We start from the raw sequence: 144,179 nt of genomic DNA, 5'->3' as shown, positions 1-144,179 counted from the left end.
TATCTCAATAGTCGACTATGGACTTTTCCTCCTGGAACTTGTCCAACCTTTCTTAAACCCAGATACGATAACCACTGTTACCAAATCATCCGGCTATGAGTTCCAGAGCTTACCAATTCATTGAGTGAAAAAATATTTCCTCCTATTTATTTTAAAAGTATTACCATGTAACTTCCTTGAGTGTCCCCCTAGTCTTTGTACTTTTTGAAAGAATAAAAAAGTGATTCACTTTTACCTGTTCTACATCACTCATGATTTTGTAGACCTCAATCATATCTCCCCTCAGCTGTCTCTTTTCCGAGCTGAAGAGCTGTAACCTCTTTAGTCTTTCCTCATATGAAAGGAGTTCCATCCCTTTTATCATTTTGGTTGCATCTCTTTGAACCTTTTCTAATTCCGCTATTTCTTTTTGAGGAATGGTGACCAGAACTGCATGCAATATTCAAGGTGAGGTTGCACCATGGAGCGATACAGAGGCATTATAGTATTCTTGGTCTTATTTACAATCCCTTTCCTAATAATTCCCAGCATTCTGTTTGCTTTTTTGGCTGCCATCGCACACTGGGCAGAAGATTTCAGCATATTGTCTTCAATGACACCTTGATCTTTTTCTTGGGTGCAGACTCCTAGGCTCGACCCTAGCATCAAGTAATTATGATTTGGATTATTCTTACCAATGTGCATCTCTTTGCAGTTGTTCACATTACATTTCATCTGTTATTTAGAGGCCCAGTCTTCCAATTTCCGAAGGTCTTCCTGTAATTTTTCACAGTCCGCATGTGTTTTAACAACTTTGAATACATTTGCAGATGACACAAAACTAATCACCTCACTTGTTATTCCAGTTTCCAGATCATTTATAAATATGTTAAATAGCACCGGTCCCAGTACAGATCCCTGAGGCACTCCACTGTTCACCCTCCTCCACTGAGAGAAATGGCCATTTAACCCTAACCTCTGTTTTCTATCTATTAACCAATTCCTAATCCACAACAGAACACTGCATTCTATCCCACGGCTTTTTAACTTCCTCAGAAATCTCTCATGACATACACTATGTCAGTGGATTAAAATTATCTCATTAGAGTGAGTACTGTTTAACCAACATCAAAAGGAAAATTGTTTGGTGGTTTCCCTTTGAAAGTTGAGGTTAAGTTCACGTGCTAAAAGCAGCTGTGCATTTTGCACTTGCTGATTGTATGGGTGGCTGATTATTTATTTATTTATTACATTTGTATCCCGCGCTTTCCTGCTCATCGCAGGCTCAATGCGGCTTACAAAGTAACAAGAGAATACAATCTGTAGTATCTGAATCAACAAAGGAGGTATGTGGTAGGACAAATGAACAAGGGGAAATGGGATAAAAGAGGTATGAGAGAAAGGATAGGGATAGGTAAGGAAGTGGAGCGATGAAGAAGAGCTGGGGAAGAACATGGAGGGTAAGAAGATTGGTAGGATTACAGTACTGTATATGTAAAAATGCATATCTTAAAGGGCAACTCTGTAATCTAGGCACCCTCGTTTCTGCACTGCTTGTGTGCATAAATGCTAGCACTTACACACTTTTATATGCATACATGTATGTATACATTAGAGATAGCAGGGCATCTAAGTACCGTACTGCAAACACCTGCCTAACATACATAGCATGCCCAGGTTCTATTACAGAATAGAGAATATAGAACATAAATACATAAGCATTGCCATACTGGGACAGACTGAAGGTCCACAAAGCCCAGTATCCTATTTCCAACAGTGGCCAATCCAGGTCACAAGTACCTGGCAAGATCCCAAAACAGTACAATACATTTTATGCTGCTTATCAAACCTATAAATGGCAAGTGACCGACTCACCTGCAAATGCGCAGTAGAGACTTCCCTCTCTGTCCCGCCCCCACGTCAAGACGTGATGACGGAACAGAGAGGGAAACTCTGCGCTGAGGAGGAGTCAGTCACTGCCACACGGACCGTCGACGCTGCCGCTAATGGTACCGCTACCCCCCCCCCCCCCGGAGGTCGCCGCTGCCGCTCCCCCCCTGCAGGTCGCCGCTGCCGTCCCCCCCCCCCCAAGATCGCAGCCAACCCCCTCCACCAGGCCAGGCCCTCTCTTCTACATTTAACTTACAGCGCCGAAACCGCAGGCAGGTCAGCTCCCGTCGGCCTTCCTTCCCAGCCTGTGTGCCCCGCCCTCGCTGACGTTACGTCACACGAGGGCGGGACACAGGCAGAGAAGGAAGGCCGACGGAGCTGATCTGCCTGCGGTTTCGGCGCTGTAAGTTAAATGTAGAACAGAGGGCCCGGGTGGAGGGGGCCGGTGGCGATCTCGGGGGGGGGGGGGGGGAACGGTAGCGGCGACCTCGGGGGGGGGAGGGGCGATAGCAGCGACCTCGGGGGGGAGGGGAAGGCAGGAGAAATGCTCAGAAGGAGGAGGGGGGGCCTTGCAGCTGGCTGGGAGGGATGGAGGGGGGTGCCCTTGGAGCTGGGAGGGAATCGGGCCTTGGAGCTGGGAGGGAGGGGCCAGTGGCGACCTCGGGGGGGGGGGGGAGCGGTAGCGGCGACAACAGCGACCTCGGGGGGGGGGGGGGGGGAAGGCAGGAGAAATGCTCAGAAGGAGGAGGGGGGCCTTGGAGCTGCGAGGGAGGGGAAGGGAGGGACGGAGGGGGCCTTGGAGCTGGCTTGGACGGGGGGGCCTTGGAGCTGGGAGGGGAGGGAATGGGGCCTTGGAGCTAGGAGGGAGGGAGAGACTGGGGGCCTTGAAGCTGGCAGAGAAGGAGGGAGGATGCTGGACATGGGAGGTCAGAAGTAGGGGGGCCTTGGAGCTGGGAGGGATGTACAGAGGGGGGCCTTGCAGCTGGCTGGGAGGGACGGAGGGGGGGCCCATGGAGCTGGGAGGGAATCGGGCCTTGGAGCTGGGAGGGAGGGAAGGAGGAAGGGCGGGGAGCCGAGGGGAGGGAGGGAGGGAGTTATACATCAAAATAGAGCATACCAATACTTGCCCGTTTTAACGGGCTTAACGGCTAGTCCTAGAAATAAGCAGTGGATTTTCACAAGTCCATTTAAATAATGGCTTATGGACTTTTCTTTTAGGAAGCTAGCCAAAACTTTTTTAAACCCTGCCAAGCTAACTGCTTTTACCACATTCTCTGGCAACGAATTCCAGAGTTTAATTACATGCTGAGTGAAGAAATATTTTCTCTGATTTGTTTTAAATTTACTACTTTGTAGCTTCATTGCATACCCCCTAGCCCTAGTATTTTTGGAAAGAGTAAACAAGCAATTCACGTCTACCCATTCCACTCCACTCATTATTTTATAGACCTCTATCATATCTCCCCTCAGCCACCTTTTCTCCAAGCTGAAGAGCCCTAGCCGCTTTAGCCTTTCTTCATAGAGAAGTCGTCCCATCCCCTTTATCATTTTTGTTGCCCTTCTCTGTACCTTTTCTAATTCCACTGTATCTTTTTTGAGATTCGGTGACCAGAATTGCACACAGTATTCAAGGTGCGGTCACACCATGGAGCGATACAAAGGCATCATTGGCCAAAAACCTCCTTCTGCTAAACAATCACTTTAATATATTTTTTAAATATTTTTTTTATCTTCTTCAATTTAATTATAGTTTTTATTATGAGTAAAAAGCATTTTTATAATATGTAATGCATAGTACATATGATCAAAACTTCAAGCACACTTATTTTATACTCCTGACGCGTTGAAGATAGAGAGTTGTATCATGCTAGGGATTTCCTCCCGAAGGTTACAGCTGATTTGGAAGAGGTAGTGCTTTGGATTGATGTCATCGTAAGGAGCCCTGGAACATCTTAAACGCCAGCAGCACTTGTGGCATGTGGCTACAGGGCATGGCTAAAGGGGCATGTCCTAAGGGGCATGCTAGACCCCTTGTGGGAACCCAAATAAGCAGGAAGATCTTTGGTGACATTGGGAAGAAAATGGAAAGCACAGTCCAAGAGCTCTGCAACTGTGAGTATCCCCTTAAGAGGCCTGATGGATAAACATGTGGTAATTGCCGAGGGAGGACAGTCTGGGGCATCTGACTGTCCTGATGGTGTCTCCATTAGTTCGCCAGATAGGACCACTGCTCCTATGCCTATACCATCCTTAATGAAGTCTCCTGAAGACCCAGCTCCTGTTGAGATTGAAGGAGTGCGTGGTGGAGTGCCTGGGACAATTCTGGACTCTTCTCTGGTGGCTGCTAAATATAAAGTAGTTTCTCCTGTTAGCATCCCCTAGGTTAGTCAAGATATCACTCTTCAAGATATTTGGACAGTAGTCTCTAGAACTGAATCCATGATTTAAGTCTTTGTACTTTCACCCCGGAATCTGCGGAGAAATTCGAAGAGATTGATAAGAATCTTTCCTTATTGGACAAGAGGTTCCTTGAGTTGGAACCTCAAATTGCTACTCTCCAGGCAACTGGGGGGTCTCTGTAAGTAAGGAAAACCTTTCTGTCCGTTTGGATTGGAGAAGCTTGAGAATTCGCAGAGATCCAGGAACTTGAGGTTTTTGAATTTTCCCCAAACTAGATTATTATCTGCAAATATTTTGTTGAAACAATATTTTAAGGAGGTTTTAAAGCTTTCTCCGATAGGTGAAAATGTTATTTCTCAATGTTATTATATTTCTCAACGCTATCGAGTGGTTAATGTGGCAGATGGTGACTTAGACTCCCTGGTGGAATCAACTTCGGATTTGACTAATTTCCTGGAAAGTTCTGATGTGATAAATACTCGAGCCACCCTACTTGTCACATTTGCTTCTGAGAAATATAAGATATTAGTCTTAAAAACCTATTTTCGGAATAAAGATTTGTTATTTTGTGGTCAAAGGATTCAAATCTTCCTTGATGTGGCTCATTCCACCCAGCTGAGGAGAAAGCAGTTGAAAACTCATTTATTTCTTCAGGCTTTTGGTTCATCTGATGTATGATATTATTTTAATACCATGTAAATTTTAATCTGCTGTATGTTTTAATTTTAGAGTAACATAGTAACTTTTGTATAGTTTCTTGTGTACAGAAATAATTTTTATTGTTCTGTCCTTTTATATTTTGTATATGATTTGTTCCCCGCTTAGACTTTGATAGGTACAGCGGGTTATTATTATTATTATTGATTTAAAATCACTAGTGGTAGCTGTGGGGGCTACTTTTTTTTTTTTTAAAGATACCCCTGTAAGTGTTTAGTCAGCTGGCAAGGGAAGGGTTATGTCTTCTTTATCTCTATGCAACTGGAGAATTTTCTGGGAAGTAGGAAGTAGTTATTTTGATTTGTTATTTTATTAGGCAGGTTTGAAGTGTACCGTTCCATTTTTGATGTGCTCCTTAGATAGTTTAGGGACTGCAGTTTGATCTAGTAGTTTCTTAACAGTTTCCTAATTTTTTTCTTTCTATTTGTAGTACACATGCCTCTCTTGAGATGGGCTAAGACGCCTTGATTGGTCGTAAGAGATCTGTGTAAACGGCTGAATTTTCTTTACATCTCGTTCGTAAAAATGTTGACATTTCAAATAAATAAACAAATAAAAATATTGAAAAATAATGCACTGCGTGGTCTTCAGTGGTATCTCTCCCTGGTCTGTTTCTTCCCCTTATTTTTCACCTCCACAGACCTCACCCTCATAAAAATCTCTTTTCCCCATCATTCACCTCCCGAGACTCCAGTGGCATCACCCCCTCTTAATCATCTCTTACCCACTTACTGGAATTCAATGCAATCGCCTCTTTCTTTACTATGCACCTTCTGGTACTTTAATGGCAGCATCCCCCGCTCAGAAGCCAAAACTGACCCCAGAATAAGTCAAGCCAGAAAAACCTCACTCGTCAGCGATTTGGCAGCTCAAAGACCCGGAAGCATATGGAGGTTTATACCAACGGGTTGTTTCATTGTGTGGTTTGAAGAAGGGTGCCGGGACTATAAATCAGGGAGAGGCAGGAATACTGAAATCTCCTCTTCCCAGCCAAGGGAAGGAGAGAAAGAAATGGGCAAAGGAGACCTCTAAACCTGCCCCCCCCCCCCCCCCACCAGATCCCGAAGAAGCTTCTGAAAATGTAAAGGATCGGTAAAGAGCGCAGCGATGCAGCGATTCCCCTCGCAGCGCCTTCGCCTCGCAGATCGAGCGTTTCCAGCATTCCGCGGAGCCTGAGCCCGGACGGAGCGAGGCGGTGAAGTGATTTGCATAGGAGACGCCACCGACTCGGGCTCTCATGCACGGAGATCCCCAGCCTGGGTGGAGGAGAGCGGAGCAAAGACGGCTGCAGGTAATCCCCAGCCCATTTATTCCTCCATTTTTTCAGTGTGTGTGTGTGTGTGTGCGCGCTCCTTGCAATGACTGGATGCTGCAGGGGAGGAGGAGGAAGAAGGGGAGCGTTTGAAAAGGGCAGGCAGGTGCAGTGATGAAAACCATTGCTGCTCTGGCTGTGCCTTTGCATGCAGAGAGGAGGGGAAGATGGAGAGGTTCCTTAAGCAGGGGAGAAGCAGACAAGGTGTGACCCAGAGAAATATGGAAAGACACAGGCCAAACTGAGACAGGTTATGGAGAAAAGATGCTGCGCGGATGATGCAGAAAGGGAGTAGGAGAATCCGCCTTGTGCCCAGTGATCATGTTCAGGGAATCTGTCAGGTCCATTCTCAACTCTGCTAGCCTGTTTTATGCAGTCTGTGCATGTCAGAGGGACCCAGAAGCCAACTAGCTTGCCCCTCCCAGTCATGTTCATTTTACCATATAGAGAGTGGGACCCAGGCCGCAATCACCCAGCCCCTCCCAGGCATGTTATCCTACAGAAAGAGGGATGCAGGCTTCAACCAGTCTGCCCCTCCCAAACATATTAGAGTGACCCAGAATCCAACCAGCCTGCCTCTTTCAGAAAGAGTGCCTAACCAGCCAGCCTTACAAATAGGAGCAGGGAGGTAGCCAATGGTGGACCCCTGCCACCTCCACAACAATACAATACTACCTTTGCTGACGGGGATGCCAAGCAACATGCACGGGAGAGCTGGCATCAGTGGCCGAAGCGCACCTGCTGAATTAAGTGCTGCTCATTCAGCACAGGCAGGACTCATGCAGGAGGTGTCTTCGGTTGGCGGAGCATAAGAACATAAAAGTTGCTATGCTGGGGCAGATCGAAGGTCCGTCCAGTATCTTTTTTCCAATATTGGCCAATCCAGGTCACAAACACCTGGCAAGGTCCCAAAACGGTAAAACAGATTTTATGTTGCTCATCATAGAAATAAGCAGTGGATTTTCCCAAGTCCATCTTAATAATGGCTCATGGACTTTTCTTTTAGGAAAGTATCCAAACCTTTTTTAAATCCTGGTATGCTAACTGCTTTTACCACATTCTCTGGCAATGAATTCCAATTACATGTTGAGTGAAGAAATATTTTCTCCAGTTTGTTTGAAATGTACTACTTAACTTCATTGCATGCCCCCTATTCCGTGTATTTTTTTGAGAGAGTAAACAAGCGTTTCACATCTATCCGTTTCATGCCACTCAGTATGTTATAGATCTCTATCATATCTCCTCCTCAGCCATCTCTTCTCTATGCTGAAGAGCCCTAGCCGCTTTAGCGTTTCCTCATAGGGAAGTCGTTTCATCCTCTTTATCATTTTCATCGCCCTTCTCTGCACCTTTTCTAATGTCACTATATCTTTTTGAGATGCGGTGACCAGAACTGCACACAGTATTTGAGGTGCAGTTGCACCATGGAATGATACCAAGGCATTATAATAGTCTCATTTTTGTTTTCCATTCCTTTCCTAATAATTCCTAACATTCTCTTTGCTTTCTTAGCCGCTGCTGCACACTGAACAGAGAGTTTCGACGTATCATCAGTGATGACACCTAGATCCTTTTCCTGGGTTGTGACTCCTAATGTGGAAGCTTTCATCACATAGCTGTAGTTTGGGTTCCTCTTTCTGACATGTATCACTTTGCTCTTGCTCGCGTTAAGGGCCAGATTCTATATATGGCGCTTAAAAAATCCGTGCGGAAAATATTTCCTCCAAAGCATATTTACAAGATTTGGGCGCGGTATGTGGAATACGCTTAGTTGATATCCCAGCGCCTAAAAGTACGTGCCTCCATTTACACCAACGAAAACATGGTGTAAATCTGTGCGCAGATTGACGCCCTGGGCCATATTCTATAATTACGCGTGTAAATTTTGGGACACCCATGAAACGCCCATTTCCACGTCCATGATCATGCCCTTTTGAACTGCGCATTAGAATTTGGGCACGGTTCATTACAGAGTAAGCTTAGCAATTTCTGCATGTAAATTCTAATTATTGCCAATTAGTGCTCATTATTGCTTGTTATGTGTTGTTATCAACGATTAGCTTGTTAAGCCAATTAAGTTACGAGCGTTGCTATGGAATATGCTTAGATTTCAGCGTGGAACGCTAGGCGCACTACATAGAATCCGGGGGTAAGTGTCATCTGCCATTTGGAAGCCACGTTTCCCAGGCTCTTAAGGTCCTCTTGCAATTTTTCAGATTCACTCTCTCTCTCTCACACACAGTCACTCTCACACACACTCTCAAACATACACACTCCGAGGAAACCCTTGCTAGCGCCCGTTTCATTTCTTTCAGAAACAGGCCTTTTTTACTAATATATATATATATATATTAAGGGGGTAAGTTCTGTAAGGGCCACCTCTTATGCACATACTCCCTAATTCTATATATAGAACTCAAAATTGGGTGTGCGTCCAATTTAATTGAGTAATGAGCCAATTAGTGCCAATAATTAGGTGCTAATGATCAATTATTGGCACTAAATGACAACAATTTGAATTTATATGTGTATCTATATAGTGGGTATTCTATAAAGACGTGCATGTAAAACTTTACGCGTGTTCCAAAAAGGACATGGCCGTGGGAGGGGCTTGGGTGGGTCAGGGGCATTCCTAGAATTTGTGTGCAGTTTTATAGAATAAGGCAGATTCGCAACTAATGAAGGCATGAGGATTTACACCAGATTTTTCAAGTTGCCCTTACTGGGGGTAATTTCACAACAGACCACCTAAAACAATTGTTTACAAATGCCAGTCTTATAAAGACAAAAATAGTTTGCTATTGCTCTGTATAAAAAGTGCTTTCAGAACTACCCCAACAGAGCAGAAATTCTTTTGCACAAACTTATTTCATTTTCAGGCCGTTGTAAATGTGTGCATATATTTAAGGTGTGTATGTGTGTACTTTATAAACTATCAAGTTGATATTCAGCCTGCGGCGGCCAGTATTTTTGGAAACATTAACTGTTATGGGCAGATTTAGGACCCTATATTCAGAGCAAAGCCCTGTCCGGCTACCAGTGATGAATGTATGGGTCTCTAGTGGGCCCCCCCGGGTGTTACCTGGGTACTGCCGATATTCAGTGCTGTGTACCTGGATAGATATTCGGGCAAGTTAGGACAGCTTTTTACCTGGTCTTACTTGCCCAGAGAGATATTTGTGAATTGTGGTGTCTGAAGCCAGTGGGTGGAGCTTGCCGCCATATTGTATGACCCTAAATATTCACAGATGCTATTGAAAACAATAGGAAACCTGTGAGGTTTATGACTGCCTATGTGTGTGTGTGTGTGTGTGTGTTGTTTTTTTTTTTTTTTGAAAGCTTCCCATACGTAACAGGAGCATTTTTGTTTTACCTCTGGGGGGTCCTGGGGCATGAACTGCGGTTTGCGGGTGCAGGTGCTTCAGAGCGGCAGATTTGTTTTTGGAGCCATGGGAGACTTGATTTTTGTAGGGGGCAGCTTTAAGAAAGGCCCTGGGCTGCTCTGCCTGATTCACCTCGAGGCTGAGTTGTGGAGACTCCCTCAGAGGTAAAAAAAACAAACAAAAAACTTAGGGTTACAAATGGGAAGCATTAAAATAAAAAAAAAAAAAAGCTGTGTAATACACCCCCCCCCACACACACACACACACAGGCAGTCAAAAACCTCACGTTTGCTATTGTTTTGTATAGCATCAGTGAATGTTTGGGGTCTCACAATATGGCAACTGCATGGGAGAGACGGCTTCAGCTTTCTGAAGTCATGCCGTCTCTTGTCCTAAAACCTCCTTGCTTCCAGATAACTTCCTGTACCACCCAGGCTCCTCCCCCCGGTCCACACCGGCACTAACCTGATAGTACTGCAGAGGTACTCTGTGCTAATTTTAACTCTGCCATTAATTAGCACTGAACATTAGCTATTTAACTAAGTAGGAGCCTCTCCCATCCAGTTGAAGCGCATTGAATGCCCACTCCCCCCAATTCTGTAAAAGCCGCCAAAAATTGTGCACGCAGTGTAATAGAATAATGAGTGAATTAGTGCCAGTAATTGGCTGTTTAACAAGTAATTATTGGCACTAATTAGTGTTCCTACTATTTGAGATTCTACATGGAATGTTGCTAGCGGAGGAGTAGCCTAGTGGTTAGCGCAGCAGACTTTGATCCTGGGGAACTGGATTCAATTCCCACTGCAGCTCCTTGTGACTGGGCAAGTCACTTAACCCTCCATTACCCCAGGTATAAATAATTACCTATATATACTATGTAAACCACTTTGAATGTAGTTGCAAAACCCACAGAAAGGCAGTATATCAAGTCCCATTCCTGTGCAAGTTCCTTGAATTAGGGGAATGTGTGTAAATTGCACTGCCACCTAAACTCCATCTAAATTCCAGCTCCGAACACACAAGTCACATAGAACTATGCACCTTCTTGGCACTGTACATACTTTTTTATGTGTGTAAACACTGGCATGCTTTTATAAAAGCTTCTTTATTTATTTATTGCATTTGTATCCCACATTTTCCCACCTCTTTGCATGCTCAATGTGGCTTACATAGTACCTTAATGGCAGGCGCCACCATTACCAAAAAGAGATACAGAATATTATTGCATTTAAAGTAGAGAAATATGTACTATATGTCTCATATACATGTCTAATGTTGCTTGTAACAAGATAAATGCTTGTGAAGTTTAAAAATTGCATAAATAAATAATAAAAAAGTAGAGAAATATAACATAAATTAGAAATAAAAAAGGTATATAAATCATTTCAGGTGTAAGAAAACTAGGGTAATATGAAACATTCAATAAAGACATTTTGATTATAGTAAACAAACTAGCTATTCAGCCCGTAAAAACGGGCTAGTATAGGAAGGGGGGGGGGGTTGAAAGGCCCCCTACCCTGCTGCCGAGTTCGCCGCTGCCGCTCCCCCTCTGAGTTCGCCTCCCCCCGGAGCCATCACCACCCACCTTCCACCCGGTCGGGCCCTCGCTCTGCTATTGAAACAGCGAGGGCACGCAGCACACAGCTCTGCTGCTGAGCTGCCGTGGCCTTCCTTCTTCTTCTCTGCCTGTGTCCCGCCCTCGTGTGACGTAACGTCGTCGAGGGCGGGACACAGGCAGAGAAGAAGAAGGAAGGCCGATGGCAGCTCAGCAGAGCTGTGTGCTGCGTGCCCTCGCTGTTTCAATAGCGGAGCGAGGGCCCGACCGGGTGGAAGGTGGGTGGCGGCGGCGATTCCGGGTGGGGGGAGCGTTAGCAACGGCGGTGTCCCTCGCAAATGCGCAGTAGAGACCCTCTCTGTTCCGGCCCCGTCATCACGTATTGACGCGGGGGCGGGGCAGAGAGGGTCTCTACTGCGCATTTGCGAGTGAGTACGACACTCGCCATTTATGTATATTGATGATGATATCATGGTGAATATAGTAAACAAATAGTAAGAGATCACAGATAACTTGTTCAGGTGCAAGTCTTGGTGTCAATTCAATTATGAAGGACCTTTGTGATAAGTCTCATTAAACAGGTTGGTCTTTAGTCGTTTCCGGAAGGTTACCAAATCTTGCGTTGTTTTTATGGCACTTGGTAATGCATTCCGTGCTTGCGTACAGGCTTAGGAGAAGCTGGATGCACTTCTAAAAAGGCCTTAACATGCAAAATATTGCATAAATTTAGGCACGGGATCTGTGCCTAAAACATCTGCGCCGCCTGAAAAAGGGGTGCGGGAAAGGGTGGGTCATGAGTGGAACGGGGGCGTTCCTAAAATTTACACCGGTTGTTATAGAATAATGGGGATATGCTGCTAATGTTTGTACGTATATTTGCACCACGTTTCAGTTGGCGCAAATGGCCACGCCTAAATGTACAAACAAAAAAAAGCAACACTGGGCCTTCGAGACTGGGACAACAGGAGTATTTTATTGACAAATGACCCGACACGGGCCGTGTTTCGACGTAAAACAACGCCTGCCTCAGGGGTCTGGTTTAAGTTGCAAAAATTTATATGTATATATGCGTCCAATGCCTTTAAGAATGAATAGAGGAAGTCTTCCTGTCGAAGCAGACAGCCACAATATAGAAGGTAAACGCCTGTATTACTCTTGTCTTTGGATTTTCTCGTACCTTGGCACGCAAATGTGGAATGTACTGCCTACGGACCTGAGAACAATCAGCGAAACAACTATCTTTCGCAAATCTCTTAAGACATATCTCTTTAGTAAGGCATACAATGAGAACTAATAGCCACAATAATCCACACGACAATCCACTCAATTAAGATAACTCATCTACTATAACTACCTAAATCACTCCTCTCCTTCTTCTTCTACCCTAATTTAACCTCTACACAACATTAAATGTATATGTCACCACGCAATGACAATGTTAACAAAACTCTGTAAGCCACATTGAGCCTGCAAATAGGTGGGATAATGTGGGATACAAATGAATAATAATAATAGAATACGCCTAGATTTCTATGTGGAACCACACGTAACTCTAGGTGCTCTATATAGAATCGAGGGGGTTAGCGCGTGTCATCCCAGCGCCTAAATTTAGGCGCTATTTCCTGAACCATTGTTTATAAAATACTTGTCGTTGCTGGCCTCATTTGTCCTTGAACAGGATTTGAATAATAGGATGAAGATCTATTTCCGTTATTCACAGTTTTTTTTGTCCGTGAACAAAAAGTGTGGATTTATCCAGATGTGATCAAAGTAACTCAAGATCGTAGGAAGGTTGTTTTTAGCTTTCAGACAAGAAAATCTTAATCTTGGAGCTACTTTTAAGTTGGTGTATCCGTGTAAATGTATGATGCGGTTTGGGGGCGGGGGGGAGGTTAAAATATGTGTTTTTTGCCCCTGTACATTTGAAAACCTTCCTGGATCTCAAGAAGGTTGTTAAGTAACTGACTGGATTATCTACTATAATAAAACGCAACCTCAACGTTCTGAGGACACTGACGTCACTGAAGTCAGTCAGTCTCCCAGAACGGTTCGTGGATTCATGGTGGTGAAGCCACCCCACTGACCCGTGCCCTGCCCTCGCGTCAAACGTCATGACGTCGAGGGCAGGAAAAAAAAACTCAACAAAGTTCGCACCCACGCAGGGGAAGGAGGAGTAGGGAAACACGCTCCGCGTGTTTCCCTACTCCTCCCCCTGCCAACCCACCCGTGGAAAGGCACCAAACCTCAAAAAATACAAGCCCCGCCCACAGATTCATATACCCCCCCCAAAGCTCCAGCTGAAAACAAGGACCTCCAACACCCCCCCGCAACAACCCCCTCCTGAGACACCCACCTTCGCGTTGCTTTGCCGGCGGGGGACCCGAAACCCCGCCAGCACAAGCCCTGTCTGCTCACTACGGCGTCATCTTCGGCGTTCCTAGCCTGTGGAGGCAGGGCTTCTGTGCGTCTGACATCCTGCACGTCCATGACGTCAGACGCACAGAACTCCGCCCTGCACAGCTACCAACGCCAAAGATGACGCCGTAGTCAGCACACAAGACTTGTGGTGGCGGGGTTCCAGGTCCCCCGCCGCCAAACCAACGCGAAGGTGGGTGCGATGGGCACGGTGGGTCGGATGGCTGCGGCCAGCTGCATCGCCGTCGGTGGGATGGCGCCAGGATGGGGGCATCGCACCTCACAAACAACAGCAAAATGACGAAAACCTTGCTAGCGCCCATTTCATTTGTGTCAGAAACGGGCCTTTTTTTACTAGTGTTATAATACTTGTATATGGTGTTAAGCCCTTTACTTTATGTATTTCTTCTTTATGTTAGGATTTTCTTCTCCTTAGTGATACCAGTCATAGGAGCCAACTTTTTTAAATTATTGGGGTGCTAAGTCTAGTGGAAATAACCCCTTCCTGGACACATACAAGGAATTTTCTCAATATTGGGGGTGCTCAAGCACCCACAGTCCCCCGAGAGTCGGCTCCTATGATACCAGTCCCCAACCCTTTAGTGACCTAAGGAAGAATGAATGATTTGCTTTATAGATTTATTTTTCTTCTTTAATTAAGCCGAGAGATTTTCCCGGTGATGAGTATTTCCTTCTGTATTTCTGTAACAAGTATATGCTTGTGTAAATGTATTTAAAATTCTATAAATAAAATTAAAATACACGTGTACGGCCTTACTCAGGTGTAAATGTCTGTGACTTCAATCCAAGCACGATTTCTGCCGCTGTGCTCCCAGGTTTAAAATAGGCAAAGTGATCATCCACAGTGTCGATATTTAAAGCGATTGAACTGAACAGAAGCAGCTCTTTTCTTGTTAAATCACTTGTTTGGGGCTGTCCACTGGTATTCAGTGGCACTTAACCGGTTATTTGCTGCTGAATATCACCACAGACCGCTAAAGTGAAAACCGGCTATTTTGTGGGTGGTCTGGGGGTGGAGTCAGTATCCAGCGCTTAACCGCCTAAGTTTAATAGTCAAATTGGACTGCATAAAAGTCAGTCCTGTCTTTAAGGGGTGTCACTTATGTGATTAAGTGCTGAATATTGCACTTAACCACATAAGAGCCAGCCACATAAGCCTGGATATTCAATACCAGTGCTGAGGCATGGTCTGGCATTGAATCTCTGGGAATAACGCTGCACCTGTGATGGATAAAAAAACACCGCCACCAGCTGAATATTGACCTCCATATGTATAAGTTATGACAATTATTTTAGAAATCTATCCATGTGTAAAAGCATTCATGTGCAATTACAAATTTTAGTAATTTTACCATGTAGAGATTTCAAAGGGGTGTGGTTTGGGCAGGACTAAAATTGTTATGCGCATTCCTCATTTTACAAAGATAAAATCTCCATATTGGGATTTCAGAGCTGCCAAGGGGGCCAGATTGCGGAGAGGGAGATTTTAGCCACACCCCCAGCCATGTCCCAAACCCCCCCCCCCCCACTCTATCTTTTGGCTCCACCCCTGACTGACCTTGGAGGGAACCAAGAAGCCGCTTCCTCCTCGGGCAGCAGGAGATGGCTTAATAAAAATGTCATCTCCTGCTGTCATGGGAACTTACACAGCTCTTATTGCGAGACTGGTCCGGCAGCAGCAGGAGGTAACGTCTTATTACAACATAAGAACATAAGTGTTGCCATACTGGGACAGACCAAAGGTTCATCAAGTGGCCAATCCAGGTTACAAGAACCTGGCAAGGTCCCAAAACAGTACAATACATTTTGTGCTGCTTATCCTAGAAATAAGCAGTGAATTTTCCCCAAGTCCCTATTGGTTTATGGACTTTTCTTTTAGGAAGTTATCCAACCCTTTTTAAAACCCCGCTAAGCTAACCACTTTTACCACATTCTCTGGCAACAAATTCCAGAGTTTAATTACACGTTGAATGAAGAAATATTTTCTCTAATTTGTTTTAAATATACTAATTTGTTACTTCATTGCATGCCCTCTAATTCTAGTATTTTTGGAAAGAGTAAACAAGTGATTCATGTCTACCCATTCCACTTCCCTCATTATTTTATAAATCTTTATCATGTCTCCCCTCAGCTGTCTTTTCTCCAAACTGAAGAGCACTAGCATCTTTAGCCTTTCCTCATAGGGAAGTCATCCCATCCTCTTTATCATTTTCGTCGCCCTTCTCTGTACATTTTCTAATTCCACTATATCTTTTTTGAGATGTAGTAACCAGAATTGCACACAGTATTCGAGGTGCAGTCGCATAATCGAGCAATACAAAGGCATTATAATGTCCTCATTTTTGTTTTCCATTCCTTTTCTAATAATACCTAACATTCAATTTGCTTTCTTACCCGCCACTGCACACTGAGTGGAGGGTTTCAATATATCATCAACGATGACACCTAGATCCCTTTCCTGGTCGGTGACTCCTAATGTGGAACCTTGTATCACATAGCTATAATTTGGGTTCCTCTTTCCCATGTGCATCACTTTGCAATTGTTCACAATGAATGTCATCTGCCATTTGGATGCCCAGTCTCCCAGTCTTGTAAGGTCGTCTCGCAATTTTTCACAACTTTGAATAACTTTGTGTCGTCAGCAAATTTTATTACCTGACTAGTTACTCCCATCTCTAGATCATTTATACATATGTTAAAAAGCAGTGGTCCCAGCACAGACCCCTGGGGAACCCCACTAACTACCCTTCTCCATTGAGAATACTGACCATTTAAGCCTACTCTCTGTTTTCTATTGTTTTAACCAGTTTTTAATCCACAATAGAATACTACCTCATATCCCATTTTAACATTAATTTTGTTAAATTGAGACCAGTATCTGTTTGCTGGGATATCGTTTGGCTCAGAAAAAGAGGTTTTTATATGATAGTTGTCTGGTGGTAATTATTTTCTAATCTTTAAAACCTTATTTTGGAAATATAGAGCCAAATCATCAGCTGTTGGTGAAATACCATAATTGGTTGTAATAGATTCTACATCTAACATATGATCCAATAATGAAAACAATTTCTTAATGTTGGGTTTGTTGTGCCTCAGCGGTTTTGAATAAAACTCCCTTTTATTAGTAGTTAATTTCAGTGGAGGAGTAGCCTAGTGGTTAGTGCAGTGGACTTTGATCCTGGGGAACTGAGTTCGATTCCCACTGCAGCTCCTTGTGACTCTGTGCAAATCACTTAACCCTCCATTGCCCCTGGTACAAATAAGTACCTGTATATACTATGTAAACCACTTTGAATGTAGTTGCAAAAATCACAGAAAGGTGGTATATCAAGTTCCAATTCCCTTTCCCTTTATACTCATGGAGCAGTACGTCAATTGTTTTTATTAACATCTGTAGGATATCGATTCCAAATTCTTTCTTTAGCTCTATACTGCTGTTTTAAAGACTAAAGTTCTTGATCATTGCTGTTTTTTTTTTTACTTTTTGAGCCACAGGGGCTAGCCTGTCTAATACAGAATCAATAATTTGGTTCTAACCTGCAAAAAAAACAGTAGAGACAGCATCCAAAAGACAATTCTTCGTCAACTACTTGCCAAAATAAAGAAGGTTCTAACTTTTTTCTAAACTGTCTTGTGGTTGTAGTTATTGTAGAATTGGTCTTTCTAACATTAACGTATTTCCAAGATAAAGAAAAATCAAGTAAAAAATGGTCTGACCAGGGAATTTTAGAAATTGTATTAAATGATAAGGAGCAATTATAACTATTAGAATTGGAAAGTGCTAGTAAATCTAGACAATGACTTTTCTCATGTGTTGATGAAGTTCTCAAGTGAAAAAAACTCTCAAGAATCGATCAATTCGAAGAGTCTAGCCCCCCTGTTTACTAAAGCTTAGCTCGAGTTATCTGCAGCAGGGCCCATTTTATTCCTATGGGCTCTGCTGCAAATAAAGCGAATGCTACATACCTGTAGAAGGTATTCTCCGAGGACAGCAGGCTGATTGTTCTCACTGATGGGGTGACGTCCACGGCAGCCCCTCCAATCGGAAACTTCACTAGCAAAGTCCTTTGCTAGCCCTCGCGCGCCCGCGCGCACCGCGCATGCGCGGCCGTCTTCCCGCCCGAAACCGGCTCGAGCCGGCCAGTCCAGTATGTAGCAAGACAATACACTTCAAGGGAAGACACAACTCCAAAGGGGAGGCGGGCGGGTTTGTGAGAACAATCAGCCTGCTGTCCTCGGAGAATACCTTCTACAGGTATGTAGCATTCGCTTTCTCCGAGGACAAGCAGGCTGCTTGTTCTCACTGATGGGGTATCCCTAGCCCCCAGGCTCACTCAAAACAACAACATTGGTCAATTGGGCCTCGCAACGGCGAGGACATAACTGAGATTGACCTAAAAAATTTACCAACTAACTGAGAGTGTAGCCTGGAACAGAACAAACAGGGCCCTCGGGGGGTGGAGTTGGATCCTAAAGCCCAAACAGGTTCTGAAGAACTGACTGCCCGAACCGACTGTCACGTCGGGTATCCTGCTGCAGGCAGTAATGAGATGTGAATGTGTGGACAGATGACCACGTCGCAGCTTTGCAAATTTCCTCCATGGTGGCTGACTTCAAGTGGGCTACCGACGCTGCCATGGCTCTAACATTATGAGCCGTAACATGACCCTCAAGAGCCAGCCCAGCCTGGGCGTAAGTGAAGGAAATGCAATCTGCTAGCCAATTGGATATGGTGCGTTTCCCTACAGCCACTCCCCTCTTGTTGGGATCAAAAGAAACAAACAATTGGGCGGACTGTCTGTGGGGCTGTGTCCGCTCCAGATAGAAGGCCAATGCTCTCTTGCAGTCCAATGTGTGCAGCTGACGTTCAGCAGGGCAGGAATGAGGACGGGGAAAGAATGTTGGCAAGACAATTGACTGGTTCAGATGGAACTCCGACACAACCTTTGGCAGAAACTTAGGGTGAGTGCGGAGGACTACTCTGTTGTGATGAAATTTGGTGTAAGGGGCCTGGGCTACCAGGGCCTGAAGCTCACTGACTCTACGAGCCGAGGTAACTGCCACCAAGAAAATGACCTTCCAGGTCAAGTACTTCGGATGGCAGGAATTCAGTGGCTCGAAAGGAGGTTTCATCAGCTGGGTGAGAACGACATTGAGATCCCATGACACTGTAGGAGGCTTGACAGGGGGCTTTGACAAAAGCAAACCTCTCATGAAGCGAACAACTAAAGGCTGTCCTGAGATCGGCTTACCTTCCACTTGGTAATGGTATGCACTGATTGCACTAAGGTGAACCCTTACGGAGTTGGTCTTCAGACCAGACTCAGACAAGTGGAGAAGGTATTCAAGCAGGGTCTGTGTAGGACAAGAGCGAGGATCTAGGGCCTTGCTGTCACACCAGACGGCAAACCTCCTCCAATGAAAGAAGTAACTTCTCTTAGTGGAGTCTTTCCTGGAAGCAAGCAAGATGCGGGAGACACCCTCTGGCAGACCCAAAGAGGCAAAGTCTACGCCCTCAACATCCAGGCCGTGAGAGCCAGGGACTGGAGGTTGGGATGCAGAAGAGCCCCTTCGTCCTGCGTGATGAGGGTCGGAAAACACTCCAATCTCCACGGTTCTTCGGAGGATAACTCCAGAAGAAGAGGGAACCAGATCTGACGCGGCCAAAAGGGAGCAATCAGAATCATGGTGCCTCGGTCTTGCTTGAGTTTCAACAAAGTCTTCCCCACCAGAGGAATGGGAGGATAAGCATACAGCAGACCTTCCCCCCAATCCAGGAGGAAGGCATCCGACGCCAGCCTGCCGTGGGCCTGAAGCCTGGAACAGAACTGAGGGACCTTGTGGTTCACTTGAGATGCGAAGAGATCCACCAGGGGGGTGCCCCACGCCTGGAAGATCTGTCGCACCACACGGGAATTGAGCGACCACTCGTGAGGTTGCATAATCCTGCTCAACCTGTCGGCCAGACTGTTGTTTACGCCTGCCAGATATGTGGCTTGGAGCACCATGCCTTGACGGCGAGCCCAGAGCCACATGCTGACGGCTTCCTGACACAGGGGGCGAGATCCGGTGCCCCCCTGCTTGTTGACATAGTACATGGCAACCTGATTGTCTGTCTGAATTTGGATAATTTGGTGGGACAGCCGATCTCTGAAAGCCTTCAGAGCGTTCCAGATCGCTCGCAACTCCAGAAGATTGATCTGTAGATCGCTTTCTTGGAGGGACCACCTTCCTTGGGTGTGAAGCCCATCGACATGAGCTCCCCATCCCAGGAGAGACGCATCCGTGGTCAGCACTTTTTGAGGCTGAGGAATTTGGAAGGGACGTCCCAGAGTCAAATTGGAGCAAATCGTCCACCAATACAGGGATTCGAGAAAACTCGTGGACAGGTGGATCACGTCCTCTAGACCCCCGGCGGCCTGATACCACTGGGAGGCTAGGGTCCATTGAGCAGATCTCATGTGAAGGCGGGCCATGGGAGTCACATGAACTGTGGAAGCCATGTGGCCCAGCAATCTCAACATCTGCCGAGCTGTGATCTGCTGGGACGCTCGCACCCGCGAGACGAGGGACAACAAGTTGTTGGCCCTCGCCTCTGGGAGATAGGCGCGAGCCGTCCGAGAATCCAGCAGGGCTCCGATGAATTCGAGTTTCTGCACTGGGAGAAGATGGGACTTTGGGTAATTTATCACAAACCCCAGTAGCTCCAGGAGGCGAATAGTCATCTGCATGGACTGCAGGGCTCCTGCCTCGGATGTGTTCTTCACCAGCCAATCGTCGAGATATGGGAACACGTGCACCCCCAGCCTGCGAAGCGCCGCTGCTACCACAGCTAGGCACTTTGTGAACACCCTGGGCGCAGAGGCGAGCCCAAAGGGTAGCACACAGTACTGGAAGTGGCGTGCGCCCAGCTGAAATCGCAGATACTGTCTGTGAGCTGGCAGCATCGGGATGTGTGTGTAGGCATCCTTCAAGTCCAGAGAGCATAGCCAATCGTTTTGCTGGATCATGGGGAGAAGGGTGCCCAGGGAAAGCATCCTGAACTTTTCTTTTACGAGATATTTGTTCAGGGCCCTTAGGTCTAGGATGGGACGCATCCCCCCTGTTTTCTTTTCCACAAGGAAGTACCTGGAATAGAACCCCAGCCCTTCTTGCCCGGATGGCACGGGCTCGACCGCATTGGCGCTGAGAAGGGCGGAGAGTTCCTCTGCAAGTACCTGCTTGTGCTGGAAGCTGTAGGACTGAGCTCCCGGTGGACAATTTGGAGGTTGTGAGGTCAAATTGAGGGTGTATCCTTGCCGGACTATTTGGAGAACCCACTGATCGGAGGTTATGAGAGGCCACCTTTGGTGAAAAGCTTTCAACCTCCCTCCGACAGGCAGGTCGCCCGGCACTGACACTTGGATGTCGGCTATGCTCTGCTGGAGCCAGTCAAAAGCTCGCCCCTTGCTTTTGCTGGGGAGCCGCGGGGCCTTGCTGATTCGCACGCTGCTGACGAGAGCGAGCGCGCTGGGGCTTAGCCTGGGCCGCAGGCTGTCGGGAAGGAGGATTGTACCTACGCTTGCCAGAAGTATAGGGAACAGTCTTCCTTCCCCCGAAAAATCGTCTACCTGTAGAGGTAGAAGCTGAAGGCTGCCGGCGGGCGAACTTGTCGAATGCGGTGTCCCGCTGGTGGAGAGACTCTACCACCTGCTCGACTTTTTCGCCAAAAATGTTATCCGCACGGCAAGGCGAGTCCGCAATCCGCTGCTGGATTCTATTCTCCAGGTCGGCGGCACGCAGCCATGAGAGCCTGCGCATCACCACACCTTGAGCAGCGGCCCTGGACGCAACATCAAAAGTGTCATAAACTCCTCTGGCCAGGAATTTCTGCACGCCTTCAGCTGCCTGACCACCTCCTGAAAAGGCTTGGCTTGCTCAGGGGGAAGAGCATCAACCAAGCCCGCCAACTGCCGCACATTATTCCGCATGTGTATGCTCGTGTAGAGCTGGTAAGACTGGATCTTGGACACGAGCATAGAGGAATGGTAGGCCTTCCTCCCAAAGGAGTCTAAGGTTCTAGCGTCCTTGCCCGGGGGCGCCGAAGCATGTTCCCTAGAACTCTTAGCCTTCTTTAGGGCCAAATCCACAACTCCAGAGTCATGAGGCAACTGAGTGCGCATCAGCTCTGGGTCCCCATGGATCCGGTACTGGGACTCGATCTTCTTGGGAATGTGGGGATTAGTTAATGGCTTGGTCCAGTTCGCAAGCAATGTCTTCTTCAGGACATGGTGCAAGGGAACAGTGGACGCTTCCTTAGGTGGAGAAGGATAGTCCAGGAGCTCAAACATTTCAGCCCTGGGCTCGTCCTCCACAACCACCGGGAAGGGGATGGCCGTAGACATCTCCCGGACAAAGGAGGCAAAAGACAGACTCTCGGGAGGAGAAAGCTGTCTCTCAGGAGAGGGAGTGGGATCAGACGGAAGACCCTCAGACTCCTCGTCAGAGAAATATCTGGGATCTTCCTCTTCCTCCCACGAGGCCTCACCCTCGGTGTCAGACACAAGTTCACGGACCTGTGTCTGCAACCTCGCCCTGCTCGACTCCGTGGAACCCCGTCCACGATGGGGGCGTCGAGAGGTAGACTCCCTCGCCCGCATCGGCGAAGCTCCCTCCGCCGACGTAGTCGGGGAGCCTTCCTGGGAGGTGGCCGCGGTCGGTACCGCACGCGGTACCGACGTCGGGGACCTCAACCTGGGCGATGGGCCAGCCGGCGCCACGCTCGACGGTACCGGTGGCGCAAGCACCGCCGGTACCGGAGGGGTAGGGCGCAACAGCTCTCTCAGAATCTCTGGGAGAACGGCCCGGAGGCTCTCGTTTAGAGCGGCTGCAGAGAAAGGCTGAGAGGTCGATGCAGGCGTCGACGTCAGTACCTGTTCCGGGCGTGGAGGCTGTTCCGGGCTGTCCAGAGCGGAGCGCATCGACACCTCCTGAACAGAGGGTGAGCGGTCCTCTCGGTGCCGATGCCTGCTGGGTGCCGAATCCCTCGGCGACCCAGAGCTCTCGGCCGACACGGGGAGGAGACCGGTGTCGATGCTTCTTCGATTTCTTCCGAAGCATGTCACCGGAGCTCCCCGGCACCGACGAGGAGGACGTCGAATCCATCCGTCGCTTCCTCGGGGCCGAGACTGAAGAAGGTCGATCTCGGGGGGGCTGTACCGCAGGAGCCCTCAGGGTAGGCGGAGACCCACCCGAGGGCTCACCGCCACCAGCAGGGGAATGGACAGCCCTCACCTGCACTCCACCCGATGCACCACCGTCCGACGACATCAGCAGACGAGGTCCTGGTACCACCGACGTCGATGCAGCTATCCGATGTCTCGGCGCCGATGCAGAGGCCCGATGCCTCGATGCACTCGATGCAGGGGCGGCCGAGGAAGATGGTCTGGACGCTGACGACGTCGATGCACTCGAAGATCCCGGTGCCGATGCCGACGAAGAGCCCGAGAACAACACGTTCCACTGGGCTAGTCTCGCTACCTGAGTCCGCCTTTGAAGCAGGGAACACAGACTGCAGTTCTGAGGGCGGTGCTCGGCCCCCAGACACTGAAGACACGACGAGTGTCGATCAGTGAGCGAGATAACCCGGGCGCACTGGGTGCACTTCTTGAAGCCGCTGGAAGGCTTCGATGTCATGGGCGGAAAAATCACGCCGGCGAAATCAAAAGCCGAAATGGCGAAATTTGAAGCACCAAATTTAGAGGGAGAAAAAATCTCGACCGAGGCCGAAAAGAGGCCTACCCCGACGACGAAAGAAAACTTACCGGGGCAAAAAAGCTGGAAGTACGGGGAGGATTTACACGAAACCCGGCGGGGGGTTTCCGGAGCACTTCCCGACTAGGACAAAGCTTTCCCGAAGGAAAAAAACACGTTCAAAACAAATTGGACGCGCGAGGTCGACTTTCCGGGGCTCGACACGGCGAAAACACGACCGTACCGAGTGCGGACAAAAGAAGACTGGCCGGCTCGAGCCGGTTTCGGGCGGGAAGACGGCCGCGCATGCGCGGTGCGCGCGGGCGCGCGAGGGCTAGCAAAGGACTTTGCTAGTGAAGTTTCCGATTGGAGGGGCTGCCGTGGACGTCACCCCATCAGTGAGAACAAGCAGCCTGCTTGTCCTCGGAGAACTCGAGCTAAGCTTTAGTAAACAACCCCATAAAACTATTACCGAACCCTAAAATGAATCTTCAAAGATTTTACGTACCAAAAGCTCCAATGAAGGAGAGATGATTGAATCAACTAGTTTAACATCAAGAAATGATTTATATATAATTGCAATTCCATCCTTGTGCCAATTAAGCCTAGGTGAGTGTAGTATTTTATAACCCGCAGCCTGCAGGGCATAACTCTCTTAGCCTCAGATCATTATGTTGAGGAAGCCAAGAAGGCCTAATTGCTGCTCTTCTAATTTCTAATGATATTAGTTTGGTTTTCCACTGATCTGGCGGTGATATAATCAGAGGATTGTGGTGAAAGATTCAGCAACACTAGTAGTAACAGGAACCTTAATTAAATTAGAATCACTTATAGTATGTGAGTCAAATCTTGACCTATGCAAAGGTGATTTCCTAAATCTTCTACCTGTAATGTCGGTGGGAATTTTCTTTGCATAAAATCAGTACAATCAATCAAATTCCTGATGTTATTATGTCCTGTATTATAGGTAGAATGCCTCACATGATTTAAAAGAAGTATTGGTGGTGGGAGGCGGGGCTGGTGGTTGGGAGGCGGGGATAATGCTGGGCAGACTTATACGGTCTGTCCCAGAGCCGGTGGTGGGAGGAGGGGCTGGTGGTTGGGAGGCGGGGATAATGCTGGGCAGACTTATACAGTCTGTGCCCTGAAGAGCACAGGTACAAATCAAAGTAGGGTATACACAAAAAGTAGCACATATGAGTTTATCTTGTTGGGCAGACTGGATGGACCGTGCAGGTCTTTTTCTGCTGTCATCTACTATGTTACTATGTATGTATTGGAATTGATTGCTTGAGTAGGGTCAGTAGAAATGCTGCTCTTGTTTAACAAGGAATAGCAACACCCCTAACAAAAAAATAGTTAAAATAGTTCATTCTAGCAAGCTATGCGACCAAACTAGCTCACTATGTTCAGATAAAAGCCAGCAGTTAAAATCAAAATTTAAAACAAACTGCACCCTCAATTATGCCCTCAGTTCCCCACAAAGGAGCACACAAAGGGGCATGCCCCTTTGGCACGCCCCTTCAGCATGATTCCTCAGGAGTGGTGCTTCTTAAATGTTGATAGTTGATGTAATAAACATGCATCCTGGGAAGTCACCACCGTACCTTGTAGCCAAGGAGTCTTCTGGTTTTAGTCAGGGTCAGAGCTCAGGTAGATAATGGCTGTTGTTAGTGCCTGAGGAGTAGCATCGCTTAATTGTTGATAGCTGATGTAATCGATGTGTCTCCTGGGAAGTCACCACCATACATCCTACCATCCTAGAAATAAATAGTAAGAGATCTATAACCAGGGAGTCTTCTGGTTCTGCAGAGTGTTACAAGCAGTTTTAGTCAGAGTTTTCAATGAAAAGCCAATTTCATTTTATGATGCCTTTTTATTTAATTTGCAAAGCAATAATACACTTAAATCCAGGATCAGAGCCAAGGTTTTTGGATCTCCCCTGCAAACTAAAAATTACGACCCTCTCCAGGGCTGCCACTAGCAACCTACCATCACTGCTGCGCAGTGCAGGAAGGGACTCAGGTGCAAATCTCACAGACTTGCACCAGGGTTCCTTCTTGCGTGGCTTAAAGCTAAAGAACTGGGCTGTTCATGCAGACAGGGCTGGTGCAAGAGGTAGTAGTGTGGTACTTACAGCAGATTTTGGCACCCCCAAATGTTAGTGCCCCCCCTGCTGTGCTTACCATGTTGCACTGGCCATGCTTAAGTCTTTTCGGAGTTATACCCTGGAAGCACAAGCTGAAAAAAAAATCTCACTTTGTTTTTGAGTCTCATTATTTTGAGTGGTAAATCTCCGCAAGCTAATTTCAAAAGATAAACTAAACTCCTTTGGAGTTTTGAAAATTTGGAGCTGGAGGCGACCGTGAGTAATTTTGTAACTGCAGACTTTGTATCTGCCATGTGCAGAAATTTCAAACTTTATTTTTTTTAAAAACTGTTATATACCGCATTCCTGTACAAACATTCAACTGAATGTACTTTAACTCCCTTGCTCTTACTTTTTTAGCCACGGCACTTTGCAACCCATGGAATTAACCCATGGAAATGCTTAGTTACTGGGGTGAGATCCTTTGAAATTGTCCTCACTCTGCCCCTCCCAGTCAGTGACCAGGACCGCCAAGAGAGTAGGCCGGGCCCAGGGCAAGGTCGCCCCGCCTCTGCTGCCGCCCCCGGTCTCACCTGCCTGCCTCCTCGGCTCCGGACCCCCTGCATTCAAAGTGGCAGTCGAGGATCGCCTCTCTTCTGGCCTTCCTTCCCCGTGTCCCACCCTAGTCTGATGTAACTTCCGATTTCCGCGAGGGCGGAATACAGGGAGGGAAGGCCAGAAGAGAGGTGATCTGTGACTGCCACTTTGAATGCAGGGGGTCCGGAGCCGAGGAGGCAGGCAGATGAGACCGGGGACTGCAACCCCGGCAGCCTGATCCCGGCGCCGGGCCCCCCTTGGAGGCCCGGGCCCGGGGAATTTTGTCCCCCCCCCCCGCCCCCCTCTCGGCGGCCCTGACCAGGACGCCAACCGACCTATACCTCTCATTCATTTTACTCTATCCCTCGGATTCTATATCTGGCGGCCAAAATTACACGCCCAAGTTGTGTGCACATCTTAATGGACTAATGAGCCATTAACTAGTAACAATTGGGTGCTAATTGCACTCACATCTTGCTGAGCGCTATTCTTCAAAGATTCAAGTGCAAATCTTTTAGCGTGCAACTGACAAGGGGGCGTGTCCATGGGAGGGGCATGGGCAGGTTAGGGCATTCACTAAAGATGCACGCAGTATTATAGAATTTAGGGGAGCCGTGCCTAACTTACTTGCCAAAATTTACAACAGGTTTCAGTTGGTTTAAATCCTCGTGCCCAGCACTAAGTGCTGTTCTATAAATAGTGCGCAATTTGGAGCGCTGTTAATAGAATAGCGTGGAATTTTTTTCAGGACCAAAATTTGAGTGCCATTTACTGAATCTAGTCCTATATGTATACGTGGCCAGCAGGGCCACCGAGAGGGGGGGGCAGGGGGGGACAAAATTCCCCGGGCCTCCAAGAGGGGCCCGGCGCCAGGGTCAGGCCACCGGCGCTGCAGTCCCCAGTCTCACCTGCCTGCCTCCTTGGCTCCGGGCCCCCTGCATTCGAAGCAGCAGTCACAGATCGCCTCCCTTCGGGCCTTCCCTCCCTGTGTCCTGCCCTCGCAGAAACCGGAAGTTACATCAGACATGGGTGGGACACAGGGAGGGAAGGCCAGAAGAGAGGCGATCTGCGAATGCCGCTTTGAATGCAGGGGGCCCGGAGCCGTGGAGGCAGGGAGGTGAGACCGGGGACTGCAGTGGTGGGGGGAGTGACGGGGGCGGCGGGGGGAGCGACAGGGGGTGGCAGCGGCAGGGGGAGTGATCTGGGCAGGAGGGTGGAGGCGGGGCAGCCTTGCCCCGGGTCCGGCCTAGTCTCTCGGCGGCCAGGCTCCAACCAACATAGTTCTCCCAAGCTTTATAACCTGCAGACTTGGTGACCGAGGTCTAATAAGCCCTATCCCTCCCTGTTACACACTTCCTGGAAACACATAAACAAAGGGTCGGGAAGGGCCTCAGGAGGTCACATGTAATTCATCCGCCTATCCTCAAACAAGATCCAGAGCAAATGATATGTTGAATGGACATGTGAAAGGTAACTCAATAAAAAGCTCCTATTTTTTGGCATCAATAATACACCTGTTTGGAGCCTGTTCTATAGAGAAAAGTAGTTGCCTGCTGTTCTTTATAGAATACCAACGTTACAGACCTGCCAAGTCTGTAACTGCCAAGCGGCTAGGGCTCTTCAACTTGGAGAAAAGGCGGCTGAGGGGAGATATGAATGAGGTCTATAAAATAATGAGTAGACGTGAATCGCTTGTTTACTCTTTCCAAAAATACTAGGACTAGGGGGCATGCAATGAAGCTACAAGGTAGTATATTTAAAAGGAATCAGAGAAAATATTTCTTCACTCAACGTGTAATTAAATTCTGGAATTCTTTGCCAGAGAAAGTAGTAAAAACAGTTAGCTTAGCGGTGTTTAAAAAAGGTTTGGATAGCTTCCTAACAGAAAAGTCTATTAAGCCATTATTAAAATGGACTTGGGGAAAATCCACAGTTTATTTCTGGGCTAAGCAGCATAAAATGTATTGTACTATTTTGGGATCTTGCCAGGTACTTGTGACCTGGATTGGCCACTGTTGGAAACAGGATGCTGGGCTTGAAGGACCTTCGGTTTGTCCCAGTATGGCAATACGTATGCACCTATGTAAGTCTCCTGCTTTCAGCGGGAGACTCCTGTTTTTGCAGGTAATCGCCCGCACTCCTGCTGAGGAGCCAGTATCTGCTGCTGAACAGGAGTAGCCTAGTGGTTAGTGCAGTGGACTTTGATCCTGGGGAACTACGTTTGATTCCCACTCCAGCTCCTTATGACTCTGGGCAAGTCACTTAACCCTCTATTGCCCCTGGTACAAAATAAGTACCTGAATATATGTAAACCGCTTTGAATGTAGTTGTAAAAACCTCAGAAAGGCGGTATATCAAGTCCCATTTCCCTTTCCCCCTTTCCCTTATGACATCACAATATCAGAAGTGAGCCAAGTATCGGGCAATCAAGCCACTGTGACATCACTGATGAGGTTGGCTCTTATTGGTGGAAGGAGTGGAGGAGTAGCCTAGTGGTTAGTGCAGTGGACTTTGATCCTGGGGAACTGAGTTCGATTCCCACTGCAGCTCCTTGTGACTGTGGGCAAGTCACTTAACCCTCCATTGCCCCTGGTACAAAATAAGTATCTGAATATATGTAAACCGCTTTGAATGTAGTTGCAAAAACCTCAGAAAGGCGGTATATCAAGCCCCATTTCCCTCTGGGAACATGATGAATAGCAACATTTACACAGTTCTTGGTCTAGGCAGCTCCTTATAGTATTACCCCCATATGTTGCAGGGACAGTGTCACATGGGTGCAAACAGGGCAATTGCCCTGGGCCCCAGTCTTGCCTGGAGATGAAGAATATACAGTCTATTGCTGGGCTGTGGGGCCCCAGCATGTTTAACACTAGCCCTGATACCATGCTGCGAAGAGTTACTCCTAGGTCATAAGTCACAGATGTAATTACAGGTCAAAGCGTTTGAAATGCTCTTTTAAGGCGTCAGTGTCAGAAAAATCTGAGAGCGAGATAGTGGAAAAATAGCACCTTTGTTTTACAAAAAAGTCTTTCTTCTCTTAGGGTTGACTTGGGTCTGATGGTGTCATTTGCCTGCCTATTTTGGGGAAAGGGGCAAAGAGTACGGAGGTCATATTGGCAGTGGAGACCAATGCAGCATTAGAACCCACAACATTTAGGGGGAGTACCACCCCACATGCCCATGCCAAACTACACCTATGATTGGTCTTCTTCAGAGGAGACTGGAGAACAGGGAGGCTGAAAGGAGTAATTTATGGAAAGTTTTATACTGTGATTTTCATGGCACCTGGAACCTGGATCTGCAATTTTCAAAGCACTGGGCTTTCAGCATTGGCTTTACCAGGGCTTTTTTTTGAGGGGGTACTGAGTACCGGCACCTTTTCCATTGTCTGCTAAAATTGACCCATGGTCCCCAAGTTTTAATGAAAGAGCTCAGGCTGTACACACCAATTCTGCCTTGTCATAGATTCTGTGACTGGTTGCAGGGGGCCTGGCTATTGTGGGGTGGGTGGGTCACTCAGTGATCACCCCACCCCTGAAGGGTGGCCTGCCATTTGAGTACCGACACCTGTTTTGCTAGAAAAAGTGCACTGGGCTTTACACACACTGAGACTAGTGGCACAGGTGAGATTGGAGCTAGGGTCTGCAGGCCTTGCTGCCAGGGTTGGTGCAACATGATGAGCAAGGTAAGTGTGGCAGGGATGTGCCAATGTTTGTGGGGGCACCAGGGAAAAATGGCATCCCTCCTGTCATGCTTACCTTGCTGGAACCAGGGCCATGCTTAAGCCCTGCTGTGTCCCAGTATATCTGACAGAAAGCTGAATGAAGGGTGGGAGATGGTGGCTCTACAAAAGTGGTTCTCAACCCAGTCCTCGGGGTACACACCGACAATCGGGATACCCTCAATGAATATGAATGAGATAGATTTGCATAACAAAGAGTCAGCGCATTCAAAGTTATCTCATGCATATTCATTGTGAGTATCCTGAAAACTAGACTGGCTGGGTATGCCCCAAGGACTGGCCTAAAAAGCATTGCCATTCTCAGGACATACCTAACCAGTTAGGTTTTCAAGATACCCACAAAAAATATGCAGGAGATAAATTTGCATACCGTGGAAGTAGGGCATGCACATCTATTTATTTACTAGCCGTTAAGCCCGTAAAAACGGGCGAGTATTGCAGCCCTCCTCTGTCCCCTGGCCTCACCCCGACCACCGATCCTCCCCCCCATATCCAGTGACCCTCCTCTTTTCCTTGACCTCCCCCCCCTCCCCAGCAACCCTCCTCTGTGCCCTGCTCTCACCCCAAGTCCAGCAACTATGGCCTCTCCCCCCTGTCCTCCCCCCATGTCCAGCTACCCTCATCCCCGCCGCTCCCTCTGCCCTCTGTGTCAGGCCCCCTGCACTGACCTGACAGCGCCTCTTACCTCCGTGTGAAAGCGGTACAGGCAGCAGCAGATCACACTGCTGCTGCCTGCAGCGCTTCCACACGGAGGTGAGAGGCGCTGTCAGGTCAGTGCAGGGGGCCCAATACGGAGGGGGGTGGGAGCGGCGGTGGGGATGGGGGGGGGTGGAGGTTGTTTCACACGATGTTCCTTTCCACGCGTCGTCGTCGTCCAACAATTCGACTCCGTTTCCCTCTCTGTTCCGCCCTCTGACATCTTGACGAGAGCGCGGGACAGAGAGGGAAGTCTGTACTGCGCATTTGCAAGTGAGTACAGTCACTTGCCGTTTATATGTTTGATTTATTTATTTCAATTTATATACCATTTCTTATTGCAGCTGAAAACCTGACTGCCTAGGCGTGTCCCGAGGACTGGGTTGAAAAGCATTGCTCTAGAGTATGAATCTTCGTAGGAAGGCTCCACACCATTCTGATTTCTTTCAGGCTTGGGTGGAAGTAAGCTGGTGGTGGTGGTGGTGATGATGGAGGCAAGCCTAACCGGGGGAGGGGGGAGTGATAACATGCTGAATGAGGAAGAGGAGGAACTGTGACTGAGAATTGCAGGGGGATAACAGAACCTCTAGAAAGTACAATTTGTGGCAGCCACTGGAATGGAGCAGGTATTACACATCTGTGCTCTTAGGTCATGCAGTGATGTCGGTGGTGTTTCTGTGGTTTGTAATGCTATGGGAGTTTGAATGCTGCAGTTGTGGTTATCATCTGACAGGCTATCGATCAGCCCAGCCAAGCCTTGCTAAATGAATAACTTCCAGTAAAAGAGCATTAGGATAGCCGCAGCCGCAGAACTCCATGGCAAGAGAAATCAGGTTCACAGTTCCATCTCAGAACCTCCCTCCTGAGGCTATGAACCGCAGAAAAGTGACCCCCTCCTGCATCCCAGGATTGACGGTATAAGTGGGCATTAAATAAATAAATACAAGGCTACATCACTGAGCTCTGGCTGGCAGCGTGCTCGCTGAGATTGGCTGCCTATACTGAACTGGCCTGCAGATGAAAATAAAATGAACATTGGACATTACCGCTGGGAATTCTTGAGTGCTTCAAACTCGCAGGTGCAGGGGAGTGGCAGAAGGCTGAGAAATTGTAAGTGATGCAAGAAAATTTTCATTGTAGAACACTTGGTACAGGAAGCTTCTGCTCCTGGCAGGTCGCCCTTTTATTTCTTGCTTCTGGTAAAACTTACCATTTCACCCCAGGTGGAGGAATAGAATAGTGAGCTGTGGCATGAGAACCAAGGAAGCCAGTTCCAGTATTGCTTCTCCCGCTGATATCTCCTTGGGAAAAACATTTCACCTTCTTTTGCCCCAGGTACTAAGTTAAGGGTCTATATACCATGTTATGTTATTTAACCCTAATGCAGCAATTTTTGCCACTTAATGCATGAGTTGATGCTCCTGGGGATGCGGTCAAAAGGCCAGTGATAGAACAAGAATACCCCCTACCCTCAAGATACAAATGTTCAAACAGGGCTGGCGTTAGGATGCTGAAAACAGGGCAATTGCCCTGGGCTCCCATGCTACAGGGGGACCCAAGTCCACCTGAATCTAAAGGAGCATGAGAGCTGGTGGGCTTCAAGACCTCCTTCCAAATTTCTGCCCTGGGGCCCCAGCATGTTTAATGTTGGCCCTGCGCCCAGGGGTGTGCTGGTAAATTTTTAACAACGGGCTCTCTCTCTCTGGGCATAGCCAGCCCTGCAATTTGGGGGGGGGGGGCATGGGTGGACTGGGGGGCAACGCATGCCCCTCTCTCTCCACCTCATATAGGCATGCTATGGACTGCCACCACACCCCACTGCTTGTTTCTGGCTCTAAGCAGCAAGCTGGGACTTCTTGCACATGCAGGAGAAGTCCCAGCCTGCTGCTCAGAGCTGGAAATCAGGAGCGGGGAGCAGCAGCAGTCTGTTCACTTGGCTGGCGAAGCTCAGCATCCCCACCAGCAAAGTAAAAGAGAATTGAGGTGGGGGCCCGAGCCCACATTTTGGGAGCCAGTGGTTAAAGTAGTCATGGAGGGCCTACTTTAACAACCGGCTCCCAAAATTCTTCAAAATTAAACAAACGGCTCTCGCGAGCCCGTGAGAGCCTGCTCCAGCACACCACTGCCTGCGCCCAACCCTCAAACTGTAAAAAAACCCCAAAATGTTCAGAAGGAATGGATCCTAAGGAGCTTAGCCGAGATTGGGTGGCAGAGCCAGTGGCGGAAGGCGGGGATGGTGCTGGGCAGACTTATACGGTCTGTGCCAGAGTCAGTGGTTGAGAGGTGGGGATGGTGCTGGGCAGACTTATACAGTCTGAGCCAGAACCGGTGGTGGGAGGCGGGGCTGGTGGTTGGGAGGTGGGGATAGTGCTGGGCAGACTTATACGGTCTGTGCCCTGAAAAGGACAGGTACAAATCAAGGTAAGGTATACACAAAAAGTAGCACATATGAGTTTATCTTGTTGGGCAGACTGGATGGACCGTGCAGGTCTTTTTCTGCCGTCATCTACTATGTTACTATGTTACTGGGGGTGTGCTGATGTGGACGCACTCCTCAATTCTCAATCCCTTTAGAAATTATTTACTAATTGCATTTATAATCCATCTATACCTAAGCAGGAGTACATCCAAAACATTCACAATCATAAAATACATAATAGCACTCACCCCACCCCCCCATCCTTTCATGGAACAAAGTCCCATTCTTCATCACCGTCATCATATATTTGATAAACCACATATATTTTGTTGGTATATGCGGTATACAAAGGTTTGGTTTTAAAATGAAATTCCTTATTGTCATACACTGCATCTCCATGATTGATGGGTGTTATCCTTTCCTGCCAGCAAAGGGAGGTAGAGAAATTGATCTTTCCCAGTAACATCACTGGTATAGCCTGCTGGTGCTCAGTGGAAAGTTCTAGTATTTACCTCCAGCAGAGGGTAGGTTGTTCAGGCTGATGGTGCTGGCCCTTGGCCTAACTCCCAGCAGTGCAGGCCTTTGCCTCACAGCTTGGTTGAGCCCAACGGCTGGCTCCCAAGTTTCTGGATCAATGGACTGGGTCTAATCACATGCGGAACTTGTCTCCGCTACGCTTAGTTATCTCCTGTGGGTGACCACTGGGTAAGGCTTACCTCACAGGGCCCTGCCATAGGGGATGCGGGTCCCCAACTCCATGCTGCCCTTACATCTTCTTGGGTGCTCCCTCCGGGCTCTATAGCTCCAGCCAAACAAATTGGCTGGGTTTAGCTTTTTGCTTGCATAGGAAGTTAAGCTGTAAAAACAAAACCCAGAAGCTGGCTTGGCAGCCCTAGAAAGAAAGCACATCTGGAAGAGCAACCAGGAGGACGACGGGAACGCCAGAGTCCCAGGCCACAGTTGACCTAAAGGTCTTGGTGTGCTGGCCATATGGTCAAGCATGCCAGCTGTCAAGTGGTGAGCAAACTGTGGGAGCTGCTGGTTCTCTGTGCTCCTCGAGTCCCAGAGAGGAGGGGGGTCTGGGGTGTGCCCAGATGTCTTTGGAGACTTCCTCCTCTGAAACAGCAGAACCCTTGGTCCAGTTGTCTCTGACAGGAACGGCGACTAATTTGAGTGCAGGCAGTGTTTCTGCAGCAGGAGCCTGTACAGTCCCCATTGGGGCATGGGTGGGGGTTGACTGCCTTACTCTAGGTCCATCCTTGGGTGGGTCCCAATGGGGCTCTTGAACTTTGCTTGGTTCCAGCATCTTGTTCTGCTGATTAAAAGGCTTTAGCCACAGAGACTGGATCCTGTCCATGACCTCAGAGGGCCCTGTTCGGGTCCTTCCCTGGGGACCCAAATAACACCAGGGAGACTGGATCCCCATGAGTTTTCCAGTGGGGGCAGACTCCACCTTTGGATGTAGGGGGACCTCTCAGATCTCCCTGTTAGCCCTGACCTTTTGGGTCACCCTAGGTGGTCACCTAGAGTGTGCTCTATAGCATGAGAGCTGCCGGGTACATATTTATTTAGGGTGTGGGCTGGGAGTGGAGAAAACCCCGGAGGTCGAATAAGGCTACACTCCACACACTTACACTTTAGTTCTCAAAATAAAAGCAGAACACACGGTCGATGTGCTTTAAACAATCGGGGACAATTAAGGCAGAGGCAGTATATGTGCAGTACAGCAAAACTTTATACACAGTCACTTTCTTCCATTACTTATGAGAACTGCGGAGTACTCCAACAGATTATACTCCAGTTAGACCTCAACTGGCTGCCTGAATTGTGCCAGAAGGGCTACTCAAGGGGTGGGGGGTTGTTTCTGGTTTGGCAGGCACCTGTCAGATTCCTTTCCAGGACCCAAAAGGACAGGAGACTTGAGGCCCTCTAGTGCAGCTGGGGGGATCCAGATCTACCCAATGAGGGTGCACTGGGCAGATCTGGGCCTTGAGCAGCAATGCCAATGTGGAACGCCTTGCAGATCCCTTGGTTCTGCTGTAGCCCAGGGAAGCACCCTTGTATGTTTTCACTCCTTGGCCTCTGATAGGCCAAGTACTGCACAGGATTGCACATCATTCCTTTCTAGCGCTCCTAGTAGTGATTGGATTAGCCTTTCAGGCCATGGTATGGGATACCTGATTTGTCTGTTGGTGGGCGATCTGCTTCTTCTTCCCAGGGGTTGCAGATTGCTCAGGCAGGGTCCAGTGGTAGAGCTAGATCCCTTCTGGCTTACAGTTTGGCCCTTGAGAGATGGTACTGAATGAAGAAAGGGTTCTCTCCTGTTGTGATTGGCACCATGTTTAATTCTTCCACTTCCCTGGCCTAAGTCCAGGTTTGAATGGTCTTTGAGAGCTGGTAAGTCCAGCGCTCGCTTTCCTCTTGGATTGCAGATTCCCAAAGTTCTTGGGCTTTTGCAGCAGGGTTTTGGTCAGCTGGCAGCTCTTTTTTGTTTTTATGGCTAGATCCTAGGTCTCTCCCTCACCGCTCATGGAGAGATTGCTTGATTTTTGAAAGGAGTGGCTCATTTATGCCCCACTGTTTGACCAAATCTTTCCCCCTGGAATTTGAATCTGGTGCTGAATGTTCTTTTTGGTCCTACTTTTGAGTCTCTCAAGTCCGTTTTGATAAGGACCTCACTCTGAAGATGGTTTTCCTGGTGGTGATTTAATTGGCCAGGAGGGCGTTGGAACTTCAGGCTCTGTCATGTTGGGACCCCGGTCTCTTTCTCAGAAGATTCTACGTCTGTTCGCACTGTTTCTTCTTTCCTTCTTAAGATGATCTCCCCCTTCCATGTGAATCAAGAGATCTGTCTGACTTCTTTGTGGATTATGTTTCCAGGAGGCTTCACATGCTGGATATCCACAGTGTTCTGCTAATATACTTTCAGGAGACAAACAAGTTTCACCTCTCAGATCATCTTTTTGTCCTCTTCCTTGGCCCCAGGAAGGGTCACGCAGCATCCAGAGCCTCCATTGCATGTTGGATTAAGGCAGCTATTAGGGCCACTTAATTTGCAGTAACAAGAGACTGCCTGATGGGTTGAGGTCTCTCTCAACTTGTGCATAGGTGACCTACTGGGTGGAAGCCCAGGCAACCTCTCCAGAGGACATCTGTTGGGTGGCAACATGATCATTTCTATATTCCTTTGTGAAGCATTACAGACTGGATGTGCTACCCAGAGCAAATCATTTGGGAGGTCTTGTCTTCCCCTCTCTTTGAGTTCTGCTTGGGTACATCCCGTCAGTTTGATAAGGAAGGTGAAATTTAATCATACCTGTTAATTTGCTTTGCTTTACTACTACTACTATTTAACATTTCTAAAGTGCTACCAGGGTTATACAGCGCTGTACAATCTAACAAAGAAGGACAGTCCCTGCTCAAAGGAGCTTACAATCTAAAGGACAAAAAAGTGCAGTCAATCAAATTGGGGGCACTCTAGATTTCCTGGATAGAGGTACAATGGTTAGGTACCGAAAGCGACATTGAAGAGGTTGGCTTTGAGCAAGGATTTGAAGATGGGCAGGGAGGGGGCTTGGCGTATGGGCTCAGGGAGTTTATTCCAAGCATAGGGTGAGGCGAGGCAGAAAGGGCGGAGTGGAGTTGGCGGTGGTGGAGAAGGGTACTGAGAGGAGGGATTTGTCCTGTGAGCGGAGGTTACGGGTAGGAGCGTAAAGGGAGATGAGGGTAGAGAGGTAATGAGGGGCTGCAGATTGAGTGCATTTGTAGGTTAGTAGGAGAGTGTGGTAGCCGTGTTAGTCCACTCTTAAGGTTATCAATAGAAATCAAACAAAATAAAACATGGAAAAGAAAATAAGATGATACCTTTTTTATTGGACATAACTTAATACATTTCTTGATTAGCTTTCGAAGGTTGCCCTTCTTCCTCAGATCGGAAATAAGCAAATGTGCTAGCTGACAGTGTATATAAGTGAAAACATTCAAGCATTACTATGACAGTCTGACAGGGTGGGAGGAGGGGGGTGGGTAGGAAGTATGCATGGGGACATCAAAGCATATCATTGATATCAAAGCTAATCAAGAAATGTATTAAGTTATGTCCAATAAAAAAGGTATCATCTTATTTTCTTTTCCATGTTTTATTTTGTTTGATTTCTATTGATAGGTTAGTAGGAGAAGCTTGAACTGTATGCGGTACCTGATTGGAAGCCAGTGAAGTGACTTGAGGTGAGGGGTGATATGAGCATATCGGTCTAGGTGGAAGATAAGACGGGCAGCAGAGTTCTGAACGGATTGAAGGGGGGATAGATGGTTAAGTGGGAGGCCAGTGAGGAGTAGGTTGCAGTAGTCAAGGCGAGAGGTGATGAGAGAGTGGATGAGAGTTCGGGTGGTGTGCTCAGAGAGGAAGGGGCGAATTTTGCTGATGTTATAGAGAAAGAAGCGACAGGTCTTGGCTGTCTGCTGGATATGGGCAGAGAAGGAGAGGGAGGAGTCGAAGATGACTCCGAGGTTGCGGGCAGATGAGACGGGGAGGATGAGGGTGTTGTCGACTGAAATAGAGAGTGGAGGGAGAGGAGAAGTGGGTTTGGGTGGAAAGACAATGAGCTCGGTCTTGGCCATGTTCAGTTTCAGGTGGCGGTTGGACATCCAGGCAGCAGTGTCGGATAAGCAGGCTGATACTTTGGCCTGAGTTTCCGCAGTGATGTCTGGTGTGGAGAGGTAAAGCTGGGTGTCGTCAGCATAATGATGGTATTGGAAACCATGAGATGAGATCAGTGAGCCCAGGGAAGAGGTGTAGATTGAAAAAAGAAGGGGTCCAAGGACAGATCCCTGAGGAACTCCAACAGAGAGTGGGATGGGGGTGGAAGAAGATCCATGAGAATGTACTCTGAAGGTACGGTGGGAGAGATAAGAGGAGAACCAGGAGAGGACAGAGTCCTGGAACCCAAATGAGGATAGTACAGCAAGAAGTAAATTATGATTGACAGTGTCAAAAGCGGCGGACAGGTCGAGGAGGATGAGGATGGAGTAGTGACCTTTGGATTTGGCAAGGAACAGGTCTGGCTGGATTATCCTGAGACCCTCCCACGGAAAATTGTGGCTACTGGGATTCTTGGTGTTCTCTGTCTTTCTCTCCAATGCTGTTCCAAAAAAATAAAACAAAATAAAAATGTGATTCCTTAAAGCTGCAGTGGTTGTTGGGGTGGGACCTACTGCTGCTTTGGCACAGGCATACTGAAACTTTTCTATGAGCACCAGCAGTTTATACTGGTGACATTGCTGGGAAAGATCAGTTTCTCTGCCTCCCTCTGCTGGCAGGAAGGGCTTACAGCCACTGTCAGGATGATACAGCCAGACAAAAGGAAAATAATTTAACAGGTTTGACTAAATTTCACCATAATCACAGGAATAAATATAATACAAAATTTGTAAGCACAGCAATAAGGAGGGCTAGGTTACAGTGAAATAGGAGCACTTATGAAATGATAAACAATAAGAAAGAAGGAATAAGATAATATATACTCCTGGTATCAGTTCTCTGAATGCTGAAAAGCAAACCCAAGAGGCCGAGCTCAAGAAGGGAAAGCCTGTCCAAAGTCTTAAGTTAGTTTTACATTTCTTAAATTAGTTTTCTAGTCTGAGGTGCAAGGGTAGACTGTTCCAAAGAGAAGGGGCCAGGAATGTCTAGGGGACACAAAGAAACAGAGGAGATAATCCACAGAAGTCGACACCAACAATATAGTAGACCAAGGAAAGAGGATTCAACCTTTATTGTTGAGCAGTGGTTCTTAATCTTTCTTCTGTTGTGACATACCTGACAGACAATATTCACATGTGTGACACACTAAACACCACAGGTTTCAGCTAAACAAAGGAAACCCTCCCTATATATCATTTTATTGTTGCTACTAATGATGTAAGGGAAATACAGGTACAATGGTGGTTATTGCCAGGGTGGAAAAGAGGGGTGAACTGCAACATTTTCATTTGAGGTTAATGACAGTAGGGACTTGGTTCTCACTTCTCCCCAGCCTAAAGCTCACATGCCCCAAAATTCTATATATAGCGCCTTAATTTCCACACAGAAATCGAAGCATATTCTGTAACAATGTGTGTAACTTAATTGGTTAACTAGCTAATCAGTGCTGTCAATTGGATGTTAACAAGCAATTGTCAGCACTAATTGGCATCAAGATTTATACGCACAACTCGCTAAGCGTGTTCTGGAACGTGGTGCGCTTAAATTCTAAGTCGCATAGTTGAAAAGGGGGCATAGTTATGGGGTGGAATGGGCAGGTCATGGGTGTTTCTAAAATCTATGCGCATTATTATAGAATACATCTGCTCTGCCTCTATTTTAGGTGTCGGGATTTGCGCCAAGTAAAACGTGGCCTAAATGGATGCGACCAAATTTGGTTGCATGGAGAGGTACCTGGTGTATTCTATATATCACGTGGAAATTTAAGCCTGTTCTTTAAAATCTAGGCATACTTTAGAGAATACGCCTAGATGTATTTTTTTTCTGCAAGACATTTTCAGGCACCATATATAGAATCTAGCCCATGGTGGTTAAGAAAAGCACAAAATTGCTGTCTCAAATTTTCGGTGCCACGTTTCCCAGTTGTTGGTGACACACTGGTTGAGAACCACTGTTGTAGAGTAACCATACCGACCTGATGGAGGCCACATTTTTCCTAACAAGGCTCTATTAGGAGTTATAAAATATCAAACTGGATGCTATTCATTCAAAAATCTAGAATTGAAGGAACATCACAACAATTTCCTCATGCAGTCATGTAGTTCTCTGCAGAAGTTTCATAAGTACATAAGTAATGCCACACTGGGAAAAGACCAAGGGTCCATCGAGCCCAGCATCCTGTCCACGACAGCGGCCAATCCAGGCCAAGGGCACCTGGCAAGCTTCCCAAACGTACAAACATTCTATACATGTTGTAGCGATTTATGGACTTGTCCTTTAGGAAACCGTCTAACCACTTTTTAAACTCTGCCAAGCTAACCGCCTTCACCACGTTCTCGGGCAACGAATTCCAGAGTTTAATTATGCGTTGGGTGAAGAAATATTTTCTCCGATTTGTTTTAAATTTACTACACTGTAGTTTCATCGCATGCCCCCTAGTCCTAGTATTTTTGGAAAGCGTGAACAGATGCTTCACATCCACCTGTTCCACTCCACTCATTATTTTATATACCTCTATCATGTCTCCCCTCAGCCGTCTCTTCTCCAAGCTAAAAAAGCCCTAGCCTCCTTAGTCTTTCTTCATAGGGAAGTTGTCCCATCCCCGCTATCATTTTAGTCGCCCTTCGCTGCACCTTTTCCAATTCCACTTCCACTATATCTTTCTTGAGATGCGGCGACCAGAATTGAACACAATACTCAAGGTGCGGTCGCACCATAGAGCGATATAACGGCATTATAACATCCTCACACCTGTTTTCCATACCTTTCCTAATAATACCCAACATTCTATTTGCTTTCCGAGCTGCAGCAGCACACTGAGCAGAAGGTTTCAGTGTATTATCGATGACGACACCCAGATCCCTTTCATGGTCCGTAACTCCTAACGTGGAACCTTGTATGACGTAGCTATAATTCGGGTTCTTTTTACCCAAATACATCACCTTGCACTTGCTCACACTAAACGTCATCTGCCATTTAGCCGCCCAGTCTCCCAGTCTCGTAAGGTCCTTCTGTAATTTTTCACAATCCTGTCGCGAGTTAACGACTTTGAATAACTTTGTCATCAGCAAATATAATTACCTCGCTAGTTACTCCCATCTCTAAATCATTTATAAATATATTAAAAAGCAGCGGTCCTAGCACAGACCCCTGAGGAACCCCACTAACTACCCTTCTCCATTGTGAATACTGCCCATTTAACCCCACTCTCTGTTTCCTATCCTTCAACCAGTTTTTAATCCACAATAGACTTTGTGGTTTAACTTGTTTGATGCTGCTTTTAACTCCTAACCCTTACTCACTTGTTCAGTACCCACCTTATTAATTCCCTTATCCCTTATTTGACCTGTTTGTCTGTCCTAATTAGATTGTAAGCTCTGTCGAGCAGTGACTGTCTCTTCATGTCCAGTGTACAGCGCTGTATACGTCTAGTAGCGCTATAGAAATGATAAGTAGTAGTTTTAGTCTTTGGGATTCTGCACGGAATCTTGCTACTGTTTGTTCTTATCCCTTATTTGTCCTGTTTGTCTGTCCTAATTAGATTGTAAGCTCTGTCGAGCAGGGACTGTCTCTTCATGCCCAGTGTACAGCCCTGCGTACGTCTAGTAGCGCTATAGAAATGATAAGTAGTAGTCCATTGGAAACACCCATTCAGGTTTTCAGGATATCCATAATGGATATGCATGAAAGATTTGCATACCAAGGAGGCACTGCATGCAAATCTAGTTCATGCATATTCATTGTAGATATCCGGAAACCTGACTGGCTTGGTGTGCTCCAAGGACTGGGTGGAGAAGCACTAGTCTAGTGGTATTTAGATGACTTTTATGGTGAAGGGATTAATAGTTTTGTTGTGAGGACAGAAATGTTTGCAAAGATGCCCCAGGTACAAAAACAAAATCTGTGAGTCCACTAAGGACAGAGAAAGTACCTGCCATAGAATTGGTTGTACCGCAGAAAGACGGTATATGAAGTCCATGACGATGACCCATATATAAGGAATGAGCAAACTGGCTGAGAAGTCAGGCAAACTAGAATACAAGACTTGATGGGCTATATTTAAGAGCTATTACTGAAAAAAAAAAGGTGTGAGCAAAATCCAAAATAAATAAATTTTGAATGGAATCCTGGCCCACTCAGGGCCAGTCTCACTACTACGTGTACTAAGCAGTTACCTAGGGCATCAGTTGTTGGGAGATGGCAAAAGAGCATGTAGAGCAGAGAATGGAGTCAGTCAATGAGAGCCTGTTCCACTGCTTACTGCTGCTTTTCCTCCTTCTCCTAAGGCCGTACTATGAGTAAATTCAAAACATGTGGTTGTGAGACCAGCACTTTCAAAATGCTGATCTTGTGCAGAAAAGCACTCTTTTACTACGGGTGAAGACTTGGGACCTGGACCTACTGCAGTGGTTCTCAAACTTGTCGTGGGGACTCCCCAGACAGTCAGGTTTTTAGCATATCCACAATGAATATTCATGAGAACGATTTGCATGCACTACCTCCACTGTATGCAAATCTCTCATGAATATTCATTGTGGATATCCTGAAACCTGACTGGTTGGGAAGCACCCAGGATGTTTGGGAACAACTGGCAGCCTTTTTTATTGTCAAGTTTGAGTGTGGAAAGGTAAATAATGAAATCCAGTCCTGGTTTAGCTCCGGTGTATGCAGAGACTTGTAGTTGTGATGTTCTGAGGGAAATCAATGGGATAATCAGAATTACAAATACACACAGACAATGGCACCAAACCAAGCACTGGATCAGCTTGTTTGGTCAACCTAGGATGAGTTGGCAAATGGCAACCTCCTCTCTTGGCGAGACCCCTCCTGCCCTACACCATAATGATTAGCTAGTCCCTTGGTCTTTTGTCCTAGTCCTCGAGGACCACCAATAGGTCAGGCTTTCACCACCTCAACTGTATGCAAATCTCTCTCATGCATATTAATTAAGAATATCCTGAAAACCTGACCCATTAGTAGTCCATGAGGACTGGGCGTGAAGACCAAGTCTCTGTTAACTATTGGGCACAGAATGAACAAATCCTGTTGATGAACCTCTATGTTACTCAGTTTTGGGAAAGAGATTTTAGGCCAGTCTTGGATGTCTGTTATCCCATTCCTGATTCATTATGGGACCGACAATGTTGATATTAATGTGTAGAATCAGACAACAAACATTGCACTGCTTTGGATGTAGGCTTGAAACTAGGACTGACCAATATCTCACTTCTGGAATTGGATAACTCTGCTGTTCTAAGCATATTCAGCTTTCTCGAAGTCCAGAATCTGAGACTGTCAATAAATGTCCTCTGTCTAAATAAGCAGGGAATATGTGTTATGTGTTTATTCCTGATGGTCACCTCTGTCCCTCTTTCCAGTGGTAGAACAGGGCTTAGAGAGGCAGAGGCTAGAGGGAAGCATAGTTGAAGGGATGGGTGAGCTGTTCCCACCAGTTGGGGTGGTGCATTAATATCATGGTTTACATTGGGCAGGCAGGTTCTGAAGCACTCTCAAGGGACTTGAAAGCATGAAATTGATGCATCATCCCCAATGTAGGAATGTGGGTGGAGGACTCCTTCATAGCTTAGAAGGAATGTTGATCAGCAGGAAGAGGAATGGAGGTGAATTGCACCCTAGTCTAGAAAGGCAGCAAAAGCAGCATTAAGTGAATCAGAAAGTCAATGACACTGATGCCTTTCAGTAGGTATCCATTGTGTGGAGGCATAGAATGTGGAAGAGAGGCCAGATGGATCTCTTGATGTCAGAGAGCATGAGGAATGGGATCAGATGGGGCCATAGGACAGCACAAACTGTGAAACATGGGACTGTGTGACACCAGAGAGTGTGAGAGAATTACTGGGTGGATTTGTCCTCCATATTACTGAATAAATTCCAGCAGATTGGTCTCTAACTTCGTGTCTTCTCCTCACCCTCTCAGGATTGCAAGCTCGGCTCCTCCGCCTTCCCCTAGCACAGGCGGGCACCAGAAGATGACCACTGGTCCCCAGGATGCAGCAGCCATCTCACCACACCTGCAGCTTGCTGGAAAGGGTGGCATCGGAGCCTGTGGGTCACTGAGTACGCACAGCCTGCACAGGAGCGACAGCCACCAGCTGTGCGTCGAGATGAACCTGCTGTACCGTAAGGCCAAGATTGAGTGGAGACACAAGGAAGATGACCCCAAGAAGAGGTAGGGACCATGTCCAGAAAAGTACAACACTAGAGGTTACCTGTGGGGAGGGAAGAATGCTCATTTTTAAAAAGCAATTTTGAGTGGTGCTTTGATTCCACTTCTGTTGGTCAGACTGAGCCCAGCCTAAGTTTTTCCCCATTTTAGCTATGCGTTTGTGGTCGCTGCTCCTTTTCTTAGTGAAACCTAGAACTTCATAGCTGACAAGTAACCCAGTTTCTGGAGGGAAAGCTTGGTCCAGTGACAGCCCCAATATTAATATATTCCACTGTGCATAACACTGATTTCAAATGTAAAATCAGGACCTACAAATACCACAATGTATTGGAGTACAAGTTCTAGAACCAAAACTGGTCTAAAATCTCTCTTTAGGAACTGAGTCACTTGGCAGCGTTGCAGTAAGTATGCACGCCTGATTTCTGTGGCTGACCTATCACCCTTTCCTATGCATCCTGATTACACAGGAAGCATGCACCTCGCAGAAAGCAGAGATGGGGTCCTATTGTAAAGGTATTTTTGCACATCTATGACAGTACACACACAAAAATGCCTCTTACAGATTTATCGCTTCTGTAAAAACATGCATCATGACAAGAACAAATACTTTTATACAATTTGTGTGTAGGTGGGTTTGGGTGGAGCGCAGATGGAGTCTTGATTTATACACATCCTTTATGCATAAACATTTACACCTACTCCTGAGCAGGTGTAGATGCCTGTAACTCATTTTAGCTATGATTTATTCTGCATCTCTAGAAAAATGTTTATAAAGACACTAGGCACCTGCTTGACCTCCAAAACAAAGTGACCAGTTATAAAAGTACCCTCTGGGAGTGAGTCAAACTATTTGAAAGCTCTCTCACTCTCACACGCTGTGAGCCTCTTCTCTCACTCAATAGGAGTGTGTCACACTCATTTGAAGGCTCTCTCACTCTCACATGCTGTGAGCCTCTTCTCTCACTCATTAGGAGTGTGTCACACTCATTTGAAGGCTTTTTCACTTTCACACCCTTTCTTACACTCTTTAGAAGTGTGTCACACTCATTTGAAGGATCTCTCACTCTCACACTCTTTCAGTCCGTTCTCACACTCAATAGACACTCATTTGAAGGCTCTCTCACTCTCACATTCGTTGTGTCTTTTCTCTCACTCATTAGGAGTGTGTCACTCTCATTTGAAGGCTCTCTCACACTCTTCCAGTCCCTTCTCTCACTCATTAGAAGTATGTTACACTCGTTTGAAGGATCTCTCACTCTCATACTCTTTCAGTCCCTTCTCTCACTCATTAGGAGTGTGATGCACTCATTTGAAGGCTCTCTCACTCATTAGGAGTATGTCACATTGATTTGAAGTCTCTCTCACTCTCAAGTTCTGTGAGCCCCTTCTCTCAATCATCATGGTTTGACACTGTTTTCACGAGATTCAAGCTTAAGAGAAGAAAAGCAAAATGGCTGCACCAGTATGAAGAAATCTGAGCACATTCCTGTGCACTGTCTCCTCCTGCCCCATCCTTTTTCCCTGCTGTCTGAAACCTATGCATATACTGTCAGCCACTGAGTGAAGAAAAGATTAGAGCCTGGAGAATTTACCCAGATTGCTTCCACTGTTTGTATCCATATGACAATTATTACTACTAATCATTTCTGTAACGCTAGTAGTATGCAGCTCTGTACTCTATATGCAGGTACTTTCTCTGTACCTACCCTTTTTCCCCGAAAATAAGACATCCCCTTAAAATAAGACCTAGTAGAGGTTTTGCTGAATTGCTAAATATAAGGCCTCCCCCGAAAGTAAGACCTAGCAAAGTTTTTGTTTGGCCCCGATGGGACATGGACACAGAAACCTTAATTTTTTTTGCTGCAACCCAAAGACGAAATAATCCTACCTAATAAAGAGCACATCCAACGTTCTGAAGCCGCCAGCGTTGCAGTGAAGCCTGAAGCCCTGAAGTGTTCGTCAGCTTCGTAATAGCTCCACCCTCCACTCACTAGCCCTGCCCTCTGAGCACAGCTGATCACAACAAAGTTGCTCGCGCTGTTCCGCCCCTCGCACCGTGTCACTCACTCAGTTCCTCGCGCTGCTCAAAAAAAAAACGTCACGGGGGGCAAGGGGTCAGTATCATGGAGGGGGGGTTGAAATCGAAGGGACGGGGGAATCTGCAATTCCGTGGGAGGGGCGTGGGCAGAGCTTCGAAACAAGCAGGACTGGTTGGAGGTGGTGATGAAAGACGATAAAAGAAAAGAAAAAAAAAAAAAAAAAGGAGGAGAGCCTAAGTTGCAATGCCACACCCCTGAGCAAAAACAGACAATGTTCATTTTTTTTGTTCAACAATAAATGTGAATTCTTCTTCATGAAAAAATAAGACATCCCCTGAAAATAAGACCTAGCGCATCTTTGGGAGCAAAAATTAATATAAGACACTGTCTTATTTTCGGGGAAACAGGGTAGAGGGCTGACGATCTATGTTTTTTTGTTTTTACCTGGGGCAATGGAGGGTTAAATGACTTGCCCAGAGTTACAAGGAGCTGCAGTGGGAATTGAACCCAGTTCCCCCAGGTTCTTAGGCCACTGCAATCCATTTAAATATTTCTATACCCTACATGTGCTATTGGAAAAATCTCACACTCTGGCCTTCAGTTTCCAGCTTTGGGATGGTTCACTCTTGTCGTCTCTGAAAACGAGCATGCACTTGCTGAAGCTAATTTTATGAAGGGCCCTGTTTGCACATATAAGCCTTTAAAAGGCTTCTTGTGAAATTGCTTCCTCCATCCAGGTGTAGGCATGTTCAGGAGTGTAGTTTGGTTGGAGTGTGGGCGAAGTCACAAGTACAAGGGTAGGTCATAAAATACTTCTGCGAGTATTTCAACATGCTGCTGTAAATATCAGTTGCTGTATTTTAGCTGTGATTTCTGCAGTCCTTACGGGATAGTTTTACAAACATATACAGAGGGGCATTTTCAATATGATGTCTAAATCCGACTTTGGATGTTTTGTGGAAAACATCCAAAAATCCAATAGCGAACATAGTCATTTTCGAACCTGAAAAACAGCTCCTTGTGACTCTGGGCAAGTCACTTAACCCTCCATTGCCCCATGTAAGCCGCATTGAGCCTGCCATGAGTGGGAAAGCGCGGGGTACAAATGTAACAAAAATAAAATAGATACTATTGGAGATTCTACATGGAATGTTGCTACTATTGGAGATTCTACATGGAATGTTGCTATTCCATTAGCAACATTCCATGTAGAAGGCTGCGCAGGCTTCTGTTTCTGTGAGTCTGACGTCCTGCACGTACGTGCAGGACGTCAGACCCATGGAAGCAGAAGCCTGCGCGGCCACATTGGTGATCTGCAAGGGCCGACTTCTACATAGAATGGTGCTAGTATTGGAGGTTCTATGTGGAATGTTGCTACTATTGGAGATTCTACATGGAATGTTGCTATTCCACTAGCAACATTCCATGTAGAAGGCTGCGCAGGCTTCTGTTTCTGTGAGTCTGACGTCCTGCACGTACGTGCAGGACGTCAGACTCACAGAAGCAGAAGCCTGCGCGGTCACATTGGTGATCTGCAAGGGCCGACTTCTACATGGAATAGCAGCAACATGGAATAGCAGCAACAGTGGAGGAGTGGCCTAGTGGTTAGGGTGGTGGACTTTGGTCCTGGGGAACTGAGTTTGATTCCCACTTCAGGCACAGGCAGCTCCTTGTGACTCTGGGCAAGTCACTTAACCCTCCATTGCCCCATGTAAGCCGCATTGAGCCTGCCATGAGTGGGAAAGCGCGGGGTACAAATGTAACAAAAACAAATATGTATATATATCTGTTCCCCCCCCCCCCCCCCCCCAAATGACCATTTACTAGATGTTATTCTGTTCAGTGCATCTATTATCCTTTTTGGATAATTAAAAAAAAAGTCCAAGTGAAAAATGCACAAAAACAAGCCATTGGGATGTATGGTAGGCCAGCATTCTTAGTAGACTTGCTACACAGACATCCCAGCAGAGCAGTGGGGCACCCTAGGGAACACTGCAGTGGACTTCACATAAAAGGTCCCAGGTACACATCTCACTGTTACCCGCTTATAATGTATGGTGAGCCCTCCAAAACCCACCAAAAACCTACTGTACCCAACTACACCACTACTATAGCCTTTATGCCCGCAAGTGTCATCTGTGTGTAGATACAGTAGGTTTTTGGTGGATTTTGAGGGAGCTGACACTTTCCACCACAGGTGTAACACAGTGGCGTAGCCAAGGATGGGCCTGGGTGGGCCCAGGCCAACCCACTTTGGGCTCAGGCCCACCCAGTAGCAGCACACCTATGATGTGGCTGGCAGGGATCCCCAAGCCCCACCAGCCGAAAACTTTCAACAACTGTACCTCCTGCATACCTTGTGAATAGCAGATCTTCACCTACAGCAAGCAGCAACTGATGCATGCTCTTCGCACCGGCCCCACAGCCTTCCCTCTGATGTATTTCCGCCTATGCAGAAACAGGAAGTTGTATCAGAGGGAAGGCTGTGAGGCCAACATGAGCAGCATGTATTAGTTGCTACTTGCTGCCAGTGAAAATCGACTATTTAAAAGGTATGTGGGGGAGGGGGATGTTAGAGAGAGACCATATGGCATGTAGGCGAGAGAGGAAGAGACCAAATCACTTGTGGGACAGGGTAGAATTCTTCTGCCCACCCATCTTGGGCCCAGGCCCATCCAAAATTGGGTATCTGGCTGCGCCCCTGGTGTAACAGTTAGAGTGGGTTATGGGCCTGGGTAACTTTTTCTACAGTGCACTGTATTGACCACTAAGCTACTTCAGGGACCCTGCTTGCTGCTCTAATAGGACTGGGTATAACATCTGAAGTAGAGAATGACACGGGGACAGAGTTTGTCCCCGTCCCCGCCCTGTTCCCATGGGTTCTGTCTCTGTCCCCATCCCATCCCCGCAGGTTCTGTCCCCGCCCCATCTCAGTGTGCTCTGTCCTTATCTGCAGAAGCCTTGAACACTTATGATTTTATATTTAAATCTTTTTATTGAAGTATAAAAAGGAAATATGTGGAACTGTTGTTTATAAATCACAAATACAAAACAATTAAAAAAACCGAGCAACTTGTCTTCTTAGAAGATGTGCTGGTAGTAGGAATGTACAGGATCCCCCATGCAAATTTTGCTAGTTGTGGCCAACATGTTTGCTTGTTCCTCAAAAAAAATCAAAATATCGTCGTCTGCACCACTCAAACATAAATAACAGTCCAGTTCATTAACGGTATTCAAAGTAGAAAATGACACGGAGATAAAGTTTGTCCCCGTCCCCACGGGCTCTGTCCCCATCCCCACAGGTTCTGTCCCCGTGGGCTCTGTCCTCATCCCCGCGATTACTGCGGGTCCCAAACCCCGTGTCATTTTCTAATCTGAAGCTGTCACAAAGGCTGGTATGTACTGTTTCATTCACATTTGTGGTGGGTGGGAAGGGGTCAGTGACCACTGGGGGAGTAAGGGGGAGTCATGCCTTAATCCCTCCCATGGTCATTTGGGGCACCTTTTTGTGATTTAGCCGTTATTAAAACAGTTCTAGCCCAAAACGTCTCTAGGTTTTAGCCCTGGACATTTTTGCTTTGTTCCATTATGGCAGAAAAACGTCCAAGTGTTAGGAATGCCCAAATACCGCCCTTAACACACCCCTTTGTGATTTGGACACATTTCAGACGAATTGCATAGAAAATTGTCTTAAAATGGTTTTTAAAAATAGTGATTCGGATGGGTTTTGTTTTGTGGGGGGGGCGGGGGAGAGTAAAATAGGCTTAACATAGGCACCTACTTGACCTCCCAACCTAGGCAACCTGTTATAAAATTACCCTCATTGGACCAAATTCTATAAATGGCGCCAAACCCCCCTTGCACTTAGCGCTAGTCTATAAGCCTTGCCTAAAGTTAGGTGCAGTTTATAGAATATGTGTAGAGCCTGTTCCCGTGACAAATTTAGGGGCAACAATTTACACCAATGAAAACCTGGTGTGAATGCCAACACCTAGCTTAGGCAACAATCGGGCATATTCCAAAATAGTGCGCGTAAGTTTTAGGAATGCCCACAACCCACCAATGGCCACACCCCCTTTTGTGACCCATGCGGTAGAATTTATGCACACCACTTTACAGAATACACTTAGAAAATTGCACATGTAAATTCTAATTAGTGCCAATTAGAAACATACAAATATGATGGCAGATAAAGGCCAAATGACCCATCCAGTCTGCCCATCCTCCTTAACCCTTAACTCCTCCTTTTCCTAAGGGATCCCACATGCTTGTCCCGTGCTTTCTTAAACACAGTCCACAACCACCACCTGGAGGCCATTCCACAGTTCCACCACCCTTTCTGTAAATAAATACTTTCTTAGATTCCACCACTGCCCCTTGTGGCCTTAGGCATGCCACTTATCCTTCCATTGCCTTAAAATGGCCAGGTCTGGCACTGGCAAACTCACATACAGCAACCGAGGGTGGAAGCAAGACCAAGTCCAAATGACTAGCCCAAACAGGAAAGTAAGAGCGTCAAAACAAGTTTATTGGGACCCAACATGGTAACATGGTCCGTGTTTCGGCAACAAGCCTTCCTCGGGGGTTGAATTGCTTGAAACTACAACAGTGGCGCAGGGAGCATGGGAGTGCTAAAAAAGCACAGACAGGGTAGCGTTGCATCCACTAAAGTAAACGGTCTCTCTCCCAAGTGCTCTTCAGGGACTCCCTTCTTTTTTCAATTATGGGTCGAGGACGCCCACATGTGATGCACGCCCACGTCCCGCCTCCGACATGCCCCCGGAAACTTTGGTTGTTCCCGCGACGGAAAGCAGTTGGGGACGCCCAAAATTGGCTTTCGATTATGCCGATTTGGGCGAACCTGAGACCGTTTCCTGTTTGGGCCTGCCAGCAAAACCATCACACTGGCAGTAGCCCCATAATCCTTTCAGAGCTTGCTGCTTATGGGCAGCAGGGACTACAGATAGTCAAATAGTAACAACCCTACCTACAAAAAAGCAGCAGGCACCCTAGAACACCAGTATACCTCAATGGGTGGCGGTAAGGGCTCCTGCGTTAACCCAGCGGTAACTTGGCAGTGCATGGCACTGCTGGTTACCGCCGAGTACACTCTAGCGCTACAAAAATAAATATATTTTTGTAGCACTGGATATGACAGCGCACTAGGTGGTACTTCCTGTTTAGCGAGCAGTAAGCCCGCATTGGGCTTACTGCCACTTAGAAAAAGGGGCCCATAGTCGGGGACCATACCATATACAATCTTAAAAATGAAATATGCCAATTTAAACCGTACTCTGCCCTCGATTGGAAGCCAGTATAGCTCAATAAAATAGGTGTGTAATCCTATCTGACTTCTTCAGAGAGAAAATCAGGCACACGGCCACATTTTGAATTGTTTGAATCCTTACAGTTGTTTTGCTAGATCCAAGTAAACAATATTACAATAATCCATCTTACTTAGGATTAAAGATTGGACCATGAGCTAGAATAAATCCTCCCGCAGATACTTCCAAATGCTCCTTAATTTCCTCAGAGTTCAAAAAGAACTTTTCACAAGGGAATTAACTTGATATTTTCCCTGGATAGTTTATCATCTAAAATAACACCTAACAGTTTCACTGACAGGCTTATTTTCGAAAGAAAAGGATGCCCATCTTTTGACACAAATCGCAAGATGGGTGTCCTTCTCACAGGGTCGCCCAAATCGGCATAATCGAAAGCCAATTTTGGGCATCCCCAACTGCTTTCCGTCGCGGGGGTGTGTCGGAGGCATAGCGAAGGCGGGACTTGGGCATGCCTAACACATAGGCGTCCTCGACCCATAATCGAAAAAAGAAGGGCGTCCCTGACGAGCACTTGGATGACTTTACTTGGTCCTTTTTTTGTTACGACCAAAACACAAAAAGGTGCCCAAACTGACCAGATGACCACCGGAGGGAATCGGGGATGACCTCCCCTTATTCCCCCAGTGGTCACTAAACCCCTCCCACTCTCAAAAAAATTCTTTAAAAATATTTTTTGCCAGCCTCTATGCCAGCCTCAAATGTCATACTCAGGTCCATCACAGCAGTATGCAGGTCCCTGGAGCAGTTTTAGTGGGTACTGCAGTGCACTTCAGAAAGGCGGACCCAGGCCCTTTCCCCCCTACCTTTTATACTTGTGGTGGTAAATGTGAGCCCTCCAAAACCCACCAGAAACCCACTGTACCCACATCTAGGTGCCCCCCTTCACCCATAAGGGCTATGGTGTTGGTGTACAGTTGTGGGGAGGGGGTTTTGGGGGTGGAGCTCAGCACACATGGTAAGGGAGCTATGCACCTGGGAGCAATTTCTGAAATCCACTGCAGTGCCCCCTAGGGTGCCCGGTTGGTGTCGTGGCATGTCAGGGGGACCAGTGCACTATGAATGCTGGCTCCTTCCACGACCAAAGGGCTTGCATTTGGTCGTTTCTGAGATGGGTATCCTCAGTTTCCATTATCGCTGAAAATCAGAAACGACCAAGTCTAAGGACGACCATCTCTAAGGTCAACCTAAATTTCCAGATTTGGGCGTCCCCAACGGTATTATCGAAAGAAAAGATGGACATCCATCTTGTTTCAATAATACGGGTTTCCACGCCCCTTCACGGGGACGTCCTGTGAGGACGTCCTCAGGAAAACTTGGGCGCCCCTTTCGATTAATCCCCTCTGAGTGATCTAACAAATAAGTTTCGTCATCAATATTGAGATTTAAATCCATGGCATGGTTCAATTTAGAGTCCTCTAGCAAAAATTTGGTTTTATTTAACTTTTTATTTAACTTTAGGTGAGCAGTCATCCAATCCACAATTAAGGAGAAACAATGAGAAATATTTTGATGAATATCCTTTTAACTACTACTACTAATAATCAATTCTATATCACTAGTAGATTACGCAGCACTGTACACTTTATATACAGCTACTTTTTCTGTCCCTAGAGGGCTCACAATCTATGTTTTTGTACCTGGGGCAATGGAGGGTAAAGTGACTTGCCCAAGGTCACAGGGAGCTGCAGTGGGAATCAAATCTAGGTCACTAGGCTCAAAGCCCATTGCACTAACCATTAGGCTACTCCTCTACCAGTAACTGCAAAAAGTATGGATATGTCGTCTGCATATATATAAACAGAATAACCTCCCCTCACCAAACATCTACCCAATGAAGACATTAACCCCCCTGTTTACAAAGTTGCTCAGAAGTGCCTTCACAGCCCATTCAAAGTGAATGGGCTGTGTCAGCATTAGCGTACCAGCAGCCACTAGCACAGCTTCGTAAATAGGGGTAAGACATTGAACAGTACTGGCAATAAGGGAGATCTCTGAGGTACACTTGATGATGGAGACCATCTATCTGAAAACACTCCATGCATTTTTACTCGATAGGATCTATATGACAGAAATCCCTAAAACCACGAGAGCACTTTTCATGTTACTCCAAAACTATCAACATACAATGGAGAGGGTCAAAGTACACAACACAAGCAGTCCAGAAAAAAGCACAAAGGGCTCTCAAGAATGGAATAACCCGGGATATGTCGGGTCTGACTAATAAAGCATAGCTGAGATGCTTTCCATTTTGAAGGCTCCTTGTGCTTTATTGGCTTTTTGCTTTATTATGACCCGACATAGGCCGTGTTTCGGCATAAACTAATGCCTACCTCAGGGGTCAATTCAACCAAGCAATACTCAGTTCACAAGTTGTTGCACAAGAAGCAGTAGCTCCACACAGTGAAAGTCCACTCTGAAGACGGGAGAATAAGTTCCTGGCACATTTTCTTGTTGGCTTGCTCCACACCAGGAACTTATTCTCCCGTCTTCAGAGTGGACTTTCACTGGGCAGCGCTACTAGTAACATAGTAACATAGTAACATAGTAGATGACAGCAGAAAAAGACCTGCGCGGTCCATCCAGTCTGCCCAACAAGATAAACTCACATGTGCTACTTTTTCGTGTATACCTTACCTTGATTTGTACCTGTCCTTTTCCAGGCACAGACCGTATAAGTCTGCCCAGCACTATCCCCGCCTCCCAACCACCAGCCCCGCCTCCCACCATCGGCTCTGGCACAGACTGTATAAGTCTGCCCAGCACCATCTCCGTCTCCCGCCACCGGCTTTGCCACCCAATCTCGTCTAAGCTCCTTAGGATATAGTAAAACAACGTAAATATTGAATGTTACTTGGTTGAATTGACCCCTGAGGCAGGCGTTAGTTTAGGTCAAAACATGGCCTGTGTCGGGTCATAATAAAGCACACTTATTTCATTCTTGAGAGCCCTGTGCTTTTTTTCTGGACTCCAAAACTATCAAGCATTTCAAGAAGCACTCTATGATCCCTAAGATCAAACACGCTAGAGAGATCCAGTTGCATGATGAAGCCTTGTCGGCCCATACTTACAAGTTGTCTGATATGGTCCAATAATGTAACAAGTCAAGTTTCCATAATGTAAGGTAAAACCAGACTGCGAGGTATGTAATAACTCAAAAATGATCCAAACAATTTACCAACTGTTTAGTCACCAAACCCTCCATAACTTTTATGAAATAAGGAATTGATGCCACAGGTCAATAATTGGCAGTATCACTTTTAGAAGCCTTCAAATTTTTCATTATGAATGTAAGAACAACCTCAGAGAGATCTTCTGGAAAAATACCAGAGGTAAATGAATTCTCTTGTCCAGAGAAGTAGGGCCCATTTAAATTCATAGGACGCCAACTTCATTAGATATGTAGGACATTTGTCAAGCAAACAATGTGATCTTGCAAATTTTTTTTTAAATTTATAGAAGTCTTTATTCAGCATTGTTAATCAAAACAGACGTTATACTTCTCTATACAGTGCAATGAAATATAGGCTTCTGTTAACATTGTAACTCAAGAAAAGATAGCATATCAAACAAATCAGCTAACAATATAACAATGTCATAACCAAGACATATTATACTTCAAATGATCTTGCAAATTTTAAACAGAAAGTATCAAGGTCTTCCATTGAGATCTTAGAAAAGGTACTCCAACAACGATCAGTTGGCCAATCATCATAGAGAAAGTAGTCGTACCTAGCCCTATTACTACCCTTGCCATAAACATGTAACATATCAAAAAGTTTCTATTTTAGACTGAAAATATTGAGCCAACTGTTTAGCAGAAGGCGGTAGCTCTCCAGTTCTTTCACAAACATGCGACGTATCAATTAAGCTGTTAACAGTTTGGAAAAGTTTTCCCCTACTAGAGATGTCTCTGTCTATTATAGTAGAATACCAATTTTTCTTTTCATTTCTAATAGCCTTTTTATAAATATTTATTGCCTTCCTCCAAGTACGATTATTTTGATCTGATTTATCTCTTTTCCACAGTTTGAGAAGCTCTGGAGTACACTTTGTTTTGGTAGCACAAGTTACTCTAAATGCACATAAGCAGCCAGGCTGAAACACATCTTTAGAGGGGGTGGTCTTTGTCATTAATTCCCTCCCCCCCATGCCTAGTGGGCTGCTTGCTTTGTCCGACCACAGTCTTATCTCTCTTTTTTTGTTGTTCAAATATTTTGTTGAATTTATTTATTTATGACATGTATATCCCACGTGATCCCGTACAAAGTCGAGTTCAGTTCGGCTAACAAGTAAGAGAAATCGATATGTGTAATGTAAAATTCACAAAAGCAATGCAATTTAGGAAGAAGAAAGAAGATTAAGAACCACAACTCCAGAAAAAGGAGGATAAGCAGGAGGGAAAGGAAACAGGGAGATTTAGATTTTATTTATTTTTTATTGCTTTACTTATATTACACAAGTAATAACTTGTTACATGCAACACAGGGAAATAATACAAATTCAATATGTCTTCATATACAAAGAAAAAAGGAAAAAACTTTTTAACTTCATTTTTGTTTCGTATTTAACCCTTCCTTAGACCTCAAACTTGGGGAGTGACCAAATATTTAAGGAAATCAAAGTGGAATACAATAAACAAGGAAAGGCCCAGCCTGCCCTACGTTAAATCATACAGCCTATTTAACAGTTGTTAATTCCCCTGATACCCTCTTCAGGTCTATGAAAGCCCTAAGCTGATCTGGTACAAAAAACCCATATTTGATTCCCAAATATTTAATTATGCATTTACAAGGGTAAGCTAAATAGAAAGTAGCCTCCAACATTTTTGTTTCATCTCTCATATCTAAGAAACTTTTCCTTTTGTCATGAGTAGATCTAGTGACATCTGGGTGTATCCTTAATTTTTGACCACAAAATGTTTGGTTAACATTCTAAGTATAACTTCAAATTGGCATTAAAGTCTTGTTCAAATACAAATGATACCAATAATGTGGCTCTTTTTGTTACTTCTGATAATGAGTCCTCGAAAATCAAGGAAATATTTATTAAATCATCCAATTTCTCCTCTTCCTGGACCTGTTCCATTTCTTCATAAGAACCTACTTGTCTCTTCTTTTCCAGAAGAAAAAATATCTTATTTATAGGAGGAATATTTTGAGCTGAAATTTTCAAATTTTCAGTAAGGTATTTTTTAAATAGTTCTAAAGGAAGAATTCCATCAGGCCTTGGGAAGTTCAATATCCTCATATTTAGACGTCTGTTATAAATTTCAATTTGTTCTATTTTTTGACGTATAAACAAATTATCTATCATAACTGCTGAAACATTATCCTTAATAGTTACAACATCAATTTGATATTTTAGTATTGAAGTTTTGCTTTAATTTATCCATCGATTTGGAAAGCTGCTTCACCGTTGAGACTAGTGTTGATGTTTCCTGGGTTGATTTTGTAACAGAAAAGTTCAGTTTCTCAATTGTCTACCAGAGGGCGTCAAAGGTTACCACCACGGGAGGGTTCAATACACCCTTCTTATCCAAGGTCTCCACTTCAACTGCTGGCCGCCCTCATGAGGAGCCGCTACCACAGGGCCCAATTCCAGCACCTTCCGCATTCTTGGGACCCATCATCTCCACCCACGACTTGGCAGGACATGGTGGTATCTCGGCTTCCCGGGGGGATAATGTTTCATGGTCCAAGAGTGTCGAGGTTCCTCCCTCGGCACAGCAAAACTTCCCCCGGTTATAGACCGTGGGCACCGGAGTGTGAAGCTGTCGAGGGTTTGCTGCTTTGGGGAAGGCGCAAGGGCTGGAAGCGGTAAGGACCTTACAATCCCCTTTCTTTTAGTATGAGGCATAGCGGCAGCGGTAATCAATTCAATTCAAAAATCTTCAGCAAGCCTTCCTAAACAGCCTCACTCCTCTCAGCGTGTCGGCGCCATCTTGGTCACGCCCTCTTATTTATTTATTTAATACGATTTATTTATCGCCTTTTTGAAGGAATTCACTCAAGGCGGTGTACAGTAAGAATAAATCAAATATGAGCAATAGACAGTTATAGCAGTAAAAATATTCAAATAACAATACAAAGTATGGCACAGTATACTACTTACAATGTCAACACAATACGTAATAGAACATTTTAATTGACACTGTTGTTATTTATAACCCGCCCTTATCCAGGGCGAGGTACAATGTGCACACATAAAAACACAATACAGAACATACAAAACAAAATTAGACTCTGCCTTTACATAGTCATTATCAGGTAGAATGATATCAACCTTATATTTGTCCAGCATCAACAATAAAAGCCAAACACATCAAATGGTCCTTCAATTGAAGCTTAAATGCCAACAAATTAGACTCATGCTTCAAACGAAATTGATTCAAAGCCGGTACAATCAAATTTCCAGCATGCATTGATCGCAACTGTCTCTGTGGAACGTAACGAATAGCGTTCTTCAAATACTCAGCAGTATCGTGAAATAAAACATGGTGAACTAACATTAACGGTAAACAAAAGAAGTGAGGTGAACTTGAGGAGGATGTCAAGAAGTCTTTAATGTAAACAGCATAAAATCGACCCAAATCAACTTCTTGACATCCTTCTCGAGTTCACCTCACTTTTTTTTGTTCACTGTTCATGTTTACCTGAGGTTTCTTCTCCTCTTTTTCTTGTTTGAACTAACATTAACAACTTGATTTTCACCCGAAAGGCTACTGGTAGCCATCTCAGTTGTTTTAGGTAAACTGGAATATGATCAAATTTCATCAGACCGAAAACTAAGCATACCGCCACATTCTGTATAATTTGCAGTGAATGAAGACAAGCTGAGGGCAACACTAAGTACACAATATTACAATAATCAAGGCCTGTTAACACCACGGCCTCAACTACTCTCACAAAATCTACCACTGGGAGCAGAAGATGCAATTTGCTCAAAAGATGTAATTTAAAGAATGAATTTCGAATTAGGTGCTCGGTGGTGTTCCTAGGTCGGCTGCCACCCGGGACAGATCGCTGCTGCGCCCCCCCTCCTGGTGCATCACCCCCCCATGAATCACAGCACCCCCAGTTGCATCACCTCCACCCCCCCCCCCAAGCGCATTGCTCTTATCTTCTGGGGGTGCAAGGAGCAGTTGTATGGATGTTGGCTCCGCCGGTCCCTTGCCCCGGAACAGGAAGTAACATCAGAGGCAGCAGGAAACCGGCGGAGTCAACGACCGTGCAGCTGCTCCCTACACCCCCTTGCAGTGTGCATCCGGGGCGGGCCACCCTCACCGCCCCGCCCTTGGTACACCACTGTAGGTGCTGAATCTGTGCTTGCAAAGAAAATCCAGAATCAATCAATACTTCCAGAGTCTGCACCTGAGTCGATACCTTTTACAGCGGTTCCCAACAAAGAAATAGACTCCGGTGATACGAGAGAAGTACTATCATTCACAAAAATCAATTCTTTTTTGTTCACATTCAATTTCAAGCAATTCTGTTGTAACCATAACACAACCACCTCAAACACATCATGCATCTTTTGCATGGCTTCATTCACAGTTAGGGTTACAGGGAAAAACACCTGAATATCATCCGCATAAATGCGGAAGGAAACCCCCTAACGATCGCAGGAAAGGAAACGGGGAGGAAGCATAAAGAGAATCTTCAAGTGAGACAAAAATTATGACTCAATCTATTAACAGGTACTTTTTAAAAAAAGAAGGATTTCATCAGTTTGCAGAACAATAAGTAATCTTGAACAATATGATACAATGTGAACAATGACAAATGATACATGACACAATATAACTGTAACAAAAGAACAATAAGCAAAAATGCAGTGCTTACATATTAAAATAAAAGGTGAATGGGCTGAGAGCCGGGGGGGGGAGTACCAAGATGGCATCCTAGCTTGCTGCGTGAGCGTTTCGGGAGTCTGCTGGAAATACCTCAGTTTCATTCTCCTCGCGCTGAAAATGCCTCATACTAAGCGGAAAGCGGCGATTAAAGGGCAACCGCCGATAGCCCTTACCTCGTCTCCAATCCAGCAGACCCTAGACCGCTACATGAGAAGTTTCCCAGTGGAACATGGTTTGGCGAGTCCCGCGTTGATTGACGCTGAAGGAGCGACGTCTCTCTTGGGGCCTGATACCACGCAATCGCCGCCAGTGCTGACGCGACCTCCGTGTCCTGCAAGGTCCAGGGCAGGGTTAGCAAGTCAAGCTGAGACGGAAGACCAGTGGCGTATCTACGTGGGGCCACAGGGGCCTGGGCCCCCGCAGATTTCGCCCTGGACCCCCCTACCACAGACCCTCTCCACCTCCCTCCCGCCCGCCACCAACCCGTCGCCGATCTTTGCTGGCGGGGGACCCCAAGCCCCCGCCAGCCGAAGTGCTTTCTTCCGTGCAGGATGCAAGTTGCAACGCTTCCTGTTCTTCTGAGTCTGACGTCCTGCACATACAACGTGCAGAACGTCAGAATCAGAATTTGGAATTCAGTCTGACGTCCTGCGCGTTGTGCGTGCAGGACGTCAGACTCAGAAGAACAGGAAGCGTTGCAACTTGCAGCGGCGCAGCCTGCATGGAAGAGAGGACCTCGGCTGGCGGGGGGTTGGGGTCCCCCGCCAGCAAAGGTAAGTGACAGCAGCGGGGGAGGGTGTCATTGGTGGCGAGGGGGGGGTCCGGAAATGGCGGGGGGGGGGGGGATCGGTGTCGCCGGGGGGGGGGGGGGGTGGCTAAAATGTGCCCCCTCCCTCTGGCCCCCCCCCTACCGCCCGAGTCCAGATACGCCCCTGCGGAAGACGCCGACAGTTTCAGCTTGCTCGGCGGTTCCTCCCCTGGACAAGCAGAAGGAAGTATATTGGAGGGTGTGAATGACATGCGGAAGGACCTGAGGAATGGACCGATATTTGGCAACTAAGGTTTAATCCCCAAAAATGCAGGGTCATGCACTTGTGTCGCAAAAATCCGAGGGAACGGTACAGTATAGGGGGTGAAGTGCTTCAGTGTGCGAAGGAAGAGCGGGACTTGGGGGTGATTGTGTCTGGCGACCTTAAAGCTTTCAAACAGGTAGAAAAAGCGATGGCCAAAGCCAGAAGGATGATTGGGTGCATAAAGAGAGGCATGACCAGCAGGAAAAAGGAGGTGATAGTGTCATTAAATAAGTCTCTGGTGAGGCCTCATTTGGAGTACTGCATGCAGTTCTGGAGACCGCACCTACGGAAAGATATAAACAGGATGGAGTCGGTCCAGAGGGCGGCTACGAAATATAAGCGGTCTTGAATGCAAAAATTATAGTGACAGGCTTATTTATTTATTTATTTGTAGCATTTGTATCCCACATTTTCCCACCTATTTGCAGGCTCAATGTGGCTTACATTATTCCGTAATGGCGATCACTAATTCCAGAATGAGAAATACATAGTTATAATGCAGGTGACAGAGTGGATTAGGCAATCAAGTAAAGAGAATTTATTTTTGTAATAAGAAATAAAAGTTATTGGGTTAAAGTTCAATCGTGATAAAGTAGCTTAAACAGTCAAGGATAGAGAGTTCCATTTTGTGCAGTTCTGGTATGAATTTTGTTCTCTGGTATTTAGGATGGATCATTGTGGTATGCCTTATTGAATAGGTTGGTTGTTAGTGGTTTTCGGAAATTATGTCGTGTGTTGTTTTTGTGGATTTTGGTAGTGCATTCCATAGTTGCGTGCTTATGTAGGAGAAGCTGGATGCATATGTTAGTTTATATTTTAGTCCTTTGCAACTGGGGTAGTGGAGATTCAGGAATGTACGTGATGATCTACTAGAATTCCTGGTTGGTAAGTCTATGAGGCTTGACATGTAAGCCGGAGCTTCACCGTGTATGATTTTATGAACCAGAGTGCAGATTTTGAACGTGATTCATTCTTTAACTGGGAGCCAATGTAGTTTTTCTCTTAGGGGTTTGGCGCTTTCATATTTTGTTCTTCCAAATATGAGTCTGGCTGCTGTGTTTTGTGCAGTTTGGAGTTTCTTAATGATTTGTTCTTTGCATCCGGCATAGATTGCATTGCAATAGTCTAGTTGGCTTAGTACCATTGATTGTACTAGTCTGCGGAATGTTTCCCTTGGGAAGAAAGGTTTTATTCTTTTGAGTTTCCACATTGAGTGAAACATTTTCTTTGTTGTGTTTTTCGCATGGCTTTCAAGTGTAAGATGTCAGTCAATTGTGAATTTTCAGGGAAGGGCAAAGTTTGGGGTGTTTATAGTGGTGGGTTTGTTCGTGTTGTGATGAGAGGATGAGACATTGTGTTTTTTTCTGCGTTGAGTTTTAGTTGGAATGCATCCGCCCATAATTTGGAAGCTGTGTTTGATTTCTTTTGTGATTTCTGTTAGATCATGTTTAAACGGGATGTAAATCGTGACATCATCTGCGTAGATGAAAGGATTGAGGCCCCTACCAGCTCGTGCAAACATTTTCTGATATATCTGCACTTGATCAACTGGGAAACACTCGAAAACCCACAATCCACTGCAAAGAGCAGCTGAGCATCTGCACTGCTACAAGAAAATCAAAGGTTCAGAATACAGCATTAAAGGACTGTAACCTCAACACAAAAAGAAATAAAGGCATGAAGGCTGGTGGCAGACAGGACCTACTGGGCATGAACACGTATCAGAAGAGTATCAATGTAACATACTTATTGTTCTCTTAGAAGCAGAGTGTATAGGCCTAGTTAAGAAAGAAATCATGAAATGTACACCAAATGAACCTCAACATGTATACGCTGGAAGAGAGGAGGGAGAAGAGGAGAAAGAATAGAACCCTGTGGAACACCACAAGGAAGCGAGCGAGATGAAGACATGGAAGAATCAGTTACAACCTTATGATCAGTTTGTGAGGAAGAATGGAACCAAGAGAGAACAGTGCCTTGGAACCCTAAAGAAGAAAGACTCAATAGCAAAAGACCATGATCGACTAAGTCGAAAGCTGCTGATAAGTCGAGAGAGATAGCAAGTACAATACAGCAGCGGGAGATGGCGTCTTATTAACTTGTCTTCTTCTGCTAATAGAGAGGGAAGCTGCTGAGCAGGAATTCTTGGCTCCCCAACAGGAGTGGGAAGATGACCGGAGAAAGTGGGAGTCTCCCACTGAATGCGGGAGGCTTGGCAGGCCTGGATTTGCCTGGCAAAAAAAAAAATCTGATAATGTTACACCCATGGTATTTTCATCTTCTGAGCTCTCTTTCTATTTGGCTGGAGTGCCAGTGCTTTCCTTCTCTCTCTCTGTCCCCCTTCCTAAACAATTACAAATAGTTTTTTGTGGCAAAGCAGATTTCTGGCAGGAGAGGGGTTACCAGGCAGAGGATAGCCTGCTCCTGACCAAGACCTGAATCACGGTTTCCATGGGAACAGCTGGGGATTTGGCAGGAAGGGAGCAGGTGGAATGATGTTTTCGGAATCAGTTCAAGAGGAGGAGGGAAGAATGACTGAGATTAGCCATTTTGTTTAGCTGAACCTGTAATTAGCAAACGGTGTTTTCATGGATAGTGCTTATTAATTTAATTAGGGAAACATAAAATAACATAAAAGTCAGAGCCTGCTGTGGTTTCGGAAAATAAAAATCCAAATTATCTTGTGTGTACCAGAGACCTGTGCCACCTAAACCACACATAGGAATGAACATACAGACACAGATAGAGACATTCCTATCCCAACCAATAAAAAGCTGGATGCAAGGAAGCCAGACATCGTGGTAAAGGAGAAAAAACACCAGAACGACATTGATCATAGAGGTGTCCGTCCCATGTGAATACTCTGTGAATTGTGTGAGAAAAGAGCCTCAAGTACCAAGAAATACAGTTTGAGATCAAGAAAATGTGGCAGAAAGATACAGAAATATTTCCCATCGTTTTGGATGCCACAGGCTTGATTGAAAAGAATTTCCAAGCGCAGCTGCTAAACATGCTACATCTTACAAACTCCAGAGGGAAGCTGTCTTTGGCACGATGCAAGTGTTAGTAGTAAATTTAAGAGATTGAGATTATATTCCACATACTTGTTTTAGGAACGAGGTTCATCACTGTCACGGTACGTACAAAACGAACCTGTTTTGCTCCCCCCCCCCCCCCCACAAGAGATATACATGCCATAATTATTTGGATTTTGCTCATACCTTTTTCAGGTGAGTTACATTTAGGTAGCCTGGCCTATGATGGCTCCCAATATAGTTTTGTACCTGAGGCAATGGAGGGTTAAGTGATTTGCCCAAGATCACAAGGAGCAGCAGTGGGAGTTGAATTGGCGGCCTCTGGATGTCAAGACGGGTGCTGTAACCACTAGGCCACTCCACCACGTTCTCTCTCTTCTTTGTGCATATATATTAACACACAGCCTCTCTCTCTCTCACAGCCAAACATTTATATAAAGGCCCTCAGGGGTCCTGTTACTAAGGCGCGCAGTAAAATGGCCTGTGCTAGTGTAGGTGCGTGGTTTGGACACGCCCAGGTCCATTTTTCAGTGTACCTGTAAAAAAAGGCCTCTCTTTTTTGGGCCGCAAATGGACGTGCAGCAAAATAAAAATTGGCGCGCAGCCATTTTGGGTCTGAGCCCTTACCGTCACTCATTGACTTAGTGGTAAGGTCTCACACATTAACCGGACGGTAAACATCAGTGTACGTACCGATTACCACCCGGTTAGCGCCGCATGGCAGAAAATAAAAAATATTTTCCGACGCACGTATCGGACGTGTAAAAATTAGAATTACAACCCGGGGCATGCGGTAGCCGGGTGGTACTTCTAATTTGACGCGCATGCGCCTTAGTAAAAGGGCCCCTCAATCTCTTAGCAAGAGAATTTTGTATATATGTTGCCAAATTAATATATAAACCCCAGATTCTGTATAGTGCAACTTGAGTTGTGTGTGCAATTCTGGTCATATTCTGTATTGCGCGTGCAACTTAATCATCTTAACAAGTCAACTGGCGCCGATAATTGCCACTTAAGCAATTATTGATACTAATTGGCTTTAATTAGAATTTACGTACACAACTTCCTAAGCGTGTTCTGTAAAGTGATGCACATAAATTCTACTGTGCACTGCTGAAAAGGGGGTGTGGCCATGAGCATTGAATGGGCGGGTCAAAGGCATTTCTAAAACTTATGTACACTTACAGAATACACCTGCTGTGTGCCAAAGTTAGTTGCCGGTATTTACACTAAATTTTACTTGGCGTAAACTCCTGCGACTAGATTTAGTCATGTGGTTGGGCCCTAAGTGTGTTCTATGAACCACACCAAACTAAGTGTAGTTTATAGAATACTAGTAAAAAAGCCCCGTTTCTGATGCAAATGAAACGGGGGCTAGCAATGTTTTCTTTTGTGTGCATGTGGGAGTGTGTGTGTCCCTGCCCTCTGGCCTCTCTCCCCTCCCCCCTCTGAGTCCTTCACTGTTACAGAGCCAGCGATTTGATTTCGTGCTCTGCTGTTTTCCTTCACTGACTGTGTTACAGAGAGGGCGGGGCAGACACTCATAGGAAAACCGGATATCTCGCCCCCTTCACACTTCCGGCTGGAGGCTTCATAGAACGTTGGTGTTGCTTTTTATATAGAGAGATGCCTAGGTGTATTTTTTACGGTGCCATATATAGAATCTAGCCCAAAGGGGGTCATTTTGTAAAGTATTTTCCACATGTAAAGCATGTTTTACAGATGGAAAATGATTATTTTAATATTGCTATAATCTGGTTTTCTCTGGGGAGGGAGGCTACATTGGGGGGGGGGGGTAGGCTTAGAGTTAAACTATCAAGGATGATGTATGTGTAGTGAAGGTGGTTAGCTTGGCAGAGTTTAAAAAGGGGATGGACGGTTTCCTAAAGGACAAGTCCATAGACCGCTACTAAATAGACTTGGAAAAATCCACACTTTTGGGAATAACATGTATAGAATGTTTGTATGTTTGGGAAGCTTGCCAGGTGCCCTTGGCCTGGATTGGCTGCTGTTGGGGACAGGATGCTGGGCTCGATGGATCTTTGGTCTTTTCCCAGTATACAATACAACAAAGCAGTGGGTAAAAAACCAGGATTCCAGAGTGAAGATGAACCAAACTTTATTAATCAGTATATTGACTCGACACAACTTTGTGTTTCGGCCAAAGGGCCTAAATCAGGAGTCTAAATACTTGAGTTGAGAACGATAATGATGATCCAGAATTAGCAATGTTGTAAAATACAGTCTGTATTGTAGTGGTCTTAAAAAAGACCTTTGTTCTGAAGCGTGAGCCAGATCACTCGCATGATTAATAAAGTTTGGTTTATCTTCACTCTGGAACTCCTGGTTTTTTACCCACTGCTTTGTTGTATTGTGACTATCACGTTTGTGGATTCTCTACTGTCTTTTCCCAGTATGGCATTACTTATGTAAATTTGTGATGATTAATGCCTAAGGGGCTATTCTGTTTCTTTAGATGCTCTGATAAATTTCAGATGGCACTAATTTGTGTATATCTGAATTCTAAATGTAAAACAAAAAAACAAGGAAATTGCACGGGGGGGGGGGGGGGGGTACGCATACCTAAAAGTAGGCAAACAGAAAGATAATGCTTACTTTTATGCGATAGACACGTAGGTATTCTCAGGGGTACAGCTGGGATGGAGCAGGGGTAGAGTTGTGATGTATCCATGTAATTCACAAAACATGGATAGAATTCACACATATGAACCTGTCTTAGACTAGGTGTAAATTTGTCTTACACCAGGTGTAAATTTGTGCATTAGCATTCATTTACTATTTAGCTCACACTTTTCCAGTGGTAATTCAAGGCAAGTTACATTCAAATACAATAGATATTTCCTCAACCCCAGAGGGCAAAATGAATGGGCCCTGTCTGTCCGCATTAGTGCCCGGCAGCTGTTAGTTTGGCTTTGTAAACAGGGGGGTAAGTTTGTATCTGAGGCAGTGGAGGGTTAAGTCACTTGCCTAAGGCCGCAAGAAGTGTCACTGGGACTCAAACCCTGGTCTCTCTGGCCCCACAGCCTTCAGCTCTAACCACTAAACTATTATAAATAGACTCAGAGTTGCCTCTGTTGCCTTAATTTTTGTTTACGTATGGGGTCTTTTACTAAAGATTAGCTGCTTGCTGCAGATAACTTGAGCTAATCTTTAGTAAAAGTCCTTCTTATTTATTTAATTGCAATTTATTAACCAGTTTCATGAAGAGATTCACCCAAAGCAGTATACAATAGGTACAGTTTAACATAAAACATATAATTTTGTTAAGCAGTGTAACAATAGCAAAATGACCAAATATAAACATAAATACAATAAATAAAGGGCGATGAAAATGATAAAGGGGATGGGACGACTTCCCTATGAGGAAAGGCTAAAGTGGCTAGGGCTCTTTAGCTTGGAGCAAAGGCGGCTGAGGAGAGATATGATAGTGGTCTATAAAATAATGAGTGGAGTTGAATAGGTAGATGTGAAGCGTCTGTTCACGCTTTCCAAAAATACTAGGACTAGGGGGCATGCGATGAAGCTACAATGTAGTAAATTTAAAACAAATCAGAGAAAATGTTTCTTCACTCAACGTGTAATTAAACTCTGGAATTCGTTGCCAGAGAATGTGGTAAAGGCGGTTAGCTTAGTGGAGTTAAAAAAGGTTTGGACGGCTTCCTAAAGGAAAAGGCCATAGACCGTTATTAAATGGACTTGGGGAACATCCACTATTTCTGGGATAAGCAGTATAAAATGTTTTGTACATTTTTGGGATCTTGCCGGGTATTTGTGACCTGGATTGGCCACTGTTGGAAACAGGATGCTGGGCTCGATGGACCTTTGGTCTTTCCCAGTATGGCAATACTTATGTACTCTGCCTGTCGGCGTACCTCAGGGTTCTGTTCTTGGTCCCCTCCTCTTTTCTATCTACACTTCTTCCCTTGGTTCATTAATCTCATCCCATGGCTTTTCCTACCATCTCTATGCTGATGACTCCCAAATCTACCTTTCTACCCCTGATATCTCACCTTGCATCCAAACCAAAGTTTCAGCGTGCTTGTCTGACATTGCTGTCTGGATGTCTCAACGCCACCTGAAATTAAATATGACCAAAACCGAGCTTCTCATTTTCCCCCCCAAACCCACCTCCCCGCACCCCCCGTTTTCTATTTCTGTTGATGGCTCTCTCATTCTCCCTGTCTCCTCAGCTTGAAACCTTGGGGTCATCTTTGACTCTTCTCTCTCCTTCTCTGCTCATATCCAGCAGACTGCCAAGACCTGTCGTTTCTTTCTTTACAACATCCGTAAAATCCGCCCCTTTCTTTTCGAGCACTCTACCAAAACCCTCATCCACACCCTTGTCACCTCTTGTTTAGACTACTGCAATCTGCTTCTTGCTGGCCTCCCACTTAGTCACCTCTCCCCTCTCCAGTCAGTTCAAAACTCTGCTGCCCGTCTCATCTTCCGCCAGGGTCGCTTTACTCATACTACCCCTCTCCTCAAGACCCTTCACTGGCTCCCTATCCGTTTTCGCATCCTGTTCAAACTTCTTCTACTAACCTATAAATGTACTCACTCTGCTGCTCCCCAGTATCTCTCCACACTCGTCCTTCCCTACACCCCTTCCCGTGCACTCCGCTCCATGGATAAATCCTTCTTATCTGTTCCCTTCTCCACTACTGCCAACTCCAGACTTCGCGCCTTCTGTCTCGCTGCACCCTACGCCTGGAATAAACTTCCTGAGCCCCTACGTCTTGCCCCATCCTTGGCCACCTTTAAATCTAGACTGAAAGCCCACCTCTTTAACATTGCTTTTGACTCGTAACCACTTGTAACCACTCGCCTCCACCTACCCTCCTCTCTTCCTTCCCGTTCACATTAATTGATTTGATTTGCTTACTTTATTTTTTGTCTATTAGATTGTAAGCTCTTTGAGCAGGGACTGTCTTTCTTCTATGTTTGTGCAGCGCTGCGTAAGCCTTGTAGCGCTATAGAAATGCTAAATAGTAGTAAATAGTAGTAGTAGTACTTAAATGAGGTAAACTTGGTAGTAGCAAATTGAATTCTAATAATAGGGCTACCATTAAACAGTATCAAAAATATACACATTTAACAGCACTGCAGAACAACCGAAAATATGAAAAATGTCAGTAGAATATAAATGATACCATACTAGACTACAGGGAAGGACATTTGAATAATATAGATACAGTATGATATGATATCAGCATAATATCAATGAAACACCCAGTAAGCACATATTAGAACATTCAAATAACATAGATAAGATGTTATTGCTCTTCCTTCAGTACAATTTTAATATGTAGCCAGGGGCCAAGTGCAGATATATCGATGGGAACACGATGGGTAGTATAAAGCCAATTATGGTAGTAGTGGCTAAACTCAAGGCAAGTTCTTTGTACAGTTAAACAATTTATGAGGAGCTGGTTCTAAGTTATAGGGTGTGCAGTAAGCTAGTCAAAGTGTGGAATGAGTGTATATTTTATTTATTTAGTTATTAAAACTTGTTAGACCACTATAACACCCACAGACAGAACAAAGAGATGTACAAGCTAAAAATTGATGCTGAGTTTTGCTTCTGATTTTGGTTGGTTGTAAACCATCTTGTTCATTTTTTGGAAAGGCGGTTTTATTAAACAATAAACCATAAACCATATTTTTAGCTGCCGGAACACCAAAGATCAAGTTAACAGTTCAAATAGGCGGGAAAATGTGGGATACAAGTGCAGCAAATAAATAAAAGCTTCTGCTATGCTTCTTTTAAACGTTTCGTTTTATGTCTTGAGTCTTTTTCGCTCACAGTCTTTTATTTCTCAGATTCATGTGGTGGATTTTTGCTTTTCCGCCTCAGTCCCCATTCATTTTGGTGCCAATTTAATTAACCCCTGGTTAGGTATGAGGATCAGGCAGCCTATACAAGTATATTCTTAGGACTGGTTTGAGGGCAGGGCAGAGCCAACAAAGCTAGAAGGCCACTCAGTGTTCCTTCTCTCAGCCTTTAGGCAGTGGAATGGAGTGGGTCACTGAAGAGCCGGCTCTGTGGGTGCTGAGGGTGCTTGAGCACCCCCAATGTTGAGAGAATTCCTTGTATATGTCCAGGGAGGGGTTATTTCCATTGGGCTTAGCACCCCCAATAATTATGAAAAGTTGGCTCCCATGACTGAGGCCATGGCTCTTCCGATATTTTATCCAACAAGGCCTCAGCAACTAGATAGCTTGAGGGCAGAACCAGAGGTTGGTTGGTTTGGCCCTTTCCACAAACATTTGTTCTGCTGTCCCTGTCTCCATCAATAAAGTAGTCCACACAGTAGGTATGATTCAAACTGTAAAGGGTTTATAAGAACTTAAAAACATAAGAATAGCCATACTGATTTAGACCAATGGTGCATCCAGCCCAGTATCCTGTTTCCAACAGTGGTCAATCCAGGTCACAAGCATCTGGCAGAAACTCCAATAGTAGCAATGTTCCTTGCTACCAATCCCAGGGCAAGCAGTGGCTTCCTCATGTCTACCTCAGTATTAGATTATGGACTTTTTCTCCAGGAACTTGTCCAAACCTTTTTTTAACCCCAGATACGCTATGCACTGTTACCTCATCCTCTGGCAACAAGTTCCTCAGTGGGTGGCGGTAAGGGCTCCCCTTCACATGGCCATGTGGTAAGAGTTCTCTTACCACATGGCCATGTGTTTCTGGGGGCTTTTTACCTGCTGCGGTAAAAAGGGCCCTAGCATGTGGGAAAAACATCCCCTGGCACTAGCACAGGGCCTTTTCCCCCATAGTTTGGTAAAAGGACCCCTTAGCTTGTTAAATGACAATATTCAGCCCTTAACTGGCTAATAAGGTCTTTTACAAAGGCATGCTAGCATTTTTAGCATGCGCGAAATGCTAGAGACACCCATAGGCACATACGGTCCAGTGGTGTTCCTTGGTCGGCAGCCGCCCAGGGCAGATCGCTGCTGTGTACCCCACCCCCCGGCGCATCACTTCCAGCCCCCTCCCCCCCCCCCCGGGTGCATCGCTCTTACCTTCTGGGGTGCTGGGAGCAGCCGCACAGCTGTCGGCTCTGCCGGTTCCCTTCTTCCTCTGCCCTGGAACAGGAAGTAACATCAGAGGGAGCAGGGAACTGGTGGAGCTGACAGCCGCTCAGCTGCTCCCTGCATCACCCCTGCAGCATGCACCCATGGCGCACCGCCCCCACTGCCCTGCCCTTGGTACACCATTGATATGGGCGTCTCTAGCGTTTAGTGCACGCTTATTTTTAGTGCACCTTTGTAAAAGGCCCACCAAGATAACTGCATAAATAGAATCAGATAAAACACAGTTCATCGGTAGCCACAAGTGCTGAATAATTGCACTTAACTGCTACGTTTTAACCGTCCGCTTATGTCCAGACACTCAATGCTGCTGCCCTGACATGGCCCTGCATTGCATATCTGGGAATACAGCCGTGGCACTCAGCAAAACAGTGACCGCTGCCAGCTAAATAGCAACCCCTTCATCTTTATTTCTTGTAACTTAGTTTACGTAGGACACCAGCAGCATTACGGGTTTGGCCCTGGCATTTCAGAATTGAGGGAAGCTTAGCCAAATTCCCCGTTCTCCTCACGTGCCATTTAACTGCTGAAGTTGTCTCATAAAACTCTTCCTCTTGCAATCCCTGAAGATACCTTGACCATTAATGCCAGGAAGCACTTAAGTAGATTACACAGTTCATTCTCTTTTCAGTTCCCCTTGCCGGTGCTCTCAGAGGCATGGAAATCCTTATTAGGCTGTCGGCAGGGTTTCTCCTTCTCTTTATTTCTTTCTTTTGATTTATTGGGCATGGCAGGTGAGGAACAGATGGTTAACGTAGGCAGCCATGACCCCTCGGCCCAGCCCTCCAAAACCGGGCCCAGACAGACCTTTCCCCACATGAGCGAAGGGAGGGTCTACTGAGTCAATAACCTGAGGTAACACATGAGGTGTTATTAGTATTAGAGGTACAACATTAGGCTGCAGCTTTATTTAAACAATGACATGGAGATATTTCTTGCAGCCCAAATACATGACCCTGCATTTGTTAGCATTAAATCTAACCTGCCAAATTCTAGACCACCATCTGCATCAGTACTACTACTACTATTTAACATTTCTAAAGCGCTACTAGGGTTACGCAGCGCTGTACGATTTAACATAGAAGGACAGCCCCTGCTCAAAGAGCTTACAATCTAATGGACAAATGCACAGTCAGTCAAGTAGGGGCAGTCAAATTGGGGCAGTCTAGATTTCTCCAATTTGACTGCCTCTACTTGACTGACTGTACATTTGTCCAAATGCATCAAAACAGCCATACCTTAAACAGAGAGAGGGGGGGGGGGGGGAGTTGGGGGGGGGGGGGGACAAAACTAAGGCCGTTCGGAAGTTAGTTGTGGCAGCCTCTGGCATTGAGGCTTTATATTATATTATTTATTTATAGCATTTATATCCCACATTTTCCCACCCACGGGCAGACCCAATGTGGCTTACATCAGTCTGAAAAAGGCATACATTAATCCGGCATAAACAATCAAGTACATGGAAGTAGGAGAGATCAGTGAATAATTACAGAGAAGGGGAAGGGGTAATAAAGTTAAGGATGTGGTTAAGATAGTTACAGTTCAGCAGTTATGGATGCAATGGTGGGACATTTGCGTAAGCTATTCCAAATAAGGTGGTCTTGAGGGTTTTCCTGAAGGTCAGATGATCGGGAGTAATTTTAACAGATTTAGGTAATCCATTCCACAAATGAGCACCAACATAGGGGAAGGTGGATGTGTAAGTGGCTTTATGCTTGAGGCCAGAACATGTTGGGTAATGGAGAGTTAAGTACGAACGAGATGATCTGTGAGAGTTCCTAGGCGGCAAGTTGATAAGGTTATCCATTTAAGCTGGAGCTTCACCGTAGAGGATTTTATGCATCAGGGTGCAAACTTTAAAAGTTATCCGGTCTTTGACGGGCAGCCAGTGTCATTTCTCACGTAGTGGCCTTGAACTTTCAAACCTCGATTTTCCATAGATCAGCCTTGGAGCTGTATTCTGGGCAGTTTGTAATTTGTTTTTAAGCGTTTCTTTGCACCCTGCATAGATTCCATTGCAATAATCAATATTGGTGCCACAAGGCTCCCCCACCTCAACCCTATGATTCGGCAGATGCTCAAGTCATGCTGGGAAATTCTTCCACCATGCACCCCAGCAATTTGAGTGAGAAGCTGGAGACATGGGGGTAGTGGTCCAGGAGCAAGATACCATATTAAGGGTGGCTGCCACACCAGGCATGTCATCTTGTACTCACTAGTTTGTGTATACTGTCAAAATGTATTCAACTCCATCATAGATGCAGGCCCATCTTGTGTAAAAACCTAAAGGGGGGCGTCCATCATATCGACAATGTTCCTCCACAGCACCTGAGCGTCTTTATAATACAACCTGACAAAATCTGCACAATTGCAGCTAAAAATGAACCCACGTACATTTACACATAGTAGAGTGAAGTACACAAGATGCATATTTGATATACTATGTATGTGCTTTGCAGTGCAATTTTGTTAGCAAAAAAGGTGCCGGTACTCAAATGCCAGGCCACCCTTCAGGGGTGGGGTGATCACTGAGGGACTCACTCCACAATAGCCAGGCCCCCTGCAACCAGTCACAGAATCTATGACAAAGGCAGAATTGGTGTCTTGAGCCTGAGCTCTTTCATTAAAACTTATGGTCCATGGGTCAATTTTAGGAAACACTGGAAAAGGTGCTGGTACTCAGTACCCCTGAGTACCCCCTCAAAAAAAGCCCTGGTGCTTTTTGTACTCTCAAACTGTTCCCAAACTATGCCTATAAACACACCTACATGCAGGTCACAAGAGTATTCACCTTCCTGTCACTGTGTGTACTTTTGGGTACATATAACCAGTGGGATAATTTTACAAAACTCATTCTGTGGCTCTGCCTATTGCAACCTTCCATCCAGCAATTTGCTGGAGGAAGGATCCTGGAACCCCTTGTTAAAACGACAAATACGTACGGCTAGGCTGATCTAGTCTGCCCAGTGCCGTAGCGAGGTGGGTCACCGCCGCGCACCCTCCTCCCCCCCCCCGCTGGAACGCATTGTAGCTTACTTTGGCAGCGAGGGGCGGGCCGATCCGCCCCCGAGCCTACGTCGCTGGGACCTGCGTCGGTTCCATTGGTTCCTTGCTCTCTCTGCCCCAGAACAGGAAGTAACCTGTTCCGGGGCAGAGGGAGCAAGGACCCAACGGAGATGACCCCCTCCCCAGTGGTGTGCACCCGGGGCGGACCGCCCCCCCCCTCCTACGCCACTGAGTCTGCCCATTCCTCATGTGACACCAGAGTGTGCCCTATACTGTGGAGCCCTCCCAGTAAGTCAATGGGAAGACGTGAGATGAACAGAGCTGGGGAGAGCCCTTAAAATAGAAGTTGGCAGTGCATCGCAGCATCCTCTTGCTCACACTGTTTTCTGTGACCTGTGAAAGAAGGCACAAAGGTTCAACTCCCACTTCAACTCTTTTTTTTAATAATAATTCCAAGTCTTCCAGAAACAGAAAAATATCTACTGCACCTAAATATATAGGACACCTGCAAGCCTGAAGGCTATTGAAGTGGCATATATTCAGATAGAGAATGTATTTTTCAGGTCCTGGAAGGATCACATTTACAAAAAAAAAAAAGAGTTATATTGGGGTTTGAACCTGTGTCCCTTGGGCTATAGCCCACTACACTAACCACTAGGCTATTCCTTTGCTCTGCAGGGATGTCTCTATGGCCATATTTAAAATAAAAAAAAAGCCATACAAGTGAAAAATGTAGAAAATGGAGGGGTTGGGGGCAGCATTTTTAGTAGACTGGTCCTCCAGACATCCCAGGTACTTATCTCACCATTGCTTTTTTTTTTTTTTTTTTCAAAAATGGTCTGAAAAGATAAATGCACAAAGCACAAAAACTTGTTACAAATGGTATTTTCAAAAAATAAAAAAATGGTAGTTTGGAAAATGGTCATGTTTTCTATGCGGTTTTGGGTCGTTTAGCGCACAACGTCCAAACTCCAACTTGGACATTTCAGCCTGTCTTTTGCAGCACATTAGAGATTGGGTTCTAGCTATGGAGGATTATACACCTTTGGGTTTGGAGAGGGAGTTTTTTGCTGACCACTTTCAGTTGGTGCTTTGCTGAGACCACTGAGGAAGGCTTGGCATTTACTGATGTCTGTTTGGCGGGGTATGGTCCTTCTTCTACAGACATTTTAACTGTTGTTGGGAGTTTGGACTCCCTCCCCCCCCCCAGGCATGATGAGCAAAGCATTTCAGAGATGGATCACAGGTGGGATTAGCCTATAAACACATGTACTACAGGCAGATGGGACCATAATACTAAGGTCAAAGCTGATGTTATCGCTAATTACTGCCCTGTAGCCTCAATACCTCTGTTGGTCAAGGTTATGGAAAGTATAGTCAACACTCAATTAAATGAATATCTGTCAAAGTATGACATCCTTCACCATTCGCAGTCTGGATTCCGCGCCCAATACAGTACTGAAACAGTACTGGTTACCCTACTGTCATGCTTTAAACGTGAGGTGTCAATTGGGAAAAAAATTCTTCTACTGCAGTTTGACCTGTCCAGTGCCTTTGATATGGTGGATCACGAACTCCTTTTACACCTCCTTGACTCATTTAGCGTGAGCGGCTTTGTCTTGCACCGGATCAAGGGCTTCCTGTCGTCCAGATCTTACCAGGTCAAAGTGAAATCTACCATTTCCACACCCTGGAGAGCCTCTTGGGGGTGTTTCAGGGCTCACCCCTATCACCTACACTGTTCAATATCATGTTGATCCCACTTGCAACGGCCCTATGTAAACTTGGCCTAAATCCGTACATTTATGCTGATGATGTCACCATTTTCATTCCTTTCTGTGACACAGTAGCCAAAATCTCAGACCTGATTGCTGCAAGCTTATCTACAATGGAACAATGAGCGAGGGTGTTTCGGTTCAAGTTAAATAAGGATAAAACTCAGTGCCTTATTCTCCACTCCCCATACTACTCAGTACCAACTGACACTCTCATTATAAATGACTACGTCCTCCCTCTTTCAAGTAGTCTAAAGCTCCTTGGGGTGACCTTGGATAAGCATTTGCATTTGGATGATCAGGCACGAGTTGTCAACAAGAGAATGTTTTCTGCAATGTGGAGGCTTCGGCAGGTCAGATATTGCCTAACCAGAGATCTATTTCGCACCCTTGTTCATTGGTTGGTGCTATCACACCTAGATTACTGCAGTGGGATTTACGCAGGTTGCCATGAATATCTTTTAAAAAAATTACAGACTGCACAAAACACAGTGGCGAGACTAATCCTGGGCAAATCACGTTTTGAGCATGCTCAGCCTCTGCGTTTCCTTCTCCACTGGTTGCCCGTGAGGGAACGTATCTCTTTCAAAATCTACTCACTAACTCATAAAATCATTTACGGACAAGCTCCAGAATATATGCGTCAACTTATCGACTTCCCACCCAGAAATGCAGTAGCCACCTCGAGGTCGTATCTCAACCTACACTTCCCAAATTGCAGAGGTGTCAAATACAAGAAGATCTTCACTTCGTCTTTCCAATACTCCTGTGCCAAGAATTGGAATGTCCTGCCGAAATACTTAAAACTGCAAATGGATCACCAACTGCTGAAAACCCACATATTTGGAATGGTCTACTCCCCTTACACTCTTCAAAATCAATAGTCCCACTTACTTACCCCTGAAACTGTTATGCCCCCTTCCCCTTCCTTGCCTAATTTTTGTCTCTTAACATTTCTCTTATTGTATTGTCATTTTTACTTATCCTATGTTAGCCACATTGTGCCTTCATGCGTGGGAAAATCTGGGGTAGAAATGTACTATAAATAAATAAATAATGTCTTTTGAATCTTTGTTACAAAATGCCACAGTTCATAGCACATATACACAGGGCCACTGAGAGTCAAAGATGGGCCCAGGGCAAACTGTCTTCAGGGCTCTGCCATCGCTCACCCACTGTAGCCACTGCCAGCCCCCTCCTGCAGTAGCAAAAGAGAGAGAGTGCTCTGCTGGCTATAGGTCCTTCTTCCTGCCGCGTCCCGCCTCCTGTGAAGTAACTTCCTGTTTCCGCATAGGCGGGATACGGCAGGAAGAAGGATCTGTGGCTAGCAGATTAGTTTCTTTTGGTCGCCGGTGCCGGGCCCTTCTTGGAGGCTGGACCTGGGGAATTTTCCCCCCCCCCCCCCCCTTTCAGCAGCCCTGCAGATGCCTTTGCCTATATGCAGTTAACCCATTACATACAACATTTACAGAGCAAGGCTTTTTCTGCTGGGGTGGAGGTAAACTAAAGGAGAATTTAATCAAGAGGTGCATAGATAAATATTTATTTATTTTTATTTATTTTCTGCATTTATATCCCACATTTTCCCACCTCTTTGCAGGCTCAATGTGGCTTACAAATACCGTAGTGGCGAATAAGAAATACAAGTAATATTCCAGTTAAAGAATAAAGAATACAATATACATTTGTAGAAAAATAGATAAACAGCGCAATTCAGGTATTTAAGAACAAGGGTAATGAAAAGCATTCAATAATAACAATGTGATAAAGTAACCAAATAAGAATGATTCAATGTTAGATTGTGTTGATTCATTATAGTTATAGGTTATTGGAACAGTGTTTATTACAAAGTTGTGTGGGGCGATCAAGGAAGACAAAGACGTAGCGGAGAGATTGAATGAATTCTTTGCTTTTGCTTCGGTTTTCACCGAGGAAGATTTGGGTGGGATACCGGTGTCAGAAATGATATTTCAAGCGGACGAGTCGGAGAAACTTACTGACTTCACGGTAAACCTGGAGGATGTAATGGGGCAGTTCAGCAAACTGTAGCAAATCTCCTGGACTGGATGGTATTCATCCTAGAGTACTGATAGAACTGAAAAATGAGCTTGCGGAGCTACTGCTAGTGATATGCAATTTATCCTTAAAATCGAGCGTGGTACCGGAAGATTGGAGGGTGGCCAATATAACGCCCATTTTTAAAAAAGGTTCCAGGGGAGATCCGGGAAATTATAGACCGGTGAGTCTGACATCGGTGCCGGGGAAAATGGTAGAGGCTATTATTAAAAACAAAATTACAGAGCACATCCGAGGACATGGATTACTGAGACCGAGTCAGCACGGCTTTTGTGTGGGGAAATCTTGCCTCACCAATTTACTTCAATTCTTTGAAGGAGTAAACAAACATGTGGACATAGGGGAGCCGGTTGATATTGTGTATCTGGATTTTCAAAAGGCGTTTGACAATGTACCTCATGAAAGGCTACAGAGGAAATTGGAGGGTCATGGGATAGGAGGAAAAGTCCTATTGTGGATTAAAAACTGGATGAAGGATAGGAAACAGAGAGTGGGGGTTAAATGGGCAGTATTCACAATGGAGAAGGGTAGTTAGTGGGGTTCCTCAGGGGTCTGTGCTAGGACCGCTGCTTTTTAATATATTTATAAATGATTTAGAGATGGGAGTAACTGGCAAGCTAATTAAATTTGCTGATGACACAACGTTATTCAAAGTCGTTAACTTGCGACAGGATTGTGAAAAATTACAGAAGGACCTTACGAGACTGGGCGGCTAAATGGCAGATGACGTTTAATGTGAGCAAGTGCAAGGTGATGCATGTGGGAAAAAAGAACCCGAATTATAGCTACGTCATGCAAGGTTCCACGTTAGGAGTTACGGACCATGAAAGGGATCTGGGTGTCGTTGTCGATAATACACTGAAACCTTCTGCTCAGTGTGCTGCTGCGGCTCAGAAAGCGAATAGAACGTTGGGTATTATTAGGAAAGGTATGGAAAACAGGTGTGAGGATGTTATAATGCCGTTATATCGCTCCATGGTGCGACCGCACCTTGAGTATTGTGTTCAATTCTGGTCGCCGCATCTCAAGAAAGATATAGTGGAATTGGAAAAGGTGCAGCGAAGGGTGACTAAAATGATAGCGGGGATGGGACGACTTCCCTATGAAGAAAGACTAAGGAGGCTAGGGCTTTTCAGCTTGGAGAAGAGACGGCTGAGGGGAGACATGATAGAGGTATATAAAACAATGAGTGGAGAGTGGAACAGGTGGATGTGAAGCGTCTGTTCACGCTTTCCAAAAATACTAGGACTAGGGGGCATGCGATGAAACTACACTGTAGTAAATTTAAAACAAATCGGAGAAAAATTTTCTTCACCCAACGTGTAATTAAACTCTGGAATTAGTTGCCGGAGAAGTGGTGAAGGCGGTTAGCTTGGCAGAGTTTAAAAATGGGTTAGACGGTTTCCTAAAGGACAAGTCCATAAACCGCTACTAAATGGACTTGGGAAAAATCCACAATTCCGGGAATAACATGTATAGAATGTTTGTACATTTGGGAAGCTTGCCAGGTGCCCTTGGCCTGTATTGGCCGCTGTCGTGGACAGGATGCTGGGCTCGATGGACCCTTGGTCTTTTCCCAGTGTGGCATTACTTATGTACAGTGTTGTTACGGAATGATTGTTTTTTTAGGTTATTCATACAGTTTGAGAGGAGTGGCCTAGTGGTTATCAGTTTCTGTCCTACATAAAGTGATTTGCCAGATCCTCCCTACAAAAACCCAAGATATAGTGCAATGGTGGAATGAAGAGTTAGGGCTAGGGCTAGAACCAGCAGATTTTACTACGGCATTGTGATTCATCCCTAAGGTAGTACATAGTGTGACTTTACGAGAATGTTATTTTCGCACACTTACCAGATCACACTTCTCTCAAGTAAAAGCTTTTCATGGAGGTTGTGTTCTATTTCCGTTTTGTCTTAAATGTGGGGAGTTGGATTGCATGCTTTCTCACGCTTTATGGTCTCTCAACCATATCCAACACTTTTGAGGCACTATTATACGTGCTTTGAGTAGAGTTCATTATACTTTCATCTCAGGGGATTTTATTTGGGAAAATGTATAGATGTGGAGCCTTTGGAGAAGGGGGGGGGGGGGATCTGCTTATTCATAAAGCATGTGCAGTTGGGAAAAATGCTGCATACAAGAGAGCCCCCCCCCTCCCCAACTGATTGGGTTTGGAGAAGTGCCTTTCATAACCTAATGGTATGAGAGGCCCAAGAGGCCAACCTTATTGTGAATAGACAGAAAAAAAATTCATGCTTATATGGGAGCTTTATATCCAAATGCCACCTACGGCAGGCAGTCTGGTGTTGAATGAGCTACATTTATAGACCACAGGGATCTTCCAGTTTGGCCTCCTTTTAAAGGGGTGGAGGTAGGATTTGAGGAGTATGGGTCTGCCGGGGGGGGGGGGGGGGGTTGAGGAGGTTATAGCTGGGATTTAAGGCAGGCTGTAAGTTTGTCAGGAGGTTAAAAGAACCCAGGCCTTCTGTGGTCATCACTATGTGATCTTTGCAATCCCGGTCTAGGGTAAGGAAGAGGGAGAGAGTATGATAAGTAAAATTATTACTTTGCTAATGGACTATATCTTGTTACTGTTTTCCTTCTGTTGGATGTGTGGTTCTTTGTGCTATTTTCTGACTTCAATAGAGATTTAAAATTAAAAACAAAAACACCTCCTTGATAGCTGTGAATGAAGACACACTGTGCTGTAGCCCTAGCAGCCTCTAGTTTTGATTGATATGGAAGTCCAGAACAGCAAGAGAAAGCTTCTAGGCCAAAAAAAGACTCTCATGGGTCCTCTTACCATTGTTATGATGTGCTGTGAAATTAACTTTACAAATGATCACATGGCTGGCAGTTACAAGGCAGGAATGATCTCCCACTGCCTCAACTGCAGGGAAAGGAATTGTTGCAGGGACTAAATAAACTGTGCTAGACTTAATTTGGGGATAGTCAGGAGATGCTGACAAATAGTAAGAGAAAAACAAAACAATGACATATCTATAAAAAATAATTTAATGTTACTAAAATGTTCTAAGCGCTGGGCTTGTGTCTCCAGTACCATGGACTCAGGCTCTGTCTGCATGGTTGCAATATGCCGGAGTTGGGGGACTACATCTTTGTGTAATAACACCTGATGCACACAAACAGCGTTGGTAAAATTTGTGTCAGTAAAATAATTAGGTTAACCTGGAAGCCTGTTGTAAAAAAAATGTTTTTGTGACTTGGTAACCTTGGGAGCAGTGAGCAAAATGGCCAATCAAATACAGTATTTTGCTTCTGGGGAGAACATGGTCTCCGTGACGTCATTGGGTCATGAAAAATCTATTGTAAAATCATGAGTCTACCCCCCCCCCCCTTCCCCAAGAAAACAGTCATAATTTGATTGAACAGTTGCTGCCTTTCCTTATACACGTAGCACAGCTTGAGAAAATGTCAGCTGTTTCAACTGAAAAATAAGTATGAGGAGCACACGAAGCCTGCGTTGGCGTTCTCCCATTTGTTACCATACGCCTGCCCTTACCGAGCGGCCAAGGACTGGCTGGCAGCCAATCAGCTCTTGAAAGCTCCACATTCACCATGGAAAGATAACAGGGAAAGTAACTCTCTTTCCTTCTCTGGATGTTAGTTCATTACCATCCCCATGGCCAGTTCTCACAACATTTCCTCTTGGGCTCCCAATTTTATAACAGGTCACCTAGGTTCAGAGGGCAAGAAGGCGCATGCATTTAACCTATTTTATAAAGACATGTAAGCGCATGGATGTTGTTATGAAATCGCACCAGGAAAGCTGCAGAAATCACAGCTAAAATGAAGCAGTGAGCATTTAGGCCTGCTTCTGAGCAGTGGAGCTGCCAAGAGGAGGGGGCGGGGGGGGGCAGGATTCCCCTGGCGCAGCCTCCAAGGGGGGTTTGGCGCCAGAAGGTTTTGCTCCCTCGGTCTGTGTCTCTCCTGCTCCTATATGTCAGGACCTGGGTGATTGCATTAATGCGATAACCTGGATCCTGGCACACCAGTGACAGACCAAGGGAGGAGCAGATGCAGGAAGGTAAAGGGGTAGGGAGCAGCGGCCCGAGTAGGGGGGGTATCAGTGACAGCTCGAGTGGGGGGGGCATCAGCAACAGCTCGAGTGGGGGGGGGGCATCAGCAACAGCCCTAGTAGGGGGCAGTGGTGAAGGCCCAAGTGTGTGTGTGTGTGGGGGGGGGGGGGGGGGGGGTGGTGGCAGCGACAGTGATGGCCCAAGTGGGGGGGGCTGCGGTGGAACTACCTGGGCCCGGCTCTGTCTCTCAGCAACCCTGCTTAGCAGCTGCAAATGCATGTATTTTATAAAATTGGAAATCTGCCTGTGCTTTGCCCAAAAACTGCTGCTAAATGTGCTTGTGTGTCATCATGCATACTTTTATACATGAGGGTCCTGTAATATACATGAAAATTATCCCCATAGAGCAGACACTGAAAAAAGGGGAAAAAATTGGATCAATATTGAGCCAGCGGCAGTCAGTGTTTTATCAAAACTGGCTGCTGCTGGCTAATTTAGATCATATCTTCTGAAATGAGCCTGCACTAAATATCCGTGTCAGCAGTGGTACCCGGAAGTTATAATCACTGCGACTTACGCACTGAATATCCACAGTTCTATATAACTCCTGGCACGGCCCAGACTCTACTCTTGGACCATCTCAGTGCTGCCTAGGTGGTGCTGCAGTGGTCAGAGGGGATATTCAGTAGCACTGCCCAGTTAAGCATCACTGAATAGAGCTTGCTGACCTGCCCAGGATTTTACATAGAAATGTAGAAAATGATGGTAGATAAAGAGCATATGGCAGGCTTGTCCAAACTTTTTTTTATCGGGAGCCACATTTAATAGTTTGTAACATTCAGAGCAGGGGCGTAGCCAGACTTCGGCGGGAGGGGGGTCCAGAGCCCGAGATGAGGGGGCACATTTTAGCCCCCCCCCCCGGTGCCGTCAACCCCCCCAGCCATTATCGACCCCCCTGCCACTGCCGAGCCCCTGCGCCATTGCCGACCCCCCCCGCCGCCAACTTTGATGACCCCCGCCGACGACCCTCTCGACTCCCCTCCTGTTGCCAACCTTCCCCCGGCGTCGCCTACCTTTGCTGGCGAGGGACCCCAATCCCCGCCAGCCGAGGTTGTCTTCTTCCCGCGAAGGCTTTGTTCTGTTTCTGACATCCTGCACATTCTACATGCAGGACGTCAGACTCACAGAAACAGAACGAAGCCTGGCTGATCTGCAAGGCTTCGTTCTGTTTCTGTGAGTCTGACGTCCTGCACGTACAATGTGCAGGACGTCAGAAACAGAACAAAGCCTTCGCGGGAAGAAGAGGACCTCCTCGGCTGGCCAAGATTGGGGTCCCCCGCCAGCAAAGGTAGCCCACGGCGAGGGAGGGTTGTCGGCGGAGGGGGGGGGGGGGTCGAGAGAGTCTTCGGCAGGGGGGTCCAGGGCCAAATCTATGAGGGCCCAGGCCCCCCTGGCCCCACATAGCTATGCCACTGATTCAGAGGACCAAGACACTTGTGTGTGCACACGTGAGCATACTCAAGCTCTCTATTTCTCTTCCATGCTACCCTGCCTTCACCCATTCTCTCGCTTTCTCATATGTATCTCTCCTGTCTTCACCCATTCTCTCTCTTTCTCTGATATGTACCCCCATGCCCCCTGGCATGTAGCATTGCCCCTGTCTCTCTCTTTCTCTCTCTCTCTCACTCTTCCTTCCTCCTCTCCCCCTGCACCATTTGCCATGATCACTTTTTTTTTCTTTATCTCCCCCCCATGCAGCATTGCCCCTGTATCTCTCTTTTTCTCCCTCCTTCTATGCAGTATTTCATAAGTACATAAGCATTGCCATACTGGGACAGACCAAAGGTCCATCAAGCCCAGCATCCTGTTTCCAACAGTGGCCAATCCAGGTCATAAGTATCTGGCAAGATCCTAAAACAGTACAATACATTTTATGCTGCTTATCCTAAAAATAAGCAGTGGATTTTCCCCAAATCCATTTTAATAATGGTCTATGGACTTTTCCTTTAGGAAGCCATCCAAACCTTTTTTAAACCCCGCTAAGCTAACTGCTTTTACTATGTTTTCTGGCAACGAATTCCAGAGTTTAATTACACGTTGAGTGAAGAAATATTTTCTCCAATTTGTTTTAAATTTACTAATTTGTAGCTTCATTTTGTGCCCCCTAGTCTTGGTATTTTTGAAAAGAGTAAACAATCGATTCACGTTTACCCGTTCCACTCCACTCGTTATTTTATAGACCTCTATCATATCTCCCCTCAGCTGTCTTTTCTCCAAGCTGTAGAGCCCTAGCCGCTTTAGCTGCCTTTCCTCATACGAAAGTCATTCCATCCCCTTTATTATTTTCGTCACCCTTCTCTGTACCTTTTCTAATTCTACTATATTTTTTTGAGATGCGGTGACCAGAACTGCATACAATATTCAAGATGCAGTCGCACCATGGACCGATACAAAGGTATTATAATGTCCTCGTTTTTGCTTTCTATTCCTTTCCTAATAATACCTAACATTCTATTTGCTTTCTTAGCCACCGCCGCACATTGAGCAGAGGGTTTCAATGTATCATCAATGATGACGCCTAGATCCCTTTCCTGGTTGGTGACTCCTAATGTGGAACCTTGTATTACGTAGCTATAATTCGGGTTCCTCTTTCCCACATGCATCACTTTGCACTTGCTCACATTAAACGTCATCTGTCATTTAGATGCCCAGTCTCCGAGTCTCATAAGGTTCTCTCTCTGCTGTCTCTCCAGCCCATTCAGCATTGTCTGTTTCTCTCACCCACCTCCTATTCACTATTACCCTGTCTCTCTCTCTTTCTCCTAATCTAGCATTGCCCTGTTCACTGTTTTTCTTCCCTCCCATGCAGTCTTGCCCTGTTTCTGTTTTCCTTTTCACCCTGTTTCTGTTTTCTTGTCCACCCATCCAGTCTTGCCCCATTTCTCTCTCTCTTTCCATCCATCCAGTTTTGTCAATGGAATTTCCTTCCAAAAAAATTGTCTAAACCATGTTTAAACTCAGGTTAATACTGCTCTCATTAAAAAAAAAACTTTCTCTAGTTTTCTCTTTCTTTCTTTCTCCCCATGCTCCAGAGTCCTTTACTCATTCTTCCTCTCTTACATGTACCTCCACCCACCCACCGTCTTCACGCTGTCTCCTTCCAGTCACCTGCTTGCTTCAATGGATGCTTCCCTGGCTCAGATTCTCTGCTTCCTCGTGAGTGGTCCAAAGAAGCTCCAGATGAAGTTCTCCAATGGGATCCCTACTTCTCTGCTGTGACTTATCACCATGAGGTCGAGCCATGCTGCACTGGAAGTTGAGATTTGTCTCATAGTAATAAGTCTCACAAGACTTGATACCGTGTGAACAGCCTCAACTTCTGGTGCTACAGGGCTCAAGCTCTTGGTTAGATCTGTAGTGGCAGAGAAATGGATCCTATTGGAGGACTTCACCCGGAGCTTCTGTGGGCCAAGAAAAGGAGGTTGGCAGACCGAGTTCTGCCCACGGGCCACGGGTTGGACAAGCCTGCTATATGGCCTATGCGGCCCTTCTATCCATATCATCTACTATATGTTCCTCTTCCATAGATCTTATGTAGTTGACCCGTGCTTTCTTGAATTCAGATACAGTCATCATATTCACCACCTTCACCAGAAGGCTGTTCCATGCATCCACCACCCTTTCCATAAAGAAGTATTTTCTTAGATTACTCCTGAGTGTATCCCCTTTTAACGTCATCCTGTGCCCTCAGTTGAAAGAGACTTGCCTTCTCTGCATGTATGGTACTGAGATACTTGAATGTCTATATCATATCTCCTCCCTCTCACCTTTCTTCCGAAGTATACATATTGAGATCTTTAAGTCTGTCCCCATACATTTTGTGGGAAGACCACTACCAACTTTAGTAGTAGGCCTCTGGACTGTTTCCATCCTGTTAATATCGTTTTGAAGATATGGCCTCCAGAATTGTACACAGTACTCTAAATGAGGCTTAAATTACAGCAGAGGAGATTTAAATGATACATTATGAAGAATTCTGTAAGTGTGAGAATAGTCATATATTGTAACAGATTTCCCAGGAAGGTGGTACCATCTCCATCAGTGGAGGTTTTAAGAGATTAGACACATCTGTCAGAGGTGATAAAAGTGGAGTCAGTCCAAAAGATAGCAGGATAGATGGACCTTTTTAGATTACTTCCACCTCTCAGTTTTTGAGAGTCTCAAGATGACCTCTTCTAGCTTTTTTCAACCCTTGATTTTAGCAATAAAAGTAAGTAACAAATAAGGATGGAGAATTTATTACTGGTACAAAGTCCTGATTGACTGACTGACTGATTGATCGATTGATACATTTATTTATTGGGATTTATTGCTCTTTTTTTATGAAGAGATTCACCCAAGGCAGTGTTCAAAAGGTATAGCATGACATAAACATCTTACATTGTGTTAACAGCGTAGCAAATGTGAGCATAAAATACAATCAGTAACAAACTTGGAGATAGGTAAATTAAATCCTAGTAATAGTAATGACATGATATAGTCTCAGAAATATCCATATTAGAACAGCACAGTAGAACATTCATATAACAGAAATATGATGCAGGTTTGCAGGGACCTCATTCAATATATGGTCCCTACAAAAATTGGTGCCAAATAAAACCGCACAGTGCTATTCTATAGACCTTGCCTAAAGTTAGGCGCAGTTTATAGAATACACTTAGGGCCTGTCCTCATGACTAAAATTTAGGAGTTATGCCAAGTAAAACCTGGTGTAAATGACTGCACCTAATTTAGGTGCAGATTGGGCATATTCTGAAAAACTGCACGTAATTTTTAGGAACATCTATGACCCGCTTATGCCCTTCCCTTGGCCACGCCTCCTTTTGAGATCTGCGTATTAGAATTTACACCCACCACTTTTACTAAGCTACGTAGGCGCCTACGTGAGCCCAATGCATGTCAATTTGGAGTTACCTCCCGGCTATCACGTGGCCTGAGCAGGAATTTAGATTTTTATGTGCTTCCGCTATGCGTGCCAGAAAAATAATTTTTATTTTCCAGCGTGCAGCGGAAACCGGGCGATAATTGTCATTCTACGTGTGTAGACCATTACTGCCCGGTTAACGGGTGAGACCTTACCGCTAAGTCAATGGTTGGCAGTAAGGTCTCAGGCCCAAAATGGACACGCACCAATTTTTATTTTGCCACACCTTCATTTTCAGCTAAAAACCCCCCACCGGCCTTTTTTGCAGGTGCGCTGAAAAATGGGCCTGCACGCGTGTACACCAGCGCAGGCCATTTTTCAGCACACCTTAGTAAAAGGACCCCTTAGAAAGTTGTGCGTGTAAATTCTAATTAGTGCTGATAATTGCTCGTTAGTGGCCGATTATGGGATCTGATTGGCTTGTTAAATAATTAAGTTGCCTGCGCAAATTGGCTGTCATATATAGTATCCGGGGGATGATGTACAAGAACATTCCTATAATGTAGATATGATACGCACGATATCTATCTGCTAACACATTTGCTTATTTCCGATCTGACGAAGAAGGGCAACCTTCGAAAGCTAATCAAGAAATGTATTAAGTTATGTCTAAATAAAAAAGGTATCATCTTATTTTCTTTTCCATGTTTTATTTTGTTTGATTTCTATTGATAACCTTTAAGAGTGGACTAACACGGCTACCACACCTCTCTACAGTACAATACAATGAAACATCTTAATAGAGAGCCACTGGTGGAATGAGGGAGATGTTTAAGAAGAGGTTGGATGGGTTTCTGGAAAACAAGACCTGCTTAAGTCTGAGAAGTTGATCAAGGAAGAGCTTTTTTTGTTTTTTGTAGGTATATGCAGCAGGGAAAAGAGATTGGTGGTGGTGGGGGGGCAAAGATTAGCAGAGTATTTCTCCTATCGGGAAACAAACCTTACAGAGAGGCAATGATCTGCTGTATGCTTTGCTACCAGCTAGCCACCCTTTAACCTAAAGAAGAATTTTTACTGTGAACTGGTCTCATCCTCTGTTGTTTTTTTCTTTCAGTGCTTCCAAAGATGTAGGAGTTGGGAAGGTGAGGGACATCTCCTCCTTCCGCAGGCACTTCCGCATGGGGTTTCTGACCATGCCTGCCTCTCAGGAGCATGTGCCCCACCCCTGCGCCAGCAGCATGGCCCCCCGCTCCCTGTCTTGTCATTCCGTGGGCAGTGTGGAGAATGGAGGGGGTGATGGAGCAGCCGCTGGCAGGAAGCCCCCAGCTAAGCCAAAGCGGCATCCGAGCACCAAGCTCAGTACGTCTGGAGAAAGCAAGGCTACTGGCACGTCCGAACATAGCGGGATGAAGAAGGCTGGTAAGATAAAGATGATAATCCCTCCCCTCATATCTTGTGGTCTCTAGTATCTGACAGGAAATACCACCCTCACCCTCTGTAAAGCAAATTATTCCTACTTCTGCTCCTTTGCAATTCTCCTAAGACCCTATGGGGTAGTAGTGTAGTCAAGATTGATATTTTGGTGGGGCCCAAGGTTACCATGGTTGGACACTGGACAGTTCAGATGTTGACAGCGCCTTCAGTTTTTCTCTCATTGGCCTGTTCTGCTGCCAGTGAGTGGGTGGGCCTGACTCCACAGTTGCTACACCCCTGCAGTGGGGGTGGTTAAGGCAGCCTTATTTGAAGTGCATTGGATCTTGGATTTATTATTATTATTTGTTGCATTTGTATCCCACATTTTCCCACCTATTTGTAGGCTCAATGTGGCTTACATTGTTCAGTCTTGGCGATCACCATTTCCGGAGTGAGAGATACAAGTGGTATTACATTAGAGATCATGATTGGCAGAGTAGATTAAACAGTCAAGTATAAAGAGTTCCTATTCGGGATTAGAGATAGAGTGGTGTTGTGTTAAAGTTCATTCGTGGTAGAGTAGACTTTGGTAGTCAAGTATAGAGAGTTGGGTATTATTTAGTTGGGGTTTGAGATTCGTTGTCTGGTAGTTAGGCTTAAGTGAATTACAATTTAGATAAAAGTAAGGAGCAGGCTTATAAACTTGGCTGGTCAATATTCAGCTGGTTGCAGTGAGCATTTTACTAATGTCTCATCGACTTACATATTCAACGCCACACCATGTTTGGGTACCAGCTTTGAATATGCAGGTGAGTGGTGATACCCAGAAGTTAGGGCTGCTATTTACAGTACGTGGCCCTGCTTGCCTCTTTATTTATTTGGGCGTTAGTGCTGAATACCACCGATGCCCACATAACTTCAAGGGTCATCCAGGATCACTCGAGCTCTGCTCCTGGACCAACACAGCATAGCCAATATTCAGTGGCACTTCCCAATTAAGTGGTACTGCATATTGGCAGCTGGCTAGTTCAGCTCCTGCCTACTTCAACCACACTGAATATCTACCCTGAAAATATAACCCAGCAGTAACCTATTTGGTTGGTGGAAGATTGGTTTATTTAGTTTTTTTAATTAACGTTTTCTTGAGCTTTATCCAGTACAGCCTACAACTTCTCAAAAAAATATAAACAATAAACAAAAAGTATATAAACAAGCTCATACAGATACCCCTTTCCCGACCTCTCTCTCTATACCCCCCAATTCTCATACCCCTCCCCGCCTAATATCCTACAGTGGCAAACATAACAACGTAAAAAAATAACATCACATTCCTCCAAACATATCAATAAAAAATGCCAAAAGGGTCATAGGCACCAAATGGATATGGGGATCCCTCTAGTCTTCTGAGCAGAAACATAAGAGATAGCCTCCAATCTCCATCCCCCAATAGCTGAATCAATGACAAAAGATATCATATAATCATTCAACTGTTACCCCCTCCCCTCTGCATCCCCAAATATTCCAACGCTATCTTCATCTTCACTTCCCACCCCATAATAGGACAGGGTTCCATGCTTTGCAAACCTTCTCCATCGTACCACACATCCTGGCAGACTTCAACTACATTTCCATTACCCTCCCCACTTTCATGCATCAGTCTCACATCGTGAGTGACTGTGCATTCCAGCATGCTGTCAGCAACACTCTTCATACATTTAAAATCAATTTCTGAAACAGTTATATAGCATCGCTATACCAGGAGCATGATGCAAAAAAGCTGCAACTTGCAGTCCAAAGGAAAGTCTCCTGCATGATGTTTGCCCATCAGATTCTATATAGAGCCCGCTCTTTCCTGCCCTGAAGAGGCCACTAGACCACCAGGGCACGATGATAAGGTACAGGAGGGGAGGAGAGGGGAGGACAGGACACCCTGAGACCCACCCACCAGCCTGCCCGTCCATCTGCAAACCCAGACAAACAGGCAGGCTGGCAAAACCCACCCGGACGCCCCGCAGTGTCAAACCGGACATATGGTAACCTTAGCCATAGGTCCTGCATAACAGAGCATGTTCTTATCAGATGTGAGAGCATCCCACTGTCCTACATCCTTTCCAGCATAAATTGTGGTAACCCCTCCCCATCACATCCAACCTCACTGGTATTAAATATCTCTGCACTAAACATTGAAACATGACGGCAGATAAAGGCCATATGACCCATCCAGTCTGCCCATCCTCTAAGGGGCATATATTCTATAAATAGCGCCTAAAAATCAGCACCGAAAATGTAACACGTTTAGTGTAATTCTATAAAGAATATGCATCCTTTATAGAATCACGCGTAGGCATAAACTGCACCTAATTGTAGGCACCTGTAATTAGTTCTGCTATGAGCAGGCTTAGACGCAGGCGCCTACAGTTAGCTGCAGTTTGGTCATATTCTGTATCAACGTGCATAAAAAAATATAGTGGAATTAGAAAAGGTACAGAGAAGGGCGACGAAAACGATAAAGGGGATGAGACGACTTATCTATGAGGAAAGGCTAAAGTGGCTAGGGCTTTTCAGGTTAGAGAAGAGATGGCTGAGGGGAGATATGATAAAGGTATATAAAATACTGAGTAGAGTGGAACAGGTAAACATGAATTGCTTATTTACTCTTTCCAAAAATACTAGGACTAGGGGATATGCAAAGAAACTATGAAGTAATAAATTTAAAACAAATGGGAGAAAGTATTTCTTCACTCAACGACTAACTAAACTCTGGAATTCATTGCCAGAGAATGTGTTAAAAGCAGTTAGCTTAGCAGAGTTTAAAAAAAGGTTTGGATAATTTCCGAAATGAAAAGTCTATAAGCCATTATTAAGATGGACTTGGGAAAATCCATTACATATTCTAGGATAAGCAGCACCAAATCTGTTTTATTGTTTTGGCATCTTGCCAGGTACTTGTGACCTGGATTGGCCACTGCTGGAAATAGGATACTGGGCTTGATGGACCTTCGGTCTGTCCCCGTATGGCAATGCTTATGTTCTTATGTTCATAATATTTGGGAACAGCCCCAGAAACGCCTCTCTCCAGGCCCCCAAATATGTACATGCCTTAGGATTTACGCGCACATAACTATAGAATATGATATGCAGGTAAATGCTAATTATTGCCCATGGGCAGACTGGATGGACCATTCAGGTCTTTATCTGCCATCACTATCTTACTGTATTAGTGCTGATAATTGGTAGTTATCACCCAGTTATCAGCGCTGATTGGGTTACTACTCAGTTAAGTTACATGTATTAAATTGGGTGCTTGCCAGTGCGCCGAAACACGGCCCGTGTCGGGTCTATCCGTCAATTAATAAACAAGAAACTTTGATCATCTCAATCCTGAAGGCCCAGTGTTGCTTTTTTGTTTCGATAAGAATATAAGTGCCAAATTTAGCAAGCCCTCTTCAGCATAACCTGATATTCATTTTGTTGGATTTTAGATTCCCAAACTGAAGCTCAAGATAACTTACAATTTAAGTACAGTATGTAGGTCCTTGCCTCAAAGTGCTTAGGGCCCTGTTTACTAAGCCGCACTAGCGTTTTTAGCACGCACTAAACGCTAGAGTCACCCATATTTTCCGCGTGCTAATCATTAGCATGCGCTAAAAAACGCTAACACACCCTTAGTGCTGCATAGTAAACAGGGCCCTTAGTATCTGAACTGGTATGTGAGGCAGTAGAAGGTGAAATGACTGGTCCAAGGTCACAAGAAGCATCAGTGGGAGTCCTGGCTTCCCTGATTCTCAACATGGTTCTTTAGGTCACATCTGTAGTCTGAATATTGGCTGGGACCTGCATAAGGATATTTGGTCAGATCCCCCCATTCCCTGTTCCAATGACATCTCCCCCCCCCCCTCCCCAAAGAGCATTGGAAACTCCCCATTGTAATCCCCAAGGACTGTTGGAAATCCCCCATTTCAGTTTCCAAGTAGCATTGCAACCCCTGTTCTGATCCCCCCTCCCTCCTGAACCCTTCCCCAAGAGCAGGTGTTTCCCTAATCTCCCCACTCTCTATAGCTCTCAAGGGCCTACATTCACATTCCCTAGTAGTCTAAGGTCCAAAGGGCATAAGTGATGCCCACTTGCTCCTGCCCATCATGGCTCTGACTTGAAAATGGCTGCTACAACTTCCCCAACCATGGACCGCCCAGGCTCTGTCCACATCAGAAGTCTCCAGAAATATTCAGTGGTACTTCAGGGTACAATTTGAACCTCTTCTACCTGCTTAAATCATTTTGAATATCGACCCCTCAGCCCCAGATTTATATTAGTTGTCTTAAAAATGTTCATCCTTATGTGTACAATGTTATTTTGTTTGATTTAAATAATTCTGTATGTCATTTTTCAGGATTGGTGAAGATGGTAGCTGAAAGTCGCGAGTTCACAAGGAAAATTCCACCCCAGAAGCCAAAGCGAAGTCCTAACACACATTTGTCTGCCTCATTTGATGAAACATGTCTGGGCCGTTCGCCGGCTGTGCTGGCTTCTGGAGCAGGGGCACCACGTGATTTCCGAAGGACAGACTCACATCGGAAAGTCAGAAGCTCTGACACAGAGGAAGAGGAGCCAGTCTACATAGAGATGGTAGGGGATATCTTCAGGGGGCAGGGTACCCCAGATGAGGAGTCTGATGAATGCGAGGCCATATATGAAGAGATGAAGTACCCACTCCTGGAGGACTCTGCTGACCCCAGGGCCAATGGGTTCTCTTCAATGGTGGCCAGGGACCAGACTAGGAGAGAGGCCACTAAAATCCCTACTCCTCCCCTAGCCAAAATGTCTCCATGTGAAATCCCACCACCATTCCCCAATCTTCTTCAGCACCGTCCTCCGCTTCTGGCACTTCCTCAGGCGAAGGCCCAGAAGGGCTCAAAGGCTGGTGCGGCAGTGACAACACAGCAGGGTTCCAAACTTCCTGTGCTGCAGGGTGCCCAACCCAAGGAATCTTCATCAATGCCAACAACTTCCCAAGTGCCTGGGCAGCAGAGAGGAGGAGGAGGAGAGGACAAGGATCAGAGTCTGCTTTGCCCTTCTGGTAGAGCGAGAAGCCATTCTACCCCACTCCCACCTCAAGCCTCTGGCCATCACCGGCCAGGGAAGGAGCTTCCTAATTCTCACAGCATGATCTGCCCCCCAGCAAAGGCAGTAGCTGCAGCTCACTCACTACTTCCAGTCCCTCAGTCTTCTGGGCAGCCCAAGGACAAAGCTGTCTCGTACACAATGGTGTACTCTGCAGTGAAGGTCACCCACTCTGTGCTTCCCATGCCTCAAGCTTCTATTGAACAAAAAACAGAGAAGGAGATATCAGTGGTCCATGGTTTGCTCTGTTCCACTGGTCGAACTACTGCTCAAGGCAAGTCTGCCTCAGTCCTCTCTAGGAGCTCTACACCCCATAGCCTGCAGGAGCAACCGACGCAATCTCCTTTGAGCATGCTGTGGACCTATCCTTCAGCTGGAACAAAGAGACCACCTGCCTATGATGGCGCTAAATCCGTAGTAGCCCCCAAAGGCTGCTCCTCTTCTGTGCCTCAGCCCACGGTCAGGACTCAAGTACATGACCATGGGAACTTTGCCAGTATCTCTTGCTCTCATGTGATCAGTAACTCGGACTCCAGGGGTGTGGCCAGTCCTCCAGAGGAACAGCCCTTTTTCTCGGGGTGGGCTTTGCATAGGAAGCCCTCGTGCAGCCGGACATCCAAGGACCGTGAAAGTAAGTGTGTTAGGCCTATAATTCCCTCCATCATTCTGTTGTATGTAGAGATGGATTCCAAGTCTGGATTGTTATCATAAATCCAGTGGTATTTCAAATTAGCCATTAAAAACATTCCTGAATATTGCCAGTAAAATATGTTGCATATGCCCAAGTAAGGTACTATAGGCATGGCTGGTGTTGAGAGCATTAAATTATGGGGTTTTTTGGACCACATCTAAAGTCCTTCTATGCCAAAGAACACTATATCCTGAGGGACTGACTAATATTTTGCCTTACTATGTGGGACCTTGGCCAATATCATTTACACACACATACAGAGGGGGAGAAATCCTCAATCAGCATCACTCGTGTAAAAGGCCGCCGAAAGATTGGATTGGTTCTTAAAATGGGCACCCAGCCTGTTGTTTAACCACCTGGTGCAGGAGTCTTAAGCCAATTTGGAAGTCCAGTATGTGGTAAATTAGTATATCCACTCCCAATAACTTGTTTCTAGAGTGGTTTGACTGAGGTGATCCCGTGGCTTCAGATTATTGAAGAGAGGTCAACTAAGGCCTGGTTTTAGTCCCATTGGATCTCAGAAAAACAGCAACTGTTAAGTCCAGAGATGAACTGGGGGTAAAAACAGCCATGGCCCAAGGCACCTTGAGAACACAGGTTTCTTTTAGGGATGGACAGTCCAAAAATGTTTGTTTGTTTTATTTCCTGTGCTGTTTGGAGCATTACCCATTTTGGAGTCGATATTCTAAGTGATTTATCCAGCCCAAAATGGCTCCTGGCTGGTTAAATCGCTTGTTGGGGCTAACTGGTCATTTTCAGTTTCACTTAATTAGTTAATGCTGCTGAAAATGACCAGTTAGCTCCCCAAGCAAAACCAGCTATTTTGGGGTGTTCCAGGGGCGGAGTTAGCACTTGGCTGATGAAGCAGCAATACTCAACTGGCCAAGGTCACCTCATAAATTGGACCATATAAAAGTCAGTCCTATCTTTATGCTGGTCCCCATAGCCTGTTAAGTGCTGAATATCACACTTAGGGGCCCTTTTACTAAGGCGCGCTGAAAAATGGCCTGTGCTGGTGGCGCATGTGTTGGACGTGCGCAGATCTATTTTTCAGCAGGCCTGCAAAAAAGGCCTTTTTTTTATTTGTGGCCGAAAATGGATGTACAGCAAAATTAAAACCAGCGTGCTTCCATTTTCGGCCTGAGACCTTAATCGCCACCCATTGACGTAGCAGTAAGTTCTCACACGTTAACCAGGTGGTAATCATCAGCATGCATAACATAAGTAATGCCACACTGGGAAAAGACCAAGGGTCCATCGAGCCCAGCATCCTGTCCACGACAGCGGCCAATCCAGGCCAAGGGCACCTGACGAGCTTCCCAAACGTACAAACATTCTATACATGTTATTCCTGGAATTGTGGATTTTTCCCAAGTCCATTTAGTAGTGGTTTATGGACTTGTCCTTTAGGAAACCGTCTAACCCCTTTTTAAACTCTGCCAAGCTAACCGCCTTCACCACGTTCTCCGGCAACGAATTCCAGAGTTTAATTATGTGTTGGGTGAAGAAAAATTTTCTCCGATTTGTTTTAAATTTAGGGCATGCTAAACATTACAGATGTCCATAGGAATATATGGACGTCTCTAACGTTTAGTGTGCCCTAAATATAAGCGTGCGCTAAAAACACTAGCGTGCCTTAGTAAAAGACCCCCTAAGTGCTACCAGCTGAATATTTATTTATTTGTTGCATTTGTATCCCACATTTTCCCACCTTTTTGCAGGCTCAATGTGGCTTACATTATGCCGTCATGGCGATCGCCATTTCCGGAATGAAAAATACAAAGTATTGTTACATTAAAGTTCATAAATGTTAAGGTAAATTATAAAATAAGTTGGATAAACAGTTCACTTCAGGCATAAGATATAAAGGGCAATGCGTTAATGTTCACTGGTGACAAATTGATTGATGCAATCAATATTGACCCCTTTGATTTGTTCTGTGTACCTTTATTTTCATTTCAGGCGGTTGTGTTGTTAAGAGTGTGCACTCTGCTGAAAAAGGCCTTTTTAAACATTGTGTGGCCACATAAATGCATAGAAATGCATGTGCCGACAAGAGGGAGTGCACTATGCACTATCCCCCGGATTCTATATATCGCGCCTAGAATTCCGCGCCGAAATCCAAGTGTATTCTGTAACAACGTGCATTACTTAATAGGCTTAACAAGTTGATCAGCATTGATAACAGGTCATAACGAGCAATAATGAGAACTAATTGGCAATAATTAGAATTTACACACACAACTCACTAAGTGCATTCTATAATGCACTGTGCCTAAATTCTAACGCGCCGTGGCCAAAAAGGAGCGTGGTTATGGGCAGGGTAATGGGCGTTTCATTGGCATCCCAAAATTTACGCACGCTATTATAGAATATGCGCCTGTGTGTTTAAAACTACTTGCTGGCATTTATGCCACGTTTCCCTTGGTGTAAATGGATTCGCGTAGTTTTAAGTGCCGTGATATCAACTGAGCTTGTTCTATATAGTGCACCTACATATAGGCGCCGCTTACAGAATACACTTAGGCAGAAATTTATTCTGCACGGAGTTTTCAGGAGCCACATATAGAATCTGACCCTATATATATATGTTACTAGGGGTGTAGTTTGGCCAGAAAATAGGTGGAAGCCTGTGTGTGTTTTACACAATAACCCCCTGGACATACAGTAATAGAATATATTTTATGTTTATTAGAAATTTGATAACCCACCATAATTCCAAAAGAATTGGGTCTAGGCAGTTTACAATACAAAATTACACAAAGCATAAGAACGTCAGTGTCAAGATAGGACAAAAAAGCCAGTCAAACAGCAATCGCACAACAGAACTAAAGCAGAAAGTAAAATGAAAACATAAAATCCAAAATGAAAACAATAACCGCTTGTTCTCATTCCACATAGGGTCACTTGTGAAGGTAAACTAATTTGCCTGTTTAGCACCTAATTGGTGATAACCATTGAAAATTGGGCTTAAGAAGCACTAATTGGCAATGATTAGGAGTTGAGCATGGAACTGATCTACGCCCCTACTCTATAAACAGCACACTTACCCTCTAATTCTGTAAAATTGCCAAAAATTGCACACGTAAATTTGGGTGAGCACGCAATTTAATTGAATAACAAACTAATCGGCACCAATAATTGGGTTTTTAACAATTACTGGCACTAATTAAAGTTAATTGAATTTTATACATGTAAATTTTAGGCACAGGATACACACCTAAAATTTACATGCGTTTTGAAAAAGGGGGTGTGGAAACGGGCAGAATGGGGGCGTTCCTAAAATTGTTATAGATATGCACCTAATCTAGGCACGTACATTTCTACCACGTTTCAGTTGGAGCTAGTGGCCATGCCTAAAGCAGGGGCGTAGCTATGCCACGGGGGCCTGGGCCCCTGTAGATTTGGCCCTGGACCCCTGCCGATGACCCTCTCGACCCCCCCTCCTGCCGCCAACCCGCCATCGCCTACCTTTGCTGGCGGGGGACCCCAACCCCTACCTACCGTCCTGCAGGATGTCAGACTCAGAAACGGAACGAAGGAAGAAGAGGACCTCAGCTGGCGGGGGTTGGGGTCCCCCGCCAGCAAAGGTAGGCGATGGCAGGGGAGGGTTGGTGGCGGAAGGGAGGGGCTAAAATGTGCCCCCTCACCTCGGGCTCTGGACCCCCCCTCCCGCCGAAGTCTGGCTACGCCCCTGGCCTAAAGTTATCAAAACCACACAGCCAGTTCCCAAGTGTATAGTTATTACAGGGCTACCCTGTATTTGTTCACACCGGAGCCTGCAAAGGCCTCTCCGGTACTATGTAAGCCACATTGAGCCTACAAATAGGTGGGAAAATGTGGGATACAAATGTAACAAATAAATAAATAAAGTCATCCACGTTCGCTAGTCAATTCATTTCATCGATATATTCTCTATTTCCTAGTGACCTCTGCGGTGCTCATTGCCAACTAACTTTCATCACAATGGATCTAGCACCCACCTCTTCATCGGTTCACTATGTATGTAGTGTCTCCAGTGGCGTACCGGGGGGGGGGGGCGGTGGGGGCGGTTCGCCCCGGGTGCACGCCGCTGGGGGGGGGGTGCCGCGCGCCTGTCTGCTCCGCTCGTTCCATGCTCCCTCTGCCCCGTAACAGGTTACTTTATTTTTAGTTTCTATTTTTAATTCTTATTTAACCAGTATATCAACTGATACTCATATAAAGTTAGGCCTGATTCCTGGGCGCAAGCGCTATTCTATAAAACTGCCCCTAAATTTTAGCATGGCTTAAAGAATAGCTCTTTTTTCAGCACCATATATAGAATCTAGCCCTCCATTTCTATAGCGTGCATCTCCTAAACGGTGTGGTCATGGGAGGGGCATGGGTTGGTCGGGGCATGCCCAGCATTAAGATGTGGTTTTATAGAATACTTGCATTTACATGCCTAATGCCAGTAGGTTGGCGCGAACAAGCCTTTGGCTGGCATAAATGCTGTCCCCTAAAGTTAAACTACCACAAAACAATGGGAAAGCAACAATCCACAAAAAATACAATTTCCATATGTCAGTATTTAATATTCATCTTCCCGGGACTCTACATAGTACTCCTAGAGAGCTGCATTGAAATCCAGGCGTATGGCTTAACAAGCTAATCAGCGTTGATAATAACAACACTTAACAAGCAATAATAAGCACTAATTAGTAATAATTAGAATTTGTGCGCACAACTCGCTACGTTTATTCTGTAATGAACTGTGCCTAAATTCTAATGCGTGCAGTTCAGAAGGGGTTTGGCTATGGGCGGGGAAATGGGCATTTTGTAGGCGTTCCAAAATGTACACGCATGGTTATAGAATATGGCCCAGTGCGTGTAAATCTACGTGCAGGGATTTTACGCCACATTTCATTGGTATAAATGTTTTAGACACTGGGATATCAACTAAGCATATTCTATATACTGTGCCTAAATCTAGGCACCGCTTATAGAATACGCTTAGTTGGAAATGTTTACCATGTGGATCTTTTAGGCGCCAAATATAGAATCTGGCCCTCTATGCTTATAGATGGTGCTTATAGATAATGAAATATTTTTAATGTACATTTAATGTGATTTTCCTTCCGGAAATCACTAAAAACCCATCTGCAAGCAAGCCTATCCAAATGACCCAAACTAATTCTATGAATCCTACTACCCATCACATATCCAGAAGACGACGACGACGATGACCTTGACTATCTTTTCCACCAAAATTCCATATGCTTATCCAGTAATCCATCCCCCTCCTGCCTCTTCTACCCTTGCCCACACATCTCCTACTCCTTCACCCCTGTCCTTCTCTACCTACCCATCACTTTTGTTTATTCTGTTATAATTAACTTTTATTTTCTTTATCAATATCCTGTAATCCCTATTACTATGTAAGCCACATTGAACCTGCTTGAGTGGGAAATGTAATAATAATAATAAGGACCATCACAGACCTCAATAAGGTCTAATATTGTCCACTGGCCTCTAATCATTGCAAATGTAAAAAAAAAAAAAAAGTTAAGGTCATATAAACAACGGAGGAAAAACACCCACAGGATCTAGAAGTAAAAACAGATTGTTTTTTTTTTTTGTTACATTTGTACCCCGCGCTTTCCCACTCATGGCAGGCTCAATGCGGCTTACAGGTACTTATTTGTACCTGGGGCAATGGAGGGTTAAGTGACTTGCCCAGAGTCACAAGGAGCTGCCTGTGCCTGAAGTGGGAATCGAACTCAGTTCCTTAGTTCCCCAGGACCAGAGTCCACCACCCGAACCACTAGGCCACTCCTTTTTTTTATCATTTTCAACTTTACTTAGCTTGCACAGAGAGACCCACAACCAATACGACCCATGTTTCACCAATAGGCTGCATCAGGGTAAAAGCTCTGTCTCGTCAAGATTGTACTCTTCCACTGAGTATGAAGATGGATAGTTTTTTGTAGATGTGGAAGAGTAACTAAGGTAACCACTACTAGAAAGAGCATTTTCCAGATAACAGGCTTGAGTGAAGCATTGGCTCAAATGGCAGCTTCTTAAGAGATTTAAGGATGACGCTGAAATCCCAGGGCAAAGTCTTGTTCAGTTTAACAACTTGGTTTGCGATTTGGATGCATCTAAAATTGTCCTCTTGATTCAGCTGGATTTCATGCCTGCATTTGATTCAGTTGGCCACTCTCTTCTCTGGTCTTGTCTACATGAATCTGGAGTGTGAGGGTCAGTGTTTAACTGGTTTTCCTTGTATTGCTCTAATCATCTTTTCCAGGTATTCTTTAATGATACTCTCTCACTCATTTCCACTTTCAAGTAGAGTTCCACAAGGCTCAGGCCTTGCCCCTTGTCTGTTTAATATATTTTTTATCTCCATTTGCCATATTTGCTCAGCAGTCAGGGTTTTCACCTTATATTTATGCCGATGACATTCAGCTCCTGATAGCTAACAACACTTGGGACCAATCTTTTCAAAATACCGTTCTTGCTGGTTTGAACCAATTATGCTCTTGGTTCAATTATAACAAGCTCTCTCTGAATCCTTGCACACGTGAGGTTATTTGGTTCTCAGGCCAGATTCTCCTCCATCTTACCAACTCTCTTTTAAAGGACTCAATTTGCTCTTTGGGTGTGACATTTGCCTAAAGCTTAGTTTCTGTAAACACATCTCATTCAAGATCTCTAACATTCTTTCAACTCTTAGGAAAATCTGGTCTTTAAAACCATATCTTGATAATAAGGCCTTAAATACCCTATTTCATGCATTGATTCTGAATAACTAGACTATTATAACTCTTTGTTAGTTGGTCCCCCATCCTACCAAATTTACTTACAGCTTGTTCAGAACAGATTTTATACAACCTTACTACTGCCGAGACTCACAATGCTTACTATTCTGTGATGCCACCCTGCCTAGCTTCTCTTCTAATTCCTTACCAGCCAAGTCGCTCACTCAGATCCACCGGGACTAACCATTTGGTTATGCCTATTATTGGCGTGTGTGTCTCATTACCTCACACGAGACAGCCTTTTGTTGCTGTGCCTCATAGTTTTGGAAACATTTCCTCACGGATTTGCAATCCATTACCTCTTGCCCTAAATTTAAGACTGCCTTGAAGACTTGCCTTTTTAAGTAGGCTTTTGAGCCCTTTATTAGATGAAGGTTATTTTCCTGACCCTCTTCATTTGCCACTGACCTCCTTTTTCTCTGAATCTCTCTTTTATCCTATTGTGGTCAGTTATTTATGTGCTGTTTTTAATTCCATAGTAAAAGGTTAATTATGATGTGCTATTGGAGAAGAGGATGTGGTCCCTCTTCACAAAAGTGGTGACAGAGAAGAAGCTGGAAACTACAGGCCGGTAAGACTCACTTTGGTTATTGGAAAAGTAATGGAAGTGGTGCAATGATGATTCTGTACTCAGCCAGTCACTATATTTATGACTGACGTGTGAACTGCGCACTTCTCAATACTATATTATATTTATTTACACTACATTTTGAGTTTATCACCACATACTTTACATTATTCATTTCATTTAGTGTTTAAAATACCTAATTATAAGTTATTTATTGGAGAGGTCTCATTGATTTATTTTTTCCTCTTTCAGTTTTTAGTTAAAATTTAATGCCAAGAAGTGCAGAGTGATGCACTTGGAGTGCAGAAACCCAAAAGAGAGATACCAGATAGGAGGGGAGAGATTGGTAGGCTCGACTCAGGAGAGGGACCTTGGGGTGATGGTGTCCGAGGATCTGAAGGTGAAGAAACAATGCGACAAGGAGGTGGCTGTGGCCAGAAGGATGCTAGGCTGCATATAGAAGGGTATAACCAACAAAAAAAAGGAGGTGTTGATGCTCCTCTACAAGTCGTTGGTGAGGTCCCACTTGGAGTATTGTGTTCAGTTTTGGAGGCCGTATCTTGAAAAGGATGTAAAAATACTTGAAGCGGTGCAAAGAAAAGCTAAAAAATGTTATGGGATTTGCGTTGGAAGACATACGAGGAAGGACTTACTGACCTGAACATGTATACCATGGAGGAAAGGAGAAACACGGGTGATATGATACAGATGTTCAAATATTTGAAAGGTATTAATCCGCAAACAAACCTTTTCCAGAGACGGGAAGGCGGTAGAACTAGAGGACATTAACTGAGGTTGGGGGGGGGGGGGGGGGGGACACAGACTCTGAAATAATGTCAGGAAGTATTTTTTCACGGAGAGGGTGGTAGATACTTGGAATGCCCTTCTGCGGGAGGTGGTGGAGATGAAAACGGTAATGGAATTCATAACTGTGTGGAATAAACACCAAGGAATCCTGTTTACAAGGAATGGATCCACAAAAGCTTAGCAGAGATTGGGACAGACTTTTATGGTCGGTGCCCTGAAAATGGCAAGGACAAATCAAGGTCAGGTATATATATATAAAGTATGACATACAATGAGTTTATCTTGTTGGGCAGACTGGATGGACCGTACATGTTTTTATCTGCCATCATCTGCTGTGCTACTATGTTACTACCACGTTGCTGTTTAGGCCACAGCTTGCCCGCCTGTAAGATGCACTCCAGTGCAAGTGGCCATATGTAAATTAACCCTTTGTCTAAGCTTTGCAGCATTATTTCACAGTTGTGCAGCCTGTTTGGATATAGCAGCTGCTCTCATCTTCCATGCTGAGCACTTCAGCTTTTGCAAGTATCACCATAACAACATGCAGGAGGTGTTGCCAGCGGACAAGATGCTGCAGGCTTCAGATAAGCCTCCCAGCATTTGTAATTAACATTCTGGGAGGCTTTTGTGGCAGGAGCTGGAATCATCACACTGCTCCTTAATCAGGAACAGGTGAAAAAGAATAGCATGGTGACAGAGGGCAAAGAAATGGGCAAAGCCAACAATAAGACCGAGTATATGAGGATAGTGGCTCTGAGAAATGAGTTCTAATTCTGGTTTTGATTCTAGGCAAGTGCCTGTAAGTCACTGTGTTTTGCTTTATGTAACCCCCTGTTATATTGAAGCCCTGTGTGGGAGGAACCCAGCATGGAAATAATTATGAGCCCATCTCACACTGGAGGATGTCTTGATTCATGGAATCTCAGTGTGGGGTGGAGCTAGGGTTACCATATGACCGGATTTAGCCGGACATGTCCTCTTTTTGAGGACATGTCCGGGCTTCCGTACGGGTTTTGCCAGTCTGCCCGTTTGTCCGGATTTCTGGACAAGCGGGTGGGCGCGCCTATCCTAGCCTCTCCTTCCCTTACGTACTATCTACTGCCCTGGTGGTCTAGTGACCTCTTCGGGGCGGGAAAGAGCCCCCTCTTTCCTGCCAGGAACGCTGCCCTTGCCCTGCATCCTGTTACTGTGACGGTCTCGGGATTCAAAATGGCCGCTGAGAGTTCCATGTACGTCAACACAAAGACATTTAACTAATGAAGTCACAGAGAAAGTGATCTTGCAGTAAAAAAGTCTTACACCACTGCGGGGCTTGCACCAGTTCCTGCATAGCAACATTACCTTGATGACGGAAAGAAGATCCTCCACCTAAATTTTTGCAAGCTAAGTAGCTATTTTTATTGAATGATCCTATTTTTGTGATTATTTAGAGTCGAAATACAGTACAGGAGGCAGGGAGTGCTATGATGGTGGAATGGTGTTGTTGCATTTCTTGAGTCTTCGGGACGCTGTAATAAACCAAAAAAAAAACTGAGCACAAGTGACATTTTTATAAATATAATAATTTTTTCACACCAATATAGGGTTTGGTTTTGACCTTATATACTGTATATAATTTTTGGTTGGTTTCTTTATATGTTTTTCAGTTTACTGATTAGAAAATGAATGTTTTCTTAAACCCAGAATAGTTATTGCCTTACAATAAATTTTAACTGCCAGACCCTCGACCATTCCTCTAAGGTTCGGAGATCCCCTCTCATCGCTTCTACTCCCTCCAGGGTATCCACTCTATTGGATATTTTCGTGTCATCAGCAAAAAGGTACACCTTTCCTTCCAACCCTAAAGGAATATCTCCAACAAATATATTACACAGAATAGGCCCCAGCACCGACCCCTGAGGAACTCCACTGCTCACCTTCCTTTCCTCCAATCAGATTCCATTTACCACCACCCTCTGCCACCTCTTCATCAACCAGTTTCTTATCCAGTTCACCACTTTCGGTCCTAAGTTCAACCCTTTCAGCTTATTCACGAGTCTTCTGTGGGGGACCGTATCAAAGGCTTTGCTGAAGTCCAAATAGATTATATCTAGCACATGTCCTTCATCCAGTTCTTTGGTCACCCAGTCAAAGAAGTCAATAAGATTAGTTTGGCAGGATTTTCCTTTGGGAAAGCCATGTTGCCTCGGGTCCTGTAACCCGTTGGCTTCTAGAAAGTGAACTATCCTTTCTTTCTGCAGCGACTCCATTATTTTTCCTACCACCGACATGAGACTTACCGGTCTGTAGTTTCCCACTTCTTCTCTGTCTCCACTTTTGTGAAGAGGGACCACATTTGCTTGTCTCCAATCTTGCGGAACCTCTCCCGTCTCTAAAGATCTATTAAATAAATCTTTAAGAGGTCCCACCAGGACGTCTCTGAGCTCCTTCAGTATTCTGGGATGTATCCCATCCAGCCCCATACCTTTGTCCACCTTCAAATTCTCCAGCTGTTTATAAACTCTTTCTTCCGTAAACGGCGCAGTATCCAGTCCATTCCCAGACATTCCCTCGGCAGCCGACCACGGTCCTTCTCCAGGATTTTCCTCTGTGACTACCGAAGAGAAATAATTGTTTAGCATGTTCACTTTATCTTCATCACTCTCCACATAGCCATTCTCATTATCTTTCAGTCTCATAATTCCATTCCTCTCTCTTCTCCTTTCTCCAATATATATGAAAAAGATCTTGTCACCTCTCTTTACATCTTTAGCCATTTTTTCTTCCGCTCGCGCTTTCGCTAGCCATACTCCCCTCTTCGCGCCTTTGAGCTTTATCCGATAATCTTTTCCGTGATCCTCTCATTGCGTTCTTTTGTATTTCTTGAACAAAGCCTCTTTTGCTCTTATTTTTTCAGCTACTTGTTTGGAGAACCATATAGGCTTCCTGCTTCTCTTGTTTTTGTTTACTTTCCTCACAAAAAGATCAGTCGCCATATTTATAGCAGCCTTTAGCTTGGACCACTGTTTTTCCACATCTCCTATGCCTTCCCATGCCAACAGCTCCTTCTTCAGGTATTTCCCCATTTTATCAAAATCAGTACGTATGAAATCCAGTATTTTGAGTTTTGTGCGTCCGCACTCCGCCTTTGCTCTTATATTAAACCATACGGTGTGATGATCATTATTAGGTGTGCATTCACCTGGATATCGAAAACACTACCACTGTTTGTGAGCACTAGATCCAGTATTGACCCTTCCCTTGTGGTTTCTGTCACCATTTGTCTGAGCAAGACACATTGACAGGCTACAGAAATGATAAGTAGTACTTACCCCCCCCCCCCCCCCGCCTCTGTTCTGCATAGTTTTGCTAGTGCATCTTGAAATTACTAGAACCATGTAATCTATGCAGTAGAGTCGTGGCTAGCATTTTACAGATAAATGATTACTGTCATTATGCATTTCCACAGAGCCCACAGATGAGGTGCAAGCCTGGAATGGCAGTATCGACCTCTGTACCAAAGCAGAGAGGGAAGAGAAGGGATCTCATGGACTCTCACAGTCAGGGATACCTGTCCGCACCCAGCAGAGCTTGGATGGGAGTGGCGTGAGACCTCCAAGCAGGACCGGGCTACCTGTACCCTGTCAAACCTTTCCCGCTTGCCATCGGAATGGAGGTAAGACAGCAAGCTTGGGGCGCAAACAAGAGCACAAATGAGGTGGCCTAATAGTTAAAACAGTTGACCTGACATTTATGGGTTGTGGGTTCAAGTCAGCTGACCTACTCACCCAACCCTGTGGTAGTATTTTTAGTCTGTTATTGAGATGAACATGGAGGAAGCCACTGCTTGCCCCAGGATTGGTAACTTGGAATGTTGCTACTAATTGGGTTTCTGCCAGGTACTTGTGACCTGGATTGGCCACTGTTGGAAACAGGATATTGGACTAGATGGAACATTGGTCTGACCCAGTATGGCTATTATGTTCACAAATAGGTTACACCAGTGGTTCCCAAACAACCTCGACCACTGCAGGCAAATCTCTCTCATGAATATTCATCGTGGATAGCCTAAAAACCTGACTGGCTGGGGGGGTGCCTCTAGGACCAGGTTTGGGAACCACTGGGCTACACTAATTTATCACTGTCATTCACCTTATGCCTCCTGAAAACATATCACCTTTCACACTAAAAGAATTGTGGTATTAAAAACTGTAAAATTTGGTAACACAACTCACAAAATGGAAAGGTTTAGTTATCACGTTCTCTTTTTTTTTTTTTTTTGAGTGAGAGAGGTATTACTGTAAAACAGAGATTTTCAACCCAGTCGTTAGGGTACACTCAGCCTTTTGGGGTATACCAGGTGGTATATCAAGTCCCATTTCCCTTTCCCTGATATTCCCATTGAATGGGGATATCCTGAAAACCCCAACTGGCTGGGTTGAAAACCCCTGCTATAAAAGAACAGTACAATCCCACAGATGCCAAGTTATCCAGTTCCAGGCTGCAGAATTCTGAGCTAGTCCTGGTTTTGAACTAACATCCCAAAGCAGGGTGGGATTTGTAGTGCCCGATCCTGCCCATTGAAATCAGTGCTGTAAGTCCCATAATGCACCAGGATGGGGTGGTCAGCAATCCAGGACTATCCCAAAATCTCCAGCCTGGAACTGGGTAACTTGGCATCTCTGCAATCCCTTATTAGCAGGAGATAGGATTTTAAAATGGTATTTGTTTTCAATATAATCCTTTGTTAAAAATCTGTTAATTTTATGGGGGCTCTAAAATAAGTGATGACACTGCCGGAACTGCCTTTCAAATGACAGAAAAGGAAAAAACACTGTGCTGGATTTTCAGGTGATGTAGTGACCAGTGTAGCACAGTGGCGTTCCGTGGTTGGCTGACACCCGGGGCGGATCGCCGCTGCGCGCACCCCCCCCCCCCCGGGTGCAGTGCAACACGGCACCCCCCCTGGCGTGGACCTCCCGGCGCAGCGCCTCTCACTCCCCCCCCCCCCGACAGTCCCCATCTGCCTATCAGCTGAGCTCCGTGCACCCGGCACCTCGAATCTGCAGCGCTGAAGAAAATTGTCTTGTCGTTGGTCCTTCCCTCGTACTGTGTCCCGCCCTCTGATGTAACTTCCTATTTCCTTGAGGGTGGGACAAAGTGAGGGAAGGGCCAACGACGAGACAATTTTCTTCTTTTACAGTCAGCAGCGCTGCAGATTCAAGGTGCCGGGTGCACGGAGCTCTGCTGATAGGCAGGTGGGGACAGTCGGATTGGGGGGGGGGGGGAGTGAGAGGCGCTGCGCCGGGGGAGTCCACCCCAGGGGGGGTGCCGTGCCACGCTGGGGGGGGGGTGGACGGAGCACCCCCCCCACCTGTTGACACCCGGGGCGGACCGCCCCCACCGCCCCGCCCTTGCTACGCCACTGGTGTAGCATTGGTTTTGATCCTACTTGTCTAACAGACATCAGAGTTGTGATCCATGTTCTGGTTCTTTGTGTTTAGGGTTTCCACAGGGTTCTGTGTTTTCTGCAACCTTTTTTAATATTTGCCTTCGACCAGTGATTCAGTTGTTAAGATCACATGCCTTCCGATTTTGGATATACACAGACGACATACAGGTATTATGATAAATCAGCAAATGCCTGGGTCAAAAAGCAACAACTGCTTCACTTCCTTACTGCCTATGCACCATTTTCAAACTCCCAGAAATACGGGCCCCCCTTGATCAGAATCATGAAGTCGGAGTCAGAGTTGGAGCAATTTTGGGTGCAGCTGGAGTTGGTAAAAATGTATTGACTCTGGCTCCAGCTTCAAAATTAAAAAATAAAAAGCATTATAATATATGGTACATTTATCATTTTATACTTATATGTGCACATATCTTTGTCATGGACCAAACATTAAATTTACCAGTACTTTAGATCCAGAACAAAAGTTTTAGGGCCCTTTTACAAAGGCATGCTAAAAAGTGGCCTGTAGTAGTGTGGGTGTGTGTATTGGATGCGCACTGGATCATTTCTCCACCGCGTCTTGAAAAAAGGGGGAGGGATTGGTCCAGGAAATGGATGTGCAACAAAATTAAAGGAAACAGAGGAGGGGTGGGGAAGATAGGCTCTATCCAAACAATGGGGGAAACGTATAATTTAAATAAACAATGATATTTATTGCAAATGGTTGACTCGACACAGCCGTGTTTCGAGTCAACCATTTGCAATAAATATCATTGTTTATTTAAATTATACATCTCCCCCATTGTTTGGATAGATCCTATCTTCCCCACCCCTCCTCTGTTTCCTTTTACTTGTTTCGTGGGGATTACGTGTACCTCCACACTTTGTGTGGTATTTTTCTGGTTCAACAAAATTAAAACCAGTGCACATCTATTTATGGATTGAGCCCTTAACGCCACCCTTTGACTTAGCAGTAAGGGCTAACGCGTTACCTGTGCGGTAACCGTTCAGCACGCTCCAACTGCCGATTACCGCCGGGAACGCCCCTGCGGTAGAAAATAATTATTTTCTACCGCGGGTTTTCGGTGCACACCAAACTCGGAATTACCTCCAGGTGCAAACGCATAGGCCCTTACATGCCTTTGCAAAAGGGTCTCTTAAAGCCTAATATCAGTAGGACTTGGAATCGGACAGCAGTAAAATAGAGGAGTTGACGTTGAAGGTTTGATGTACCAACTCCCCAGCCCTGGCTCTGACTGCAGAGGACAAACAGTAGAAGCTTTCCAACTGGAGGATAGTGTACAGGCGATAGTGAGAACAGATAGACCTCTGTGCTGCCTGACTGTACTCTTGCCCCCTACCTTCTTTCTGACAGCAGCTATCTTACCAAAAATCTGTCCCAAGAGTCACTGAATTATACATCTGAGAGGGCCCTTACTAAACGTTTTGGCTCTAGGCAAGTGCCTAGTTTGTCTAGGCCTTAATCCTGACCTGATTATCAACGCTAGTAAGAGACTTGGGAGTTAATTTGGATTCTGGATTATTTATTTATTTATAACACAGTTTATACACCGCTCTATCCTATATTCTAGGCGGTTTACAAAGATAACATCCATAATATACTTTAAAAAACCCCACAAAACAATATCTTCTGTATGAACCAGTTACTAAATCAAAAAGTTAAAACTAACAGCTCCCAGTCAACTTAAGCAGTTTTCTAAATTGAAAGTAGTTCTCAACCTTTCTTAATTCAATGGTGAACTCATTCCATAAACGGGAACCTTCAATATAAAAGGTTTTAGATATAATATCTTCCAATCTAATCTGTTTATAAGAGGAACAGTCAATAACAATTTATCAGCAGATCTAAGAGGTCATGGTAGACAATAAATTCTTAACGCTGAAGCTAAAGGAGTAGGGACCTCACCCTTTATAGCTCTGTAAATCAAACTCAAAGCTCTCCACTTCACTGGTAGCCAATGTATGTCACACAAAACCGGAGAAATATGATCGACTCTAGAAGCCCCTGAAATTAATCTAGCTGATTCATTCTGGGCTAACTGCAAAGGTTTCAACAAGTAAACAGGTAGACTCAAAAACAGCAAATTGCAGTAATCAAATAGAGGCATCACAAGTGAATGCACCACTGTCCTAAAATTTGAGCTAGAAAGCAGGTCCTTCAATCTGTGCACACAAAAGAAAGGTCCAAATCTCCTGTAAAAACAAAACAAACCACAAAAAATGGCGGAAGATAAACCAAAACAGACCAAAAAACAAGGGAGTAAGAGCGCCAGAGAAGTTTAATGGGACCCTTCAATCTGTGCAACATTTTCAACTTGAACAAAATCTTTTTCACTAAAATTTTTATATGAGATTGAAATAATAAAGTTGAATCTAAAGTGATCCCCAAATATGTAAAATTAGTGTCTCCACCTATCTTAAATTCGATAGGAAACTCCATTGAGGAGGAATAAGACAAGGCCAAAACCTTTTTGCTACATTCAATTTCAATCTATTAGCATTCATCCAAGAAGTAGTAGTATGTAAACATAATCACAAAAAAATCCAAAGATTTATCCAAAGAACTGGAAATAGGTATGAAAAACTGAATGTCATCAGCATCTTGTAAAATTGTAAATTGTTGTCAGGATTGGGACTAAGAGAAAACATATAGATGTTAAAAAGTACTGGGGATAAAGCAGACCCCTGCGGGATCCCTGAGACTATCTCAACACAAGAAGAACTATCCCGCCTCACCTCCACTCGAAAAAATCTATCACTAAGAAATGACTTAAACCATTTCAGAGCAAGCCCTTGGATTCCTAATGATTCTAACCTCGGAATCAGAAGACCATGATGGACAGTATCAAAAGTTGATGAAATGTTGAGAGTAACCAAGAAGTATGAATCACCCCTATCAAAACCCACTCTTAAAATATCACATACTGAAATCAGCAAAGTTTCTGTTGAATATTTTGGACAAAATCCAAATTGTCCTGAATCTAGAATCTGATATTGATCCAAAAAATCTTGCAACTGAAATAAAACTAATTAACTTTTTGGGATCAGATTCATGCAGTGTTGGGTTCTGTGTGTTTTTAAAACTCCTATTGATGCGGAGATTAAGACATTTATTGCATCCAAATGATTTTCGAACTATGCTACAGTCCTTAGCAATGACTAGTGTCGATTAGTGTAACATAACTTATTTAGGACTACCAATTTGTATGCCTAAAGCATTGCAAAAAAATACAAACTAGAATGGAGGAGTAGCCCAAAGGTTAGAGTAGCAGGGTGAACACTAGGGAAACAAGGGTTCAAATCCCACTGCAGCTCCTTGTGATCTTAGGTGAGTCACTTAACCCTCCATTGCTACAGGTACAGGCAGGGGGCTTTTTTAAATAAGCTTCACTAGTAAAAGGGCTTAGGTCATGGACCTTTCTTGCACAGTAACGGGGTCATTTACTAAGCCGAAGTAACGTTTTTAGCTCATGGTAGAAATCAGCTGGTGTTTACCACCAGCTGATTTCTATTGCAAGCTAAAAACTCAACCGCGGCTTAGTAAAAGACCCCCTAAGCCCATTTCTAGCGTGGTTGTCAGAAAGGGCTTTTTGTCTGTTTGTTTTATTTCTAGCCCTATACTAATGTTAGCATTAGCAGGCGGCCATATTAAAAAATTACCATGGGAGCACTTACTACCGCCTATTTAGAAGGTGCTAAGGCAGAGCTTTCCAAACTGTGGGTTGGGACCCCAACTGGTGTCAGGTAGGCTGTCTATAAGTGCATCATTATTCTGCACCTCTGGGGGGGGGGTGGGCAGACAATTTTATTTGGTTGCGAATATGTTATGACCGGCACAAAATGATTTGACATTTGCTTTGCTAGGGGTTCCCATATGTAGCAGTAATCTCAGCATACTAGCTGATTAGTGCATCCGGGCCCATTCTCTGCCTGTGATATTTTATTTATTTATTTGTTACATTTGTATCCCACATTTTCCCACCTATTTGTAGGCTCAATGTGGCTTACATAGTACCAGAGAGGCGTTTGCAGATTGCGGTGTGAACAAATACATGGTGATGTTGTGGTAAGATAACGTTCATGTGGCACAGCCACATTAGGGCAACGTATAACGGAAGAGTTGTGTTATGTCCGTTACGTACTTTAGTTTTGTTGCAGAGATCAGGCATTTATGTTGGACGGGTAGGGTATGCCTTTTTAAACAGGTTAGTTTTTAGTGTTTTCCGGAAGATTATGTGATCGTACGTAGTTTTCAAGGCTCCTTACCACTAATGAATAAGCATAACCACTTCAATCTCTATGTTGAATATGGTCTCTCCATAGTCGATGACCTAAAGAATGATACAACCCAATTTCGTACTCAGGAACGTTCATGAATTACCATAATTTATTCTTCCTTAACATATATATGCACATGATATATATCTATACCATGATCTGTTCACGTATGTTATGTTACATGTATGTTACCATGTATGTATACAACTTAACACATTACCATTTGTAATTCTATTACCCGGAAATTACGGCAAATGTAAGCCACATTGAACCTGCAAATTGTTGGGAAAATGTGGGATACAAATGCTATAAATAAATAAATAAATGTGTTCCACAGTTGTGTTCTTATGTAGGAAAAACTGGATGCGTAGGTTGATTTGTATTTGAGTCTTTTGCAGCTTGGGTAGTGCAGATTTAGGTATGTTCGTGTTGATTCGGATGTGTTTCTAGTTGGTAGGTCGATCAGGTCTGTCATGTCTGCACTCTTCAAAACTAAATAAATACAGTATGCTTAGTGCACACAGGGGTCCTTTTACAAAGCTGCGGCAAAAGGGGGCCTACACTTGCGTTGGTGCGTGTTTGTGACGTGCGCCGAGGCCCCCTTTCACTGCAGCAGGTAAAAGGCAGATCTTTGTTTTTCACTTACTTCATGGCCATTTCAGTGTGGGGGGGGGGAGCAATTATCACCACCCATTGAGGGCTCCCACGCTAGCCCGACAGTAACGGGGCAGTACGCGCCGCTGCCCGATTACCGCCAGGTACACACCGGCACTACAAAAATTGAAATATTTTTGCAGCACTGGAAATTACGCACGCTGGGGGTGGGAATTACTGCCAGGCTGTTGCGGTAGTCCGCCGGCACTTCCTTTTTAGTGAGCGGTAAGCCCTCGTTGGGCTTACTGCCGCTTTGTAAAAGAGCAGAATACTTCAGTGCGTCCTGAGTAAGGCCATTTTTGTTGCGTTAGGCGTACGTTGGTGTCATAACGCAGCTTAGTAAAAGGGCCACTCAGATTCTAAGCCCTCCAGGATTAGGAAAATATGAACCTGAATGTAACTTGTCTTGAGCTAAATCCCCAAAATGCCACAGCCCGGTTTCTCCCCATGTGACTTCTTATGTCCAGGCTATACAATGACTTGCTGTGAAGCAGCAGGTTTTGCTTCAAATTTGTACTCTCTTATCTTTTCATTTTGAATGGGTGATGGGCCAAGTTTTTGAGAGAGGTAATCTGTTCATAGTGAATCTATTCGGGTGCTTCATTCAGCAGGTACTAATATGCCATGAGTTCCTTCAGCAGAGGTTGCAAGGTTAGGGAAAATCCATGCCGCTGTCTTACCAGTGGCAAGTCTTATATTGGAAACCTTGCTTTCCTCTGACTTACTACTACTACTTATCACTTCTATAGCGCTACAAGGCATACGCAGCGCTGTACACCATACATAAAAAGACAGTCCCTGCTCAAAGAGCTCACAATCTAAATAGGACAGGCAAACAGACAGAACAACTAAGAGGTAAGGGAATTAAAGAGGTGGGGATAAAAGGGTACAGGGCAAGTGAGTAGTGGTTAGGAGTCAAAAGCAGCGTTAAAGAGGTGGGCTTTTAGCCTGGATTTGAAAACGGCCAAAGAGGTGGGCTTTTAGCCTGGATTTGAAAACGGCCAAAGACGGGGCTAGATGTACAAGCTCGGGAAGTCTATTCCAGGCGTGAGGTGCAGCGAGATAAAAGGAACGGAGTCTGGAATTAGCAGTAGAGGAGAAGAGGACAGACAAGAGAGATTTATCCACAGAACGGAGTACCCGAGGGGGGGGGATGTAGGGAGAGACAAGAGTGGAGAGGTACTGGGGAGCGGTAGCCCAATTATGTGACTTTAAAAAAAAAAATTGAAAGCTTGGCTGTTTTTGCAGACATTTGAGGGTCCTTTGACTAAGCCACGCTAAAAAGTGGCCGGTGCTGGTGTCAGCTCGTGGGTTTTCCATGCGCTGCAGCCACTTTTAGCGTGGCGGTAAAATGACCGCAGTGCCATATTTTTTTGTAGTGGAGTGTTGCCATTACTGCGGGAGCCCTTATCACCATCTGTTTAGGTCATTAAAGGCTCCTGTGCTACTCCTGCGCTAACTGGGTAGCGCATGGTAATGTGTCCGCGCTATCCAATTAGCACAGGCACGCCTACTCTCTGCCCATGGGCATTCCAGTGTGAGATTAGCATGCGCTGAGCGGGAAACTAGCACAGGACACCTCAGCACATCCCATGGTGGTGTCCTTTTGGTAGGCCCGAGTTAGACCTACTGCGCCTTAGTAAAAGGGCTCCTTGGTGAAGTGCAATGAGTGCTGTACGATTTCAGTTCTGTTTGTGTCGTTTTACCAGTTTATTTTTTTATGTGAATTTTTCGGCATTTTGGATTGTACATTGGCTTTTGGATTGAAGGCATGGATAAGAGTGGTGAACCTTGTGGATCCTCACATGGGGACCCAGCTTGATGACAGAATATTTCTCATTTTGACTTTATAGTGTCTATTAAACAAAAATTCTTTAAACCAGGCCAACGTTGAAATGGGATATTCAACGCTGGCTGATATCCAGGACTGGTGCTGAATATCTGGTGCCCTGTTTACTAAGCCTTGCTAGCGTTTTTAGTGCATGCTAACACTAGACACGCCCATAGGAAAATATGGGTGTCTCTAGCATTTAGTGTGCACTAAAAACACTAGCGCACCTTAGTAAACAGGGCCCCTGGTTTCATTTGAACTATTAATCTCAAAAGCAGACCAAACCATATACATTTTTTTAGGAACTCATTGTGGGTATAACCTGCATCATACTCCCTCTATAATATACCAACGCAGGGAACCAGCAGAGCCGACAACCGTGCGGCTGCTCCCAGCATCCCCAGGAGGTAAGAGCAATGCACCTGGGGGGGGGGGGGGGGGGGGGGGGGGGGTTGGCGGTGATGCACCGTGGGGGTGTTGCACCCGGCAGGGTTGTGCAGTGGCGATCCGCCCCGGGTGGCAGCCAACCAAGGAACACCACTTTTGGAATGAATAAATACATTTTAAAAGCAGACCGAACCATATAAATTTTTATAGGAACTTGTTCTGGGTATAACCTGCATTATACTCCATAGATTAGATCAACTACATTTTTTAAAAAGACTATCAGAAGCGGTACATAAAGGTGCTAATACACCAATGCACCGATACGCTCATTGGTCATTTCTTAACTTTTATTTTTCTTTTTAAATAAATGTTCTTCAAATCTCTTATATCGCATTCTAAACTTGTCTTTTATATTATCAAAAGGAATCGCTGTGTCACAGTAAACAAAACTTCTTATGTGCAAGCCAAGCACTTATCTTTCACGGGTGAACAGACCAAAGCTGACATGCATGTTTTGCCGCAATCTGCGTCAGGGCTGGTCCTATAAATAGATTTCTTCCAGATTTTAGCACGTCACCTTCTACAGAATCCCCAGCCCTGACGCAGATTGTTTGGCTTGCAAATAAGAATTTTCATTTACTGTGATACAGCGATTGTTTTTGATAATATAAAAGACAAGTTTAGAATGCGATATAACATAGTAACATAGTAACATAGTAGATGACGGCAGAAAAAGACCTGCACAGTCCATCCAGTCTGCCCAAGAAGATAAATTCATATGTGCTACTTTTTTATTTGTACTGTCCTCTTCAGGGCACAGACCGTATAAGTCTGTCCAGCCCTATCCTCGCCTCCCAACCACCAACCCCGCCTCCCAATCACCAGCTTTGGCACAGACCGTATAAGTCTGCCAAGCACTATTCCCCACCGCCCAACCACCAGCCCCGGCACAGACCGTATAATTCTGCCCAGCACTAGTCCCGCCTCCCAACCACCAGCTCTGGCACAGACTGTATAAGTCTGCCCAGCACTAGCCCCGCCTCCCAACCACCAGCCCCGGCACAGACCGTATAATTCTGCCCAGCACTAGTCCCGCCTCCCAACCACCAGCTCTGGCACACACTGTATAAGTCTGCCCAGCACTAGCCCCGCCTCCCAACCACCAGCCCCGGCACAGACCGTATAATTCTGCCCAGCACTAGTCCCGCCTCCCAACCACCAGCTCTGGCACAGACTGTATAAGTCTGCCCAGCACTAGCCCCGCCTCCCAACCACCAGCCCCGGCACAGACCGTATAATTCTGCCCAGCACTAGTCCCGCCTCCCAACCACCAGCTCTGGCACACACTGTATAAGTCTGCCCAGCACTAGCCCCGCCTCCCAACCACCAGCCCCGGCACAGACCGTATAATTCTGCCCAGCACTAGTCCCGCCTCCCAACCACCAGCTCTGGCACACACTGTATAAGTCTGCCCAGCACTAGTCCCGCCTCCCAACCACCAGCCCCGGCACAGACCGTATAAGTCTGTCCAGCCCTATCCCCGCCTCCCAAACACCAACCCCGCCTCCCACCACCGGCTCTGGCACAGACTGCATAAGTCTGCCCAGCACTATAAGAGATTTGAAGAACATTTATTTAAAAAGAAAAAAAGAAATTAAGAAATGACCAATGAGCGTATTGGTGCATTGGTGTATTAGCACCTTTATGTACCGCTTCTGATGGTCTTTAAAAAAAAAAATTGCTCTTACCTCCTGGGGATGCTGGGAGCAGCCGCATGGTTTTCGGCTCTGCCGGTTCCCTGCCCTGAAACAGGAAGTAAAGTCAGAGGGAGCAGGGAACCGGCAAAGCTGACAGCCACACAGCTGCTGCTGCCTGCATCCCCTGCAAAGTGCACCAGGGGCGAAGCGCCCCGCCCTCAGAACGCCACTACATTCCAAGCTGAGACGTTTCTGGTAGCTTTTTCTAAGTGATTTTTCATTTGAACCATGGCAGCTGGCATTTTACTTAACCACTGGCTGCCACAGTTAAATATCGGGTTCACTGTAAATAGATAAACAAAATGTTGGTATTGATGTTTAATTAACTTAGTACATATATTCAGCACTTCTAGCCACATAGATAATGGTGCTGAATATGCATAAGAACACAAGCGTTTCCATACTGGGACAGACTGAAGGTCCATCAAGCCCAGTATCCTGTTTCCAACAGCAGCCAATGCATGGCACAAGTACCTGGCAGAAACCCAAACAGTAAAACAGATTTTATGCTGCTTATCCTAGAAATAAGCAGTGGGTTTTCTCAAGTCCATCTTAATAATGGCTTATGGACTTTTCTTTTAGGAAATTATCCAAACCTTTTCTTAAATCCTGCTAAGCTGACTGCTTTCACCATATTTTCTGGGAACAAATTCCAGCGTTTAATTACACGTTGAGTGATGAAATATTAGTAGTACAGTCACCATTCTGGCACTATCCCTCTTAATTTTATAAACTTGTGATCACAAAAATAAGGAAATAAATCAGTCTTAAACATTGTAGAACTTTGTTTTTTGTCAAGGTTTATTAATGTCATACTCAAGATGGCTGTTTTCAGAGGCTGTTGTTGCCTACACATGGACCGCAAAATGCTTGCTACACACAGAGATAGAGAGAAGAAAGATGTAGACTTGGAAAACTCTGGCAAAAAGAGCATGCAGCCAAGCAGCACAGAATAGAGACAGACTGCTGTGAACTGGCAGCCTGAACTCCGAGTAACTGAGAAGCTTTAAAACTATGATGCCAGCTGAAAGTAATTAGAAGTACAGCCTTTGCTTGCCAAAAGTTCGAGAAGAGAGAGTAAAAACAACTGTTCTGTATTATCCAACTCTCTTCTTCCTTCATCCCCCACCCCTTAAAAAACAAAAATCTTGTAAACCACCTGCAGGCTATCAAGGTGGTGTATATTCAGATACAGCAGGCATTTTTGTGTCCCTGGAGGGTTCATATACTGCCTGTAAGCCATTGTAGGTATATTTCTGTCCCCAGAGGGCTCACAATCTCAGTTTATACCAGAAGAAAAGGAAGGTTAAATGACTTGCCTAAGATCACAAGTAGCTGCAGTGGGATTTGAACGGAGTTCCCTCTGCTCTAACCATTAGGCTGCTCCCTCTCCATCTTTTTTGTTTTCCAGTAGAGGCAATGCTCATCTTGTTTATTACTAGCACAAAACTGTTAAACAATTGCAGTGAAATGACTATTTCTTTTCAAACACCCCCTTCATCTCACCTGCCTCACTCTTTTCCCACTTTCCCCTCTTTCCATTTTCTTCCCAACTTTTTCCCCACCTCTTCTCCCTCTCCCTTTGTTCCTCCTCCAGTTCTCTCTTCCCCTCCCACTCTCCCACCTTCCTGATCCCATCACTGTCCCCAGGCCTTTTCTATCACAGCCTCTTTCCAATTTGACACCATTATCCTTTCGATCCCTATCCTTAGCCTTGGTCCCAGTCTGATCTGCCCCCCCCCCCCCCCCCCCCCGTTTTCTTCAGTCCAGCCTCTCTACTATCCCCCTTCCTATTCAGGATCATTTTAAGTCAGGGCTGTAGATTTGTAGGGCATCCAAAAACTGCTAAATCTCTGAGAAAACCCCAGAAAGTTTTGGATATTGGCACCAGCCCATGTGGGCCAAAAGGAAGAGGAAGCAACTAGATAGTTGGATCGAGGAAGAGAACTAGTTTAATATATTTGTGGGCCATATTGCTGAAGGGTTGGAAGGAAAGGTTTGCCTTTTTGCAAATGACACGAAGATAGCCAATAGAGTGGATACCATTGAGGGAGTAGAAACGATGAAAAGGGATCTCCGAACATTAGAAGAATAGTTGAGGGTCTGGCAGTTAAAATTTAATTACAATACAAACGTACTCTCTGATTATATCATTAGATTGTTTTAATACTATATGTATTACATGCTTATATAGTTAAAATTTAATGACAAGAAGTGTAGAGTGATGCACTTGGGGTGTAGAAACCCAAAAGAGAGATACCAGATAGGAGGGGAGAGATTAGTAAACTTGACACAGGAGAGAGACCTTGGGGTGTTGGTGTCTGAGGAACTGAAGATGAAGAAACAATGTGACAAGGCGACGGCTGTGGCCAGAAGGATGCTTGGCTTCATAGAGAGGGGTATAACCAGCAGAAGAAGGTCATTGGTGAGGCCCCACTTGGAGTATTGTGTTCAGTTTTGGAGGCCATATTTTGCTAAAGATGTAAAACGTCTTGAAGCGGTGCAAAGAAAAGCTACAAAAATGATTTGGGATTTACATTGCAAACTGTATGAGGAGAGACTTGCCGACCTGAGGAAAGGAGAAACAGGGGTGACATGATACAGACGTTCAAATATTTGAAAGGTATTAATCCGCAAACAAACCTTTTCCGGAGATGGGAAGGTGGTAGAAGTAGAAGACATGAATTGAAGTTGAAGGGGGCAGACTTAGGAGTAATGTCAGGAAGTATTTTTTCACAGAGAGGGTGGTGGATACATGGAATGCTCTCCCGCGGGAGGTGGTGGAGATGAAAACGGTAATGGAATTCAAACATGTAACCCTCTTTAATCTAATGATGATACCTCTAGCCAAACTCCTGGACAATCAAAACCTCAATCCATACATATATGCAGATGACGTCACAATCTATATCCCGTTCAAACGTGATCTAAAAGAAATCACCAACGAGATTAACCAAAGCTTCCAGATCATGCACTCCTGGGCGGACGCATTTCAGCTAAATCTCAACGCAGAAAAAACACAATGCCTTATACTTACCTCACAACACAACACAAGTACATTCTCCACCATAACCACCCCAAACCTCTCCCTTCCCGTCTCTAACACTCTGAAAATTCTTGGAGTTACCATTGATCGAAATCTCACACTTGAAAACCATGTGAAGAATACAACTAAGAAAATGTTCCATTCCATGTGGAAACTCAAAAGAGTAAAACCTTATTTCCCAAGGGCCGTTTTTTGAAACCTGGTACAATCAATGGCCTAAGTCACCTGGACTACTGTAATGCACTTTACGCTGGCTGTAAAGAACAGATTATTAAGAAACTTCAAATGCCCAAAATACCGCAGCCAGACTTATATTTGGAAGGACAAAATATGAAAGTGCAAAACCCCTAAGAGAGAGACTACACTGGCTCCCACTCAAAGAACGGATCACGTTCAAAATCTGCACGATTGTTCATAAAATCACTCACGGAGATGCCCCGTCTTACATGCTTGACCTCGTGGACCTCCCACCCAGAAATGCCAAAAGAGCTGCCCGTACTTACCTTAATCTACATTTCCCCAGCTGCAAAGTACTAAAATACAAACTAACACATGCGTCTAGCTTTTCCTACAAGAGCACGCAGATGTGGAACGCTCTTCCAAACCACTTGAAAACAATTAAAGAAATAACAAACTTTCGCAAATCATTGAAAACCTATCTATTCACCAAGGCTTACCATGAGAATCCACAACTAACTACAACTCATCAACACCCCTCCCTCACTTTGATCGTTCTCTTTCTATAACTGCTCGAGTAGATCGACAGCTAGCCTTGTTATTATTATATCTCTGTACCACCAAATGTATTTCTGCTCCCTGAAATGGAGAAACCATTACAGGTTTTTGTAAGCCACATTGAGGCTGCAAATAGGTGGGAAAATGTGGGATACAAGTGCAATAAATAATAAATAATAATAATAATAAACACAAAGGAATCCTGTTTAGAAGGAATGGATCCACGGAATCTTAGAGGAGATTGGATGGTGATGCCGGTAATTGGGAAGCAAAACCGGTGCTGGGCAGACTTCTACGGTCTACGTCCTGATCGTGACTGAATAGATATGGATGGGCTGGAGTGTAAATATTAAAGGGATTCGACGTTAGCTTCAGAACTTTTAGTATAAGAAGAGTGCTGGGCAGACTTATATGGTCTGTGCCTTGAGAATGGCAAGGACAAATCAAACTCGGGTATACATATAAAATATCGCATACCATGTAAAATGAGTTTATCTTGTTGGGTAGACTGGATGGACCGTAAAGGTCTTTATCTGCCATCATTTACTATGTTACTAAGTGTATTTAGATTTTAGCAAAGCCTTTGACACAGTTCTGCATAGACGACTAATAGATAAACCGAGTGCTGTTGGTATGGGCCCTAAAGTGACTGACTGGTTTAGGAACTGGTTGAATGGGGTGACAGTGGTAAATGGCGCTCACTTTGAAGAAAAGGATGTTACCAGTGGCGAGCTGCAAGGTTCGGTTCTTGGACCAGTTCTTTTTAACATTTTTGTAAACAATATTGCTGAAGGGTTGTCCGGTAAGGTTTGCCTCTATCTGGATGATACCAAAATCTACAATAGGAAGACACACCTGAGGGTGTAGAAAACATGAGGAAGAACCTAGCGAAGCTTGAGGAATGGTCTGGAATTTTGCTGCTAAGATTTAATGCTAAAGAGAGGAGCAAGACTTGAGCAATTTCATATGTGATGATCTTAAGGTGGCCAGACAGATAGAAAAGGTAATGGTTAAAGCTAGAAGGATGCTTGGGTGCATAGGAAGAGGAATGGCCAGTAGGCCTAGTGGTTAGGGTGGTGGACTTTGGTCCTGGGGAACTGAGGAACTGAGTTCGATTCCCACTTCAGGCACAGGCAGCTCCTTGTGACTCTGGGCAAGTCACTTAACCCTCCATTGCCCCATGTAAGCCGCATTGAGCCTGCCATGAGTGGGAAAGCGCGGGGTACAAATGTAACAAAAAAAAAAAGTAGGGAAACGGTAGTGATACCACTAAGACTTTCGGTGAGATCTCATCCTACTGTGTACAATTCTGGAGACCGCACCTTCAAAAAGATATAAACAGGATGGAGTTGGTCCAGAGGGCAGCTACAAGGTCATAAAGCATATGGGGACAGAATTAAAGATCTTAATATGTATACGTTGGATGAAAGGCAGGAGAGGGGAGATATGACAGAGATGTTTAAATACTTACATGGCATAAAAGGAAGTGAGCCTCTTTCAATCAAAATGAAGCTCTGGAATGAGGGGGCATAGGATGAAGGTGAAAGGAGATACACTCAGAAGTAACCTGAGGAAATACTTCTTCACGGAAAAGGTAGTGGATTCATGAAACGACATGCCGGTGGAGATGAAAACTGTACCTGAATTTAAGAAAGCTTGAGACAAGTACATAGCATCTCTAAGTGACTGAAAGGGAGAGTAGATGGCACGGATGGGAAGACTGAATAGTTCATATGGTCTTTATCTGCCTGCATTTTTCTCTGTTTCTATGTTTACCATCCGCCTAAGCTAGGAGGAAGAGGAAGCTGTTAGCCCTTGGGGATCTGAATGAAGACAAGGCAGGGAAGGCGTGGGAGTGGGACACATTTCTTGTACCCTCCTCATCAACACCAGTTTCAATTGAAGGAGGATTTTATGAACAAGAACACTTTTCCCATGATGATCGGTGCCATTCTGTGTCATGGAAGGGAGAGTATGATTTCGCATGCATCCTTCTTATCCGCTATCCCCCAGCTATGCTCATATAATCTCAGGGTGATCAGAACTCAAAAAACATCTCAGGAATGCAGACTGCCCCTCCCCCATGCTTCAATGTGGGCTGGGCATGCTACATTCTCTACATGGGCTGAAGGGTAACTAGCAGGGCTGGGCCAAGGGTATCTGATGTCCCTTCAACAATGCCCCCTACTCCATGACAGCTCAAGATCAAAGGATCCCGAATAGTTCAGCATCTCCCCTTCCCCTCCCCCCTCAAGTGTCCTGCATCTCATCTACCCTTCCCTTTCCTCTACCATGCCTGCTGCTGTTATTGTCTCCTCACCTTTGCCAGGGCTAGAAGAAGCATCAGTGCAGCAGAGGGCTTTCCAGTACGGGTATGTGCTCAAGCACTACCATATCCCACTTTCCTCCAATGCAGACTTCCTTGAGCACATACCTGTACTGGAAAGCCCTGTGCTGCACTGATGCTTCTTCTGAGAGTGGGCCTGTACTGAAAGGCCCCGAACAGCCCTGACAATAGTAATACATTTTTATTTTATTTATTTATTTGCATTTGTATCCCACATTTTCCCCACCTATTTGCGGGCTCAGTGTGGCTTACAATACATTATAAATAATGGAAGTACAATCGGTTGCAGTACAATAATGGGTTACAATGTGAAGAGTTATATAAGACAGAGTAAATGCAGGATATTATTAGGGGATGGAACAGTAGAATATAACAGTGGTGAGTTGAGAGGGGGACAGAGCAGTATCGAGGGAACAGGGAGGTCTGACAATTTTATCTGTGGGTAGGGTTTAGGAGTGGTGAGAGCGCGGGAGAAGAGATTTCAGAGAGTGTATTGGCGCGTCTATGAGATTGTATGGGCTTCATGTGTTTTGATCCTTGCCGTAGATTTTCTCGAAGAGATAAGTCTTTAGTAGTTTGCGGAAGTCGGTCAGTTCGTAGGTCGTTTTCAGGCTGCGTGGTAGTGTATTCCAGAATTGTGTGCTCATGTATGTGAAAGTCGATCCGTGCAGTACTTTGTATTTTATGCCTTTGCACTTAGGGAAATGTAGATTGAGGAAGGTTCGAGACGATCTTTTAGCGTTTCTGGGTGGCAGGTCAATTAGGTCGGACATGTATGCAGGGGCTTCAACGTGAATGATTTTGTGGACTAAGGTGCATACTTTGAAAGTGATGCGTTCCTTGAGTGGTAGCCAGTGTAGTTTCTCCCGTAAGGGTTTTGCACTTTCGTATTTTGGTTTTCCGAAGATGAGTCTGGCTGCTGTATTCTGGGCTGTTTGAAGTTTCTTCAGTATGTGTTCCTTGCATCCTGCGTATAATGAGTTGCAATAGTCCAGGTGACTGAGTACGAGTGATTGCACTAGACAGATCTTGGAAAGAATGGTCTAATTCTTTTCAGTTTCCACATGGAGTAGAACATTTTTTTTGTTGTGTTGTTCGCATGAGTCTCGAGAGTTAGGTGACTCCAAGGATTTTTAGGTAGATGGTGACTCCAAGGATTTTTAAAGTTTCTGAGATTGGCAGATTTAGTTTAGGTGTGTTGATGGCGGTAAATTTATTCGTGTTGTATTGGGAGGTAAGTATGAGGCATTTAGTTTTTTCTGTATTCAGTTTCAGTCGGAATGCATCTGCCCAGGTGTTCATGATGTGTAGACTTTGGCTGATTTCGTTAGAGATTTCATTGATGTCTTTTTTGAATGGAATATATATTGTTACATCATCGGCATATATATGTGGATTAAGGTTATGGTTAGATAAAAGTTTTGCCAGGGGGGGTCATCATTAGATTGAAAATAGTTGGTGAGAGGGGGGATCCTTGCGGTACTCCACAATCAGGTGTCCATGCAGCTGACGTAGTTGAGTTTGATGTGACTTGATATGAACGTGAGGTTAAGAACCCCTTGAACCAGTTTAGAACATTACTTCCGATGCCAAAGTACTAGAGAATGTGTAATAGGATTTCGTGGTCTACCATATCAAAGGCACTTGACATCTCAAATTGTAGCAGGAGTATATTAGTGCCGGTTGCAATCATTTGTTTGAATTTGGTCATTAGGGTAATTAACACTGTTTCTGTGCTATGATTAGACCGGAATCCTGATTGGGAGTCATGTAGTATGGAGAACTTGTTGAGGTAGTTTGTGAGTTGTTTGGTAACCATCCCTTCGGTTATTTTGGTTATTAATGGTATAGATGCTACTGGTCTGTAGTTTGTTATTTCACTTGTGTTTTTCTTTGTGTCTTTGGGTATTGGGGTGAGTAGAATGTTTCCTTTTTCTTTTGGGAAAAGTCCGTTTTGTAGCATGAAATTCATGTGGTTAGTTAGGTCTATTATGAATTGTTGAGGGGCTGATTTCATGAGGTTGTTTGGGCAGATATCTAGTTTGCATTGGGATTTGGCGAATCTCTTGAGCGTTTTAGAGATGAGGTCCTCTGATAATAGTTTGAATTCGGTCCAGATCCTGTCTGCTGGGTATATTCCGTCTTCTGGGTCTAGACAATTTAGGAGCGCTGGTCTCCTATCATGCAGGAGCCATGCTGCTGCCCCTCACATTCTGCAGTCATAGAAAGATGCCACGTCTGGTAACTAGAACAGAGAGTATACACTCACTTTCAAATATCAAGACTCGAGGTACCGTAGGACCTAATGTTGGAGCTTGCTGTGAAGCAGGTCACAAGGCTGAAACAGACTGGAATTAAACCAGAACTGCAGCTCTGGAACTGGAATCAGCAAGCCTGTTGCAGAAAGACTTGGCAGCAAAGACTGCAACAGAAGGCTCAATAGCATCCGGGCTGGTTAGCATTCAGGTTGCTGCAAACAGCTTCCTGTTTTGCAAGAACCCATTTTAACTGAACTCAAGCCAATACCAGAAACCTAGGGGGTGGAGCCTTGAAGGCTGACAAAGTGTTTTCTTTTACTGCTTTAACCTACTTCAAGTCACTGGCTAGTCTAATGATTAGGATTCTTGCCTGAACATTGGGGCTGACACCAGTTAAAGTTCCCAACGGAGTCTTGTTCTGAGAGTTTCCAAGCATCACAATTCTTGTTTATCTATTAACCACAGCCTTGCTGAAAAGACCGGCAAGAGACACGAATTTCCATCTCACCCATGCTGTTCCCCAAGCACTTCATTTTTATAATATAAGTGCCAACATTTCAAAATGATTCTGGGTGCCAAATACCCTTCCCTGGAAACAGTGAAGGAGCTTGCTCGATATTGGGGGGGGGGGGGGGGGGGGTGTTCATCACCCACAGAGCTGTCTTCTATGTTTACAACAAATTAAGAGGCCATGGTACTATCCTGTGAAAAACTTTGTGGGTTATTTCTTGTAAAATTGCTTTATGGATGTAGGTGAGCTCCTGGCTCACCTGCATCCATAGCAGATTTTTGCCACTTTTCTCCTTAAATCAGCTTCTCCCCTCCTTTTATAGGAGGGAACAGGAAGAAAGAGCATAAGGCTGGAGTGTACAGAAAGCAATGAAGAACTATTCTTCTCTCTAATGCAACGCTTCTTATACTTAAGACTTTTCTTCCATTTCAAGATGACCTGCAGGGGGGCTGATTGGCATATGGATATTTCCTAGTGTCTCCTGAGATTTTTTTTTTATTTTTGTTACATTTGTACCCCGCGCTTTCCCACTCATGGCAGGCTCAATGTGGTAGGCAATGGAGGGTTAAGTGACTTGCCCAGAGTCAAAAGGTTCATTAAAAAAAATAGTGTGGTTTCATTGAACTGTCCAAGTCTCTGAGTCAAACGCTGGCATGCCAGGTGGCATCCAAAAGGAGTTAAGTTTTGCTTGGCTTCTGTGGCAAGAGGTAAAAGGTTCCCTGAAATCGCAGGAAATTGGTGGCTGAATCTGTGTGCCAATCACTGATTAAATGGAATTGCTGTTGATGTGTCAGTCTCTGCTGCCATCTGCTGGTAACTCATTGTTATTAAACACTGAGGGTACAGATACTCAAGGTCAGCAGTCCTAATCTTGGCTCTGATACAGACTCTGTGTGTGACCTCAGGTAAATCACTTTCTCTTGCTGTACCTTAGTTGTGCTCTAGGCTCTCTCGCCTAACTCTGATAAAATAAATTTCACGTGGGTAGCAGAAATATCAAATCTAACAACAAAACACAACTGCTTTATATCTACCTGTTTTCACTCAATGCCGTTTCCCTCTGCTAGTTAAGCAGAAAATTGTGTTTTGTTGTTAGATTTGTTTTGCATACACCATGACAGGAATTAGCCTACTCTTAAAACAGGCTATGTTGGGTACAATCTCAGTCTCTCAGATTGACTATTTAATGTTTGCATTGTGTAAAAGAGACCTTCCTTTTGCTGTTCGTTGGGTGTAATATGTGTATTCCACATATCATGTGCTTGAAAGTTATTATTAATTAAGTCAGAAGCATCTAGAACACCCCAGACTATTTCTGTATTTTTCTGCCACAGTTCTATGAGGTCTGATTGCATCTCTTTGTTCTTGATGATCTTCTGCCTCCATATATATAAATACAGAATAGCCTCCTGGTACTGATCCTTTTATTAGCAGTGACGTTCTTGTGTTTTTCTCCTTTTACTATTGTCTACTTTTCTTGAATCAAGTTATCAAGCTTTTTATCGGTTGCGGTGGGAATGTCCTGGGTGATCACTTCTTTACTCTTCACAATTCTATCAGGGTTGTGATTCCAGAAATCTTCTGGTAGAGCAGTGTTATGGGGTCAGTGTTCAAAAGGAGTCACGGGCCAGATTCAGTAAATGGCGCTCAAAGGGGTCCTTTTACAAAGGCTTGCTAGGGTTTTTAGCACACGCTAAACACTAGAGATGCCCATATATTCCTCTTAAGAGGACCCCAAAATTAGATAACCACTATTCTTGGAGAGCAAAATTTTAACACAATCAACAATTTAAATCTACTTTTGCCCAAAGAAGTGTTAAAGAATATACTATCCCCTCGATATTCAGTGCCAGGCACCAGCAGTGAATGTCGGGGAATAATTTTGGGCGGGCTGGGTGCCTTGGACTTATACAGGCCTGGACGATATTCAGTAGGGACTGCATCAAGACACCCCCCCCTCTAGCAGTGCAGGCAGGCCTCCCCCCCCCCCGGCCTACCTGTATCTCTGATGGTCGTGGGGTCGTCTCGCCCCGCATGGCGCTGGTCTAAAATGGCTGCCACGATCTGTCACAGCAGTTTGCGGTACTTTGTGTCATACCACTACTTCGTGTAGTACCACGAGCTGCCGTGAGAGATCGCTGCAGCCATTTTAGAGAAGTGCCGCAAGGGGGCTGTGCTCCTGCCCCCAGTGACCCCACTGGACCACCAGAGATACAGGTAGGACTAGGGGGGTGTCAATGCGGGCTGAGAAGGGGGGAGGGAAAGAGAGGACATTGACAGGGAGGCTTCAGGGGGCTTCAAAATAAAAGTTATGCTGGACGGCTGAAGATCGGCTGGGCCTGCATAAGTTCCCCAGCCCACCCAAAATTATTCCCCGATATTCACTGCCACCTAAATGGGGATATTCAGCAGCACTTAACTGGAGAGTGCCACTGTATATTTCCTCAGACTGTCCAAACAATAAGTGTACAATTTCCCTGATCACCCCTGGATCCCTTCTTAAAAGTTGGCGTTACATTGGCCACCCTCCAATCTTCAGGTACTACAGAAGATTTTAAAGACAGGTTACATATCACTAACAGCGGATCAGCAATTTCATGTTTGAGTACTGTACTTTCAGTACCCTGGGGTGTATGCCATCTGGTCCAGGTGATTTATCAATGGCTTAGGAAAGATAAGCTCATGTTATTCTGCAGTTTCTGCGATGGTTAAGGATAGCTTATCTTTGCATCTTCAATTGGGATCTCTTGAGAATACACCTGAGGCTTTTAAATTTTCCTGTGACACATTTTCTTGTTTACGAAGATTTGATGGTTGCTAAACCTTATTACTTGCCTGCAGAATCCAAAAAGCTCAATGACAAAGAAGGGGTTGTGATGTTATAGATTTGCCAGATAGTCTGGATATATCTAGGTTTTTAGAATGTTCAGAAGAACCTATTTCCAAGAGAACAACTTTAATGGTTGTTTTTTTCATAAGGAAGAACATAAGATGTCTATTTTGAAAGCTTATTTTCCTAAAAAAAAAAAATTGTTCCCTTTTTTTGGGGCAGAATATTATGATTTTCCCCAATTTGGTCAGACCAACTCAGTTGCGTCAAAAGGCTTTTCTGCAGCTCAGACCTCGTGTCTTGGCTGCAGGAGCACTTTCTTCTTGAAATTTCCATGTAAATATCTGGTTACATCAGGAATTAATTCTTATACCTTTTTGGATCCCATTCACTTGGAAAGTTTCTTGTTAGAAAAAGAGGAAAGATGAAGTTTATTGTTTGATTGACAACTTGCTCCTCTCTTCCTTCCCGTTCACATTAATTGATTTGATTACTTTATTTATTTTTTGTCTATTAGATTGTAAGCTCTTTGAGCAGGGACTGTCTTTCTTCTATGTTTGTGCAGCGCTGCGTATGCCTTGTAGCGCTATAGAAATGCTAAGTAGTAGTAGTAGTTATTTGATTTTGTCTCTCAACCCTGCTACTTATTAAGGGTTATGTAATTTGGATGAGTTTATGTGTTGCCTTTGGCTCTCCGTAAAGTGGTCTTACATGCTATATTTTTCTTTGCATATTGATATGTATTCTTCTGCATGCATACTTCTGGTTATGTTTTCATTGTAGTATAATCAAAAGTTCTCAATAAAAAAAAAATAAAAAAAAAAAAGGAAAAGCAAGCGCTAGGGACTGGCAACATTCCTGGTGAACTGTCCACACCAACATCCCAGCAGTGCAGGGGGCATCCTAGTGGTCAGTGCAGTGGACTTCACATAAAGGTACCCAGGTACAAACCCACAACTACAATAGCTCTCAGGCTTGCAGGCCACTTATATATTTAGGTATAGGAGGTATTTCTATGTTCCAGGAGGGCTCACATATTTGTACAGAAAGGAAAGAGTTATAGTGGGAATTGAATCTTGGGCCCATCATTCACTGCACTGACCACTAGGCTACTCCAGTCACTTTCTTGCTGCTTTTTTAGGAATGGCCATAATACCATAATATCTGGCGCTGTCATAGAGGCTGGTATCTACTGTCACATCTTTGGGAGTGTGGAAGGGGGGCCAGTAACCACTGAGAAATTAAGGGGGGGGGGGGTCATGCCTTCATCCCTTCAGTGGTCAGTTAGGGCATCTTTTTCAGACTTAGTTGTGACTGAAACAGGTCTAGATAAAAACATACTTCTTTTCTGTCCTGGACCTTTTTCTCTGTTCCAGATTGTAAGCCTAACCAAGTCCTGCCTAAAACATACCTCCAAATGTCCCTGCTATTTGGACGAATTTAGTGAAAAAATGTCCCAATTCTGCTTTTTTGAAAATCACAATTTAGATGTTCTTCAGAAAAATAATTCCATCTGCTGCTTTGTGCCGCTTTTGAGAAGTTTTTCTCTTTTGAAAATGAGCACCATGGTGTTATCTTCCCATTCAGAAGAGTTATCTACTAGAGATCTCACAACTTAACATGAAGGTCTGTTTTTAACAATAACTCAAACAAAATTACTTATCTGCTTCATTATTTGTAAATATTCACACTCCCAACAGGGGCCCCCATTTCACTGTTACAAGCAGCTGAGGGCTGAGAGCTCTCTATTATTAATTTCCTCTGAAGAAACCTGTTGTACCTTAGAGATGTTCTGCAGTTTCCCTGGCCACTTACAGTATTTTAGTTAATGCTTATTATTTGCCTAAGGACTCCAGAATAATTAATAAAGTGTCATGGATTCAATTAGTACATCTGATAACTTAGATGCCTCCAAGGGTGGTTTATAAATAATAAATCTAATCTAATCCGATTACTAAGAGATCAATTTTGGGTGTACTTATTGCAGATTGAAGAGTTGAAACTGGCTTTATTAAAGTTTTATTTTCTTAAGAAGCAGGTTCCTTTCTGTGGACAGGTGGGTACAGTGTTCCCTGATGTAGCCAGAGCAACTCGAGAAGGAAGCTTTCCTTCAGCTAAAACCTAAGGCATTGATTTCAGGGGCTTCCTTTTCCCATGTTCAGGAAACACATCCCCGCTGAACCAACCTAACCATCCAATGGACCAATCGAATTCCACCCATAAATTGACAGTTTAAACGGAAAAAGCACAAGCTCACACTGACTAACCCAAGCCTCACATTTAATACACTTGTCCAAAACTCTCAACCCATTTAATCTACGAACTACGTACCCTCCCGTGCACCAGATCTGGAATGATGCAACCCTATTCGACTACGTAGTGTTCTCTCTTGACTCTCTCTCTATAACTTTTTAACTGTTGTCTTGTAATCCCCTTAGAATCTCCTATGTTCCTAACCGAGCTCAATACTCTCCGCGAGGAAGCTCCACAGACTCTCACCGTCTCTTCGAACTATTAACCCCGCTTGATACTCTGTAACCACCGCCATTGTTCCATGTAAACCACATTGAACCTACCAAAAGGTGGGAAAATATGGGATACAAATGCAATAAATAAATAAATTAATCAATTGTTTCCATGTAAATATCTGGTCACTTATGGGAACAACTGAAATGTGTTTTTTTTTAGATTCGGTTCAGCTTGAGAATTTCTTAAAAGAGAAGCCCATTGTACAACATGATAATGCCACTTAGTTCTGCTTTCAGTGTTTTGTTTCCGCCTTCGTTATAGTGGAGCGGAACAGAAGAATGGACTATAATATAATATGATTATGTCCAATTCTTATTGCTTTACTGGTCAATATTCAGCCCTCAACAGTCAGCAGGCTAATTCAAAATAAGCTTGTCAATGGAGCTCATAGAAGCACTGGAAGAGAGTACAGGCTAAAAGGAGATACAAGTCATGAGCTATAATACTGCTTTGAACATGAAGGGCTGGAAGAAGAATGAAAGAGCTGAGAAGGGGATGGAGAGAGGAGCTAATAGTGGGGCTGTGGGCCAGAGAGAAGAGTAAAGCTGTGAGGGCTGGAAGAGGACATGGAGTTGTTAGGGAAAAATGGCTGAGAGAAGAGAATTCAAGCTTGAACAGAGGGAGATGAGCTGACCCAGAAAATAGGGATTCGAAGATTGGGGAAATGATCCAAGTTTGTTTGCTATGGGGAATCACAGACTGAGAAGAGGTTGAACTTGCAATGAAGGGAGGTCTTATCTGCTGAGGAGGGGTAAGGTGCAGGGATTAGTGAAGGAATGGGTGAGCCCAATCTGCAGAGGAGCAAAGCTGGCTAGGGAGAAGTGAGAGGGAACTTGCTGGGGAGTGGATGGTAACAGAAGGCTAGGGCAAGGGAGAGAAGAACAGGCTGAAGAGGTGTGGGGAACTGGGCTAGCGTTAAGAAATGCTAGCCCCAAAGCATGTCAGCGCACTGTGCCTCGTTCAGATTTGGGCAGGCTTGGGGCTCCCTTTGATACGGGGGCCCAGGGTAATTGCCTTAGTTGTCTCCCCACCCCACCCCTGGTCCTATCAAGAGAGAAAATATCCAAATGTAAAAAGTTAGACAATTCTCGTGCGGGAGCAGAAGAATTAAAAGGAGGGGAAGAACAAAAAGATAGGAAGGAGAAAGGTGGAAGCAGACATTAGGAGATTGTGAGAGAACAGAGAAATTGAGAAAGAGTGGTGGGGACAAGATGAAGGGAAAAGAAAGTGTAGTGTGGGTGGACTGAGGGGAAAAGGGGAGAAACACTGGTGAAGACTGGCTGAGGGAAGTGGTATGGTGTGGATGGGCAGAATAGAAAAGGGAGAAACTGGTAACTTGGTTTGGGGAAAAAGAATGACCAGGGGTGGGGGGAGGCTTTCGATTTGACCACATGAGGTTCAAATAACTTTATTGATATGAATATTCTTCATACCCATATTACCTATTCTACTCTTGACATGGACAAGGTTTATTCAGTCAAATTCACAACCCACTATGCATTTTTTAAAATTGTGGTTGCTTTGGTGGAGGTGTTTGGGGTAGGGGGGTATAATTTATGTGCGTTCACATCTCTCAATCATTATCAAAGGTTTGTCTGGGGCAGTTTGTAGCCAGTGTACATTTTTCTTCTTTTGCTTCTTCTCATACTTCAAAAGTGGGGCTCACTTTGCTTAGTTGTATTCTAGATGTAATACAATGAGGCCACCATAAGAAGATACTCAGCAAGTCTTGACAAGAAAATTATTCTTATTTTCCTCCTTCAAATCACATACTCTCTTCTCCCAAGAGTCTCTGTGTGTAATCTCAAGTGAATCACATTACCTCCCTGTGCCTCAGTTCTAAGCTGGCCTTTCTGTACGCTGGTCTTCAGATTCCCATCATTTACAGTGACAACATGGGTAGTCAACAGTTTACATAAACATTAACAAGGAGTATGTCCTCTAAAGCCTAAATCATTGCTACTTGTTGTGTTCTCTGGAACCACGAGAAAATCTAGGTTGAGACCCTTTTACAGCAATAAAAGGGCTGTATGGCGTAGGCAAAAAGGTATCTGGCTATGATCTGCTTGTGGACATTGATGAGTTGGAAGAACATATTTTTTAAAAATTAAATAATGTGTTATGGGTATGGCTCTTACATAATTTATCTTTGTTCTTCTGAGCATCCTTTTTTTTTTTTTCCAGACTTAATGAGCGGTTACCGCCTGGGGCGATCAGCGTCTACCTCTGGCGTGCGCCATGCAGCTTTTCATGTGCAGAGGCAGGCAACCCAAGGCAAGGAGAGCCAGAACCAGGTACTACTTCAGAGTCTCAGAAAACCATTGGACATGTTGATGAATTTTGAGAAAAGAACACAGAGTGGAAAAGGATAGGGTTGCACCGTGGCTTGGATGTGGCATGCCACAGAGAAAGCACGCTTTAGGGAGACAGGGAGAAAATGCTAGAAGCAGGGGTGTAGCCAGATCTCGAAGTGGGGGAGCCAGAGCCCAAGGTGGGGGGGGGGGGGGGCACATTTTGGCCCACCTCCCTGCCGCAATTTCACATACCTTGTCCGGTGGGGGGTGGGGGGCTTTGCAGACCCCAAAACTTTGCTACAGCGCTGCTGTCCTTACATTGCCTGCCCTTCTTCCACTCATGTTGTGCATGCTCAGTTTCAATAAAACCAAATATGCACACGATGAGAAGGAAGCAGGGCACACAGTGCAAGGAGAGTAGCACTGAATAAACGCTTCAGCTGGCAGGGGTTGGGGACCCCCACCAGCCAAACCGGCAGCCCTGGATCCATTTTGGGAGGGCCCAAGCCCCCCATAGCTACACCACTGGCTGGAAAAAGAGCAGTGCAGCACTGAGAGGGATCACTCCAGTAGAAAATGTCCTCACCAGCCCTCAGCAGTAGATGTATAAACCAAAGAGGTAGGGATCTGCACCAAAAGAGCATCATCAAGGAATAGGATCCAAGGAGGACAACAGGACGTGTACAGAACTTTCTTATAGATACAAAATGCTCAACATGTTCGTGCTTCAAAAAGTCTTCATCAGGGGCATAACAAGTTTGAATTCATGTATGAATCTAAGTATCACTATCAGGCTTATTTTCGAAAGTGATGGGTGCCCATATTTCGACCCAAATTGGGAGATGGGCGCCTTTCTCCGGTGGGCGCCCAAATCGGTATAATCGAAAGCCAATTTTGGGCGCCTTCAACTGCAATCTGTCGCAAGAATGAACAAAGTTGATGGGGGCATGTTGGAGGCATGGTGAAGGCGGGACTGGGGCGTGTTTATCGGCCGAGCAGAGATGGGCGCCCTTGTCCGATAATGGAAAAAAGCGTTTTTAGCGAGAAGTTGAGTCACTTTTTCTGGACCCTTTTTTCTCACGAACAAGCCCCCCAAAAGTGCCCAACTGCCCACCGGAGGGAATCGGGGATGACCTCCTCTGACTTCCCCAGTGGTCACTAACCCCCTCCCACCAAAAAAACAGAACTTTAAAAACTTTTTTTGCCAGCCTCAAATGTCATACTCAGCTCCATCACAGCAGTATGCAGGTCCCTGGAGCAGTTGTTAGTGGGTGCAGTGGACTTCACCCAGGTGGCCCCAGGCCCATCCCCCCCCCCCCACCTGTTACACTTGTGGTGGTAAATGGGAGCCCTCCAAACCGCCCCCAAAACCCACTGTACCCATATCTAGGTGCCCCCCTTCAGCCATAAGGGCTATGGTAATGGTGTAGATTTGTGGGCAGTGGGTTTTTGGGGGGGGGGGGGGATTTGAGGGGCTCAGCACCCAAAGGAAGGAAGCTATGGACTTCGGAGGTATTTTACTTTTTAATTTTAAATTGTTACAAGTGCCCCCTAGGGTGTCCGGTTGGTGTCCTGGCATGTGAGGGGGACCAGTGCACTACGAATCCTGGCCCTCCCACGACCCAATGCCTTGGATTTGTTCGTTTTTGAGCTGGGCGCCTTCGGTTTCCATTATTGCTGAAAAATGAAAGTGCCCAGCTCAAATCCGCACACATCCGATGCATTTGCCCGGCACAAACCGTATTATCGAAAAAAAAAAGATGGGCACCCATTTTTTTTTCGAAAATACGGTCTGTCCCGCCCCTTCACGTACCCGTTCTCGGACATAGACGCCCATGGAGATGGGCGTTTGATTATGCCCCTCTATGTAAACAGGCTAAATCACTTTTGCTGTATTCTTGCTGCAAGGTTAGCCATTATATAATGGTGGTAGAGTCTATTTTGTGAACGTATGCTCTTATTGACAGGATAAAATTCATGCAGGTAAAATAAAATCCGTTATAACATCTGATTAAACTGATCTAGGCTGCCTGTTTAAATACTGATAGTTAGATTCTCTGTCAGGTGAATTTTCGAAAGAGAAGGGCGCCCATTTTCCGATACAAATCGGGAGATGGGCGTCCTTCTTGCAGGGTCGCCCAAATCGGCATAGTCGAAAACCGATTTTGGGCGCCCTCAACTGCTTTCCATCGCGGGGACGACCAAAGTTCACGGGAGCGTGTCAAAAGTGTAGCGAAGGCAGGACTGGGGCGTGCTTAGGAGATGGGCGTCCTCGGCCGATAATGGAAAAAAGGAGGGCGCCCCTGACGAACACTTGGGCGACTTTACTTGGTCCATTTTTTTTCTGACCAAGCATCAAAAAGGTGCCCGAACTGACCAGATGACCACCGGAGGGAATCAGGGATGACCTCCCCTTACTCCCCCAGTGGTCACTAACCCCCTCCCACCCTCAAAAAAAATCTTAAAAAATACTTTTTTGCCAGCCTCAAATGCCATACTCAGGTCCATTGCAGCCATATGCAGGTCCCTGGAGCAGTTGTAGTGGGGGCAGTGTACTTCAGGCAGGCGGACCAGGCCCATCCTCCCCCCTACCTGTTACACTTGTGGTGGTAAATGTGAGCCCTCCAAAACCCACCAGAAACCCACTGTACCCACATGTAGGTGCCCCCCTTCATCCCTAAGGGTTATGGTAGTGGTGTACAGTTGTGGGTTTTGGGGGGGGAGCTCAGCACCCAAGGTAAGGGAGCTATGCACCTGGGACATTTTTCTGAAGTCCATTGCAGTGCCCGGTTGGTGTCCTGGCATGTGAGGGGGACCAGTGCACTATGAATGCTGGCTCCTCCCACAACCAAAGGGCTTGGATTTGGTCGTTTTTGAGATGGGCGTCCTCAGTTTCCAATATTGCCAAAAATCGGGGACGACCATCTCAAAAACGACCTAAGAACGACCATCTCTAAGGTCGACCTAAATTTCATGATTTGGGTGTCCCCTACCGTATTATTGAAACGAAAGATGGACGCCCATCTTGTTTCGATAATACGGGTTGCCCTGCCCCTTTACAGGGCCGTCCTGCGAGGATGCCCTCATGAAAACTTGGGTGCCCCGTTCGATTATGCCCCTCCACGTGAACTCAAATTTGTTATAGTCCTGATGAAGAAATTTTACAACATGGCCATGTTGGGCATTTTGCATCTATAAGATAATAAAGTCCTTCACACATCCTGCTTATGTTGGATCCTCCTTTTTTGGAGTTGCTCACCAGCCCTCAGCCAGCAAGGCAACTATGAGTTACCCAGGAAGGGAAAAAAGCAAGAACAGTGACACTGAGAGCAGGGAAGAATTAAACTTTGTCACCCCTATCAATTAACTTTCTGGAGATTGAGCCAGCTATGGGTGTGGTTGAATATTTCATTTCAATGTACCTCTTAAATCACATTTTTAAAGTATCTCAAAGTGAAACAGCAAAAATAGAAGCTTCCATACTCATAATACAGTAATATAATAAAATTATCCCATACCTCCCCAACACCTGTCATCCAGGTCTACTGTACTGCAAGAATGCCTATTAACTAGTACCATATGCTTTAAAAAAAAAAAAAAAAAACTAGGTCTTTAGTCAAGAAAATTCAGACAAATCAGATTCCTGTCTCAAAGGGCCAGACAGTTAATTCCACAAAATGGGGGGGGGGGGGGGGGGGGGGGGGGGGGGGGGCGATAACAGAAGATGTGCAATCTAAATTAACTGAAAGGTGAGCTTGAGACACTGAAGAAACAATTGAGATACCCATTTGTTTAAAATGGCATTTCCCAAGTTTCATTTCATTTTCTCAATGAATCAATAGAAACAAATGTTAAAATGTCGATTTTTTTTCTTGTGTTAGTGTGTACAGTTGTTCATGTGCAATTAGCAAGATTGTTATTTTAGTTTCATTTTGGGGCAAACAAAATTATTTTACTTACACACCCCTATCAATCAATAAGTTATTATGTTGAGATTGTGTAGCTTGACTGCAGACATAGTTCTTCACAAACTTACCCAGATATTCAGGGTCTAACTCATGTATAACTTCGAACACAAGAAGAATTAATTTAACCTGACAGTTCAGTTTAATAGGTAACTAATGTAAATTCTTCGAAATAGGCATAACCAGATCCCTTCCTTTAGAATTGGAAATTTTTTTACACATTGAAGCCTGGACAGTTTGCTGGATGGTAGTCCTACATGAATGGGATAATGAGCATGACTGTTGGGCAGACTGGACGAAACTTTCAAGTCTTTATCTGCCATCATCTACTAGGTTACTATGTATAAAGAGCATTACAGTGGTCAGTGTGAGCTGTGACCACTGCTTTTACCAATATAGCCAATCCATTTGATGCAAAAAGCAACAGGCTCATCTCAAGACCCTTATCACATTGTACAACTGTAGTAATCTGAACACGCATTGAGTTTTGTTGGTCTATCCTGATTTCAATATCTCTCAGATGAAGGAAAGTACCCTCTAGGTTCACTGACTTTGTTGAGTCCATTACCATCCTTCCCACCCAAAGAACCTCAGACTTTGAGGCATTGAGTTTCAGACCATTTAACAGCAGCCTTTCCATAACAGCAGACAGGCATTAACATGGGTCATAGAAAAAGGTGGATGTCATTGACAAACATAGAGGGGCATAATTGAACGAAAACGCCTATCTCCATGGGCGTTTATCTCCAAGAACGGGTCCGTGAAGGGGCGGACCGAACCGTATTTTCGAAAAAAATAGACGCCCATGTTTTATTCAACAATGTGTGAGCTGGGCGTTTTTGTTTTTCAGTGATAATGGAAAATGAAAGCGCCCAGCTCAAAAACGAATAAATCCAAGGCATTTGTTCGTGGGAGGGGCCAGGATTCGTAGTGCACTGGTCCCCCTCACATGCCAGGACACCAACCGGGCACCCTAGGGGGCACTTTTACAAAAACAAAAAAAAAGGTAAAAGAGCTCCCAGGTGCATAGCACCCTTCCCTTGTGTGTTGAGCCCCCCAAATCCCCCTCAAAACCCACTGCCCACAAGTCTACACCATTACTACAGCCCTAAGGGGTGAAGGGGGGCACCTACATGTGGGTACAGTGGGTTTGGGGGGGTTGGACGACTAATAAGCATTAAGCAGCACAATTGTAACAGGTAGGGGGGATGGGCCTGGGTCCACCTGCCTGAAGTCCACTGCACCCCCTAACAACTCCTCCAGTGACCTGCATACTGCTGTCAGGGAGCTGGGTATGACATTTGAGGGTGAAAATAAAAAGTTGAGAAACTTCATTTTTTGTGCTGGGAGGGGGTTAGTGACCACTGGGGGAGTCAGGGGAGGTCATCCCCGATTCCCTCCAGTGGTCATCTGGCCATTTAGGGCACTTTTTGGGGCCTTATTCGTGAAAAAACAGGGTCCAAGAAAAGTGTCCTAAATTCTAGCTAAAAACGCATACTTTTTTCCCATTATCGGTGAAATGCGCCCATCTCTGTTCGGCAGATAACCACGCCCCAGTTCCGCCTTCGCCACACCTCTGACACGCCCCCATCAACTTTGTCCGCATCCGCGACGGATTGCAGTTGAAAACGTCCAAAAATCGGCTTTCGATTATACCGCTTTATTCATTTTTGTGAGATAAACGTCCATCTCCCGATTTAGGTCGGAACTTGGGCGTTTTTCTCGTTCGATTATAAGCAGGCTAGTCACCTAGAATATCCTTATTATATCACACAACAGCCACAGATAGATGTTAATGTCTAGTTACCACTATGGTTAGATTGAAGGCAGTCATTTATATGGGTGGTGGTGTCTGCAACAGTTTAGCTAGTTAGTACTGAATATCATACTAACCAGCTACATTTGTGAACACAGATTAGTGGGGAGGTGGAAGGGGAAATAGTTTATATTTAAATTAACTTTTAATTTTTGCAAATAAACCAGATATGCAATTCAGTGATATACATGTTCAGCCTGGTTGCAGAATCCAGCTGCTTTACGTATATCTATAAATAGCATCAAAATTCTTACAGGCAGCCACCTTTCTACAGAATAAAACTAGTAGAGTTTGCGCACCTTTTCATAGGTGTCCGAATCCCCAGTAGGTCTGCACTTTCCAAATGCCAGATCTGACCACTGAAAAAAATTGACAAACCTAGGCTGGTGTCTGGCTTTCCGTAGAGCAGAGGTTTTCAACCCAGTCCTCAGGACACACCTAGCCAGTCAAGTTTTCTGGATACCCACAATGAATATGCATGAGAGAGATGTGCATGCCCTACCTCCATTGTATGCAGATCTATCTCATGCGTATACATTGTGGGTATCTTGAAAACCTGACTGACCAGATGTGTCCTAAGGACTAGATTACATAAGTATGTAAGTATTACCATACTGGAAAAGATCAAAGGTCCATCAAGCCCAGTATCCAGTTTCCAACAGTGGCCAATCCAGGTCACAAATACCTGGCAAGATCCCCAAAAAGTACAAAACATTTTATACTGCTTATCCCAGAAATAGTGAATATTCCCCAAGTCAATTTAATAATGGTCTATGGACTTTTCCTTTAGGAAGCCATCCAAACCTTTTAAAAACCCCGCTAAGCTAACCGCCTTTACCACATTCTCTGGCAACGAATTCCAGAGTTTAATTACACGTTAAGTGAAGAAAAATGTTGAGGAAAACGGAGACCACCTCAATCCCGATGCATCCTCAGTGTCTGATGTATCTCCCAGAGCGATGGAGATCGATGCCTCCAATGCTGAAATCAATGGACCAGACTTGTTGACACCAAAAAGTAATTTGCGCTGCTTCTAACGACCTTTAATCCTTCTCTTGACATCTGTGTACAGAGGATTATGGTCAGGCCCCCCGATGCTGGGCATCAATTATGAGTGTCCATAAGGGACATGTCCTGTTGCAGTGGGTGCAGTTCTTTTAATCCATTTGAAGTTTTCTGTGATGTCTTGAGAAAAAAATAGCAGACGCGAAATCAAACGACGCAATGATTAAATTAACTTTGACTGAGATCCTCTAGGCCTAAGGGAGCCTGGTGAGCTGTAGAAAAATAAGGGAAACTTAAAAAAAGCAAAAATTCTGTCTAAGAAACTAAAGAGGGAAAGGATTCTGGCCTTGTGTGATGCTCACACATCAAACTAAAGGCAAAAACAGCAAAGCTACTGCCATTAAAAAAAAAAAAGATGCAAGCTGAGGAGAACAGATGGAGAGCATCCTCTCTGCTCCACAGAAAAGTAAAGACTGACCCGGCCCTGTGTGATGACAGTGGGCAGGAAGATGTTCGCATGAATGGATGGCTGCTTCCAAAGGTTTCTAGAAATAGAACACTGGGGAGCATCTTGGTACCGGGGAACCGTTGGTGATGTTGCCCGTTAGTGAGAATATGACCATCCTGCCTGTCCTCAGAGAAAAATACTTTTTAGCATGTGTGTTAAAAACGCTGTGCGCTGGAGCTTAGACCTGCATTAGAATGTGGTGCTTTTTGCACAGTCAAAACCTTAGAACCCTTCCTCCTCCAACAGAAAAGGCAGCCAAATCACTTTTCTGAATACGCATGCACAAAACATTGCATGTAGCATTTCTGCTTCAGACTGGGTTGAATGAGCAGGCCAGTCAAGTCCTGTTTTTTTCGTCTGTTCTGATTTTCCCATTGATTTTCCTCAGGACTACAAATCCATGCATGTAGTAGGGAAAAACAAGGCTGGATCAACATTTTCAGTTGACCTAGGGCAGTGGTTCTTAACCAAGTTCTTGGAACACATCCAGTCAGTTTTTCAGGAATATGCATGAGGTAAATATGTATACAGTGGAGGTGGTGCATGCAAATTTATCTCATTCATATTCATTGTGGGTATCCTGAAAACCTGACTGGCCAGGTGTGTCTCAAGGACTGTGTTAAGCACCCCTGACATAGCAACTCTAAATGCATTGCAGAATGCTGTTACTAACAAAGTGAGGAGTCATAATTTGTTTTATTTTGTGACAGGGTGTGCAGGAGCCACAGCAATGCCAAGGAGGTAGAGAGAGGGATGGCAAGCTGCTGGAGGTGATCGAGAGGAAACGTTACCTCTGCAAAGAGATCAAAGCACGGCACAGGCCAGACCGCAGCCTGTGCAAGCAAGAAAGCATGCCCATCCTCCCCAGCTGGAAGAAAAATACAGAGAGCCGCAAGACAGGAACACCTCCTTGCCGCAGGCAGCAGACAGTGCTGTGGGACACTGCCATCTGAGGAATGGGTATGCCACGTCTGCGGACCACAAAGTTCCTCATAGACGCAGCTGGCCGCGTCAGGGGGTTATCAGTCTGCCCCTAGGGCAGGACTAACAGGTCGCCTCTCCGGAGTCCCCTGCTGAAGGAATGCGCGAGACCTCTGGGTGGGAGTACGGGTGGGAATAGGGGTGGGGGACAGTCCGACTTGGGGTGGAATGTGAGAAGCTACAGTCCAGTTAAAGTGGGTAGGCAGTATCCTGGATTATGATAAATGAATCTGTAAGGTATATGCATCAATTCATCTATTATTTATGTCTTTATTTATTTTAATCAGTGTGACAACTGATATACAGAATCTGCAGCAGCACTGCCAATAAATTGATTATACATGTGTATGTGTGCATACACATTTCTCTTAGAATTCTGTAGGGTGTTGAGACACATATTTAACATATCCCAGTTTCAACTAGGAACTGAAGGAGTCGAGAAGTAGCAGCAGAGTTGCCACAAAGAAAGGAATCTAGATGCAGTGATAGATTTTGGTGTGTCAGCCACAGCTCCTCCTTCATAGCAGGTCAGAAATGGGGCAGGAGACCTATGATAGGGTTAAGGTGTCTCAAACTTGATACACAGTGAAAGCAGCAGAGGCAGTAGATTGGCTGATACTGCCAAGAACTTTTCCAGTCTCATGAAGACCACTGGGGTTATGAAAATTTGCTTTTTTCAATGGCACACATAGGGTGCTCCAGACTGGATCCACAGTAACCATTTGCAATTCTAAGAACTTTAATGTCATAGGCAGTGGCCTTAGAAAGCAAGGTCTGGCTGGTTGAAATAAGTTTGTGAGGGGGGAAGGGCCTAATGGTTAAATCACCGGACTCTAATTATGGTTACCAGATGGGTCCAGATTCACCCACAAGATCTACCCAGTCCCGGCATACAGGGACTTGTAGCTCTGATTCCCAACTGCATTCAGCCCACAGTGGTAAGTGGCTTCTAAGCCACTCACAGCCGCGGTCCAAGTTAACCCTGGATATTCGGTGCCTGGGCATGTCTAGCATCCTACATTGAACATCCGGGTTAGTATGACAACCTGTAAGCTAACTGCTTACTGGCCAATATTCAGATCAGTGAACGGATAAAGTTAGTACAGTCTTTCAGCTGTCCTAACTTCATCTACTCACTTAACCAGTTAGCAGACTGAATATCACCAGTTAAATGCTGGCTCTGCCCATACTTTTCCTACTTTCATGGTTAGAGAGGATATTCATTGCACTATCTGGTTAAATGCCGCTGAATATCTAGGACTGGCCAGCTCAGTGAGGTTTAACAGGGCAGGAGTCTTTCCTGCCCAGTTGAACCCTTTTGCATATTGACCCTAAGACTATAATTCCATCCATATAATGGGGTAAAGTCAAGACTGGATCATTGCTGTCAAGTCTCTAGCCACTTGGCAACCCTAATTTATAATCCTATGTGCGTTCATTCTAAATATTTAGTTCACATCCCGGTGCATTGTAGTTTTGTAGTCCCTGCTTTCATAGGCAGTGGAATGGGGTAGGTCACTGGGGCTATGGCCTGGCCAAATCTTTGCCCCGTGTAGCATTACCAACTAACGAGCTTGAGGTGTGGAGCGGGTGGGTCTGGAATGTAATAAGGCCCCCATCCCTCAAAAAAGGTGTTCCTCTGCTCCTGATGCTTTTTATTTGAAAGGAGCACAAGTACCAAAATACATCATGAGGGGAAAGTCACCATAGCAAGAATGGCCTTGTCTCCTACCAAAAACTGGGTCACTTGGCAACTTTAATTTCCATCTGTCCTTAACACAAATTGCTTGAGGGCCATCTGCTTACTTGTTTGGTGGGTGAAGATTGGAAAAAAAATCTTTCCAGTAAGAAGGTAGAAGATGCCTGAAATCTATAGAAGCAGAGGTAGATGGAACCAACACTGTATGAGATTCAGACCTGGGGCAGGTACAGAGCTTAGGACTGGAATACCCAGGGGGAGGGAGGCAGGACCCCTTCCAATGCAGCAATAGGCTAGTCTTCTGTGTAGGAATGACTGTGTCATCAGACAGTGATCCGCTAACTATGGAAGTCAGCTTCTATACAGCAAGCAGGAACTTGCTGACACACAGTTGGTGGCATGGCAGACTGGCACCCCTCCAATAGCCTGGCGCTTGCATTTCCTGCATCTGACAATGGCACTGGGTAAAGGTGAAGGTTTTAGGGAAAAAAAGAGTAGAAACTGAGCATGGTCTACATTACAGTGACTTCTATAGCTTATAATGTGGGCTGAAGCAAATGTAACTATATCAATCAATTAATAGTCTCCTTCTAACTGTGACTTCTTCATAAACTTTGAAAATCCAATCGTCTCATTCTTCAAACTCTCAGTAATAAATAAATATAAAAGAGCAAACCTAGATGTTTATAAATGGAGGGAAAAGCCTCAATGGACAGCTCCTGTAAAGTGTGGCACCACAGCCTCCCGTACAAAGGAGCACATCTGTCTTATCATAGGCACAAAACCTTGTCCGCCATTAAATGTCCATTCTTATATTTAAATTTAGTTTAACTTATTTATATAATGGCATGACTTATCTGTGTACGCTGTTTAGTGATATCCAGAACGCCACGGCCGACTATGGCCAGAGTTTCGAAAGTTTATGAAGAAGTCACAGTTAGAAGGGGACTATATGTTTAATTGATTGACATAGCTACATTACAGTGACACAGGCCCTTATCTACAAGTTCTAATTGTTTTTGAAATGTGTTCCGATTTCTGCTGCTGTTTTGTAAATCTTTAAAGACAGCATCACTGGACTGGAGCCAGTGATTGCACATAAAGCCAAGCAGAGCAAAAGTTAAGTTGGTGCTGATGGTCTGTGCATATGAAATGGAGTTGGGGGGGGGGGGGGGGGGGTGGGGGGGGGGGGGAGGCGGGAAAATTGCTGCATCAAACTATTTTAACCTTTGAAACAGTTTTAGTGTAGTACCTTCTGCTTTTCAATATTTATGCTGGGTAGAAAGGGAAGGGGTTATTTATTTTAAAAATATCTTTTTTTGGTTCATTCCATTATAATACTCAAAAAAGAAAATGATGAATTATAATGTATATATTATAAAACCTATTGTCAAAATAATATTGCTGTTTTAAATTATAAAATTTTCTTACGGTTAAAAAGCGCTTTGTAAAAATTATTCTCATGTTACTTCATTTGAGGCTATGAAGGGTGGCTGCCTGGACCAGTTGGCTTCTATTAGCCCAGCTCCTATTGGTTGTGTACAACAGGGTGAGGTCCCAAAAGAGCAGATGGGATACTGCTTTTAAAGACTTTCTAATACGTAACTGAAATTTCTGTCAGGCAGCCATAGAGTAACCAGCTGGCTCCAGGTCCTTAGGCACAGGCTGAGTTATTCTTTATTCAATCCCCCCCCCCCCCCCCCCCCCCCCCTGTGGAGTAGCTTAATGGTTAGCACAGTAGCCTGAAAACCAGGGGAAGTGGGCTTGATTCCCAATGCAGCTCCTTGTGC

At 45.0% G+C, this 144,179-nt stretch overlaps 1 protein-coding gene across 1 annotated transcript; it reads left to right on the top strand.

Annotated features, from left to right (window-relative positions):
• Window positions 1-43,639: 43,639 nt before the first annotated feature.
• Window positions 43,640-140,772, top strand: LOC115458286 (neuronal tyrosine-phosphorylated phosphoinositide-3-kinase adapter 1-like). The gene is made up of 7 exons (XM_030188149.1): window positions 43,640-43,839; window positions 87,236-87,540; window positions 91,925-93,286; window positions 104,955-105,161; window positions 132,306-132,415; window positions 134,977-135,018; window positions 140,438-140,772. Exons 1-7 carry the CDS (start codon window positions 43,640-43,642, stop codon window positions 140,660-140,662), a joined length of 2,451 nt encoding a protein of 816 aa, XP_030044009.1. The 3' UTR covers window positions 140,663-140,772.
• Window positions 140,773-144,179: the final 3,407 nt, after the last annotated feature.

The sequence above is a fragment of the Microcaecilia unicolor genome, chromosome 14 (assembly GCF_901765095.1).
Source record: "Microcaecilia unicolor chromosome 14, aMicUni1.1, whole genome shotgun sequence".
NCBI lineage: Eukaryota > Metazoa > Chordata > Amphibia > Gymnophiona > Siphonopidae > Microcaecilia > Microcaecilia unicolor.
Note: the sequence above shows the minus strand (reverse complement) of the source record. Positions and strands in the feature narration are given on the sequence as shown.

What these genes read in the sequence shown, in the direction of transcription:
- LOC115458286 (XM_030188149.1), top strand. Translation starts at nt 43,640, where the DNA reads ATGACCACTGGTCCCCAGGATGCAGCAGCCATCTCACCACACCTGCAG. An exon ending in TAGCGGGATGAAGAAGGCTG is followed by an intron (nt 87,541 to 91,924) that starts GTAAGATAAAGA and finishes GTCATTTTTCAG; the next exon opens with GATTGGTGAAGATGGTAGCT. An exon ending in GACATCCAAGGACCGTGAAA is followed by an intron (nt 93,287 to 104,954) that starts GTAAGTGTGTTA and finishes GCATTTCCACAG; the next exon opens with AGCCCACAGATGAGGTGCAA.